The sequence below is a fragment of the Dendropsophus ebraccatus genome, chromosome 3 (genome assembly GCF_027789765.1).
Source record: "Dendropsophus ebraccatus isolate aDenEbr1 chromosome 3, aDenEbr1.pat, whole genome shotgun sequence".
NCBI lineage: Eukaryota > Metazoa > Chordata > Amphibia > Anura > Hylidae > Dendropsophus > Dendropsophus ebraccatus.
Window position 1 is genome coordinate 161,446,777 of NC_091456.1, and position 132,437 is coordinate 161,579,213.

A 132,437-nucleotide genomic window follows, 5' to 3' on the forward strand; every position below is an offset into this window, starting at 1 on the left:
AATTATAGTTTTACAAAAGAAACATGACTACTGTTGTCTATGGTGTGTGGGCTGCATTGCAGCTTGGTCCCACTCATGGGAGAGAAGAATAGGAGCAATACACGGCCCATAGACAGTAGTGTGTCAGATAAAAGTCCCTAGATGTGCTTTTAATGCTTCATGTTATGATCCCATTAACATCAGATAACGTCTGTGTTTTCTTTTTCTTTTAATGCTCCAGGGAGAAGAAACAATTGGCCTCCCCTACCGGCAAACTTTCCTGTTGGTCCATGTTTTTACCAAGATTTCTCAGTGGACATTCCTGTGGAATTTCAGAAAACTGTAAAGATTATGTACTATCTATGGATGTGTAAGTGCTCTGTTCACATGATACGGAAACCTGTCAGCATACCTCTTACAAACAATACACAATATGTTTTGATGGTTGGTTTCCGGGATTTTACACAGCTCCCCATTGTATAGTTATAAGCTGAATCACTTTTGTTTGTAGTAGGAGATCTGAAAATAGAGCAGCACACCAAGGGGAATATCATATAGTATTGACGTGCTCATTGTTACAGGAGTCTTCAGTGGTTACTTTCTTTTATATAAATGGCCAAAGCTTTGGCTGTCCAGGCATGATGGGATTTGTAGTTCTGCAACAGCTAAAGGGCCACAAGTTTCACACACCTGATTGAAGGGGTTAAGCTGCAGGGATTGCATCTAGCTCTATCCTTGTCATAGTAGCAGGGTGTCAGATGTATGTTACCCCACACACCATTTCCATTCTGTGCTGCAAGGAATGAGCATTTGTTAGTATAGCCCAGGTAATAGATAACTCCATGTTATTATGTGTTAGTTTTTAATCTAAACCCTAGTGTTCTCTAAGCTCACTCACAGATTCTTCTAGTGGCCGCCATTGCTGCTCTTGCTATTCATGCAAATGTTATATTGAAGTGGGGTATATGCAGGTTTTGGTGGAACACCACCCTTTCCTTGTATTTTATGGCTTAGTGTTTTTTTTAAGTGATTTTTGCACAGATCATTCAGGTATATCCATTCAGAGAAGATTAAAGGAGAAGTCCGGCCAAAATTAATTTTTGATATGTTGTTACTTATGAAAAGTTATACAAATTTCTAATGTACATTAATTATGGGAAATGCACATATAGAGCTATTTCCCTTAATTTAGTAGATCAGGAAGTGTTAGAAATATCTCTGAAGAAGTGACGTCACGACCCAGTGTGTAATTCCTATGGAGTGTCCAGCAGGGGGCGCTCTCTATATAGAAGTCTATGGGACTTTATTGTTTCTATGGGTTTCTATGTAATGTAATGTAATGTAGTGTACAGTGCTTTATTGAATGAATACATCTATGGAATACTTTGGGGAGCAAGTGTCCTTGCTCCCCAAAGTATTGCATAAATGTATTCATTCAATACACAGTAAGCCCGCCGATCCGCCGAATTTCCGCCGCATTCCCGCCGATCCGCCACACGCTGATCCGCCGCATTCCCGCCGATCCGGACCATATACATTGAACTACAGCTCCCATCATCTGCTTCTAGTATGAACAGGTGATGGGAGCTGTAGTTGGGTAAGGGATATGACATGCCGCCGGGCGCAGGGGGGAGCCGCTCAGTACACAGCAGCTCTCCCCCCTCCTCCTCCTCCTTCCGTGATAACTTCCGCCTATACCAATGCTGAGTCCCTGCCTGGCCGCCGCTCTCCGCTCACATATACTGGCTCCCGGCATCAGCGCGGACACCAGGATGCATCGGGAGCCGGTATGTATGGGGGGGAGAGCGGAGAGCGGCGGCCAGGCAGGGAGTCAGCATTGGTATAGGCGGAAGTTATCACGGAAGGAGGAGGAGGAGGGGAGAGCTGCTGTGTACTGAGCGGCTCCCCCCTGTGCCCGGCGGCATGTGATATCCCTTACCCAACTACAGCTCCCATCACCTGTTCATACTAGAAGCAGATGATGGGAGCTGTAGTTCAATGTATATGGTCCGGATCGGCGGGAATGCGGCGGATCAGCGTGTGGCGGATCGGCGGGAATGCGGCGGAAATTCGGCGGAAATGCGGCGGATCGGCGGGCTTACTGTGTATTGAATGTATTGAATGAATACATTTATGCAATACTTTGGGGAGCAAGGACACTTGCTCCCCAAAGTATTCCATAGATGTATTCATTCAATAAAGCACTGTACACTACATTACATTACATTACATTACATAGAAACCCATAGAAACAATAAAGTCCCATAGACTTCTATATAGAGAGTGCCCCCTGCTGGACACTCCATAGGAATTACACCCTGGGTCGTGACGTCACTTCTTCAGAGATATTTCTAACACTTCCTGATCTACTAAATTAAGGGAAATAGCTCTATATGTGCATTTCCCATAATTAATGTACATTAGAAATTTGTATAACTTTTCATAAGTAACAACATATCAAAAATTAATTTTGGCCGGACTTCTCCTTTAAGAGAAACCTATCACGTTAAAAATGCAATCTGTCATGTTCAGGGTTCTGTCATGTTAGGGAGGGTTCACATGACATTTGTGGCTTCCTTGGTACAGATATGTCAAAAACAGGCACAGAAATATCTCTGCACAAAGTCGAACCCCATTTACTTCTATGGCTTGAACGCTTTGAGCTCTAGTAGAAACTTGTGTGGGTAAAATGACCCTTAGTAGCTGACTACGTTTGGGACCAGTGCCAGTCCATGCAAAGATGTGTCGACACCCCATTTTCACAGGGTTCCAAATTGATGCCTCGGAAGAACCTAGTAGATTTATAGTTTTGTGGGTAAAAATCCAGAGTTAACATTTGCCCCTTCTGGCATAAGAAGTCTTGTGCTGGTTGAAAAAGAGACTAAACGCAGGAACTCAGCCATTATATTGATGCACACACTGAGCTGTGGCTCTCTCTACTGGCTGGGGCTTCATGTGTTTTGTCTTTTTCAACAAGCTCAAGACTAAAAAGCCGCCTTCAAGACATTGGACCTGGATTTCAGGTAAGTATAGCTTTGTTTTAAGCCAGCGATGGGTAAGTATTCTTTATTAGGTCCTCGTACTATACTACCAGCTGTCACAGGATTTCCTCTTAAATTATTTCTTAACTTATGGAATCCCTCTAGTGACACTGTTCTTCTTTTCCACAGTCCATACAGTCACCTTGTTTGTAAATATCTTTGGCTGTCTGGCGTGGTTTTGCGTCGATACAAGTCGAGGCGTTGACTTTGGATTGGCTATCCTGTGGTTTTTGCTCTTCACACCGTGCTCCTTCGTATGCTGGTACAGACCACTGTACGGAGCCTTTAGGTAAGACCATGGTCATGGTGCTTTATATTTTATGTGCATGTTGGTATTGAAAAAGTAAAACCTGTATAAGATGTGCCTTTCCATGTGAATGTGCAGACACTGCCAGGAGAGGCCTGTGCGCCTTCTGCAAGCTGCTCTCTGTAAATCAGTTGCTTCCCTTGTGTATCATTTGTGCTCGGCATCAGTAGATTTCCCGCTCGGTATATACGGCACACAGACGGCACGCTTCCTAGAAACTGAAAACACATTTTATTCTTGGCACTAACACTACATATATATTTTCTTTCTTTATTATATGGCACGAGTCCATGTATATAAAGTGTTTAACACATTGTGCATATATAGTTACTCCAAAGCTGTTCATTGCATGCCATGTAGAGCTTAAAGGGCTTGTCTGGTTTATTATAGGCAGATAATTAGGTAGGAATATAGTAGATACACCATTGCCCCATGTATGGCATGCTGCATTGGTACCCTCTCACCCCATAGCCCCCTTCTCCGAACAATGTAGTACTCACCATAGTAACCATTGAGCTCAATTGTTTATGAACCCAGATTATATTCAGATGTGCATCCAGCTCTCTAAGTGCTTCGTATTTTGCTTGGCTGCCTGTTGGGATCTTTCTCTCCATCGGGCCAGAGCTAGAAGGTTTATCGCACTGTTATCATTGTACACGCCCGTATCAAGGGAGAGTGCACAGACAGGGCAAGCAAGAACAACCACCAATCATAAAATCCATAGATCGTATCTGTGTTCTTTTTCTTACTTCTCCTCTGTCTGATATCACAATTACAAAACATAAAAGTAGAAAAGCAGTGTGCGCGTAGGCAGCCATGGATTCTTCCCCTTTATAATCCTAGTCCACATGAGGCTGGAAGTTTAGGTGGAGAGGCTGAGGTAAGGCTGCATATTTTGAAAGAATCAATCTTACGAATTCATCCTTTAAAGCGACTCTGTACCCACAATCTGACCCCACCAAACCACTTGTACCTTCGCATAGCTGCTTTTAATCCAAGATCTGTCCTGGGGTCCGTTCGGCAGGTGATGCAGTTATTGTCCTAAAAAACAACTTTTAAACTTGCAGCCCTGAGCCCAACGGCCCGGGCTTAGAGTATCTGTGCCCTAACTTTGCACCACCCCTCCGTCCCTCCTCCCCACCCTCTTCATCATTAGGAATGCCACGGGAACATTTTCTCCTGTCTGAACATTGCACAGGTGCCTTAACGATCCAGCCCATGTGCCGGGCTAAACAGTTGAGAAATAGGAGACAATCTGCCTGGGGCAATTCCTAATGATGAAGAGGGCGGGGAGGAGGGACAGAGGGGTTGTGCCAGCCTAATGCATATACAATCTAGGCAACACCCGTTGGGCACGGGGCTGCCAGTTTAAAAGTTGTTTTTTAGGACAATAACTGCATCACCTGCCGAACGGACCCCAGGACAGATTTTGGATTAAAAGCAGCTATCCGAAGGTACAAGTGGTTTGGGCGGGTCAGATTGTGGGTACAGAGTCGCTGTAAAGTGTCACTGTCGTGAATTTTTTTTTTGCAGACATCAATAGTACAGGCAATTTTAAGAAACTTTGTAATTAGGTTTATTAGCCAAAAATGCATTTTTATCATGAAAAAGCAGTTCTCCCCCCTGTCTTCATTGTTCTCCTATGGAGAGAGCTAAATAAAAGACCAAAACAGGACAACAAAAGAGTTAATCTACAAATACCTCACCCTCTATCTCCTCTGACAGTCACCACTGACCTCTGATCACAGCTGTCACCCAGCGCGTGCCTGTAATCCTCTGTTATCTGCTTTCTGCTGTCGGCTAACTCCCTCCTCCCCTCTCTATAGACCAGACTGGGTACGTCTGATGCAACAAGTCACAATTTCCTGATTTTTTGCAGTGGATGGAAAGGAGGGAGGGAGGGGGGGGGGCTGGGAAAAGGCTTTTTAAATGCAGATAATGGCATATTTGGCTAATAAACCCAATTACAAAGTTTCTTAAAATCGCCTGGACTATTGATTTCTGCAAAAAAAATAAATAAATAAAAAAATAAATAAATAAATACGACAGTGACTCTTTAACCCTTTGAGGACCAGGCCCAAAATGACCCAGTGGACCGCGCAAATTTTGATCTTAGTGTTTCCGTTTTTCCCTCCTCCCCTTCTAAGAGCTCCAGCACTTTCAGTTTTTTATCTACAGGCCATGTAAGGGCTTATTTGTTACAGGAATAGTTGTACTTTGTAATGGCGTCATTCATTTTACCATAACACGTATGATGGAATTCCAAATATATTATTTATGAAGATATAAATTGGTGAAATCGCAAAAAAGAATGCAATATGGTAACGTTTGGGGGGTTCCTGTGTCTACGTAATGCACTATATGGTAAAAGCGACATGATACTATTATTCTATAGGTCAGTACGAACACAACCATATGCAGGTTTACGCAGATTCTCTAATGTTATATATTTTCTTTAAATGAAATCCTTTTTTTTGGCAATTAATTATAAATAAAATGGGACTATTGTGACGCTTATAACGGTTTTATTTTTTCACCTATGGGGCTGTATGGGGTGTAATTTTTTCCGCCATGATCTCTAGTTTTTATTAATACCATATTTGTGAAGATCGGACGTTTTGATCACTTTTTATTAATTTTTTTATATATATAATGTAACATAAAATCGGTAATCCGCGCACTTTTTTCCCTCTTTTCGTGTACGCCGTTTACCTTTCGCAATGACGCTTGTTATATTTTAATAGATCGGACAATTACGCACGCTACGGTATATTATATGTTTATTTGTTTATTTATTTTTATATGTTTTATTTATATAATGGGAAAGGGGGGTGATTTAGACTTTTATTGGGGGAGGGTTTTGGGGTAGTGTGTTAGGGTTTTTAACTTTTTTTTTTTTTACACATTTGAAGTCCCTTTGGGGGACTTTTACATCCAGTACTTTGATTTCTACACTGATGATTGCTATGCCATAGGCATAGCATTGATCAGTGTTATCGGCGATCTGCTCATTGAGCCTGCCTGTGCAGGCTCAGTGTAGCAGAGCGCCGATCGGACCGCACGGAGGCAGGTGAGAGACCTCCAGCGGCCCGTTTTACCGATCGGGACCCCCGCAGTCACACTTTAAGGAGTTAATGACACGCGGCAGCGCGATCGCTGCAGCGTGTCATTGCCGGTGAGGTCCCGGCTGCTGATTGCAGCCGGCCCCCACCTGCTATGAAGCGCGCTCCGCTCCGGAGCACGCTTCATAGCGTGAGAAACACCCAGGGCGTACAGTTACGCCCTAGGTCGTCTGGGGACAGACTTCCATGGCGTAACTATACGCCCTGGGTCGTCTAAGGGTTAAGGTCAGGAGAAGCGTTACATTGTCCCAATACCACAAAGCATCAGGACAGAAGAGAGTACACAGTGTACTGGGAAATTCTCCCAATTTTCCTAGATTGCTGAATGGCAGACATGTCTAGTTATGTGCTGATTATTCCCTCTATCCAATATCACTGCATGCATATCTATAGAGGAGATTTTTATATATGTATTTTTAAAAAATGTAATGTTCCTTTAAGAATCATCCTTTTTTACTTTTTGTGCAGCAATTTGTTTGTTTTTTGCTTTTATCTGATTATATATTGATGTCTTTGTCTCCACAGGAGTGACAGCTCCTTCAGGTTCTTTGTCTTCTTCTTTGTGTACATCTGTCAGTTTGCGGTGCACGTCCTACAGGCGGCCGGGTTTAAAGGCTGGGGTAACTGGTAGGTACACACTAGTGATGGATGTTACTAAACTTGCATAATCAACACCTAAATTGCCTTATCTGACACTCCTTAAGGGTGCGTTCACACCTACAGGATCTGCAGCAGATTTGATGCTGTGTTCAGTTATTTAAATGAAATCTGCTGCAGAAAATCAGCTGCAGATCCTGTAGGTGTGAACGCACCATTAATGCTGAAAAGTCTCAGAAGAAGATGTGAATGAGGCCTAAGGCTGTATCCATGTTTTCTTGGGGCTGCATCCAACTTCAGCCACTGATAATCAAATGCAGAGCGTTTGGGTTCAGACAAAGCTGAGCATTTGCTTATCTATAGTAGACAGGTTTTATGGCATAGTTTAGGGTTAAAGGGGTTATATGGGACATTAAAATTTTTATGTTGCACATTCACTGATACTACGGAGCGTGAAGCTACAGGTCGGCATCGGGATCTCATTATAATATTGAGGGCTCTGAAGCTTATCAAATCTTACTGCTCCTGTAGTGACACAGCCACTCGGCTCTGCCAGTGTCCTGCTGTAGTTTCTACAAAGCAGCCACAAACATCTCTCAGGAGTGAACTCCTGGTCAGAAAATTGCTGCCCGTTGTGCTATCCCACGTCAGTCATTGATTGGCTGAGCGCGCTGTCACTGCAGAGAAGAGTTCGGTGGCAATGGCTGAGGTCTGCTGAAAACACTGCAGGAAGACACTGGGGAGTGTGGAGAGGTAAGGGTAAGGTGTTTATATGTTTTATATATGGGCAACATTTAGGAGTGCCAGAATCACAGTTTAGGAGTGCCAGATTCCCCCTTAAGGGTGCGTTCACACCTACAGGATCTGCAGCAGATTTGATGCTGTGTTCAGTTATTTAAATGAAATCTGCTGCAGAAAATCAGCTGCAGATCCTGGAGGTGTGAACGCACCATTAATGTAGTTTGAAGAATGACGGTACTAATATGCCGGTTTACTTCCTTATGAACCTGATATACTATGGTTAGCAAACAGATCAGTGAAGTGAGTAGACCGCTGACGTGGTAGATTTCATGCTGCGGCTAACATTATAATGGGTGTTTGTGTTTTGCAGCGGTTGGATTTCTGCACTGACTGCTCTCAATAAGAATATTCCTGTGGGCATTATGATGATCCTAATTGCTGCCCTCTTTACAGCTTCTGCAGTAGTATCACTAGCTATGTTTAAAAAGGTAAGTGCCTTTTTTATGTAACTACCAGGTTTACTTTACTAATACTAATAGCATCTGTATGTTTTAGAACAGGGACGTCAAACATGCGTCTCTCAAGCTGTTGCAAAATTAGTTCCCATCATACCTGGACAACCATAGCTTTAGCTGTCCAGAAATGATGGGTATTGTAGTTTTGTAGCAGCTGGAGGGATGCGAGTTTGACACCTCAGTCATATTATATACAATACACCATATATCATATGAAACCTTTGGTGGAAGACAAGAACGTCCAATAACTGGAGGCTGCCAGTACAGGATTAGGTTGCATGCCTAGTCTTTGCACCTTTCTTGCTCTGCTCGTGTGCTGCAGCTCTTGTGGCCAGAGGTATATGCTGTCTCGAACCACAGGAGTGATTGACAGGGTGGCAGGCCAGTGGCTCCTCGCCCTGTCAAACACAGAGCAACATTTAACTGTATGTGCTCCTTTTTAGGTGCACAGTACAGTTAAAGGGCCAGGTGCGGCAGCCAACATTAGTTTCCCAGTTTCTGACGCTGTCCTGGGGTACCTAGCAACACATCCAGAATTGTAGACCTTTTCCGAATGCCAACCAGAGCGGTCAAAAATTCTGAATGCTCCCATAGGCTTCTATGGGGTCCTCTGTGCCGGAATTCCAGACCTATTTTATGGGTGTGCAAATTTTTCCAGATGTGTGCATTAGCCCTTAACATGTTGAAGGTTTAAAACGAACGACTTATATTGAGGCTTATTGCTCTGTTTCTTACAGGTGCATGGACTGTATCGGACAACAGGTGCTAGCTTTGAGAAGGCCCAGCAAGAGTTTGCTACAGGCGTGATGTCCAACAAAACAGTGCAGACTGCTGCAGCCAATGCGGCCTCTACAGCTGCCAGCAGCGCTGCCCAGAACGCTTTCAAGGGTAACCAGATGTAAAGGCTCCCGCTGAAGGCTACCATTACCAGTTTCATCTCTCTTCAGTCACGCTCTACATCTCCAGCCGTGTTTGCAACACCCATAAAAGACTTTAAATTGCACTTGCCATGTGTATCTGTTACATTCAGCCCATCCTGTGCCAGGATTTTTGAAAAAAGGCTCCCCTGGCACATTATGGGCCTATTGGTTGTGCATGGTGAAAATAATGATGCTGTTACTGGATCTCTTGTACACTTCTGTCCCTTCACCCCAGCCCTTCCCAACCTTGAGCTCAGAAGGCTCCAACCCAAGTCCTGTCTAAATACCTGGTGGGTAACTATAGTGTGAATATGGCGTAACTAGAGCGGAACAGTCTCCAGGTTCTAGACGCAGAAAGTATTTGCTAACTCTTAATGCTCAAAGTGCACATTTTTAAGTATTTTACGATACACTTTTTTTTTGTTGGTACTTAGTCTCTTTTAAGTAACACATTCTCAAGTCTGGAGAAGTATTCATGCGGTTCTTAGAAAAGCCGGTGACCACTATCCATACCTGCACCTAGTAAGTAGTCGGTGTCTGATTCTTACGTGCATTTTTAAGGATAAAGCACAAATGGTACTTTAATCTGATATAGTCCATAGATGTTGAGCTAAGTGGCTGTTTTAACTCTTTATTCCTGGGATTGTGTGTTGTCAGAGTACCTCCGCAGGATTGGTGCGTACTTTCCATTGTCTCAGCGGTTACTGTAAGGTCCATTAGGGCTGCGAGAAGAAAGGGAAGCTGTATCAGTGTTTGTGCTGGATTTCTTCCTTTGTGTTTTTGTGTGTTTCTGACGTCTCCTTAAACACTTCTATTTTGCTGTTTTGTTATTTAATGCAGTGCATTGTTCTTTTGCTTGGATTTTTTTTTAAGTAACTTCTAGTGGAAGTACTTTGTTGTTTTTTTTCTCCTTTATACATTGAACCAGTCGGTAGAGAGGACTGTTTCTGATTGTGTAATATAATGTAGTTGCAGTGTGAACTACCCTGTTATCAAACTTTATAATGTGTATGGGGTTGTCCATGACAATAGAGAGGGATTGGGCAATTTCAGCATACCAAGCCAACACCAGAGAAGTCTGCAGCCGTTTCCCCCATCTCCCCCTTCAGAACACTCTAGCTTGGCCATGCCAAGCATCCAGGTATATTTTGGAGAAGTGGGGCAGGAAAAAAAAGCTGTGTATGGCCATCCTGATGATTGTATTCTGCTTAAAAGGATTTTCTATTGAATGACATTTCAATATCGAGGGGCTTAAAGGGTCACTGTCATGATGATATTGCTCATGCTTTGCATTGTTCGTCTCGTATCTGGCAAGTTCCATTCATGAACCCTTTTCTAATTTATATCCCTTGTACTTCGGCAACCCAATTTTTTATTGTGACAGTGACCCTTTCTTAGCCGACAGGTGACAGTGACACCTGTCTTAGCTGACAGGTGACCATAGATTTACACTACAAGTACATCTGCTTCAAAGGAAACTGAATCTGGGACATTATCCTCAATATGGCGCTGGTACTTGCCGTCCTCACTAATGTAGGTATTAGCATGTGTATTTTTCTGAAAACCCACTTTGAAATACATATAATTTATACCCAGCGCTGGCCATTTGCCTGATCTAGTTGTCCGAAACCATACAGGTGGGCTATTTAATACAGTGAAAGTCCGCCAGGAACACAGATTGTAAACTTATGTTTTCCCTAAATTTTACATATACATCGATATGTATAGACCCCATAGCTATAAGCTAAATTCTCCATGTGTTGCTATATGAATTGGATATCATAATATAGGTGGTTTAGTATTCTTACTGCTTGCTTAGTCTGGCCATCTGTATTATATACAAGCAGTGCCAGGAAGCAAGGTGGAGACTATACAAGTAGAACGATACTGGATGGTTCTGGTGACGGCCATTAGAAGTGATGGGTTATTGCTCTATTGAGCTGCACCTTGGTATTTCTGTATTGTGTGTATTTAGAGCGTCCTGTGTATTGTCAGGGGCCAATGCCTGACATGCACAGGATTATAGGATGTGATATGATTGTAGTCATTTCTACGTGAATAAGAAAACACTAAAGCCGAGCTCCTTTCTAATGTCCGTTCTTTGTGCTGTACAGCAGGAGGAATGCATTATAACACCCCCCATAAGAGGTAGGGCACACACACTGTATTCAGGGCAGACCCTGTGATGATGAATGCATGAAATGTTATTATGACAATTGTTTTCAGTTTGGTATCCGCCATGCAGACATATTCATAAGATTTTTTTTTCCCTTGCTCATTGCAAATCCATTAAACAACTATGCAAAGTATGCGTAACAGTATAGGGTAAACTTTGCACTCTGTAATAACTCCGGTGCAGTCGCATGCTCTCCATTATCTGCTTGAACCTCATTAGGTTTATTCCCCCAACTTAAAATGAGCCCCCCCTTCAGTGTTGTCTCAGCATAAGTATTATGGGTAACATGGATGGCATTTAGCTGTATCACAAGCGTTGTGAGAACCCATAGAATCATTAAAGGGAACTTGTCGTCAGAAAATGATGTATGGCTTAAATCTACAAGGTTTTTATGTAAAATGTATATTATAAGAATTTTTGGTGATTACTTTTTTCTTTTCCCCAACATAAAGCAATCCTGAAATCTTGCAGTTTCCATTCTAGTCACTGAGCCTAGTAATTTGACACTTCCTGTTTTAAATGCTCATTACTGTAAAGGTGACACCAGTATTAAAGGTAAGATAAGATAGATAGGTAGGTAGGTAGATAAGATAATTAACAATAGCTGATGTCATTGACCACACAGGTCACAGAGCATGACTAGAAAACTTTCCTATAGAAGCCTATAGGGTCCCTTCAAGTCTTTTGTGTCTGTGTCTATGAAGCATGCAGGAAAGCATCTCTCTAAATGCTGTTAAAGGGGATTTCTGGGCCAATGGTAACATTCCATTACTGTCCCCTCCTTTTGAAGTGGTTATCCAAGCTTAGAAAAGCATGGCCGCTTTCTTTTAAAAACCGTGTGGGTTTTGAAGCTGAGTTCCATTGAAGTGGGTGGAGTTGCACTGTAATACCATATACTGCCTGAAAAAAGAGGTGGGTGGTGCTGTTTTTCCACATAAGTAGCTGTGCTTTTTTTCTAATCCTGGATAACTCCTTTAAATCAAAGTCCCTGTGTATGCAACCAGCATGTGGTATTCACCAATTTGACACTAGATCATAGCCAGTTTTGGTAGGAGCAGTCAGCGTGTGTATGGGGGTGATTCCTCATATACTGCATGTTTTTCTTTTTTTTTTTCCCCCAAGAAACATAAGCTGATGCCATGCATGTGCATGGAGGGACTTTTTTTTACAGTATAGTCCTGCTGTGTGTGCACTTTTTATCATCTATATTGTAGTATTCTGCTCTTCAGCGACATTGCCCTGTGTAATACAATAGATACCAGAGAAATCCCAGGCAATATATTGGTCCACTGTTGTGTATGAAGGACAGGTTGTACTTTATACCTTATTTACCTCCTCCTTGTAGGCCGATTGTTTATGAAGTTTTTATAAAGATGATAGACTGACAATTTCCCTTTAATGACCTCTCCCATAGCTACCCCCTGTGACACGTCAGACATGTCATCACTGATAACTATGGGACATCCCCTGTAATGCAGCCAATGCACGTTGCCTTGTGGACTCACTTGGGAAGAGATTAAGCGTCACCTACGATGTTTTATACATCAGGATAACGTTACCTAAACAGATAATGGCTGATCCATGAAGTTTGGGTCATCTGCTTTGGAGTCGGTGCTCCTGCCATAATGCATGAAAATCTAAGGCAAAATGACAACCAAGAGACCTCTCCACCTAAGCCCACCTTCTGCAATCCACTACTGACAGACTGATTGACTCTGTGTTACATTATCTGGTTTTCTGCACTAAATGTTTTATTCTCAGTATGGGCCCGTTGGTCGCACGCAGCGGTGGGAGCCGTTTTGTAAATGAACCAATATCTTTGAGCCGCCAACAATCAATACGGTAGGGTCACGTGACTTTGAGGCATTGGTTAAGTAGACAAAGAGGCTTCTGTTTCCGTGCGGCCCCATGACGGGTCTCGTTTTATCGACAATGATAAGATCAACTGTAAACACTGGAATGTCCGCTCTCTACAATATCTCCCTATTGTAAAGCTTGGATTTTATTTATCTGAAGGATGTTTGTATATTTTGTAAATGACTAATATTGCTCTCCCATCACAGTTAAATAAACCATCGCCCTGTACAAACCTACGCTCTCCCACTCTGTGTTGCATGTCTGAGTAGTTCAGATGTTTTGTATATTTATTGTATTAACACAGAGTGTCATAGAATAAAATGAATATTTACCAACACGTGTCATGGTGTGAATACAGGGGAGCCAGAGCGCCATCCGCAGTCTTGCCCAGCAGCTGCACTTCTTTTGTTCTTTCAAACGGACCTGTCACCATTCCTGATGTTTCTGTATTAATCAGTGTATTTTCTATGAAACAACACTAGAGCAGTCTGTTCTTAAGCGTGATAGATTAGTCTCTCTAGGTTTGGGTATAGCGGGGTGAGAAGTCATCAGGGACTCTGCACTACCGCCGCTAAAGTGTTTCCGAGTGAATCATATGTATATTACTGTACAGAGGGAGCTTATCGTGCTTCTTACTGTCTGTGGTTCATGCTGCATGAAACAGGTAATAGGCTTCCTTTAAATTAAAGGGGTTATCCAGCGCTACAAAAACATGGACACTTTTCCCCCTACTGTTGTCTCCAGTTCAGGTGCAGTTTGCAATTAAGCTCCATTTACTTCAATGGAACTGAATTTCAAAACCCCACCCAAACTGGAGACAACAATGGGGGAAAAGTGGCCAAGTTTTTGTAGCGCTGGATAACCCCTTTTAAAACAAACTGTGTGGGGGAAAAAATGATTAAAGTGTCACTGTCCTGAAATTTTTTTTTGCAGAAATCAATAGTCCAGGCGATTTTAAGAAACTTTGTAATTGGGTTTATTATCCGAAAAATGCATTTTTATCATGAAAAATCAGTTTGAAGCTCTCCCCCCTGTCTTCATTGTTCTCCTATGGAGAGAGCTAAAGAAAAGACCAAAACAGGACAACAAAGAGTTAATCTACAAATCCCTCACGGGATATCTCCTGTGACAGTCACCACTGACCTGTCTGAGCTCAGATTACAGCTGTCACCCAGCTCCGTGCCTGTAATCCTCTGTTATCTGCTTTCTGCTGCCGGCTAACTCCCTCCTTCCTCCTCCCCCCTCCCCTCTCCCTAGAGCAGACAGGGGACGTCTCCTGCAACAAGTCACAATTTTCACATTTTTCAGAGTGGATGAAAAAGAGGAAGGAGGGGGGGACCTGGGAAAAGGCTTTTTACATGCAGATAATGGCAGATTTGGCTAATAAACCCAATTACAAAGTTTCTTAAAATCGCCTGGACTATTGATTTCTGCAAAAAAAAAAAATACGACAGTGACTCTTTACTAGATAGGTGGTCAAAACAATGGAAGCTGCAGTTCAATGCCCTTGTGCCGCTGCATCCAAATTCAGCAGAAATGAAGATCATCCAGCCGGTACGATCTTATCTGACACCTGCCGAGTCACAGAAGGGTCGGAGGCTTACGCCATGTGAACATGGCCATAGGCTGCATTCACATGTTCTGTTTCTGGGAAAACACGGACAGTAAATGCCTGTCCTGGACTGTTTCCCTGAACAGCGTGATGTGCCAATATCATGGCGGGAGTGGGGGAAAAGTTTGGTTTGTTACGGCTCTAATGAAAGCCGCCACGATTTAAACTGTTTTTTTGCTCACGGCATGATGTTGATACAACAAGCTGTCTAGGGAAACAGTCCAGGACAGGCATTTACTGTCAATGTTTCACAGAAACAGAACACTGAACATGTAAATGCAGCCTTAGGGTACAAACACACCGTATACGCAGCGTATTTACTGCTGCGATACGCAGCAGATTAGATCTAAATAACTGAACACTGCACCTAATCTGCACCACCAAATCTGCTGCGTATACGGTGTGTGTGTTTGTACCCTTAAGCTATATTCACACAATGATTTTCAATGACCATTATTTTACAGTGTAAGAACACAGCCTTAAAGGACAACTCCGGCGGGACCCCCCCAAAAAAAAAAAAACACAGACACACACAGACACCATACTCACCATCCCTCTGGTGACGATCGCCACTCCATTCGCCCGCCGTCCGCCTCACCGTCACCTGCCTCCGCCGTCCAGCGATGTCTCTTGCTTCCGGGTCCATGAGAGAGCAAAGGCTGCCAGTGCGCTTGCGCACCGGCAGCCTTTTCATTGGCTGGAGCGCATCACATGGCTTCCAGCAAGCTTAGCCAATCAGGGCTGAGCAAGCTGGAAGCCATGTGATGCGCTCCAGCCAATGAAAAGGCTGCTGGTGCGCATGTGCACCAGCAGCCTTTTCTCTCCCATTCACTCTCAATGAAGACGCCGAGGAGGAAGAAGACCCGGACCGCCCCCAGCTCTGACATCACCCGACACCAGAGAAGAGGACCGTGACGACCGTAATAGGTAATGTATATATTCTTTAACTTCCGGGGTGGGGGGTCGGGGGTCGGAAAGTGGGGAAGGGGGCCAGACCGGGTATTTAACCACATTACAAAGTTATATAACTTTGTAATGTGTGTTAAATAAGCCCAAACATTTTTTCGCCGGAGTTGTCCTTTAAACTGAGTCACCAGTGCAACCAGGCGGTAGGGAAAGCAAATTATATGCTGTATAGCTAGAGATATAACCAGTAGAAAGAGGGAGATTGTGATCCAGCTGTATAGAGCTCTACTGAGACCACATCTGGAATACTGTGTCCAGTTCTGGAGACCTCACCTACAAAAAGGATATTGATAAAATAGAACGAGTCCAATGACGTGCTACAAAAATAGTGGAGGGTGTCAGGCATCCTCTGTATAGTGAGTGGTGATTGCTGTAACTGCTTCGATTTGTGTCAGGCAGCCGCCCCCCCACCTCCTTTTCCCTGGATACTGTATACAGTACATGGGGAACGAGATCCTGCTATGCTCTCACTGACTCTATCACATCTCAGAAGTGGTTGCACATCAGGGACTGGAGTAGCGGAGTACAGGTGGGAGCCAAGAGGATGGTCTCCAGGCATAGGGCTAAAAGGGGTTCTGGCCAGACAACTCTGTTAAAGCGATTATGTACCCACAATCTGACCCCCCCCCCCCCACAAAAAAAAGTCAGATTGTGGGTACAGTCACTTTAAGTCCAATTTTCACTAACTTCTCTATCAGCTGTTTATGAAGAACTATATCAAATTCTTTGCTGAAGTCTAGATAAATGACATCCATGGCACCATCTTCATCCAACACAGAAAAGGCAATGAGATTAGTCTGACATGTTGCAGTGAGGGCACTTACAGGAAAACAACCATACCCTATGTATAATATATGAATCCCTTGTGCATATTCGCTGACACCCACTAGAGGCCACTAGAGAGCACATGTCCCTGGTAAATTGATACTTTGGTCATGCAAATTGTATTGTAATATAATAAAGTGAAAATTATTTTTGCAATTTTTTTTTTCCCCTCCCCTAGTTACATTGTACATTGTGTGGTAATTTAAAGCCTTGTTATTAAGAAGTTAATTTTTTCTGTTTATGGTGCTTTCCTGTACATGTCACCTGTAGGGCCAAGATCTGGTAGTAACAACAAGCAGCCTATGAGAAGGCAGCCGCTCACTGCCGGGGATACAGTCATCCTGAGGACACTTCACACCCGCAGTGAGATTATTTGGGGATTTTCACATCTCTCTGCACTCAGGGATGTTGTTTGTATTCCGGGATTTACCTCAGTCCTATCTATTGTGGATTAATCTGTTCTTCCTCCGGCTACCTGACAGAGAGATCTGTGCTGTCCTCATACATGTCATCAGGGTTTTACAGCTTCCGTTTCATACGCTTAACCTTTATGTGCAAACACGGAATCACTCATATAGTATTTAGGGTCAGTTAGGGTCAGTCCGCGTTCACATGAGTGGAATATTGGTGTATCGTTAAATGTATGATGCTGTTAAAGGAATACTCCAGGTAAAAAAAAAATTAAACTTCTGCAGAAGCAAATAGCATTACTTGCCTATCTTTCCCAGTTTTGAAACGACCAAAAATCCATTTTTTTTTTGGGGGGGGGGGGGGGGGGGGGGTTCTGTACTGTGTTTCTTTACTTCCTGTTGAGCAGTTCCCAGAATGCAATGCTTTCCCTCAGCTGTTCATCACAGTCCACAGTCCTTGCTGCACCTGCTTCTGACCGGTCAGAGATGGTGAATCACTCAGGGGATTGGAGGATCCAGCCACGCCTCCTGTGACATCACGCCCTGCCCCCTGTCTGCATCATCAGCCTGATCTCAGCAAACACAATGTGAGACAGAGGCATGGAAGATTTGTCTCCTAAGCTGGGAGAGCAGTGGGAGCAGGAGACAATGTGGATTGGCACAGGGGCCATTTTTCTTTACTTCCTGGATTTCTATCAGCTACCAGTGTGGCAGAACCGTACAGATACGGTAATACATTGTATAGACACATATATTTAACCTTTAATGTACTTTTAATAGAAAACAAATTTTCCTTATGTGGAGTTCCCCTTTAAGGTCCCCCTACACCTTATTCCTTAGTTAGCTGTACCTGCTGCAGGTAGGGGGTTCAGTGTGGTGGAAAATCAAAGCCAGACCCCTTTGTTCTGGCAGCAGTAAGCTGCAGCCAAAGCTCTTTGGCTAGGGCTAACTCCTCTTCATAGAGAACACATCTGTGCTGAGTATGGGGAGGACGGGAGAGATAACTGACACTGAACGATTATTCAGCTGTCGGTTATTAAAATTGTACGGCCATCTTTAGACCAGTATTATATGAAACTGCTACCATATACCTGCTGACTGTTATGGGTTTCATGATCAGTACTGAATTCCTAATACAAAAGAGTCATGTCTAGAGATGAGCGAACCGGCTGAGGTTCGGATGAGCCTATGGTTATGGCTATATCCCAGTTTTCCAGGCGGTCCTTAGGCTGTATCCACCCTCTCCACGGAGCGGCCAGACAGCGTGAATCAGACGCCGAGAGTTCAGGTTCATACGAACCCCAACCTCAGCCGGTTCGCTCATCTCTAGTCATGTCAGATAGGAAAACAGTGCAGGACGGGTTCTTCTATGGCCCAGCCTTTCCACTGAAAAACTGGATGCCAGAAACCACCCACTGAGAACAATGAGATTCTGGTTCTGGCATCTAGCTCCCCTCTGGCATTTTACTACATATGTGTGAATGGAGTCATTGTAACTTGCTGTATACAGCAGTCTGAAATTCATCCCCATTGCTGCCAAGATGCTGAAGAGCGCCTCCCCCTGTACTGTTCCTTGGTCACTGAATAAGAAGTGACCTTAGTGCCCTGGTACATAGGGAACCTGGTCAGGACTGTGTAGTGCCAAGAATTAGAGGAGTTATTCAGGATCAGAAAAACAGCTGCTTTCTTCCATAAACAGCACCACACCTGTCCTCAGGTTGTGTATGGTACAACAACCAATTCAGTTTAAGGGGTTATCCAGCATTACAAAAACATGACCGCTTTCTTCCAGAGACAGCACTGCTCTTGTCTCCAGTCTGGGTGCAGGTTTCGCAACCCAGTTTCATTGAAGTGAATGGAGCTTAAAGTGACTGTACCACCAGGCCCAGGCTGAAGCACTGGAGGCGGCCGACCCACCCTTAGTGGGAAGAAACCCCAGCCCCTCTATGATAGGGTTCCATTGATTCTAATGGAGTCACATCATGGAAGGGCTGGAGTTTCTTCCCACTAACATACCTCCCAACTTTTGCAAAGAGCAAAGAGGGACATGTGCGCCGCGGTCCCCATAGCCACGCCCTCATAGCGAGCCTCCATAGCCACGCCCCCATAGCAACCCTCCATAGCCATACCCCCATAGCGATCCTCCATAGCCACTCCCCTACAGTCACTACATGCTGCTGACAGAATAGTGCCCTATACAGTATCCAATCCCCCCAAAAATGCCCTATATAGTATCCAATCCCCCATTATAGTGCCCCACATAGTATCCAATTCCCCACATAGTGCCCCACATAGTATCCAATGCCCCCATATAGTGCCCCACATAGTAGCCAATGCCCCATATAGTGCCCACATAGTAGCCAATGCCCCCATATATGCCCCACATAGTAGCCAATGCCCCATATAGTGCCCCGCATAGTAGCCAATCCCCCCATATAGTGCCCCGCATAGTAGCCAATCCCCCCATATAGTGCCCCGCATAGTAGCCAATGCCCCCATATAGTGCCCCACATAGTAGCCAATGCCGCCATATAGTGCCCCACATAGTAGCCAATCCCCATATATGCCCCACATAGTAGCCAATGCCCCCATATAGTGCCCCACATAGTAGCCAATGCCCCCATATAGTGCCCCACATAGTAGTCAATGCCCCCATATAGTGCCCACATAGTAGCCAATGCCCCCATATAGTGCCCACATAGTAGCCAATGCCCCCATATAGTGCCCTACATAGTAGCCAATCCCCCATATAGTGCCCCACATAGTAGCCAGTGCCCCCACATAGCGCCCCACATAGTAGCCAATCCCCCCATTTGTGTGGCCCGACCAGAAAAACAATAAACCAGTAACTCACCTGTCCGCCGGTCCCAGCAGCTCCTCTCCCGGCAGAGCGCGCACTCCGGTCATCCTCCGGGGCGGGCATCGGGGTACAGAGTCACCGGAAGTAATTCATGATAGAGGCTGCAGGTCAGTTCTGGTACAGTCAGTGTCTGTATACCTTGCTGCCCGCCCCGGAGGATGACGGGTGTGCGCGCTCTGCCGGGAGAGGAGCTGCTGGGACTGGCAGACAGGTGAGTTACTGGTTTATTGTTTTTTTTTTCCGTGGGGCCACATATAATGCGGGACACTGGGAGTTGTTCCGGGACTGCGGGACAGCACCCCGAAAACGGGACTGTCCGCGAAATCCGGGACAGTTGGGAGCTATGCACTAAGGGTAGGTCGGCCCGCCTCCAGTGCTTCAGCCTGGGCCTGGTGGTACAGTCACTTTAAGTGCAAACCACACCTGACCTGGAGACAAGAGTGGTGCTGTCTCTGGAAGAAAGTGGCTATGTTTTTCTAATGCTGGATAACCCCTTAAAGCTAAAGGACAGGTGTGGGGATGTTTCAACAAAAAAGCAACTATGTATTTTCTAAGCCAGAATAACCCCTTTAACTAAGCTAGAAGGCCAGATAGGGATGGAGATGGCATTACTCTCTAAGGGTATGTGCACACTACGGAATAGCAATGGAAAACCAGGCACAGATGCCGCAGCTCGCAGACTCTGGTGGCTGTGCACATTTTCATTCACCAGGTTCATTTTTTGGATGAACAGTGGAATCCCCCATGCAGAGAATGGAGTCTATGGCAAAGGTGGAAACACGTACGGCCGACAGAGTCTGTGAGCGGGTCCGAGCTGCGGAATCCATGACAAATTTTCAGTCGGAATTTCGTAGTGCGCACATACTCTAACTTATCCCGGGGTCCCATTTCAGACATTTATCGCATATCGACATGATATAACATTAGTATGTGATGTGGGTTCCCTGACCCCCCCCCCCTCCTTACTTCCTGCATCCAGGTGGAAGATCAGTGGGGATGCAGGCCCACATGGACACAGCTTTCTCCCTTCATTTCCATGGAGCTTATGCAAGGAGCTGAGTAGTACCTACCAGTACCAGCAGCAGCTGTATAGCTTCCCCTATAGTCTATCTGTGGACATCTCGCATCGCAGTTTCTCGCCAAGGACATATGATCCAATTCATCTATAACCCAACTAAATTGGTCCCAATCACTTCTGGGCAATAACATCAGTATTTTTCCTCTGCTGGACTCATAACCCATCTCTATAACAGGCAATGTCCAGGTGCAAAAAAAATCTATATCTATTTTTTCTTTCAGAAATAGCCCCATTTTCCCCATGATCTGTGTTGATCACATGACTGTGTTTCTAGACAGCTGGACTTCAGAGCACAACTCGAAGGCAGCGCAATGTCATGAGCTTCCATCATCCTAGTGTTACCCGACATGCAAAGGATATCAGGGCATGATGGGAATTGTAGTAACTGGAGAGCCACAGGTTGGGGGACATTACCTTAGGGCAGGTGACATTCAGCAATCCAGCTGTTGCAGAACTACAATTCCCCAGGGATGATGGGAATTGTAGTTTTGCATAATGCTGCATGTATTTAGTGAGCACATCTTGCAGTGTATTTCTACAATACGTTTAACATGCCAATTTTGATGTGGAATAAGTGTTGGAATATATGAAAATTAAGAACATTCCCTTACAGTGGCAAGAAGCATTTGATCAGATGTTACTACAGTGGACTGTACAAGGAGCTCAAGCATAGGGTGTTATACCCAGAGATGGCCTATAGGTGGCAGTGTCATGCATTAGTTGTTGCTCCTTATGGTTTATATAAAATTGCCCTCTTCTGTTTAACCAGAAACATGTAACAGTGCAAAACCCCATTCACATGCAGCAGGTATCACCCACTTCACCGCAATGAGTGATAGTTCACATTTTGTCGCCTATTCTCTATGCTGGTACAGTGCTAAGCTTTCTAATATGAGCGTGTTGCACTCACTATGCATTTGGTGACTGCATATGTAATAAATTATAGTCCATAAAGAGAAGGGGGGAGGGTAAAGGATAAATGGACGGTGCCCTATGCTGGACGGTGCCCTATGCTGAAAGCTGCCTATATAAGAACACATTATTTATATACCCCCATACTAGTGAAATACAACTACTGTAACATGTAAGATATCTGGTGGTCATAAGTGGTATCTCTTCAGCAAGCTCAGCTGTTGTGTGTTCCTATAACAATACAAAAGCTTTTAAAAAGTCAACAAAGTGGAAACAAAAAATAATGTCTAACAATGTACATACATTACAGCGCATAAATATTACTTAGAAATCCCACATGTAACTACTGATATGGTGATCCAGGTCTGTTGGCCATACAACTATGGGTAACTCTATTTAACTTCCCCGTTGCAGTATCCATGAAAAAAACTGCTTTGTATAGTTGATGGGTGGAATGGTCAAAGAGGCGTGGCTGAGAGGGACTACAGTGCCCCAGACTACAATATCTCTACCCACCCGCTTGCCCTGTCCTCTATGAGCCCTGTGCATCCTCATTGCAGATCATGTGCACCACATTAGGGATGCACGCCACTCGTTGTCTATCATAGGGATAGAGCGCGGTAGAAGTGTTACAGCCTGGGGCACTTTAGTCCTTGGCCACACCTCTATGACTCTTCTGACTGGCAAATACAAGCAGTTTTATCCAGGATGCTGATCAGAGACGCTCAATACCTATAAGGTACCTATAGTCTTATTGCATACAGAGCTGTATTACCGTATCAGTGGTTCCATATGCAATTATTAAAGGGAATCTGTCAGCAAGCAGGGAGGGGGAAGAGAGAGGAAACATTCCAGCTTGCTGCATATTAGGAGTAGAGATGATCGAACGATCGAACTCGAACATTCTCCAACCTGCCGCATTAGATAGCTGATGCCTTCCTGGTCCGTGGGGAAGGAGGAGACTGCCCGGGTACCACCTGGAATTCCGGGATTCAGCCTAGGTAAACAAAACACAACAATCACTGAACTCAGGGAGAAAAGTGAAAAAAGAGAGGGATATCTGGCTATTCCCGTGTTTTGAGACTCGTAACTGAGGCTCCACGGACCCCTTTTTTGCATATTTAAATTTTGTATGGGACAATCAATGGAGACTCGTAAATGAGTACTCCATTGGAATTTTTCACTTTTCTCCCAGAGTTCAGTGATTGTTGTGTTTTGTTGGTCTATTTATCATTGCCCCCAGTAGCCAGAATCCTGCTCCACACTGACGAGGGGCAAATACCCCGAAACTGCAGTCTGTGGATGGATGCCTAGCCTTGGTAACCCTTGTCTTATGTCGTTATACTCGCCACAGAGTTAGACTTTGACTTACAGGGGCCACTCTGGTGTTTCCCTATTTAGGTCCCAAAGCTCGCAACAGAGTGAGGACCTGAGGGACTACGTATCAGGGTGGTTTGGTGCTCTCCCCACTAGGAGGCAGCCCTTGGCAATGGGCTTCCTTCTCTGGAGAGAGGGATATCTGGCTATTCCCGTGTTTTGAGACTCGTAACTGAGGCTCCACGGACCCCTTTTTTGCATATTCAGCCTAGGTAATAGGCTGTATCTCGGAATTCCAGGCGGTCCCCGGGCACTCTCCTCCTTCCCCACAGACCAGGAAGGCATCAGCAATCAAATGCGGCAGGTTGGAGAATGTTCGAGTTCGATTGAACCTACGATTTTCCGATGTTCGATTATCTCTAATTAGGAGCTCGGGAAAGCCTTTTTGACTTATTTTCTATGTTCTGGAAGCACAGCTGGATATATGAAAGGTACTGTGTGTCTCCTTGATCTCATAGCTATCTAACAGTCTCAGCAGTTTGGAATGTGAATTACAGTTGAAAGTCCCTTTAAGTGAGTTTCCCTTTAGAGGTATCCACGGATCCAAAATACCCAAAATGTGCAGGTGGTAGCCATTGGGGTTTGACATCTGTCATAGGTATACATCAGGTATATGGAATGAAGTACCCCCCCCCCCCCCCCCAACAAAAAAAAAGAAAAAAAAAACATGATAATCCTAATGTTACCAATGCACAGAATCCCATGATGTCCTGTGGTAGGATAGGCAACAGCCCTGCACCGTGTGACTGTCCTGCCTTCTAATCACCAAGGAGTAAACTGTGGGTAGTGACATTGTAATCCCACCCCCTGGAGCTTGGGTTCTGTACATTTATTAATATTGGTTGGGTGGGGAATTTTTTTATATTTCCATGGGAGGGGTCATCAGCATAAAAATACTCACCCACCTAATTCCCCTCAGCTGCCATTCTGTCATTTTGTCAATGCTGCCCACTGTGACATGGTGACAGAGTTGTGGCCTGGGATCGGCTGAGCGATGCAGCAGGAACAACACATCACAGGAAAAGCGGTGACGAACAGAGAGCAGCATCCAGTAGTACAGTGGTAGTGGTGGGGCTATTGGGGTATACAATTTTTACCTTTTTTATTGTTCATGTTCCCCCAAAACAGTATCCATTAAACAACCTTTTAAATAACAATGCAAAACTAAATAATTTCTCAGATTTAGGCCAAAAATACCAGTTAGCGCAGTGTGGTCGATATATGGGATCCCATCCCCCGCAATTTGCAGCTCCCCATGGGTCACCACTACATAGGAAGGGTACAAGGGGTCCACAGCTCCTTCACCTTTTATGGTGACAATGCAGAACATTCTTCCCAGGACAACAAAGGTGCATTCACTGGCTTTATAGCACAAATGCCAGTTACTGCTGGAAGCGTCAATGTGCTGGAACCATAGTGAACTTTTGACTGTATAATTGTTGCTTCCACCATAAGCCAAAAAATTTAAATCTAAGCCCATTAAACAATATGAAAGAACAGAAGAAGGATTACAAGAAAGATCTAATTATACACCCTACAAAGACGTCTTACTAAGACTTACAAGAACGCCAAACATTGTGATACAAATAAGTCTTTGTTGGAAAGTCCCATAGTATAAAAAAAAAACTGGTGATGTCACAAAAAGACAAAAACCCATAATAATCAGTAGATGCCAACAAGACAATTATTATTAATGAGACATTTCTACACACACACATTTTATATATATATATATATATATATATATATAAAATCTCAAAAAATAAACTGAACACTTTATCTGACAGATCTTTGAAGCCAAAGCCAGGAACAGATTTTAAACAGAGAACAGGTCATAAAGGAAAACCTGAGATTTCTCCTTTTTTCAAATCCATTCCTGGCTTTGGCTTCAAAAATCTGTTAGATAAATCTCTCTGTGTAAATGCACCATAAAACAACACAACATAACTCCAAGTAAATCAATCTTCTGTGAAATCAAACTGTCCACTAATGCTGCGTTTACACGGAACGATAATCGTGCAAATACGCACGATAACAATCTAATTCGACCGATAATCATACGTGTAAACCCTGCGAACGATCAAACGACGATCTAGAAATCGTTCATTTTGATCTTACAACATGTTCTAAAATCGTCGTTCGCAAAAAATTCGCAGATCGTTCCGTGTAAACAGTCGTTCACCGATTTTTCCAATGTGCGAGATAGGCCTAAGCGATCGCAAAACGTATTTTCTGTACGATATATCGTACCGTCTAAACGCTGATCGTTATGAAAAAAAATCGTTACTCCGACATCGTTAGTCGTACGATCGGGCCAATTATCGTTTCGTGTAAACGCAGCGTAAGGAAGCAATACTGATTTACTGATTGACAATCAACTTGACATGCTGTTGTGCAAATAGAATAGACAACAGGTGGAAATTATTGGCAAATAGCAAGACACACTCAATAAAGGACTGGTTCTGCACATGGGGACCATCTCAGTACTTATGCATTCTAGCTCATGTTTTGGTCACTTTTGAATGTTGGTGGTGCTTGCACACTCGTGGTAGCATGAGACGGACTATACAACCCACACAGGTGGCTCAGGTAGTGCAGCTCATCCAGGATGGCACATCAATGCGAGCTGTGAATAGAAGGTTTTCTGCGCCTGTCAGCGTAGTGTCCAGAGGCTGGAGGTGCTACCAGGAGACAGGCCAGTACACCAGGAGACATGGAGGAAGGCATAGGAGGGCAACAACCCAGCAGCAAGGAGGAACAGGAGGACCACTGTCAGATCCCTGCAAAATGACCTCCAGCAGGCCACAAATGTGCATGTGCTTGCACAAACGGTTAGAAACAGACTCCATGAGGATGGTACGAGGGCCTGACATCCACAAATGGGGGTTGTGCTTAAAGCCCAACACCTTGCAGGACGCTTGGCATTTGCTAGTGAACAACAGGATTGGCAAATTCGCCACTGGTGCCCTGTGCTCTTCACAGATGAAAGCAGGTTCACACTGAGCACGTGACAGACATGACAGAGTCTGGAGACGAAGTGGAGAGCGATCTGCTGCCTTGCATCCTTCAGCATGAGCGGTTTGGCAGTAGGTCAGTAATAATGTGGGGTGCCATTTCTTTGGAGAGCTGCACAGCCCTCCATGTGCTCGCCAGAGGTAGTCTGACTGCCATTAGGTACCGAGATGAGACCTTGTGAGTCCATATTCTGGTGTGGTTGGCCCTGGGTGAGTTCCTCCTAATGTAGGACAATGCTTGACCTCATGTGGCTGGAGTGTGTCAGCAGTTCCTACAAGATGAAGGCATTGAAGCTATGGACTGGCCGGCCCGTCCCGCAGACCTGAATCCAGTTGAGCACATCTGGGACATCATGTCTCACTCTATCCACCAATGTCATTTTATTTCCATTGATGATTTTTGTGTGATTCAACCTTGTACAGAACAAAGTACTCAATGAGAATATCTCATTCACTCACATCTAGGATGTGTTATCTGAGTGTTCCCTTTACTTTTTTGAGCAGTGTGTGTGTGTGTGTGTATATATATATATATATATATATATATATATATATATATATATATATATATATATATATAGGACATGCATGTGTATTGCCATTATTAGATGAAATTACCAGCTGTCATATACCTCCATAACAGAGGGAGATGCCTGAAATGCATGAGGTCTTGGTTTGGCAGGCCAAAGGTTGTGCGGACTTGACAATTGACAAGCACTTTCCTAAACCTGACATATACTTAGCGCTGCTGAAATCCGGTGCCACTTGCTATTTGCATCAGCTGTGCAGATAATGCAGTAGACATAACATCTTGTGATCCCTATACCATTACATGATATTGATTTCCCATAAACCACATATCACATTGAGTATCTGACAGGCCCCACTTGTTCCTATTAAGTATATGAGCAAATGTTCTATACATGGCACATTGATGAGTTTCCTGGAGGATTAGACAGATACTTCTGACCTCCCAATTTCCACATTCCTGCCAGGATCTCTCTTTCCAGCTCATTGCTCAGCTATTCTTATCCCACCACCTCCAATGGTCCGCACAAAGACCTCCACCACCACAGCGCATCGGAGCCCCACAGGAAACACAAAGCTACAGGGTTTTTTTCTATTTTACTACTTGGAAACTGGTGGAAAGTATTAATATATGCACCGTCTGTTATAAATCACTGCCACATTGTATATGGATGACAAGCACTTCTCACAGACCTTTACCCCAAAGGGAAACTCTATCCCGTTACTCTTCAATCCGCTGAAAACTGGACCAGAGCGTTGAGTCGTTCTGCACTTACATTTACTTTATTTTCTCCTAGAATTAAATGTTTGCTCTAACAAAAAAAACAAACAAATGTGGATGAGATCCATCAGACACGAGGCACATGATATCGGTGCGTTACTAGCGAACCATTTCCTAGACTATGAAAGAAATCATCACACTTTCCATTCTCAGTGCTTGAGCTGTAAAAATAATTTCTCGGTTTAAGGCCACAGCTGGACGCGTCGGTGAGAGACTGGGGAAAGAATTCGAGGCAGACTGGTTAACCACAGACTCACAGAACATTAGGGGAAAGTTTGTTTTTTCTTCTTCATTAGAACAAATGTGATAGTAGGGATGTGATGGTAGGAAGTCACGCTTTTAAGGATGTGACATTATTAGAAATCTGTAGGATTTCCTATTCATTAAATTATTAAAAAAACAAACCAAAGAAAACCCCCACCATTCATAATAAAAACGTAAACACTAATAACACCATACAACATTCATTCATTCCGAAAAGGAAGGCTAGAAACATGTAACGGTATGACAAGTACACGCCTCTGCCATTAAAAACCACATTTACTATTGGTTTCTTTTGGATATATATTTGGGTTGCATGACGTATACCAGCCCAATGTAAGTGTGTTTAGATGCAGTGTCTCTTAGGTGATTTTTTACATAATTGTAAATTGATTCTTTACTCTAAAAATAAGTCCCAAACCTTGGAACTCTGTATCCAGCACCTGAGGGACCAAGACAGAATACAGGAAGTGGAAAGTGGGCTTAGTGCTATGGTGTGGGAAGGGGGGAGGAGACTGTGAAAGTAATCTGAATCCTTGTAGGTTGTAAGTCACTACAGTCACTGATTGGCTGAGCAGCCAGTCCATCAGCCAGGAGGGGCATTTTCTCCGTCATCACAACTTAGGGGAATGACGTCAACACAACTTTGGAGGATAAAGGCTTCTGGTGGGAGTCCTAGGGCTGGCCATGTGGTGGATGACAGGCGCAAGGAAAGGTAAGTAAAGGCTGGGGTGTTATTTCTCCCCCTCCCCCACCCTTAAAAAAAAGAACAAAACTTCTCCTTTAATAACCCTTCTGCTTTCTCCACAGGGTCCATGCCGTGCCTGAAAGGTAAATCAAGGATTCTTTCTCATCTCTTACCATACATACAGATCTTTGCAGCTGTCCCTTGTGTAAATACTTGTGTTTTTTTATATGTACACTGTGCTGCCTCCTGAATGTCATCCCCTCTCGCCCTTATCATTATTTGGAGCAGTTAATTGTTTACCCATTTCTTATAGTCTTCCTGCTGCAATTTTTAATTTTTTCTTAGATGGCACCTTGCAAACCCAGTGAGTCAATAACACCCTTCTCCTTCGAAATGCCATCTATATTACAGCTCCCAGCACAGTGTCGGCCTGTTCGGCACAGTGTACTCTCTCAGGTACTGTGCATAGCAGAACGAAGCAGGTGGTGCCCTGCAATTGGTCAGAGAAGTAAGAGAAAGAAAGTCCAAGTGTGTACTGCATGCAAACAGCCTAGTTCTTATCCTGCCCCCTGAAATAAAGAATAGGAAATAGCTATGCACCACGAATGGAACTACACCCATAGTGATTCATCAACCAGTAATTCAAACACATTTAACACCGGATCTATTAGACAATTTTTTTTTATTATTTTCTATTGTAAGAGTCTCATTTTGTTTATTTCCAAGGACCCCAAACTCACAGTATCAAAAGCATAACATTTTGGTTGTGGCATTTTCATAACATTTTACAGAGTATGTACAAAAGTTTGTATGGAGCTTCCTCAGAGTGTTAGGAAACCTGTGGCCGAGGCGCGGGGAAGGCGGCACGGGTGCGGTGTGCACCGATATTCATCAGGATATTCTATCAATATAATAAAGTATCATAACCCAGGCTGTAGCCATGTGCATTACTTCACCACACTATACGGAGGCCTCTACCGTACCTTGGCCACAGGTGAACGTTAAAGCCCACCACTTCATAATACTAACAACTTCATATTGTATTGCACATTTGTTTTTTCTTTTTACACAGATCGAAACTTTGTGTGTGTGTGTGTGTTTTTTTGTCTTTTAAAATATTCTACAGATTAAAACCAACTAGAAACCTTATGGCACGAGACAATACAATATGGCTTGTGTGCACAGATTTACCACAGGCATTCTGATAAAATTTCACAATATAAAAACAAGGCATTGTTCTGTTTGATTTCTCGCATCGTACTCTTCCAGATGGGGCAATGCATGGGGGGATAGTAGGATCTTAGGATGATATGTAGAATGCTACATGGGAGGTGTTGACACTTTATGGTCAAAAATAATAAACAGCCCAGGGTTACCTGCCTGCGCTCCTGCTCACTGACAGCCCGCTCAGCCAATCTCCGGCTGTGGCGGGGCAGCTCAGTGATTGGCTGAGCAGGCTGTCAGTGAGCAGGGGCCCAGAGACTGAAGCAGGAGCACAATGAGGGAGCACGAGTGGGTAAGCATTTGCTGTTTATTATTTTTACTGGCCCAGCAGCTAAATAGTTAAAGGGGTTACCCAGCGCTACAAAAACATGGCCACTTTCCCCCTCTTTTCTCCAGATTGGTTGGGGTTTTAAACTCAATTTCATTGAAGTATATGGAGCTTAATTGCAAACCACACCTGAACTGGAGACAAGAGAGGGGGACAAGTGGCCATGTTTTTGTAGCACTGGATAACCCCTTTAAACATGGCTGTCACTACACTCTCGCAGCAGACTGAAAGTCCACTGCATGAATGCAGGGCCATAGGCTATAATGATACAGAGTATCGCAGCGGATTTGCTGCAAAACTTACAGAATGAAATCCGCTGCAAATTCGTTGTGTGTGAACACTTCTCTATGGTGTTATTGCCCTATATACTACAAGACTGTTGATGTTACCAAGTTCTCCGGCCTATTCTTCAATCTGGACACATTGGAAAAATTGCTAGGATGGATGTGCCTAAATAATCCACCTTGTGGACAGCTTTCTTGAAATGTATCTTCCTACATAAGATATCGGTGGCTCTTTTTTTTTTAATGAATTGGTCTATTTTTTCTATTAACATTACACTCGTAGTTACATTGTAGAGTTTATTCTTCTGGGTTGTCCGCCCCCAAAATGTCAAGAGATCTCTGAGAAGGCAACAATATACTTCCAATTAATTCTCACAGGGAATGTTTATCTTTGAATGACAATAAGCAGACATGCCTATGAATAAGAAAAATTATGGACGAAACCCAAACTATCACTTCTTGCCCTCCCTCATGGAGTTTAAAGAATCTACAGGAAGATTGGCCAAACTCAAAACCTATGGAATTGGCTGCTGAATCAAATCTTTAAAAAATTGTTCAGACTCCTAGAACTGTTCTACAATAGGAAAATCCTCATTCCAGAATCCTCCATGGAATCAGAGCATTTGGAAAGCGGAATGATATTTACAAGACTAAAGGAATGGATGGCTAAGTCAGGTTTTTAGATTCGCTCACCTCTGCTCCCTACTTTTTGCATGATGCTTTTTTCCCAAATACTAGTATGTAATAATATCACTTAACTGGGTTATCCAGGCCTTCTAGCTGCTTCCTACCAGAAACATCACCCCTCTTCTTTCCAGTTTGGGTGTAGGTTTTGCAGCTCAGTTCCATTGTAGTGAATGGAGCATAGTTGTAATACCACACACAACCCACGGACAAGGGTGGTGGTTTTTTTTTCAAGAAGGTAGATGTGTTATTTTCTAAAAAGCACCACAAACAATTCCCATTTTATCTGAATGTACAGTCATGGTCAATATTTGAGATTATTGTGAACCTATATGCCTTATGATATATCACTATGAGCCTTTGGCCCTCCAGCTGTTGCAAAGCTGCAACTCCCATCATGCCCGATAGGAATTGTAGCTTTGCAACAGCTGGAGGGCTACTTACTGGCATCACAACCTTAAATCACTGATTTTCTAACAAGAAGGCCCCATTTATAAGAAAAATCTGGTTTAAGCAACGGGCAGGTATAAAAAATATAGATCACCAAGTATTTGGCCCCCCTTAAACGTATGAAGTGTGCTTTTACGATGTCTAAAGGTATGAACCACATAACTCTACAGTGGTTATAGGTACAAGTCCATTATTGTCACCATGGGCCGATTTTCTGTGCTGTTTCTATAGCGTCACTTGTGAGCACAGGTAATGTTAGTACATTCAATAGGGTCAAAGTGTTATTATGTAAGGCTGAAGCTACAGAGCAGAACCTGTGCGAGTTCCCTGCAGCATTTTATGGCTAATTCCCTAAGGCTATGGGTGTGACATTATACGAAGGATCTTATAAGTGGCTTATAGACCCCACTGTAGGGGTCCGTCAGGGCTCTATCAAAACTTCCATCATTTTGACGGCATGTGATAGAATCTTCAATGAATGCAGAACCGAACACTTGACCACAAAGATATCATATTACGAAAACCTGGCCTATCCTGTCTCATAGGAACAGGAAAGATCTATCAATACCTTAATATGCACCAATTGATAGAGTGATACACACTGAGGTGGCTCAGCCCTCACAAAACGTTTAGGGATTAGGGTGTTACTACCCAAATACTCAAGATCCCTTTGAAAGTCATTTACAAATGGCTCTATCCAAAGAATTCCCATTGGTAACGCAGTGGTTCTCTCCATACCTAAAAAAATATTAATCCTATATGTATCTAAACATTCGTTTGCACCACATAAAGAACCACATGAGAAAGTTACAAGTTTTCCAGTTTACAATCACCAAGATTAGTGGCACACGTAACAAGCAGTGGCTTCAAAATTAGGAGAACTGGAAATTATTTAAAAAAAAAAATCCTACAATGTCCAAAAATACACGGTTAGCTTTTCAATATGCAAAGGAAAAAATACAGTTCTAAAGTGACTTTTCAGAAGCTGAAGGATCAGAACATTGGCAAGTACTGTACACAAATCTTTGCGCTTCATTTCCATGTGCCGGGAGGGCACTACAATCACATGTGTGGTCCCATCTCCTGGTTTAGGACCCCTTTCCACTTGATGGACAAAGAAGAAGAAGTCGGAGCATGAAGATACGTGAAGGTATACCATCCATTCATGCGAGAAGTGGGCTGTGTAAACATGGTGATCCCTTTGTGAAGTCTCTAAAGTGTTTGATGATAACTGAATGGCCATCAAAGCAAACATATCAGGTTCTTTCCCTCTTCTATTTCTTCTTGAACTTTGTCACTAGAGGTTGCGATTTCGGCCTGTGCAGAGAAGACGGCGCAGATGAAAGTAAGCACTGTGCCTCCGATGGCCGTGTAGAAAGCCCACCCCAATGAGCACTCCCCAAGTTTGTAGGCAGAGGCATAATGTCCACAGTAAGTGATCACCTTCTGAGATCCCCATCCAGCAGGGTAGATGATGAGGCCGAGTATAAGAAAAAGACCTGGAAAACAAGAGAAGAAAACTATTAATATTGGAGAAAAACTTTGACAATGCCATAAATTTTCAGTCCCTTAATCAGAACATTTTTAGAGTTTACAAACACTTTATTCTGCTATCTACTACATAGTAAAACACTTCTGCATTATGGGTAGGTTTTAGAGATGAGCACAATTTTAAAATGTTTGAGTCCGGTCGGTAGCTAAAGAAGTTGGATACACCCGAGGTAGTTCTGGAAAACATGGATACAGTCATAGGCCATAGACTCCCTACGGTTGCATCCTACTTCTTTAGCCACTGGTATTCAAATGCCGAACAATCGGACTTGAGGATGCTCAAGTTGTGCTCATCTCTAGTAGGTTTCTAAAGCAGCTAAAGACGTTCCTATGCAGAACATATCCCAGGAAGAAAGTTAAAGGGGTTATCCAGCGCTGCAAAAACATAGACACTTTCTTCCAAAAACAGTCCCATTCTTGTTTCCAGCTTGGGCGGGGTTTTGCTGCTTCGTTCCATTGAAGTGAATGAAGCTTAATTGCAAACCTCACCTAAACTGAAGACAAGAGTCATGTTGTCTCTGAAAGAAAGTGGACACGTTTAAAGGGGTTATCCAGCACTACAAATACATGGCCACTTTTCCCCCTCTCTTGTCTCCAGATTGGGTGGGGTTTCAAACTCAGTTCCATTGAAGTTAATTGAGCTTTATTGCAAACCACACCTGAACTGGAGACAAGAGATGGGGAAAAGTGGCCATGTTTTTGTAGCGCTGGATAACCCCTTTAACCTTGGCCACTAGGAAGACAATGGGCCAATCTGGAAAATCTGGACAATCTGGAAAAGACTGCTGGGACCACTGCTTTACTCCCTCACCTCTTGGTTCATAGACACATTAAGCTTGTTGAGCGGAACAAAGAAACACCCAACAGTCCCAATGACACATAGTTGGCTTTCTTCCAATCCAATGTACACAGCGATTGCATTGTCTCCAGTCATACTGTAAAATCAGCCTTGAAGCAGGGTATACATATGTGATGGAAAGCGATTTCATAGACATGGTTCCGCAGCTTAGGAAACCCAATGTGCGTACAGATGGTAATATTTTGCAACACAGCCCTAGATTACTTGTCTGTAATATCTTTACAGTACAGCTGCATATATAAGCCTAGACAACTATTCAGACTAAATAGCAAAAACAATTGTTTCTGGTGCCAAATTTAGCTGAGCTGCTGCTCTGCTATGGTCAGAAACAATAAGTCCAGCACTACAGTGGGGGTCTCTGGAAGGATATCAAAGTCCACAGTACTATACACAATAGAAATCCACAGCAGATCAAGTGTACGCAGACATTTTTATTGTTTTCGCTTAGATATCAATATGATGTCCGAGACACTACAATAACAGTTCCGCTTGTTTTTTTAATCCCTATTGGAGCGCCATGGATTTCTACTCCGCTGTTACACAGAATTCTTTTCGGACTATAAAACTTCACTGAAGATACAAATAATTGTACATATCACCCGCAATGCTCAAAAACATTAAATATAAGTTCTAAAAAAGTCGGGAGAGAATCTATCAGCTGGGACCACCTGGATCTCCAGCAACATCACAAACCGGGCTTAGGAATGCCCCCTCAGGCAGTCAGTTACTGGGACGGGACACCTTCAGTCACCGACTTGCTGAGCGGACCCTTTCAGCTAGGTCATTACGACCCTGGAACAAGGAAGAAACTGGAGCCAGTTAGCGGTCATGGAGCCTGTTACACACCGCTGTGGGGGCGGCCAAGTAAAGCTTCTTTATCAGGGCCCTATTCCACAGGACGATTATTGTTCGCATTATCGTTAACAATAAACTATCTCAAACAACCGCTATTGCGAAACACCTGAAATCGATCACCCATTTACACGGAACGATGATTATTACTTATGATCGTTCTTGCGGTCGTCTTGTCGTCGCTATTGCGAACGTCATCTTATTCCATGCAAACGATTTGTGAACAAACGATAAAAATAGGTCCAGGTCTTATTAAGCGATCAACGATTTCTCGTTCGCCGTTTAATCGTTAAATGCTATTCAACTGAGCGATTGTCGATTCGATCCGAAGGATTTAACGATTATGTGAACGATAATCGTCCCGTGGAATGGGGCCCTTAATGTTCCTGCACCCTCCTGCCTGCAGCTAATTTTTCATTCTGGATAGAGTTCCCCTTTAAAGTGTCCATACAATGGCTGTCTGCCGAATGTTCCTTTGACTGACAGCTCCCTCCCAATTCTTTCATTCACATTAACATTCGGCTTGGCCAAAATTCATGCGCTCTCAGGGAAGAGAAGAAGAGGTAAGCTTCTGCCAGAAATCCCTAATGGGGGCACCTCTCTATGTGGACAAAAGGAAACCTAACATGCCCGATTCTTCTCCCCCCCTCATCTGTCGGAGGAGAGTCAGGAGACCGCCTAGTACAGTGATGGCTAACCTTGACACTCCAGCTGTTGCAAAACTACAATTCCCATCATGCCTGAACGACCAAAGATATGGCTTTGGCTGCTCCGGTATCATGGGTATTGTAGTTTTACAACAGCTGGAGTGTCAAGGTTAGCCATCACTGGCCTAGTATTTTGATTGCGGGGCCAACCCCCTGAAAATAAAAGGATTGGCCAACATTTTAAGATTAATACATATGGCTAATACACCCCTGCCAGCATTCTGCATGATTTAAGGGGGGGGGGGGGTCACACTCTTGATAATTGTTGACCCCCACCCCCCAAATCCCACTTGTACACGTGCCAGGGCTCGAGCATGGTTTGCTCCCTAGAAGAATCAGGCTGGCCATTTACCAGGGCTGCAGAATGGAAGTGAAACTGTGAAAATCGTCTTTTGTTACACTGTCAGTGAGGTTTATTAGTCACAGATCCCTATGTAATTCTCTCCACAAGACCAGATGTCATTGGGAACACTTCCAGTAATGAATAATCTCTGCCGAAATGTGACCTACAAAAAAACACTGAACAATGGGGCGGCTCGAGTTACCCCCCTCTATGTGCCATTTGTGGGGGGCGATATCAGAGAATACAGAGAAGTAGTAAGAAGTTCTCGATTACTTTTGTCTTGTGATCTGGATAGAGGAAGTAGTTCTCTGGCAGCCAGAATAGAATAATATACCAGAGTATGCTGTCCAGTAAAAATAATGGAAACCTGATGGATCCATTATAAGTCAACGGGATCCATCAGAATCTGCTGCAGAATAAATCAGTCATGGCTCCTGTAAAGCTAAAATGTCAGTGCAGTCAGAAGCATAAAAGCGCATGGATTTATAATATGATGTATGATATATTATAGCAGTGACACGGGGACCACCAGCCAAGAGAATAGACAACCACATTTTAGGATTACAAAAGAATTAAAGCGACTCTGTACCCACAATCTGTCCCCCCAAACCACTTGCACCTTCGGTCCGTTCGGCAGGTGATGCAGTTTTTGTCCTAAAAAACAACTTTTAAACTTGCAGTCCTGTGTCAAACGGCCGTGGCTTACAGTATCTGTGCTCTAACTTTGCACCACCCCTCTGTCCCTCCTCTCCACCCTCCTCATCATTAGGAATGCACCTAGAACATTTTCTCCATGATGAACATTTGCACAGGTGTTTTAACAATCCAGCCCATGTGCCGGGCTTACACAGGTGAGGAATAGGAGACAATCTGCCTGGAGCATTCCTAATGATGAAGAGGTTGGGGAGGAGGGACAGAGAGGTTGTGTGCCAGCCTAATACATACACAATCTAGGCCACTCCCGATGGGCACAGGGCTGCCAGTTTAAAAGTTGTTTTTTAGGACAATAACTGCATCACCTGCCAAACGGACCCGGGGATAAATCTTGGATTAAAAGCAGTTATCTGAAGGTACAAGAGGCTTTGGGGGGGGGGGGGGGGTCAGATTGTGGGTACAGAGTCACTTTCAGGGATCTGGGTCTGACATATATGTATGTGGACAGGACACACAAGGTGAGGCCTCCACTGACCAGCAGATCTCACATTTAGCAACATCATTATAAATGCCATTAAAGAATACTAGCCCATGAATGGTCACGCATAGTATGTGGCTACTCCAATGGCAACTAGCCCAGTATAGTATATAGGCAGCACTACTATACTATGCCTCATGTTTATTCTTTGACCCATATCTCTAATAAATGATCATTACTAGGAGATGCGCATACACATAAGTCCGATTGTTCGGCATTTGAATACCGGTGGCTGAAGAAGTTGAATGCATCCCTATGAAGTCGGGGAAAACATGGAAACAATCTGTATCCTTGTTTTCCCAGGATCCCTAGGGCTGCATTCAACTTCTCCCGCCACAGGTATTCAAATGTCGAATGCTTAAGTGCTTATCTCTAACCATTACATATCCATATCCTATCAAAAAAGTTAATAGGTCATTATTACAGAGTGTAAACATTAGGCAGCCCTGGAGTATACACACTACCCAGCATCCTTCCTGTTTTCTCCGCTCTAATCCCAGCTGCACTTTGCTAGTCAGCACATTTCTTTATAGCATCTTTAGTGCAGATGCAGCAAATATAAGGATACAGGCTCAGTCTTATTAAGAGATTTCCCCATCGCTTCAAAACAACTTAACAATGCCTAATGGGATTTTAAAATGTATACAATATGTAGGCTATAACCTGTAGCATTCTGCATGGGTTTAAGGTGGAAGCCACACTCTTGATAATTGTTGACCAAACCTCAGTTTAGCCGACCAATATCTCTCCCGATCTCCATATACACATGGACGCTTGTCAAGGGCAAATGTCCCTGTTTCCTGTATGGGAAGGGGAGGCCACAGCGGTTTGGATAGATAGAATGCACAGGGTTAAAAAAAAAAATTGGCAAAAAAGTTTGTTATCCTCCTAGGTATGGACATAGCTTTATATTCCAAACAATACCGGGTCACCCAGTAAGTGTCTGCGCGGCCTGGATAACTGCATACAATAGGATATAATATGGAGCCAGGAAAGATGTATAGCAATCATTCCCTAATCTAATGAAATTACATGTCCCAAACACCCCAAAATTAAAAAGCTGAGCATTTTCCATAGAGATCCTCCCCAATGTTATAACGCGGCTCAGCACGGACATGTTGCAAAACAAACAGAGATTAAGTCATGTAAAGCCAAAAACCTTATAGCTTGGGAAACCTGACTGCGCTGGTGGGTGGCCGTGGTTTACATCAGCTAACACCATAAAAATACACCTAGACAAACAGCAGATAATTGCATTACTCATGTGGCATTAATAAAGTAACACAGCGAGGCGAAATCATACAGATCTGTGTAAACTGATCGCACACAAAGGAAGGCACAACGTTTGCTGTATGGGTCTAACAGGCATCCGAACAGTGGAATAAGCCAGAATTACATGGGCCACACACACACACACACACAAAATAATCTGCCATTGGCTGCACATCTTGCTGTGTATTAGGGGGATGTGCGACCGATGGCTGATTAACATGAGCGTGGACGATCCAGTGATTGGTCGTGCAGCCCTAGTTACACAATTATTGAGCTGGGCCATCAGACTCTGTAAATGAGCACCAAACTAAAAGGCCCTATTACACCAAGTGATTATCAGCCGTATTCGTCTGATATCCTCTGATAATTGTTTCGTGTAATAGAAGACAACGATCAGCTGACATGCACAGGCAACGATCAGCCTGTTAACGATCTGCTGCCAGTACTCTGTGTAATAGGAGCGGCAGCAGCAGACCGCCGTCGTCTCCTATGGGCTGCCCAGATGATCAGATGATCTGCCCAGAGTTCCGGCAACCCATGCTATGTCACTGCTCCTGGCATATACACAAAATGGCTACTTTATTACAGCCCCTCATCTATAGTGTGTTGGACCACCTTTGGCCATCAGAACCACATCAATTCGGTAGGTGACTAGGTGATGAGTTTGTTCTTCAGAAACACTGGCCCATCTGGATTGTTGCTGGAAGTTGCCGATGGCGGTCCTGACATGCCTTATTTCAGACATGCTCTTGGATTAAGACGTGTTCTTTTCAGACTGACGTCCATGTAATACATGAGCATTTGGGCACACGAAAGTGGAAGCTGCTCTTTGTTTGTTTCTCACTACTCTCACCAAGAGAGGGGGTCCCGAGGCAGTAAGCCCCTCTATAATATCTATAAAACCAACAGGGCATATGGAAAGGGTTATTTTGATGAAACAACCACTTTGATGTCTAGAGTAATGTGTTCACCCCTGTAGATTATTATTTGCGCATAGAAAATGAGGAACATATTGTGTCCATACAGAAAGCCAACGTGGATCAACGTAAGCGTACGTAAATAATACCTCAATGACTTTGGGGTAACAGATCTGTTCATAGTTAATAAAAAAAAGTATAGAAGCCCTTTAGGAGGTCAAAAGGTGAAGGAGAAAATGGAGTTTGTAACTTGTGATAGTTCACATTCCTCCATCCCAGAAGCCCCGTGCTCATCACCGACTGTCAGACCTTCGGAGGAACATGAATGGATGTTTGTCCGGGAAAGTAAGACGACCATAGCCGGCGTTATACTTTCCAGTCACATTTACATTGAGCAAGCTCTCAACACGCAACAAAGCGCTGCGAGCTAAAATAAAACCCCGAACAACAGGACCGTCAAAGTAAAAGGAAGGTTTACACTAAGAGCCCTTGTAAAAATACTCGAGGAGCGATAACAGAGGAACCACAAGCTATGTGAACCGGCCGCCTTCATGTGGTTTGTCCTGTAACAAATGAAGTTACCATGAGTATATGCAGACCCCCAGTGTTACAGCTGACTCAGAATGAGTAACACTTGCCTTACTGCTCCATTGCAACGGCCAATATAAAGCATGGCAGACTTACTATTGACATTATACTAAATACCTGCTGTTAGGGTACAGTCACACCCCGATTCTGCCGTCCGATGCACGGATACATCAGAACCGGGTGCCTCACTGGCAACATCTCTGTACATAGATCCCATTTACTCCTATGGCCCGAATATACAAGTCAATTGCGGTTAGCGCTCGTTTGCTCCTCGTTCCCTGCTCACTGCCGCCGCTAATTACGGTGGGTAAGTGCAGAAGGGGCCGTGCGGAGCTGTGGGGGCTGCCCGGGTAATGGGTAGATCGCCCGGGCAGCCCATAGCAGATAGCAGCAGTCTGCTGCCGCTACTCCTATTCCACGGAGCGACGGCAGCAGATCGTTGCTACCGCAGTTTGTTTTTCAGCATGTTGAAAGACAAACGACTGCAACGATCAGCCGACATGATCATTGCTTTCGGTAATCGTTCCGTGTAATAGGGCCTTAAGTGGTGCTAGTCCATGCACAGATACCTTAGCACCTGATTCTGACCAAGGGAGATTTGCTACTGCTCTGCACAGTTCCTGACATGGACAGAGGTGGCAGCAGAGAGCACATGTCAAACTGAAAAGAGTACACCACTTCCTGCAGGACATTCAGCAACTGATAAATACTGGAAGACTTGATTTTTTTTGTTTATATGCAATTCATTTACAAATCTGTATAACTTGCTGACACCAGCTGATAACTGTTTGTTGTCCTCCAGAGTACCCCTTTAAATTTCCTTGTGGTGGTGGCGTTGCAGAACAACCAATGTTACGGTGTTTCTCTGTAGATTACCAGAGTCCTAGCAAAGGAAACACCCTGGGATTGAAGTGCCACCATTATTTAACAATACAACGAATCAGCTGGGAGAAGTGCACAGCTTTGAGCTTCATGTCCAAGCTCACTATAATCTACACCCAGTTCCATTATAAGTCTATGGAGCCCAGTTAGTGACACTGGAAGGAGATGACCGCGAGCTGGGGAGTGAGGAATACAGTTGTGCACTTCTCTTATGCATTTTAACAATCTGTGAGGGCCACTAGGGGCGCTGTTCTATTAGGTTACAGCCAAGCAGCAGCGTAAATGTAGGAATTAGCTCATTCCTCTTAATGAAATGATCAGAATCCTCATTTTAGGTCTTTTCTATTTCAATAAGGCCCCTCCATAAATCAACCTGCCAGTATTTCTATTCCTATTGAAGCGGGATCATTCACCGCATATATGACTTGGAACGAATACATAGAAAATGACAACCTGATTATGTTGCTGGCAACCTGAATTCTTCTCCTTAACCACATCAACGTAGACAAGGAAGAATGTTGGCTCTTTCACAATTATTTGGTTTATTCTGTACATACGTCACCGATCCATCTGTAAGGGCTTTATAGAAATGTGTCAGTGTGCAAGTTAGATCCTGTATCTGACAATTCCCCGCATCTTCTGTGCCCAGAGGTCAGATATTTCACTATAGTTCTTCAAAATCTGGGAAGGCAAGAGATTGTTCCCAGCATTAGGAAATTATCCCGCGTCATACCTGATGGATCACTAACTATATTCTTTCCGAAAGAAAGAGCGCCAGGATTGTGGTCAGGGCAAAAAGTCTGCACGCCAAAGTAATGTTAGCATACAATGACGTGCAATCCGCATGGTAGGATGTATTACTTTTTATTAATATTAAATTCTGTATACTATATGCTATACGCTATTCTTTATTTAGTGTCCCTCGCATCCAAGCTGTGAACGGCAATGCAGAAATTTGTGTACAACAGCCACGTGGACATTGTAGACCTCCGCCAAAAGACTAGCCATTGACTTTTATAAACAATAGATAGGTGGTCCTGACGAAATAGATAGGTGGTCCTGACGAAATTGGCTGGTTGGCCAAAGTATATGGTGGCCTTTGGGTCGTATTACATGGCCCAATAACCAGGGTAAGCTGGGGGTCCCCCAATGTCCTCCAGCCTTGACTGTGGAATTCCCCACTCACCGCAGCCACCTGCTAACTTGGCAGATGATCAATCCTTGGGTTCATGTGTGTTATCTCACCAAGAACCCAAAGGATGAGGCAATTGACATCCATCCTGCCTGATCCTTCCCTCCAATTGACGTGTTAAAGAAGGAGGAGTCGCACAAAAATAAAAAGTGTGTGTGTGTGAGGGGGGGGGGGGGGGGGGGGGGGGGTTGATGGGGCCAGACAGCTTATTAAAACAGATTACAAAGTTATATAACTTTGTAATGTGTGTTAATTAAGCTTAAAAGGGAACCAATTAGCCCATTTGGGCTGATATGGTTCCTAGGAGCGCTGTATAAAGCTCCTGCAGCAGCCGAGCATGTGTAGTCATCTGGGCGGCTCCCCCAGATAACTACTTTTCCACCCCTGTCTGTCACCGCTCTCTGCCAGTCAGTGCACTCGGATGGAATGATTGACAGGCAGAGAGGCCAGTAATGGACCTATATGCCTGTCAATCATCCCCTCCGAGCGCACTGACAGGCAGAGCGGTGACTAGATATGGGGGGTAGGGGGTGGAGAATAAAACTTTCTCCGGTATAAAGCTCCTGCTGCAGCCGTGGCTGGTACGTGCTGCGGCTGCTGCAGGAGCTTTATACAGCGCTCCTGGCAACCATATCAGCCCAATTGGGCTGATTGGTTCCCTTTAAAAAACAAATTGCCGGAGTACTTATTTATGGCCTCTATCCACTGTGGACTTTCCTCACCAGTTGTTGCACAGGAGCGCTTACACGCTGCAGTGTTGGTAAAACACAATCCCAATTACTGGCATTGTACACATTATTGTGGAACACCGTCCTACACTACACAATGCACTTGTTTGGCTTTCAGTGATGATAAAATCAGCAAACAATCAGCAAAAGAATAGGATAGAAGTCAGAAGACTCGGCCTCTGTTTCTCTGTTGGGATTACATTTCACTGCCAGTAAGTTAAGCTGGACGTACACATTAACAATGGCTGAACCTGCTGATCTTGGCACATCTGTCAGATAGCGACAGATACTACAGCACACAAGCCGCACTTCAACATGATCCATTGTTTGCCCTGGAGAGGGGTCAGCTGGTCACCATGGGTTTAGTTCCAGAGGTGGTGGTTGCTGTTGACTGCTCGCTATCATCAGGCCTATGTTCACTAAAGCCCCATTACACAGGGAGATCTCCGGGAGCAAGCGAGCGCCAACCTGTCAGGTCAGCGCTCGCTTGCTCCTTGTTCCCAGTTTGCTGCCGACAGCGCAGGGGGGAGTCGCAGGGAGATAGCGGCGGTCTGCTACCACCGCTCCTGTTGCACAGAGCAACGGCAGCAGATCATTGCTATCTTAGTTGTTTGTCTTTCCACATGTTGAAAGACAACAACAGAAAACGATCAGCCGGCATGTCGGCCGATCGTTGCCTTCTATTACACAAAGCATCTATTACACGGCCAAGTATCACCAATAATCGCTTTGTATAATAGGGGCCTTAAGGCAGGAACCCCATCTATATGCCCCAACAGATTATGCACAAAGGTGTAGTTAAGATCAGATTGAGAGTCAGGATGAAAATGCAGTCCAGACTGTGGACACCATATTATAGAGCAGGAGGAGCTGATATATAGTTTTGTTAGGAAAGATCTTATATACCAGGGATGGGGAACCTTCTGCCCCCCAGCTGTTGCAAAACTACAACTCCCATAAAGCTATAGGTTCCCCATCCCAACTGTATACTTTACCATTTTCATTCCTGCTCACTCTAGGCTTAGGAGACAAGTAGGCGGCCTTATAAGCGATTGGCAGATTTCCCTATAAGTGCTTATACAAATTTAAATTTCAGAAACTGATCAGGATGGTCCTCTGGACTTCAAAGCCTTAACCCACAAAACAATATGCTATACTGTATACTATATACTATATCAATCTACTCAGCTGCTCAGGCCTTATAATAGACTGCCCACCGATAGGACTGCATGTACAACATGATAGGTTCTCTTTACTAAGACTTTTTTCCCAAGCAGGTGGTATAAATGGGCAAAATGTGACCCCTATGATCTTCACGACAATGGCTGCCGGTGATGTTAGGGGCAAAGGGAAGACAGAATTCATAGACAAATTCAATGAAACGCATGGGAAACTAACTGGTCGATACAACAGGAGCTCCTTTGGCAAGGCTTACTTATATGAGGAACACATGGCTATCTACACAGGCAGAGGTTTCATTTTTTACATGTATCTAAAAAAATTTAATTTGGTAAAATTACATAAATCAGTCAAATGAAAAACTTTCCACACTGTGATTCTAGTTGGACCATAGGAATACAAAGAACAAACTGTTTCCATAAAGTGAAGTGGACAAAAAAAAAATATATGACTGGAGACCTGAATGTGAAATGCTTAGAAAATCCTACAAAGGAGTCTCACAATGGTCTGGAGGGAAACACTTGTGTGCTTGGCACATGGGAGATCTCACCACTCAGCTGTGTTTACTCAGCGAGAGAAACCTAGATAAATGGGATGGCGGCTGCCAGGATCCTGACAGTGGAATTGTGTGATCGGGTTACAAATGAGTGGCCCCGGGATCGCTCCAATAAAAGCTCATTTACTTCACTTATTGCCCCCGTCAGTTTTTACAAGAATTTTCATGGTAATTTGACGGCGGTCGTGCGTCAATATTGATTTTTTTTTTATCTAAATCTGCATAGACCCACAATATATATAGTTTATTATACTTATACAGTCAACTTTATTACAGGGGTTGAGTAATTTTAGCCAAGACAAACCTACCAACACAAAGCATTCAATTAGATTTACAGCCGTACTCTTATACAAAATGGCGAGGCAGAACTACTGTTGTATTAGCCAGGTTCTTTACAGGATCAAGAAATGGGCACAACTAGTGTTGGATAACCAAACATTCCATGTCAGGAACTGTCCAGAGCAGACATGTCAAACTCTGGTGTCATTATTTTTGGCCCGCCACACTATTTTACTCTTTTATTAATTCTGGCCCACCGACATCACAGATTATAATATGGGAGGTCTGAACGGCCGATCAGACCTCCCATGTTATAATCTTGTAGGCCGCAGTATGTAAGAAGCGGAAACGGGATGACGTAGCGCGCGTCTGTCACCAGAAACGCGAGGACGTCGTCGTGCGTGTCCGGCACGTCCCACACCAGCTGGGGTCGCAGGAAGGGTGAGTCTATGGGGGAGGGCAGGCTGCTCCATAAGAGGCTATTGGGGAGGGCTGGCTACTATAAACGAGACTTGGGGAGGGCTGGCTACTATATAAGAGACTATGGGGGAGGGCTGGCTACTATATAAGAGACTATGGGGAGGGCTGGCTACTATATAAGAGACTATGGGGAGGGTTGGCTACTATATAAGACTATGGGAGGGCTGGCTACTATATAAGAGACTATGGGGGAGGTCTGGCTACTATACAAGAGACTATGGGGGAGGACTGGTTACTATACAAGAGACTATGGGGAAGGGCTGGCTACTCCATAACAGACTATGGGGGAGGGCTGGCTATTCCATAACAGACTATGGGGGAGGGCTGGCTACTATATGAGACTATTGGGGAGGGCTGGCTACTATATGAGACTATTGGGGAGGGCTGGCTACTATATGAGACTATTGGGGAGGGCTGGCTACTATATGAGACTATGGGGGAGGGCTGGCTACTATATAAGAGGCTATGGGGGAGGGCTGGCTACTATATAAGAGGCTATGGGGGAGGGCTGGCTACTATATAAGAGGCTATGGGGGAGGGCTGGCTACTATATAAGAGGCTATGGGGGAGGGCTGGCTACTATATAAGAGGCTATGAGGGAGGGCTGGCTACTATATAAGAGGCTATTAGAGAGGACTGGCTTCTATATAAGACTATTCGGGAGAGCTGGCCTCTATAAAAAAAAAGACACTATTGGGGAGGGCTGGCTTCTATATAAGATACTATTATGATACCATATCATAGCAATTTATCTTATTTATCATAGTGCACAGTGCTGGGGGATGCACACCACTGACAGTGCCAGGAACACAGCACGTTAATCTGACAGTGCCAGGAGTGCCGCATGCCCTCTTCAATAAATATCAAGGTCGGCCCGCGACTTTGTCAAATTTTTTAATTTTGGCCCACCGTGTATTTGAGTTTGACACTCCTGGTCCAGAGCAGAAGAGTTTGTTGTTACTGCTCTGGGCAGTTCCTGACATGGACAGAGATGGCAGCAGAGAGCACTGTGTCAGACTGGAAAACAAAAAAAAAAAAAAAAAAAAAAGACACCACTTTCTGCAGGACACACAGCAGTTGATAAGTACTGGAAGACTGTAGATATTTTAATAGAATAATTTACAAATCTATATGACTTTCTGGCACCAGTTGAAAAAAAAAAGCAGGAGTTCCCCTTTAAAGTCAGTCATTAGGCATATGAAATTTCTTAAGAACGCTCGTCCCAACAAATCAGCCCATGTAAAAGGGCCAGCGACCACCTGCCGAACAACCACACTTCATCGTCGGTATAAGAAGGTTGGTGTAGGTTTATCTGCAATATGTGCAGAATTATTAATTCCCCAATATCTACTAACAAGTCTGCAAGGTATAAAATAAAGAAGCAGCAGACAATAATCAGTAAACTTCATTGTATAGGTTACTGTAACAAACCATCTGATCAAGGGTCCATCGGCAGGGGGTGGAGGCCCATTTTTATTATGCCCCAACCTTAAAGCATGCACCAAAAAAACTATAAAAAAAAAAACAAAAAAACAAAAAAAAAACGCCGCACACACAACCTATTGATTTCTGTGTAAAACTCAAATGCTATCGACCTAACATGAAGGAAAATGGTCTATGATCTAATTTCAGGAATTTACAAGACATAACACGTGAGGAGCGTAAAACCACAGAGGTCTCTCCAATTCTGTTACTAGAAGGAGAAAATGAGTTTGGAGACGAAGAGGCTGCCTGTCATATGTCTCCTGGCAGCTAGATAATGTCAGCTCCTGCTCTTCTGTGGACCTAATCTTATTAGGCCGTGCCATGCGGTAAAAGCTGTGTAAACCTCCTGCCCCTGATATGAATTTCCATAGGCATGCAGCGAAAATAGAACTAAACTGCTATCGTCTAAACACGTCTGTCAACAGCTCGGGCCCACACCAAATCTCATTTCCTCCTGGTCCTCTGGCTTCCTTCAGCCCCGGTGGCACCTGTCTGCAGATCAAACAGACTACAGCACCGGCCATGTTTGTCTTTACACTTCACAAGAAGAGATCATAGGGAGCAATAGTACAGAGGCTGTCCGGTCCTAAACACTGGCCCCAGTGGTCATGTGCTCTACGTACTGGCATGTGACCACTGAGGCCACCATTTATATAGCTCACATGCAACCATGAAACATCATCAATGGCAATGGAGTAGAAACAAAGACCATCCGGCAACCTCCGCTGTATATGCACTGGATTAAGGAGATCAGTAGTTTTATATTATAGCAGTTGAATCTTTTTGCCAATTTTTTTTTTTATTTTTTTTTTAGGAACAGGAAAAACCTTTTAAAAATGGGAGTATTCCTATCACCTAAACCTTTGTCAGGTGATGGGAAATGCAAAAGAAAGTAATTTTGCAAATGCATAGCATTAGCAAAATTGTTTTCTTTAGAAGTTTGGCCCCTCTGTCTTGCTGTTATGTTGACAGCGGTTGCATCGAATCCCGACCACTGCTGTCAGCTATAAGAGTGGTGGACGACCAATGAAGGGACTCGTGGTCAGGACCTGGAAAGTACGTTTTCACTTATTCTATGTCTCCCTTTGACATCATATGTGTCTCCAGGGCTTCAATTGGCTTCAAGAGGGTGACACAGCCGAGCCGAGCACATTCAGCTTAGCCCAAGGGACTCGGCAGACCTGCATAAAAATCAAATTAAATAAAAAAAAATACATTTTCAGGAAATGAGAGTCTCTTTAGTTAGGAGAAGGATGGATCTTCTTATCTTCTATTGGCCCCCCGCAACCCAACTCCCCTCCTTGTTGTCAGTGCGAGTATTATCACTGACAGAAAGCAGGAAGCGAAGAGCAAGCGAGCGCTGATCTGACAGGTCGGCGCTCGCTTGCTTCTTAATATTGGGCCGTGTAATAGGGCCCTAAGAATCAGGGAGGAATCATAATTTAGCCCACGGCTGCTAAACTTCGGTGTTTCTTCTGTTGTCCATACAGGTAGCTTCAATCTTTTCTAACAATATTATTAAGTTAAGGGTTCTATTAGACAAAGCAATTTTTGTTTCCACCGATAAACGATTGCAAACAAGCTTTTTAGGGAATGACCTGAAATCATTCACCATAAACTCCACTATATATTGGAGTCGCTTACGTTGATTAAAGTTGGTGGAGGGAAACATGTCTCCCAGTAGGAGTGCTGAGGGTCATTTGGGAAGGGTCTTTTAAGGCAGGGAGGAGAGCATTGCCAATATGGAATCCCAGAAGCTTTATACCATGGTGCAGGTCCACCATGTAGTGTATGCAAGCAACCACAGAAGCGTGTTGGGGGTACATGGTACATGGGGATGGAATTTAAGGATAAGGCTAGAGACATAGTGGCCCCTACGTAGTACCTTGATTGAGGATTCCTTGACAGGTGTCAAAAGTCTTTAAAAGTGACAATCGGTCCACCACATACCGTACATATATCTTGGATGTAGAGATATAATAAGATGAACCCTGGAATAGAGACTTTTCCTCATAGTAATACTCTGTGCTGCTGTGATCACTCAGGAGTATCAGTACAAGCCACAGGTAAAACATAAGAGGAGGCATCCGCCATATACACACTACACGAGCAACACTAGACCTAGATATCACGTATAGGTATGAGACTGACTGGATGTCAGATCAATATATAGGATGTAAGTGAGAATGATATAAAGAGATGAGAATAAGAGCATAATTATAGAACTACAACCACCAACATGCTCTGACAATGGCCATGGCTACATGATGAGCGCTGTAGTTTTGCAATAGCTGCAGAATCACAGTGTACAGTGCAGTGATTCATCTAGTGACAGTGATTGTGGAGGAAGACAGGAGATTACCGCCTGCAAATATTGACAAGTTCCTGACATGCAGCGACCGTATCTAAGCAATAACCAAGGTGACCTTAGAGGTGCAGCAGGTAATAATCCATCTCGTAGAAAGTAACCTTCCCTCTCTACCCAGATAGCAATGACTAAATGTACAAAGATCACATAAGGCATTCACCTCCTGGCATGCAATAAAAACTTTAAGCTGTCAGAGTATGCTGGGAGTTGTAGTGTGGTCACAGCTGTAAACCAGTGAGAGCTGAACAGAAAGATTATCACAGTCACAAAGTAAAATGCATCGTCTACGTACCTGCAATTCCTTGTAGCAGCCCACATACGTTGAATATACTTTTTTTCATAACACTTTGCACGCACATTGTAAAGACTGAGACAAAAGCTACAATACAGAGGATGGATATCCCCACGGCCAGGAAGATAGCGGTAGCCTGCCAGAAACCACTCGCTATCTCACTGAAATGCTCTGCGTAAGGACCACAGAGAGCGTCCCTTCTGAAGTACTGGACTTTAGGCACTTTGATGCAACGTCCATAGATGCCCAGCGTTGGCCGATACGGCTCATGGTGGCCGCCAGTCCTGTTATCGATATCTGTGCTTTTTGCTTTGCCAACCAGCCAGTCCTCGCTCATAAAAGCTATAAGTTCTCCAAAGGCAACGACAATACTCAGGATGGTCCACAGCATAGAACGACATGTTACTATGACATGACACATGGTGTAGACCATCTATTGCCCACTACCAGGGCTAAACCAGATTATAACAAAAAGGGAAAAAAATGTAAATCCTGGGTAAAAAAAATAAACTAAAAAAAGAAGAGAAGAAATCCGGCTCTTTGAGTCTTTGTAATCCAGTGGTTCTGTAATCAATGAAGCAGCTGGCTCCTCATCCGTCCTGTGCTGCACAATTCTTCTCTTCTACTATTCATAGTGAAACACGATGCTTCAATGTTCCAAGGGAGCTCCCAGGCCCGGCCCTCAGTGGTGACATCACAGATCTACCAGAAAGGGAGACAGAGATACAGATAAGATTGATGACATGGTCGCCTATGTAATCACTGCCACAAATCTGTCAACAACAGAGACTTCTCCGCCAAACCTAGACTTTATATGTACAGTCAAAAAAAGTTAATAAGAGTGAAAGTAGATAAAGAAAGCATTACTCACTGAGAATACAAACAACTTATAAGACCTAAGACTTATACTGGGAACAAGGTCCGTCAGCGTCTTACAGGAAACTGAGTCAATTTCTTGCTAGTAGACGTATTTTCCTGATAAGCTTCTGGAACTTACACTGTGTTAGTATACAGGGTGTCCAATATTTCTTCACAGACTCCCTTAAGTGGGCGTCTATAAAGGAATATGTTCTTTGCCTCAGCTAAATACAGTGGTAAGTTGGGAGTCGGGTAGTCCTGCCCTTGAATACCGGGGGCTGAAGAAGTTGGATGCAGCCCTAGGGCGTCCCACGCAGCTTTAGGGCTGCATCCAACGTCTTCAGCCACCGTTAATCAAATGCAGAAAGATCGGACTCGAGCATGCTCCAGTTGTGCTCATCTCGAATTACGAATAATTTTTCCACTTATGCAATATGTATTGTAATGAGATGCAAGTGTCCACTGGGCAAGCTCAGTCCTGGTAAGTGGGTATCTGGGTGTGTGTTTTTTTTTTTATATAATGGATAACCCCTTTAAGCTTTACCATATAAGCAATCATCATTCAAACTATTGCTAAAAATACTAAATATGCAATAGGAAAATATGCAACGGCATTAGTGTGCTTTATTGCTAATTGCAGAACTTTATACATGATCAGTGAATGTAGGACCGCTATTACGCATGTCTGAGTTGGCTGGATGGTTGTGCCATGCCTACAAACTTACTTGATATCCTCAGAAGGAACCAGAATGCCCAATAAGGATCAGTTCACACCACCGATTCAGTGTAAAGGAGCCCACACCTTCAATAGCTGCCAGCTAAACAATCGATCGGCTCATACTCATGCCAGACACCACTCTCAAAAGGATTGAGCATTGAAATTCAACATGCCCAATCTAAATACCGAAGTAAAAGTCGTACTATATGCAGATTTTCGGGTGCCTTAACACACCGGATCCGCAGCAGATTTGATGGTGTGTTCAATTATTTAGATCAAATCAGCTGCAGATCTGCCGCGGATCCGCAGCAGAAAGTCCGCTTCGATACAGTGTGTGTGAAGCTACCCTTACTTTGCTAAAATCATACTATGTGCAGACTTATAAACTAAATAAGAACTTGATAAACTACATGAAATAGCTGCTCAATTTGTTTCAGCTCGACAGAAGAGGATGACTCAAGCCCTTACATTTACTGGTGATCTAAACAGACATTTATTACATATTACTTTCCCTCGCTACTCACTGTCTCCAGAGCAACACGCAGAACAACACGAGTAATGGCTGATGTGAGGGTACACTGTGACCTACGTGGCTTGCTATTTTCTTGGATCAGATCAATGACACACACTTAGATCACACTTCTTCCTGGTCTTCAGCACCGGAGTGTGAATAATACACTAAACCCGGCCAAGTACATATCACTAGCCCTGTACATGACGGCTCTATAGGCCATACTATACAACAACAGATGGGTGCTACAAAACTCACCAGGGTGCTATTACTATAATTGACAAGGAGAATGCAAACTATGGCTTTATCGAGTGTTGCAGAGATACCAACAAATACATGTGATCAGTCTTTGCCTGTATTTGGTTGTTTACATAGTGGGGCTTCATCCCATGTCAACTTTAGGACACTCCATATCAGGAGTTTTCAAGCTCTTGCCTACTAACATATACATGCCTGGGCCTCATCAGTGGTTGCATCTCAAATCCCTTCATGTTAAAATAGGTAAAAAATAAAATAAAATCATCACGTACCTAAACCAAAAACAAAACCTAAAAGCACATGATTACATCTGTCAAATTTGCCTGCACCCCACTGACAATTATGGGCGCTTCACCGGTGAAACCCGTCTGCAGAAATCTTATGGAATATCTTTCTCAGGAGTCTTGATGCAATGTTGTATACTTTCTGAAATCTAGGGTTAAAAAAACTTTGTTGGCTTTGGTTGATCCCAATTTGTAGTAAGGCCCATCAAAACCATTAGGTCTAAGGACGCAGAACTTTCTTAACCCCCAGGTAGAGATGAGCGAACCGGGTTCGGGTCCATCTGAACCCGAATGATCGGTGTTTGATTAGCGGGGGCTGCTGAACTTGGATAAAGCTCTAAGGTTGTCTGGAAAACATGGATGCAGCCAATGACTATATCCATGTTTTCCACATAGCCTTAGGGCTTTATCCAAGTTCAGCAGCCACCGCTAATCAAATGCCAAAAGTTCGGGTTCAGATGGACTCAAGCATGCTCGAGGTTCGCTCATTTCTACCCCCAGGGATCGGCAGCCAACTGGTGGAGGGAGCCTGGCAATATGTATACAAATTCCCAACAGTGGGAAAATCCAGCATACATTCTTTGTAATCCATGATCGGTAAAGGTCCACCAAAAAAGATCTACCCTTCATTGTGGCTGCTTGCTGAATGCTACAGAGTAGGAGTATGGGTTTTCTAAAGAAGATAATCCCGCATGCATTAAACTTAGAATATCCATGCCTAAGGCTACACACAACACAAGCATAGGTCTATAGACATATGCAAATACAAAGGATTTCCCTCTGTAGCAAGGATTTGTAAATTTAGATGAACACAAAGGCCCCTAGGCAGCGCAATCTCCAACTACCCAAATAACTCATAGTTTGAGATCCGGTGGGAAGAACACATGGCACTTGCACTTACAGCCCATCCAGCTAAGTTTCCGGCTGCAGCCGGGAACTGAGGGCTTCTGGGTAATGTAGTTTTCCAGTGTGAAGCAGAGGTCAGGGGTGCTGAGCAATGGAACCACCCTGTTTGCCTAGTGACGATGAGAAGACTAACAGAGAAAGATCATAGAGAAAAGGATCAAATTGCACATATATATGGACACGTGGGAGTGTGTTTTCATAGGTTGGGAAGATGTTGGCTTTGTCTTGAAAAAAAAAAAAAATAGTTGACCCCTTGAACACACTTTTTGGGGTTCATGTCTCATAAGTCCATGATAGGTTTTAGAAATTTTTGCAGAACACATCGGGTTAGACATCTTGTGTGACTTGTTTAGTGGAAGTCTCTTCCGCATCTGCTAGTAAAGGCCCTATCACATAAAACGATTATTGCCCGTATCCGGTGATAATAGTCTCGTGTAAGAGAACGCGACGATCAGCTGGCATGCACGATGTGGGCTGATCATTGTCTTTCACCATGTTAAAAACAACGATCAGGATAGCAGTGATATGTCTACCATTGCTCTGTGTAATCGGAGTGGAGTCAGCATACCGCCGCTATCTTTTATGGGCTACCCGGATGATCTAGCGAACACCTGTGCAGCCTTCCTCCAATAGAAAATTTAGGTTTCAATTTCCATATCCATACCCAAGTGTTGTCAGACATTCTAACAGTTTTTTTTTTAAACATGGTTTACATGTGGTTCAGTAAAAAGTTGTATTGTTTATATTTATGTTTTCAAAAAACTTTTTAAAAAGTTTACTGTTTACTTCCTTTTATAAATGAGGTTCTCAAACATAAAGCTTGGAACAAACACAGACGTTCTTTTTTTCCACATAAAAGCCCCTCACACCAGCGCACACGCCAAGGACCAGAGCTATGTCTTTGTGCTCAGACATCCAGAAAGCATTATGTTAAAAGGGACAAAGCAGAAAAACTCTGTTGTAAAAAGTTGACGACTAACAGAGCTAGGTACGTATCAGTCTCACTAAAAGGAGAAGAGATAAAAGCAGATAAGTTACAGTAACACAGGCACAAGAACAAAGTTTCTGTTTACTTTTCCGGGTGGGAATCTTCTGATAAGTCAGCAATGCCAAACGTCTCTGTTCACACTGCAGATGACGTAAACATAACAACATGCTAGATCCATGCCTATCGCCCTGACACAACAGACATGAAAAGGATGAACTCAGGACTAGGTCACAATGCCCAGGGTTTATATTACGCAGCACAGCATAAATAAACAGTATGATGGCTTGTTAGTAAGAGCCCGGGGGTCACAATAATTATATGGGAAGTAAACCGACGACGGCTGGTTTATATAAACTAATGCAGAGTATTAGCTCATCTGTAACGCGTTTAGATTAATCGGTAAAATTAGCCAAAGAATGGATACTGTACCTAAAGGCAGCGGTATAGCGTGAGCTGTCAGTGCTAGGGGAAAGGAAAGAATTGCCATCCCTAACAAGGCAAATGAATGGCGTACAGTATAGAGTTTGCATTCACCGGACTCTCTTAGGGCATGCAATGCATGCCTTGTCTCCTGAAGTTAGTAGCAATATATAGTGTGTATGCATCTCTGTTCAGTATAGTAATGGAGCGGCCAGTCTAGTGGCACGCTATGTTATTGGCCGGACTCTCTGCTCCTCTTAAGTACTGAGCAAAGTAGTGAGTGGAACTTCATACCCTGTAAGTATCATCGCCTACTTTACATTTGCCAGGCTAGGAGGGATTGTAGAGTGTATGGTGGTGAGCAAAGATGCATACACTGTGGGCATCACTCGCTTTATACCCTTAGGGCACAAAATCGGACAGTTAGATATTGCACCCCCTTAATGGTGTCCATACATCTTTCCTAACCTCCCTATGAACATGGGTGTTAAGCACAGCCCAATGTTCATGTGTTCTTTATGGGAGGGGTAAGTCTCAAACTTCCCTAGCTTATCTCTTCCAGAACAAAAAGGGTTGGCTGGAAATCCAACAAACCCAGATATCATCAGTAGAGAGTTGGGAGGTTACCATACCTTAGAAAGTCATTCACTTCAGTCTAAAGGTCCCCATACACCTTCAATAACTGACAGCCGAACCATCGTTCATCCATCAGTTACCTCTCCCATCCCCCATATACACAGGACTGTTTGGCAAGGCCAAACGAACCTGTGTTCTCTATGCGGAAGGGAGGGCTAAGGACCCTATTCCACCGGACGATTATCGTTCACATAATTGTTAACGATTAATGATCTTAAACGACCGCTAATGCGAAAGACCTGAAAACGTTCACTGATTTCCATGGAACGATAATTGTTACTTATGATTGCATTTGCGATAGTTTTTTCTTCGCTATTGCGTTCGCATCTACTGCGAATGACCGAACGACATCTTATTCAATGCGAACGATTTGCGAACGAGCAACGATAAAAATAGGTCCAGGTCTTATAAAGCGATTAACGACCAAACGAGAAATCGTTGATCGTTAACTGCATTTCAACCGAACGATTATCGTTTAGATTCGAACGATTTAACGATAATCTGAATGATAATAGTCTGGTGGAATAGGGCCCTAAGCTGCAGCCAGAGAGCCCTGACTGTGGCTTATCCCTCCCAGAATATCTCCACCAACTGTCGGTGGTTGGTCAGGAGAGCCCCATACACCTTAAACCAATGGCCTGAACCTGCCACAAATGGGAATTCGGATCACTTTTGTCCTTAGTCTGGATGTGGTTTTACATTACAAAGATGTATGGCCCACTAACATTTCGATCCAAGGGCAACTACACCCACGGCATGCTACACCACCATGCACAGCTAATGTACAATGTAACAAGGCCCAGCAATCTCACGTAATTTTAAATACTGGTCCCCTCACAGGGGGAAGATAACCTTTTGGGCCCCTCAGGCCCAAAAAAAGGTCACTTTCTATAGGTCATGTAAAAAATAAATTCTTCAAGCTTTAGAGAGAGAGAGACTGCCCGAAAAGTATAGAAAATTTCTGTGGAAAGCTGCAAACATGATACAAGGATAGGTTACTATGTTCACACCTTGACCCCGATACCACTCCAAGACTTCCTATCCAACAGGAGGGTAACGCAGCCCCCATCATCTCCGCTAAGCAATGACTAAACATATTTCTGATGTTTTTTTAGCCGCGTTGTACAACATTGTAAAATTCTTCCAGAAACCACAGTAAGCTACTGTTACTGTTTTCCCAGGGTGGGAATGGTCACTGGGCATTAAGCAATATTCCAGGATTTATTTCATAATAAAGAAGCAGAATAGCACAGGCTTCCATGAATAAGAGCCCCACTCCCCCGATGGAACAAATATCTGTGGCAACCTCAGGACGTGCTGAAAAGGAAACCAGTCTCTGACACTTGGAGAAACCACACAATCCTACTGACGGAGAGCAGGACTGCTGGGAGCCGAGGACTGAAGAGCGTCTGCTTCAGCTCAGTATGGGAGCAGCGGTATATTACACACATGTCAAAGTCGCTCAGGTTTCTAGGAAATAATGTGATGTCTTAAGACAGGATCCTTTCACATCACGAACCACGAAAGATGGTAATACAAGTAGTCATTGATTCTGAATACCTCACACAGTGCTGAAATTACTTCCCTAATAGTCCTGAAAGTATTTGAGGAATTGAGAAAAGTGAGTATATGGCAGACTCAATTATTTTCTCATTATTAAACTTATGTCCCAATATTTATCACTGGGATGTTTATCTGTCTATTAACCACAAGTATGACTTATGGAAAGAATAACTCGCAGCACTGGACGTCTTGACCCTGCAACATAAAGGACCTGTGGCCAGTCCAAAAAATTAATAACTGCTTGAATATATCAGTGGAAGGTGGCCATCTTGTTAAATAGATGGCCAATAATGAAGACCATGGGGGAGATTTATCAAACATGGTGTAAAATGAAACTGGCTCAGTTGTCACTAGTAACCAATCAGATTCCACCTTTCATTCCTCACAGACTCTTTGTAATATGTAAGGTGGAATCTGATTGGTTGCCGGGGGCAACTGCACCAGTTTCACTTTACACCATGTTTGATAAATCTCACTCCATGTTCTTTATTGGCGGGTCTATTTAATGACATGGCCACCTTCCTTCGAATACTCTCTCAAAGTGGGAACAAAGCCTAAAGATACTTTCTGGCATATAAACCAAAAGATATTGATATAAAAGAAACCTAAACCTCATCATGTATTTTCAGTGCATTATCTCAGTATACCTGATATATTTATGATGCTCTTTGGAAAATCAATACCTTTATACTTTACACTTATAAGACCAAAGGTTGTCCACATGGCAGCCCTCCAAAAACATCTCCTGTAAGTCTCCAAGCTACCACGTGAACAAAGTATTTATCGACTGTGTTGCATCGACTCATCCCAGGCTTCCAATAATTATAGTTGACGCAGCAGCTTAGTATGAGCAAATACAAGCAGAAAGGACAGTAAAAAGCTTATACATCTTTATTTAGTTGAGGCTTTATTCTTGGTTCAGTGTTCCTTTGAGTCGTATATACGCTTCACTCTACCTCAGAGAGAACTGGTGTTGTATACACAAAACATGAGAGCCGCTCTTGTCTCTATAACAAAGGAGCAGCTATAATGGATGCGTTCCTAGACAGAAGAGAGCTTCTGTAATTACCTCTTCATACACGTCTCCATCCGACACAAGCGAAGTAGACCAAGAGGAAGGTGGATTACCAAAACAATGGCCTTTCTGAGCAAAACAATTCCTGCTCACTTATAGGCAGAGCATAAGATAAAAGACATTACAAAGCACAAGTACTTCTTCATTCAGCTAGAATATATGCTTAAAAAGTAATAAATGAAACAACGAGCACCGGCCTGCAGACATCTATCCCGCTAAGCAAACCTTCCATAGGAGAAAATCTTCTTACCTATGGAGCCCATTGGACCATGCCATGATTTCATTTCTGTGGGATCTATAAGTAACCGGTCAGAAAAAAGACAAACCCATACTTCTCTGATACAATAGAGATCCCCCCCCCCCCCTAATTGTACCTCTCCGGGACACCTGTTCAGGTGATCGATTGATCTGTACCAAAATAACTAAGAAAACCATGTGTTTTAAAACCAGGAATGTTTGACACGGCGGACCGTTCCTGTGTTCTCTATGGGGAGGGAAGGGTTAAGCAAAACCAGACTGCTCTCACTGTGGATTATCTCTCCCAGAACAAAAGGGGTTGGGTGGTATTTTTCCCTCACGCTTATCTGTCGGTGGTTGGGCGAGCCCATACACCTTTTACTGATGGCTGAACCTGCTGCAAGACCATACACTAAGAAAGTATAAAAAGGAAAAACTAACTTTTAAGAGATTGTGGGGGTCCGAGCTGGCCCTGGCTCCTTTGTTATGTATACAGCTGCGGGTATGGAATATGACTCGTGTCTCTATTCATTCCTTTAGAGCCGCAGGAAAGAGCAGAGAGCTGTACTCTGCTCTCTCCGGTGGTTCCATAGAGAATGAATGGAGCCGCTGGAGAGAGCAGAGTACAGCACTTGGCTCTTTCTGGCAACTCCATGAATAGAGACGTGGGTCAAGTGCCGTACCCACGTCTGTATTTGTAAGAAAGGAGCCGGGGGCCGATATGGAGATCGGCCAGGGGTATGGAGGGCGCACTCTCCGCAATCTCATATTTGTCCCCTCTCCTGTGGAGAGGGGGCAAGTTTGTTTTCCATGGACAACTTCTTTAAGTCCTCAAGATAGCCATATGCATTTAACAGCTGTATTTCCTCACCATGCCAGTCTGCTGTCCTCCCCAAACATGTAAACATTCATGTATTCTTTACAGGGAGAGGATGGGTAAGATATAATTCCTCCCAGAATAAGATCGAGTCTTGAAAATCAAAAAACTTGCCCTACTCTTTTCACCAATGACATCTATCAATGGAAGGTTGCCAGGCTGGCATACACCTTGGACAGTCGGCCTAAATCTCCAGAGGAAAAGGCATTGGGTGTTGAAATTCAACATACCTGAACATATGTTCAGGGAGAGTCAGGAAGCCCCTAAAAGATAGTTAGCAAAGGTGGCAGGTTTGGCAGACTTTTTCTCAAAAGTTTATATTGATCTTTAATACAGGAGTCTTTGGTTACTTATATTTCAGAGTTCATATCCCTTTTTGTGTACAAAAACCAACCTCATCAGATTAACCACTAGAGATACAGGACGTCCTTATATCAGTGACATACAAAGCAACCTTTATATCCCAAGTAGCCCGATACATCTAGGCAAGTATAGCTGGGAATCCTATTTCTAAAGTAATTTGATCAATGTCAACATTCATCTTCCTAACAATACAATGATGTATCCCAATGGCCTTAGAAAAACTTGGTATAGCTGCATGGCAGCTGCTTTTCCCCTTTGTAATATTTGTAATATTAGGGCAAGGGATGGGATTGAGATGAGGAAAACCTTTCGCAAAGCTTGTGAAATTGGGGGTGGAGCTGCTAGACCTGACTTTTTTCTTATCCAACTTCAGGCAGAGTCAATGGTCCCCCCATACACAGTCCAAAAACTTTTCTCTTAAGTGTATGGGGGGTTTTACTTGCAGAATCGGAGAGGATTTGTTTGTGGCCTGCTACCATGCATAATAAAAATGAAATTGATGGAAAGGGTAAAAAAAAAACTTGCACAGGGGGAACTTGACTAAGTCATTCAGGAACACAGACTGCCTTGTGCCAATATATTCAGGTTACCCAAAATAACTTCAGTTATTGTACAAAAAAAATTCTGCACCCATATAAATAAGGTAAAAAAAAGTTTAGAATAAAAAAAAATAAAAAATCTTTATACAGCACAAACTTTATTAGCACAGCTTCATTCGGAAAGAGCTACTCAATAATGTAATACACCTAATAATAAAAACTGCTTTATATCATGACCTTCTTGCCAGCAAATGAACTATGTTCTGCCAAATGTCTATACATAATAAATCAGGAGCATTTCCCACTGTCAGCATATACAGCACAGGGTGGAGGCACAGAGTACTGACCTGGACTCACATTCCAAATACATGATTCAGCTGAAAATCTCTATTACCTACTGCTCATATGGGGGCGTATAGCGATAAGAAGTCGGGAAAGAGAAAGAGAGCCTGACAGGTGAGATAGTAAATGATAGGTTTAGGTAATGATGAGAGAGAGAAAGATATATAATTGTAGGACAGGATATGGGTCAGGAGAGTCCATAATATCCAGAATCTATTTTCTAACGTAGTATGTCACTGATCGTTCATTGGCCCGTTTAATGTTGTTCTATGGAACTCTATGGTTCCATGTTACACCTGTGACTATTGAACGGATTTGGTAAAATGTTGGGGTTCGCAAACGTTATTCGAACCCTAAGCGTTTCATTCCCTGTGGTTGCAGAAGTTGGATGCTGTTCTAAGGCTGCCAGGAAAACATCCAACTTCTGCAGCTGCGGGGAATCAAGTGCCGAGCGTTCTGGTTCACATAACATTGCCCATGTAGTAAGTACCCATGACCAACACAAAATGGAAGTTTTGGAAAGGAACAGAGTTAAAATGACAAAGGTGGACAACACTGTCTAAGGCAGGGATGGGGAACCTTGGGCACTCCAGCTGTTGCAAAATTACAATTTCCATCATGCCTGGACTACCAAAGCTAAAACTTCGGATGTCCAGGCATGATGGGAATTCTAGTTTTGCAGCAACTGGAGAGCCAAAGGTTCTCCATAGTAACCTATTTGTTGAATGATTAAATATCCTTTAATGAATCTATAGCTGGTCGGTTGTCCATGTTTGTCCACATAATCTATCAAAAAAATTAACCTAGCTCCTTGCTATTAGCTAGTTTATTTGTATACGGATTGCGACAATGTATGTTGAAATGTAACCTCATCCAACGGTGATGTAATAGTAATGTAATAAACTATGATTATAAAGAAAATGTAATCCTATTAAATAATACCAAATGCCAATTCATTTACAAAAAAAAGGCAGTCGCCAAGAAAAATAACCAAAAACCTAAACTTTTTTCCACTTCTGAAATTCTAGAAGATATTCTCAAGAAATTACCTTCCACCGCAAGAATTTTACTCAGTTTCATTTCATAAGTGAATTCTCTTTAGGAAATGCCCAGACTTAAATTTATGTCCGTCTCGAAAACTTTGTGAGTAGCTGTAAAATGCTTTGGCTCGATGAGGGATGGGGCTGGTGTAACGGTTCAGGAATTCACAGGCTTGGAAAACCCTGAAAACTAACCTGCGAACCTTCAGGAGGTCAGGACCTGGCATGAATGGAGCCCTTTTTTCTGTCTACCCTTCATAAACTACGACTCATTAATGGTTACTCTTTAACCTCCTTAATCCTCAAACTTATTGTCATGGGTACATTTCAAAGTCAAAATCTTCTCTTATTAATGGAAGGTCTTTGAACACGCACCCACTTAAAGCATAGGTCTGCATCTTGGGGCCCTGCAAGAATTTGACCTGGAATGGTATTTTGTATGTCTATAGAGTTTTAGCTGCATCAAACATTTACTACTATGCTTTATTTAAGGTGGAGGGGAGATAGATAAGAGCCATGTTTCCATCCTCCAAGCTCTTGCTGATGGCAGGTACCACAAAACATCTAACTAAACAAGAATAAATGATTTAACTAAGTGAAAAATTTAGTAGGTGGTAAGGTAGAAGTGGCACTGGTTAAAAATTGGCAAGACTGAGTTTACCAAGGAATGTTTGTACAAACTATAGGTGCCAATTTTGTCCCACCCTGAGGCCATTTTTTTTTTTTTACTATGTTTACATGGGAAACCTCATGAAGGTTTAAGGTTTTCACTGAAGTGGAACAGAGTTAATGGAAAACAAGGTCCCAGGTAAAAATGTGGGAGGAAAAACAAACAATATATTTGAGCTACAAAAACAGAAAAAAAACTAAAAAGTTTAATTAGATTAAAAAAACAAAAACAAAAAAACAAAATGTTCCATATTAATGTACAAAGATTAGGACTGAAAGTGCTGATCCTTTAAAGGAAAACTATCAGCAGGTTAGGGTACGGGACATTGAAAAAGAAAGCATCTTTTATCTTCACAGTGCCAATTATGGTTTTTTTTTTTTCATTAATATGCTATTTAGGCGCTTGTGTACACTGGGGGCGGTACTACAGCCACCTAATGCATCGATCCAGCCACCTGCTTCTACTTGTGAATAAACTTACAGTGCTCTGCAGTGATAAGTGCCGGAATGATGTCACTGCAGATTGCTGCCTTAGGCCCAGTGCACACCGAGTAGAAACAGCGGAACTCCACGTCGGAGCTTCCGCCGTGCTCAGTGCCCTGAAGTGTCTGAATGGGAGGGCGTGCCCGCCTCCGCTCAAAGAATTGACAAGTCAATTCTTTGAGCGGAGAGGGGTGGAAGCGGAGGCGCACGCACGCCCTCCCATTTAGACACTGCAGGAGCTTCGCTGCGGAATTCCGACGTTTTTGCTCATTGTGAACTGGGCCTTAAAAGGAAAACGAACAGCAGGTTAGAATAGCAGGAATACCGGCCTCAGTGCACAGATCAGTGCAAAAGTGGTAATCCCCCCCCCAATGCACCAAACCACCTCATTAAGCATATGGATTAAACTACAAAGTACACAAAAATATCACAGAGGATGAAGGTAAGAAACTTTCCTTCATCCTCAGAACCGGAGGATGCTGAGCTATAGGGACCAATCAGCAGGTCAGATCCTTCTAACCTGATGATAGTCTTGCATTAATATTCATGAACAGGGAGCCGGCATTGGTGATTTGGAAAAATTGCACTGTGGATAAAGCAGGGACCAGGCGCAGACAGAATGGAAGTCGTGTGGAGGGAAAAGAGTATGTAGTCTTGTTTTTCCTCCACACTGTTTTTATTGTACAGGGTCATGGACATGACTGGTGGAATAAAGTTCTGTACCTTAATGCTAGGGGCCTTCTGTTAAATGTAAAACGCATACAGGAGGAAAAACATGTTTAGTAACTAACCTCTGATGCGTCATTAAAATCCACCATGTCGCATGCAGATCCACTATGAATGACATGGTGACATAGCTGTAAAAAGATGACAATGTGAACTGGAGAAATTCCTGCTGGAAACTGATATTTTTCTTCCTCGCTGAATCATAGTCTCTCACTGAAGACTAACAATCACTGAGCAATAAAGTCATAGCCGGACTGTACGCCTGTGGGGAAATGATCAGTCAAACAAGCTGGATGATTTACTCCACCAAATCCTCAGGGGGCAACCATGACTCACAGTGCACGGCTAACACAAACTGCAGACATCTCTCAGTCTCTCCGATAAGAAGACGCAGACCGATGACTGCAACTCATACGGCTTAATACAATGAGGTCTTCTTTAGTGATGTAATATGATGACTTTGGCAGAACATGGAAACAGGAAAAATATACAAACTGATCAGAAATCTTCATTGAGGTCTTTATGAGTTACTAAAAGGCATAACGTATGGGCAGCTATTGTACAGGCTTTAGTTGATGGCACAGAGATCAATGTTCTTTTGAGGTACACAAATTATAGGGGCTCCAAAGTAGTTTAGGCTGGGTTCACATTGCGTTTTTGTAATCAGTTTTCTTCATCCGTTTTTTTGCAAAATAAAAATATAAATAATAAAAATAAATAAATTAATAATAATAATAATAATGAGGAAGGACATGTGATGACTTACAGGCCATTTATCTTCTACTGGCAATTATGAGAAGGAGGATATGCAAAGCTGCTCTCACACACATCTTTGACCTGAAGAGAAAACTACCTCAAGAGTCTTCGAACGTGACTGGGGATATATGCCAAACCATAAAACTCTCCAGATAGAAAGATTACCCATCTCTCCTCAAGGGCGAATATTACCCCTCAAACAATATGGGGGAGATTTATGAAAGGGTGTAAATATACACCTGGTGTAAACTGCCCACAGCAGCCAATCACAGCTCAGCTTTCAGCTCTGGTGGGATTAACTGGGGAGGTGGGTTACTATAGTGTGTCCTAGGGGGAGGTGGGTTACTATAGTGTACCATATGGGGGCGGTGGGTTACTATAGTGTACCATATGGGGGCGGTGGGTTACTATAGTGTACCATATGGGGGCACAGAGGGGTCTGTGCCATATGGGGGCACAGAGGGGTCTGTGCCATATGGGGGCACAGAGGGGTCTGTGCCATATAGGGGCACAGAGGGGTCTGTGCCATATGGGGGCACAGAGGGGTCTGTGCCATATGGGGGCACAGAGGGGTCTGTGCCATATGGGGGCACAGAGGGGTCTGTGCCATATGGGGGCACAGAGGGGTCTGTGCCATATGGGGGCACAGAGGGGTCTGTGCCATATGGGGGCACAGAGGGGTCTGTGCCATATGGGGGCACAGAGGGGTCTGTGCCATATGGGGGCACAGAGGGGTCTGTGCCATATGGGGGCACAGAGGGGTCTGTGCCATATGGGGGCACAGAGGGGTCTGTGCCATATGGGGGCACAGAGGGGTCTGTGCCATATGGGGGCACAGAGGGGTCTGTGCCATATGGGGGCACAGAGGGGTCTGTGCCATATGGGGGCACAGAGGGGTCTGTGCCATATGGGGGCACAGAGGGGTCTGTGCCATATGGGGGCACAGAGGGGTTGGTACCATATGGGGGCACAGAGGGGTCTGTACCATATGGCGGCACAGAGTTACTGTGAAGCAGATGAGGATGATACTGGAGACAGGAGCCTAAAATGTTTGTCTCGCAGATGGCCAGAGAGGTTTTCAAGATGGCCGTGCATGATGGCGAAGAAACACAAAAGTGATCAACAAGAGAAGACGTCCCCTGTGAGTCACTGAATAACTGCACTATATTCACCTATAAGGTCTGCAGGTGTACAGCCTCATCTACTGCTATATAGTCAGTGCTGAGGGAGAGAACTGCTCTGTGTATAGTGGATGTTATGCAGTAATAGTATAAGGGGGGATAAGTCACTATGTGGTGAAGATCTGGTGGTAATATTTGTTTCCTATATAATGGTAATAGGTAATGGGGGTGTGGCTATGGGGGGCGTGGCCATAGGGGCGTGGCACATTGCCGTGACTGTCCCTCTTTCCTCCAAACAAAAGTTGGGAGGTATGAATATCAGCCCAAGTACGGACACAAAAGAACGATCATTAACATTCATTGTTATCGTCCACACATCTCCTATTTATAGAGGGAGATGTGTGGCCAATAACGATAAATTTTACCACTGTACAAAAGATGCGATTAGCCATCAAGCCAATGTTTTCCCACTCCTCAGCTGATCTCTGACACTTTTAGACAGGCAGATTATCGTCTGAATAAGAGTTTCTAGGAATGCTCGCTGCAGATAATCGGCCTGTGTAAAAGGGCCCTTGTCCAAACCCAACAGACCCAGCCTGATCTGCCAATGAACTAATGTGAACGGTGATAACACAACACTTCCACTATATTTGCAACCAGGGAAGAAGGACGAGTTCAGCAGACATCTCTGGTATATGTTGGGTTCAAGCAGAAGTGAGGTAAAATTCAAGAAGGCCGATCAAAGAATAGGATATTTAAAGCTGATTAGTTGGATAGGGGGACTACCTATAATCTTGGTATACCTCTTTAACAGTTGTGAGCCCAAGGCATCAAGTATTCCAGTAAATACAAATACTCATACTGACAGTCTATGCAGAACACCAGGACAAATCACATGCTACCGCAAAGACTTTGAGTACAAGTAGAGCCAGCAGTGTGCTATTTCAAAGAGACTCAGTAAATCAAAAGCAGATACTAAAACTTCACTGGAGGTAAATCACCAGGTCCTTGGTGTCCTGCCCTGTGTAACAGTCTTCGTTCCTAGGATGAGTCACTATGACTCGTGAGAACATCTGCTGCTATGTACAGAAGCTTTGTTGCCCCCTATCTTCTATAGAAAAGTTTGTTGTCAAGGTTGCTGGTTCGTGCATTTACCAACATATAGTGGGTTTTAAGCCCCTTGAAGCTTCATTTCTCATGTGCAAATTTACTTTTGAATAAAATGAACAGTCGTCGAAACATTTACAATTGTCTGTGTCCGATGCATGTATTATTGTACTAAAAATGAAAACAAAATGTTCTGTAGCGAAGCTGAGCACTTTAGGCTTTGTCAAGGGCCCTAAAGATCTTCATACACGTTATACCTATGGCGGCAGATGCGGCCTTCAGTATATGGGGCTCTCCAAAAACCAAGTATGTTGGTGGTTATAGGGGTTGGGTGTGATGTAAAAATAACTTCCTGACCCCTATGTTCTAGGAGAGATAAGCTTCCACCAGAACGGTCTGACTGCAGTGTACCCCTCTTTATAGAGAAGACAGGAACATTTGGCCTTGTAAAACGTTTATGTGTATGCAGAGGATGAGAGAAAATCGTTCTGTCAACAGTTATTGGAGGTGGATGCCCTAAGACAGTGGAAAGCCACGCCCCATTGACAAACAGGACGGTAACACCTACTGGTCAATTTATTCATACATTTCCAGGAGGAATTACACAGAGCTAATAAATTGGTTTTCCAGCATTGTTATCTCATAAAGGTATACATTTTTTAATTTTCCTAACAAAAATAAAAAAGATGTTGATAGTTGACAGGCCCTCTTTAACTCAATGAATTATCATGGAACATTAAAAAAATAGCCAAGTAATAAATTCAGTGCTTCTACATCTGCACATTTTTAGTGCAGTAAATGTATTAGTGACTGTCAGACACATCCCACGTCCCTAAATGAACCCAGCTGTGGGCTTCAGCGAGAAACACTTATCAAGCAGATGTCGCTACCAAAGATTATGGAAGCATATGAAAATATAGGAGTCGGGGTCTTGATTCTGTAAGCAGAAAACCTACCCTCTGCTCGTTACGACGAAAGATTCTTCCCACTTTCCAACATATTATGTGATTCTTCTGTCTGGCCAATAAAGACTCACAAAAGTTCCAAAACCAAACAAGAAACAGCTGCAGCTAATTATACCGTCTTGGGTTCCGCAATTTATCTAAGAAATTTACATCGTGACAAATGTTCTTCCACATGTGTTGGCATAAAAGAAAAAATATTTAAAGAGCACCTGTCACGTTTCTGTCTCCGTCTGTTCACACTGGAGGAGAATTTATCATTTACAGCTTTTGAAAACAAAATTCTTAAGCCCAACGATCTAGATAGCAGCAATATGCTGCCGTCGCTCCGCATAATAGGAGGGATGGCAGCAGACCACCGCTATCTTCTATGGGCTGCCCGGACGATCTACCGATCACCCGGGCAGCCACCCCCCTGCTCTTACCTGCGCACTGTCGGCAAATGTAATAGCAGCAGCAGCGAGCGCTGACCTGACAGGTTAGCACTCCTTTGCTCCTCAGAATCACCCCGTGTAATAGGGGCTCTAGTGTTTGGTATCAGAATGAGATTTCCGCTACTGTATGTTATTTACCTGTAATAACCAGAAGTGCCCTGGAGAAGAAGCTGGGCAAGATAACTGCTGTCTCTATAGATAAAGTAATGTTTTTAATAGTTAAAGGGGTTATCCAAGCTTAGAAAAACATGTCCACTTTCTTCCAGAAAAACCACCCCTTGTCTCCAGTGAATGGAGCCTAATTGCAAAAAGAGTTGCCTGGTTTCTAGAAGAAAGCAGTCATGTTTATCTAATCCTGGATAACTCCTTTAAATATACCCTAAGCTAAAAAGATAACAGTACTCTTTTCCATTTTTTCATTTAGTATTTGCTGCCCAGGAGTAAGGTGGCACACTTACTCACCTGGGCCGATAGCTGCCTCCCAGTGTGGTGCCGCTTAGAAGCCATTCCGGGCCCACTGTGGAATCATCTGGTCCCACACCTCTGACCACTTTTTAGGGTCCTATTACACGGAGCGATTTTTAACAATTAACGACTAACGACAAACGATCGCAAACGAGATTGTTTATAGTTAACCTGAAATCGTTCATCATATTACACAGAACAATGGTCGTTAGATGCGATCGTTATTGCGATCATTGGGTAATGTGCAATTACACTGAATGATTAGTAAAAAAAAAATGCGGAACTTGAGCGAACGAACGTGGAATTACAGCGAACGATTAACGATAATTTTAGGTTCGGATCTAAATCAACGATCAACGACATACGATTTTTCGATCAATGCCTGCAATTACACAGAACGATTATAGTCTAAATTTGACCGATATAGCGATTTTTCGCACGATAAATCGCCCCGTGTAATAGGGCCCTTATGCTCAGCGCACTTGAACAGGCCAGAAGTTACTGTCTCTATGTGAGTGTCACATGGTGTCCTGCTAACACAACCTGGAAATTTAGTTGTAATCTGTTGGAAAATTGAAGTGCAATCTCTCAAGGATAATGAAGAATCACATGGCTCCCACTGCAAAATCGAGTTATTTGTGTAATGGAATGGTATGCAAGGTCTCCAAAAGCGTTTTCTACCCTAGCAAAGAAAAGGTTTCTCAACAGTACACCTCTTAAATTATCATCTCAGAAATCCCAAAAACTTTAGGTAAAAGTCAGCTTAGACTTCGTCTAAAGTGTATGGCGGGCTACCAGTTGAAAAGACTGGGCATGTTGGATTCTTTCATACTTCTAGAGATAAACAACCTTCAGAGCTTCAGCCGTGGCAAACGTTCATGAGACAGCTGTTGGCCAACTATTGCAAAAACTGTATGGCCTCCTTAATAGAGTAATTCCAAACTAGACAACCCCTTTAACAACATGTCCTATATTACAGCTTTAGGTTAGATAATAATACACATGACACAATAGAAACAAGCAGTGAAAAAGAAAAGTTTCACGAATATGGTCTGCTCACACAGGGTCAAATGAAACAACACTATTAAGAACACAAACGTACACTGCGGTATTATTTGAGGCTTTCATTTTATATTGTCTTTTAACAAATGTCCAGAATAAACACTGCTGGGACCAGCCTGCGGGTGCATTCACCGTGATCTCGCCAATGGAGTTATTTCAACAGGAACTCTACAATTAGGCAGTCACAAAACCCTTTAGTTATTTTTTTGTAAAATATGCCGAGATCAACAAAGTTCTCGAAAAAGACAAATAATAGCCAAAAGTTAGTCGCCAACTGGCCACAATGGAACAAAGTAAGGATTTGTTTGTAGACGACAAAGCCACAACATTGCCGATCCCCTACAAGAGTGGTTTTGCACTGTAGTTAAGTTGTTTTGCGGTGTGGACTCAAACATCAATGCAGCATGACTGGACAGATAGGGTCACATTACCACCATATTGCCTTAGCTTACTCTACATGGTTAAGCGTGTGCTGGCAAAATTACTTGATGATACTTTACGTCTTACTTGCTATACACATTAAGTGGTTAGCTGATGCTTGTTCACACAACACTTATTCCCTGACCTTCCCATGAACAGTTCAATAGAGGAGGTGGAGACGAGCCGCCATAAGAGACAGAGGAACAAATGACCAGGCCGTGCCGAAATCCAACATGCCTGTTCTTGTTTCCCGTAACATCTGCTGTTGGGTGGCTCCATACACATTAAACCGACAATGGTATATGCTAATTGACAGCTTTGAAAAGCATTTTTTATTCTTGCTTTGTGGTTACTATGCTATTAAAAATTAAAATTACTTTTTCCATAGGCTTGTATTAAAGGGGTTATCCAGCGCTACAAAAACATGGCCAGTTTTGTCTCAAGTTTGGTGGAATGTTTTTGTGTTGCTGGATAACCCCTTAAAAAAAATATGTTAAAGAAGAAGTCAGGCTGAGAATTAAAAACCACTATGGCCTGGGGGCGAGGGGAAAATTGAAAAAACGCAATATGCTTACCGGTCCCCTTTTTACTGCTCCTCGGGTGATCGCTGACACATTTACTTGCGCCGATTATCAGCCCAATGAGCATTTCTAGCAACCCTCGGAGCCTATAGTCATTCTGTGCAAAAGGGTTGTCTCAGGAGAGAAAAGAGAAAGGCTGATAACAAGCCCTCAGAGAATTGTTTCTGATGGACTCGGATAACAGAAGCTCTTGAACACAATAAAACAGTTTTTTTTTTCTTTTTAAACATAGACCATGGAGAAAGTGTTTTTGTGCTAGTACCATTAAGCCCCTATTACACGGGCCGACGAGAGGGAGCAAGCGAGTGCCGACCTGTCAGGTCAGCACTCGTTTGCTCTTCGTTCCCCGGTCGCTGCCGGCGCTATTACAGGTGTCAGCAGGGGTAGATTGGTGCTGCCCGGTTGATGATCCGAGCAGCCCCTAGATGGTACACATAGCATAGTCCGTAGGTAATATACATAGCATAGCATAGCATATTGCTGCTATTGTGAACGTTGATCTTAGTGCATCGTGCATGTCTACTGATCATTGTCTTCTATTACACAAGATGATTATCGCCCGTAATGGTCGATATCGGCAGAATACGGACAATAATCGCTTTGTGTAACAGGGCCTCAAGTACAAAACAAGAAGAAGAAAAAAACAAATACATAACTCTAAACTACCAAGTCAGATGAGCTACTATACTGCCAGTCAATGCCAATTGAGGAGTTTGGATATAGTCTATGGGATCTTTTCCTTGTTTAGGACAACTGAGAACAAGGACAGCCTTGCCAGACTGTAACAGGGGGTGAAAGGTTATGATTTACGATCACCATAACTGTATATAATAATATACATATGAAAAAAAATTTACAGAATTTCACTATGAAATTTACTACAGCCATGTAGTGATTTACTGCTCTCCACAGTACGCTATACGTTAGTAGTTTTTCATACCGTCATGTGTAAGGGTGAGTATTGGACATAGGTTGGCAGGTGTGGAAATGGCAGAGAGTGTGGTAATTTAGTGTCATTCACTGTCTCATGGGGTAAAAGTCTAAGCAGTTACCAAGTTATCAAGTTCCTAGAGACGAGTATCCCCAAAGTTATGTAAACAAGGCAAAACACTTCACACGCATGTATCATGTAACAACATTTGTAATATAGAACATATGCAGCATAACTGTGTACATTGTCCCTTCAACAAGCCTAACAAATGGTGGTGAGAAGTTCAGGACAGCTGCTGGGCAGGACGGCCCTCCGGATCAAAGTGCCAATATAAGGTCCGTGTATATACCGTAGCTCTTCAAACCAATGATAGAGGGTTGAGGATTTTTAAAAAGCATTTATGATACCTGAGAGACATTACCATCAACACAACCATCTCACATATGCCACCATTTTCAAGTGAGACAACCCCTATAAACATAGTTGATAATATATTGTGTTTCATAACTGAGGGGGTTACTCCTTGAGGTGAGTGCCAAATGGTGTGTTTAATCTTATAGGCCATAGAATAAACCAATGGGAAAAAATAACCAAAGTAGCTCTACTTCAGTGGGAGGAAAGCTTGCTCACTGGTTCCACCTATTGAAAGTATCATCTCTGCAAGTCAACGTTTGGCCGGTTTATGGGAATTGAAACATGACTGGGGATTATTAGCCAAGCCAGAATCTCTTCCACATGGGAGAATTACCCATCTGCAGATGTTGGTGTTCCTGCCCCACATCAGTACATAACAAGGCACCGGCTGACTAGCAGAAAGGCCTATCCTGTGGGACTGAGGGGTAAAGTTTCTTATTGAGGAGAGTGCCAAAAAGTCATGTGGACTCTTACATTCCATGTAATGCTCTTTTGGGGGAAAAAAAATATACAAGGAGTCAAAGCTTGTTTGCTACCTCCAACAGGTGGCACCAGACAGCAAGCATTCTGGGGAGAGTTCTTAAAGGGGAACTCCTTCCAAAATCCAGTGCAGGCTGCAGGAACATAATAAAGAATCTGTACTTACCCACTCCCCATGTCCCCAGCTCACTGACCACCGCCGGGTTTCTCCCAGGTTCTATTATCACCACGACTTGGTGGGAAGGGCCCGCTCAGCCAATCAGTGACTGTAGCAGTGTCCCGTCTCAGTCACTGACTGGCCGAGAGGGCATTTCTGGGAGCTGCAGAAAGCAAGCAGGGGTCCAGAGGCAGTGAAGCATCACTGAAGGGACATGGGATGGCTAAGTGTACATTCTTTATTATGCTTCCGCACCTCCTGCCTGCGCTGGATTTATCGTTTTGACCACACTTGTCCTTTAAAGCACATAGATTGGATCACTGGCCATGTTGCACCCAAACAAGCAGAATAAGCTACAGAATGGATGGCTAAATAAGGTTGGCTCCTTCAATGGTTACACCAGACCTACATGAAGCTGAACAGAAGGAAATGTATGAGAACTATAAGAGAACCAATTAAGCATAAACACACCATAGAGGTAGCCCTTGTGTGCCCTGGTAGGTGCTAGCTATCCCTCTATTAGGTGGTGGGAACATGTCAATGGACGCTCTCTACACTGTTACCAAATGAAGTGCAAATGGATAAAAAGAAAAAAAAAAAAAAAAAAAAAAAAAAAAAAAAAAAAAGGGAAAAAGGTAATGTACCAATTGGGTCAATTCCTACACCTGCAACTTCTTGTATCGAGGAAAGGATCCATATATCGTATATCGAGTTTGGGATATACTTGCCATAAAAAACTACCACCCCTACAATGCACACCACAAAAAAAAATTAATAAAAACATCAGACAGCAGCGAGACCTGAAAGGGAGAGAAATATAATATTGGTAGGATACAAGGGCAGCCAGACGGGTGAAAGTTTTTCTGGACACCGCGCTACTCTACCATATCTCTTTTTTCCCATACCCCCAGATGCCTGCAGCTTGCTCTGCTCTTTATACGATTGTGGTATACAGAGTGGTTGGGGCACTTTGAGCTCCCCCTACAGCATGCAGCGATTCTCCAGTCTGGTTCCGAAATTTTTCAGCACCCGCCCTATAAGACAACCCCTGATTTTTGTGAAGATTGGTCTTATATACAGGAAAATATTTTATATATATATTATATATATCCCTGTTAGAACATCTGGAAAACATGAAAACATGTTAAAGAGAAGTGAACCATTTTACATTCACAGTCAGGATACAACATAACCACACGAAAAATATACTAAAAGGCCATAACCTTTCCAGCTATGGGATGTCATCCAGATAGATAATGTTCTGGCTTCCCGAGCAGCAGACACAATAACAGCAAACAGAATCCATGAGTCAGCTAGTTGATTCTTCTCCAAGATCCTCATCAATGCTCTCATCCCGCTCACCATAGAGGAAACAATCCCTTATCACTGACATATATGGTGACTACACTAAATTGTTACTAAATCAATTAGATCACGAATGCATCAGTATAAATGTTAGAAGTTCTGGCAAGAATATTCTGAGTGTTCCAAGATCAAAGGGGTCAATGACGAATAGATAACCCTAGGCTGTGCTGTCCTGCTCTGTGGCGAGTCTGTCCATAAGACGGCTGAAATGGAAGAGCATGTGACCATGCTCCGCCCCCAGTGTCCTCAATAGGCATATACAGGCTCATTGGTGGACACTATGGGCAGGACATGGTCAAATACTCTTCCATCTTAGAGATAGCCTCACCACATAGCAGCACAGCCCAGCCTGGAGGAGAGGAGTCTGATTTTAGCTCTATGTGGTACACAGGGAGCTGCTGTCAGTATATACAGTGAGTACACTTACTGATACTGTACACTGAGCAATTTTACTATGAAGTGGCCAACCCCTTTAACTACTCTTTTATTCTTCTTACGTATCAGGTACACAGCATAATGATTTGTGTGCTATCCCATTAAAGAGGATTGCCCATCACACTGCTTTTATCTATTGTTGGGCCATAAAACAATGATAATTTAATAGGGCGTTATCCTTTAGTATTCTAAACCATCCTGCTCTCTGGATTTACGAGGACCATCACTATCAGGGTGGCGATGTTTTATAGCCCATTCTATCTACTGATCATAAAACACTGTTGCGGAAAAACCACTTAAAAGGGGGTTTACAGGACTGTAATATCGATGAGCTGTCCAGAAGATATGCCATCAGTGTCTGATCAGTGAATGTAGGACATCTGCAAACTTGGTTAGGCTGCAATACCCGTAACAGCCACAATAATATGTATAGCGCTATGCCTAAATAAACAATGAAGGGGGTGTTAAAGTGAACGATTCGTAAGGGTTGGTAGCATGCAGCTGGGTTCATGCAGCATATGTTTTTTTTTAACGTACACAAAAACCTAACTGACCCTATTTTTGTGTAAGTTGAAAAAAAAAAAGGATTAGTTTTGATCAGTTTTTTCTTATAATGGAAGTCCATGGAAAAACTAATCAAAACAGATTAACACAAACAGTTTTTTCCATCTTTTTTTTTTTTTTGCAAAAACATAGTGTGAACCCAGCCTTACAGAGCTTAGAGTCTTGATAACTCTGTGGGTAGAGCTGCACAGACATCATTATCGAAGTCTGTGCAGCCCTTGCTTTTATGAGTTGTCAGCCGTACATCAGCTATTACAAGGAGCTCAGCTCGAGTTTGAGTGAACAGGAGCCGAGCTGTAGTAACCAGGACTGGCCACTACACTGTAAACTGAGACAACTGCTTCTGGCCTCATTCACTGCATAGCTGGATATTTCATCAGTCCATCCTGCAAAGAGAAACCCTTTAAAGTGTCACTGTCATTATAACTTTCAAAAACTAAAATCAGTCGATGTGATATAAAGCAAGTTTGCAATATACATTCATTTTTTTTGTTACGCTGTAAAACAAAGCTGTACCTACCAGAAATCCAGGTCCAGTCTCCTGTAGGCAGATTTTCTGACTTGTGCTGGTTGAAAAAAAAAAAAAAAAAGAAAAAAAAAGAAGACTAAAACACAAGAATTCCGGCCAGTACAGAGAGTCACGGCTCAATGTGTCCATCAGTCACATGACTTCCTTCTCTGTGTGAGCGCACAGACACAGGATACACAGGACTTCCTGTTTTCTGACACTTTCTCAAAAAAACAGGACAGTGTCAGAAAACAGGAAGTGCAGTGTTCTCCATAATAACGAAAAATATAATAATAATAATAATAATAATAATAATAATAATAATAATAAATGTAAATTGCAAACTTGCTTTATATCACATATACTGTTGATTTAGATTTTGAAAGCTATAACGACAGTAACACTTCAAGGGATGCTACTTCCAGTAGGTGGCAGCAAGGAGCAATTTTTCATTCCCCCCCTCCCTTGAGGAGAGCAGATCTGCATATTCATAAAGGATGTACACAACGGTAGAAAGGGCTGACAGTTTTATCCAGAATAATGAACATAATGTAATAAAATGACCATGGGAGCTCATCAGTAACGTTACACCACGATGCATCATTAATACTGCGGCCGGTAGCCCCATTCATACACTGATGAGTAATGGCGGACTCGGCCAGAGGCAACAGAAATATGACCTAACTATGTAATAATAAACTCTCTGCTTAATAGGGATAACCTCACCTCTGGAATGCAGACATTGATTCCTTACTAACATTTAATTGTTTTGGATCAGGAGATTTCCATCTTGCAACAATAACCATTTATCCGTAACACAATCCTTGCGCCAATTCAAATATTTATGCTTTGGATAAGGGAAGGCTTGTAGGAATGGAGAGACAGCAATATTTTTTTATATATACTTGGTTTTTCGTGTAGACGGAAGATTAGTGTTTTTTTTTTATTACTCAAGTGATAAAAGCTTAGTCATCAAGGAAATAAGGACTTAGACCCAAACTAAGCAAGAGCGGAACTGATGACCTGTCTTATTACTATGGGAATAGCTGCTACAATGTGATTTTTATTAAGCCCGATCAGCATAATTGTTCCCATACAATGGGTTGGAAAGATATAAAGGCATTGTGCAGGGACAGCCATTAAGGTAGCAAGGTCCCATAGTAAGGGCGCGTTCAGACAACAGAATCCGCAAGGAGAAGTCCCTGCGGATTCCGACGCTCGCATCTCCGCCTGTCCCATAGACATGTCCCATTTTATGCTCGGCCAGATTCCGCCGTCCACCCAAAGAATTGACATGTCAATTCTTTGAACAGAAGGTAAAATCTGCCTGACCACAGAATTGAGTCTATGGGACAGGCAGAGATGTGAGCAGGGGCCGAGCCGCAGAATCTGCGGGGACGTCTTCACGTGGATTCCTCTGTGTGAACGCGCCCTAAAGGTTAGAGTTTGTCCTAGATAAGAAAAACATGGCCACTTTATTCTAGTACAGCACCGCTTTTGTCCCCAGTTTGGGTGTGGGTTTTGTAGCTTGGTTCCTTTGAAGCGAATAGAGCTGAATTGTAATACCATACTCAACCTAAGGACAGGGTGGCGCTGTTTTTGCAAGAAAGTAGTTGTGCTTTTTCTAATCCTGGTGAATGTGAGGTCCTCCTCTTGTACATCACATTTACAAGCCAGGGTTGGAGGCAAAAATAAATAAAAAATTGTGGCATGTTTCAGTGCTGCCCATGTAGTTTAAGATGTTTTTACTTAGAGACATTACATCATTGTGTTAAACCTTAGGATTTGAGCGCCCATCAGTGATTAAGAAAAGTAGAGACTTTGTACAAGTGGGTAGGGCCCGCCATAGCTGACACTTTTTGTGACGCCATGATACAAGAACCCTTGGCATTGCGCGATTTGGGAAATAAAAACTTGCAGTGACTTTGCATAACATCAAAAGCACATGGAGGTGCAGGGTGGGCCCATATGAAGCTATGGTGTCATATTAGGGATTAACCCCTCCCCCTCTAAGAGCTGTCAATAGGGTGCAGCTCTTAGAGGGGGGGGGGGGGGGTCATCTTACATGACTTTTACAGACGTCAAGGAGGTGGCAGGCCTAGCACCACATTTCTCTTGTCAAAAGGGAACAGTGTAAAAGTTGTTCAGTTCTATATACCGGGTGCAGCATCATTGCTGTTATGGATCTGGGCAAAGGAAATGTGAAATCATTCTCCTCCTACTCCTATTTCTCAGAATGGGGAGATGGAAACATTTACTAACACCAATATAATAGCCGTGCTCAATTCAACAGATGTCCTGGATCCATACAAAGAAAAAACACTTTCCACCCCTCATTAGATCTGAAATCCATTTGAAAAATTAATCCGTAAAGGTTTTCTCCGCAGTTCAGAAGAGATGACAATTTCTACGTTTCATCGATTAGCCAAGAGCCAAAGCCGGGCTCCTCTCGAGGGCAGGATGTGAAGTCACCGCGAGAGGCACCTCCGCAGATCGTGTCAGCTGGCGCAGGTTAAAAGACTTCCATCCCTGGCAATGTTAATTGTTCTCAACTTAATAAGGTGTCTAATTGGGCACTGAGCCTCGTACGAAAACAAAAGAAATGCCTTGGAAGTGCATAAAGAGTGATGAGAGCTGGGAATAGTGGAACTGACTGTATTCAGGGAACGGAGATTAGGTGAGGTATAGGATTTACCCATCATTCGGAACAAAAGTAATTAGTAAAAAAAAAATAAAAATTGTTGTTTTAGGTTGGGAAGGGGGGGGGGGGGGGGGCGCTCTATGGACACTCTGGTCATGGACATAATTCTGCCTTGAAAAGAGAATTCTGGCAGGCCAAATTGGGCAGCCACTGAATGCAGTAACTACAACATGGCACCATACCACTGCAGCGGGATGGGCACTAGTTTCGGGATCCTATTAGTTTCAGACTATGTTCACACTACGTACATTTCAGGCAGTATTTGGTCCTCAAGTCAGGTCCTCATAGCAACCAAAACCAGGAGTGGATTGAAAACACAGAAAGGCTCTGTTCACACAATGTTGAAACTGAGTGGATGGCCGTCACATAACGGTAAATAACTGCCATTATTTCAATATAACAGCCGTTGTTTTAAAATAACAGCAAATATTTGCCATTAAATGACGGCCATCCACTCAATTACAACATTATGTGAACATAGCCTTTCTGTGTTTTCAATCCACTCCTTGTTTTGGTTGATATACAGCCTCAAAAATACAGCCTCAAATATACGTAGTGTGAACCCAGCCTCAGTGTGAACACCTTCGTCAGGGATTATTCCTGACGAAGGTGTTCGCACTGAAACTAGTAGGATTTGAATTTGTGACTCCAGAGGATCCACAGCCAGGAAGAGTGACCTCACTCAGGACTGTTTCAGTACACTATGGAACTATTGTGCTAGTGCACGGTGTTACCGGCCGGAACACCAAACTAGCAGGAAAATCACCAGGAAGACTGCACTCTTAAGTGCAGCGGCCACAAGCTATCAACCTGAACTTCAGCATGATCTCTGCCTCAGGAGTATATGTATACAGCGTATAATAGGTAGGCCTTATCCAATATCTGCACTGTAGTGGCCATTTTATTGCAGATTTACTACTGATGTGTATGATGAGACCAGGCATCGCTGTGTGAAAACAAGATTTAATATATTTGTATGCACAATATTTACCTATAAGCACATTTACAATGGAAATATCACTCCAAGCGCTGGATGTAGCACTCCTGTATCTAGGTATATATGTGCTCACTTTATTTTATTTTTTTATGATGTAAAGTGACACTGGCTCAGTTGCCCCTAGCAACCAATCAGATTCCACCATTCATTTTCCAAAGAGTTTGGGAGGAATGAAAAGAAGAATCTGATTGGTTGCTAGGGGCAACTGAGCCAGTTTTACTTTACACCATGTTTGATAAATCTCCCCTTTCATGTTCCAATAAGCATCAGTAAAAAGTCAGACAAATTTCTACGTAATGTATTGTAGATGGGGGTCTCCTGCTCTTCCCCGACAGATGGTGTTGGAGGAGAGAAGGGTTGGGCATGTTGGATTTCAACTGTCTGGATCTTTTGGTCTCAGTAAGATCAGCCACTACCTGATGAGTCTGGCTGCGGCTTACCCCTCCTACCTCTATTTAGCACACATAAACATACCGAAGCATCATACGTCGGTTGATGAAGGAGCTCACCTCTTGTAAAACTTCTGTAATATCACATCTGATCAGAAAATGCTTTTTTGTGGGATTTCACTAGAATCCAAGAGAAAAAAAAAAATCTCTGTATAATGAAGATGACACGAGGCTTTACAGGGACTGGAAAATAAAATTCCAAGCATCTGCTCAGCTGGTGCCGGTAACATCAGAAGGACGGGGGCAGAGAGACTGCTTGGATAGGGAAGAACAAAAGAGACAACAACAGCAGTAACCGTAATCTTCTGATATGATGAGGCTTTCGCAACATAAAAATAACAAAAGGGAAGCGATGCCAGACGGACATGAAACCCACCATTAATAAACACATTCACAGAGGTTCTAAATTATTTACGTTGCAACACTTTCCAAGACACAAACAAACACAGACTACTACAAATCATCAAACAGATGGGACAACCATCAAACACCAGGGGTGCAGGGGGAGGGGGGGGGGGTTTCAACAGCTTATAATTTCTCAAGTTGCATCAGTTTCCCACACTGAACCTTGCCGACACTACCCCAAGCCTGTAATGCAAAAAGAGTCCGATTTCTAGGATGCACAACTAAATTAAAGTGGGGTCTCTCATTCAAGAAATCATTGAGTTGCGGCTACAAAAAGAATCACTCTTTCTGGAGGACCCGGCCTAATGGGTACTGTGTAACACTTAATTTGCCCTGTGGAGGTGCTATGGGGTAAATGTTACACCTTCTAAAAGATTGCTATGCAAATAAAGGATGATCCTAGGGTCTCAAGTAGAATCCCGTTATCAGCTTCCTTCTGATGGACTCTCAGAAGGTGCATACTGCGTGGGCTACGACATTTGTAACATTGGTCAGCTAATAATCATTGCCACAACATGCTCCTGCCCCCCTCCCATCTCTGACGTTATCACCAGAGACTGTCAGAGAAAGAAAGTGGAGCGCCGGAGAGCAGAAGAGGTAGGACCTTTTCTGTTCTCTGGATTACCCATTTTAAGAGGTTATCCAAACTTAGAAAAACATGGCCGCTTTCTACCAAAAACAGCACCACTCTTATCCTCAGTCTGTCTCGGTTCCATTTAAATAAATGGAGTTGAATTGTAATACCTCACACAAACAACCTGGGGAAAGGTGTGGCAAGAAAGTGTGTTGCTTTCTAATTCTGGAAAAATCCTTTAAGAAGACACAACATTCCTTCCAACTAGCATGGTATAAAAACTCCTGTGTTCCAAGTGACAGCAAATGCTCTTCTCTGTCATAAATAAAACGTTCTATAGCCGATTTTACTTTTTACTTCTCTGCTATATCAATGTCACAATGCACATATGGTTTTTACTCTGTGCAATTTCAGCACTTTTTTTTGTTACTGGCTATGTATACAGACATCACGAGTATTTCAGTTTAGAAGAGAAAAAAAAAATTGCTGAATGGAAACTTTAACTCACAACACTTGTGCCGTGCAAAGCCAAAAAAAGGGGGGGGAAAAAAAAAGTTCAAAATTTCTGAATTTTAAGAGCTCGCTAAAGTGGAACTAAAAATGCTCATAAAATATATACTTTTAGACCTGACTAAAAAGGGATATACTCACGTTCTAACACTCAGGGCTTCACACCATACACTATGTTTTCATAGCACGCCATGTCTTCACAAACTACAGCACGTTTATGTCAATGGGAAGTGGGAAGTGGGAAGCCATTGGCAGACGGTGCTTATCATATAACTCATGAGGAGTGCCGATCCTTCCTTCCATAACATATGCTGTTGGGAAGAAGCTAAAGGCCCAAAATACACATCGGTTTGCCAGCTGACTACAGTGAAAAATAGCAGTTTTGACTAACTCTGAGTTAATAGGCACAGCTAGTTTCAAGTTTTGGAACCATAAATACTTAAAGGGACTCTGTACCCACAAACTACCCCCCCAAAACCACTAGTACATTCGGATAGCTGCTTTAAATCCAAGATCTGTCCTGGGGTCCGTTCGGCAGGCGATGCAGTTATTGTCCTAAAGAACTACTTTAAAACTTGCAGCCCTTTGTCAAATTGGCGTGGTCTACAGTGTCTGTGCCCTAGGCCTGCACCGCCTCTCCGTCCCTCTTTATTATTAGGAATACTCCAGGCAGGATTTTATTCATCACTTGTCTGAACACTGCACATGTGCCTTAACGATCCAGCATATGTGCAGTGTCCAGACAGGTGATGAATAGGAGAAATTCTACATGGGGACGTTGCTAATTATGAAGACGACGGGGAGAAGTGACGAAGAGGTGGTGCAGTCCTAGGGTACAGACAGTTTGGGCCACGTCAATTTGACACAGGGCTGCAAGTTTAAAAGTAGTTTTTTAGGAACAATAACAACATTACCTGCCGAACGGACCCCAGGACAGATCTCTTGGATTAAAAACAGCTAGCCGACAGTACAAGCGGTTTGGGGGGCAGATTGTGGGTACAGAGTCGCTTTAAGAGTTATACAGGTTTACAAAAACATGGCTGCTTACTTCCAGAAATAGCACCAGTCTTGTCCTTGGTTTGGGTGTGGTTTTGCAGCTCAGCTCCATTGAAATGAATGGAACTTTGAGATGGCCATTAGTGTTCAGCAAACTTGCCGAGCTGTTAAGGTTTGGCAGCTTTTTTTAAACCTAAACACTCAGCATTTGACTTCTGGAGACTGGAGAAGTTGGATGCAGCCGTATAGACTTTTGGAAAACATTGATACAGCCATAGGCCGTATCTATGCTTTCTGGGCAGCCCTAGGGCACATCCACCTTCTGCAGCTGCCTGGAGTAAAATGCTGAGCGTTTCTTAGAGCCCGAATAGTACGGCAAGTCCGCTCAACACTAATGACCATTTCAGTAACTATTGGCCTAATGTTCATTCAGCCAACAGCTCTCTCTGCGAACCTTCCCATACATATGAACGTTCCGCCCAGCCAAGTGTTCATGTGACCTTTAAGAGGATATCCATACGAGTCACTTCAAATCGTTGATCATCTACTTTTTGTGATAGGTTTAAGAAAGCGGCAGGGAGAAATTTTGCGATCGTCACATATTTCCATACGAGTAAAAATAATGTACCAGCTCATCCCTAACGTAATCCCTGCAGCAGAAAAAAACACCAAGTGGGTCTTGTTATTGAAAGACAAAAGGACGCCCCGAGAAAATCTCCTTTAACAGCAGCGGCCAAAGAACATTACTAGCGGCTCCATTTCCGAGACTGGACAAACAAGGCTATCGTATTGCTTTGTGCTGGTTATTAGGTCAGGAAAAATGTGCTCGCACATTAATCCCCACCTAGCGAGCTTCACCCCACATCAGCAGTCCGCTCCCTTTGATGTGTCATGCATGCATGATTTGTACTGTCTATCACACAGGGTGCTCCCGGGTTGCCCTAATGCTGATTCTTGGCCTCTAAATAACTCGGGCCATGAAAATAACAGATTTATTAGGAGGGATTAAAACAGATCTCTGCAGGGAGCCTGCAGACAGACTGCTCTGTTAAATACAAAAACAAAAAAAAAAAGGTGCAGGATTTTTTTTTTTAGATATTTCAGATTTGTGGCTCATAAACTGGGTTTAAAGGGGTACTTGTGTGAAATTTATTTCCTTTCAAATAAGCTGGGGCCAGAAAATTTATTAGATTTGTAAATTACTTCTATTTGAAAACATCAAGTCTTCTAGTATTTATCAGCTGCTGTATGTCCTGCAGGAAGCAGTGCATTCTTTCCAGTCTGACAGTTCTCTCTGCTGCCACCTCTGTCCATGACAGGAACTGTCCAGAAGTAGCAAATACCATGGAAAACCTTTCCTACTCTGGACAAACCTTTCCTTTCCTGACATAGACAGAGGTGGCAGCAGAGAGCACTGTGTCAGACTGGAACGAATACACCACTTCCTGCAGGACATACAGCAGCAAATAAGGAATTGAAGACTTGAAATTTTTTTAAAGAATTTTTTTTTTTTTTGCTTTGCTTTGAACAAAACAATACATTTCTCTACCAGACATTTTAGGTCATAGTTATTGTTGCTTTATGTGACTGGTGGGAATGATACATAAACATATGCCCACTCCACTGATCATCATTAGAAGGAGCGAGCAGGCTCGGCGGTCTGGGGGCAGGGCAGACTGAGGATCACACTGCTGACAGCACAGGAATAGCGCCGAGGTATAAGCTAAGAGACATACCTTCCTCCTCGGCACCCCGTGTGCAATAAGGGGACTATGAGCAAGTTAGAGTTGTCTAACCTGTTAATAATTCTCCTATAAAGAATCCATGTTTTACACTGAGGACCATTCTTTTTAAGTAATACAATCACCCCCCTTGCTCGTTTTTTTTAACGGTTAACAATGTCACCTGGGCGGGGCTTCACGGCAGTTAGGCTCTATCTCCTGGATGAGGAGAGGGCCTAACTGAGGTAAAGCCCCGCCCAAATGACACTGTCCACCCTTAAAACAGAGATTTTAGAGCACAAAGAATACACAGACGGGTTTTATACAGGTATATCAAATGTGTACTAAAGGTTTTTCTTTGCTGTTCATTACTCTTGCATCTAATGGTCGAGGGGGAATATAGTGTTAAAAGGTGACTGTCCCAAATGCAAAGGGCAGAGAGCCATTAATTATAGTTGATTAAGATGATGCAATGGCCAAGGTTTAACCTGAAAGGCTCTTAAAGGGTTTGATCAGCTGTTATATCTCATATCCTAAGGATATCTGTGCTCCGGAATGAAGCCTTGGAGGGTTCTAGGGAAAATATCTAAAACGTCTCACCTTTTACATCACTCAGAACATGTCCACGGCTCCAGTCAGAGAAAGCAATGCAGCATCAATCATTCCTGAAATATAAAATGAGAACTATAACAATGCCGCTATAAGACGGGTGTTCTGTGTCACATAGTAGGCCTTATTATATACTGAAATGGATGGCCCAACTTGCACTACTATAAGATTAAAAAGATTAAGAAAATATAAAAAAAAAGAAAAAAAAAAAGGTTGTGTTTTCTTCCAGAAACAGTGCCACGCTTACCATTGGGCTGTGTCTGCTACTGCAGCTAAACAGCAACAAGAGACTGACCCATCCCATAGAGAAGAGATTCTAGGGGTTAGGGCTGGGCGATTAATTGAATTAAATCGATTAATTCGCCCAGAATTTCTGAATCGATTAGATTTTTTGTGAAAATCGTAAATTTGATTTTCACAAAAAAATCATTGCGGTTGGGGCGGGTGGCGTGGTACAGTCTGGGGCGGGAGGGCGGCGCGATACAGTGTCAGCTGGCCGAACAGTCTGGAGAGGGGCGGGGTGCGGCCGGCGGGCGGGCAGTCCCGAGAGATGCGGCGGGCGGCCTCCAGGAGCTGCTGGCCTGCCCTCGCCCCTTACACACAGCATCCCGCTCCCCGATCTCTGGAGGAGGCAGCAGGGACTGCAGGGGTGATTTGCTGCACTTCCTGGAGCTATACAGCGGGATCGGATCCTGCTGTACAGCTCCAGTAATCACCTATTCTGCAGTCCCTGCTGCCTCCTCCAGAGGCCAGGGACCTGCATGTGCACTCCTGCCCCAGTCCCCCTCAGTTACCCCCAGTCTGCCCTAGTCACTGGGGTAGCACTGTTACACTGGGAAGCAATACAGTTGTTGTCTCAAACATCATTAAAATAGTATCTGATGCCGCGAGAAAAATTTTCAGTTTATTTAGCAAAAAAATTAGATTTTATTTTTTTTGCCATATCGCCCAGCCCTACCAGGGGTATTCCAAACAAAGCAAAACCCTTTTTGTTCTCTCCATATACACACACAGACTTCCATATGCCTTGTATTATAGTATACACACAAATTATTATATACACATTATATATCCAAAGTCAGAATTATTTCACCCTCTCCACTAGCTTATGACCTATTCTACACAGGCAGCTCTGCCACGTATCACTTTGGAGCCCACCTAGATAATCAGGGGATTACAGAGACGGCTATGGCATTTGCAAACATCTCATTAAATAGGTTGTATTACAGAACACAGCCATAGCGGCATGGAAAAGAGATTTCCTTTTTGACATCATGTCAGAAGCAATGTGTAAGGAAACACCTCCGTTTATTACATTTCACAAAACCGTGAACTTTCATGAATGGCTAATTAAAAGTTTAACTCTTCCCTGCTGTACTACAACTCTCAGCAGATCAAGCTGGGGTCTGTTAGGGCCCAGAGATGCACATCTGAGGAAGGGAAAAGGTGACAAGTTTCAACTAAAAAACAACAAAATCATTATATTTATACTAAAACTATTGGGTCCAACTATTATGATTTTTTTTTTTTTTAAATTAAAGCAGTTTCCCACAATAGACAGGTATTGCCCATCCACAGATTGGATAACTGATGGGGTGCCTTCAATTCCTTTTAAATCAACTAGTGTCAGAAAGCGAGATTTGTAATTTACTTCTATTAAAATCTCAAGTCTTCCAGTACTTATCAGCTGCAGGAAGTGGTGTATTCTTTCCACTCTGACATAGTACTCTCTGCTGCCACCTCTGTCCAAGACAGGAAGTGTCCAGAGCAGGAGCAAATCCCCATAGAAAGCCTCGCCTTCTCTCCAGACTGGAAAGAATGCAAATTCCTGCGGGATAACTTACAAATCTAGGACCAGTTGAAAGAAACTTTTTTTTGCTGGAGTTGCCCTTTAATCCTTGTGAGACTGAGGGTGACAGCTATCGATAGGTTAGGGTACCCCCCTTCTGTGACTGCTGAGGTGCTAGTGATCAAACACTTACCACCTACCCTGTGAATGGGCAATAAGTGTCTATTGTGGGAAACTCTTGGATTTATTTATTTTTTTTCTCTCATATACTGCACACCACCACTATGCCTGCATTACCACCCATTTCATCCCAGCTCTGCTGCATTCATACATTTCATTACTGTACTGAAGCCACAAGGCCCATGCTGATGATTCGGAGTCCCATTCCAAATACCAGTGTTTCAGAGTGAATCATGCATTGTGTGAAGCCTGTCCCTGTTTCAGGGAAGTGCCTTACGCAGCATGAACCTGATGACAGGTTAATGTTACAATAAATTGAGGTAACTTAACACTCACACAATTTAACATTCACCCATTACGGAGTTAAAGAATTTTCATTAGGGATGCCTTCAAACACACCGGATCCACAGCGGATTTCACGCTACGGATTCGCAGCGAAATTCGCTGCGGATCCAGTGTCAGTGCATCCCTATGAGAATACATACTCGCAGGGGGATTGACATCGCACCCTAAAAGAACACCTGTGATAATACCTGATGCACTGAGTATATCCCCTGTGATAATACCTGATGCACTGAGTATATCCCCTGTGATAATACCTGATGCACTGAGTATATCCCCTGTGATAATACCTGATGCACTGAGTATATCCCCTGTGATAATACCTGATGCACTGAGTATATCCCCTGTGATAATACCTGATGCACTGAGTATATCCCCTGTGAGAATATCTGATGCACTGAGTATATCCCCTGTGATAATACCTGATGCACTGAGTATATCCCCTGTGAGAATATCTGATGCACCGAGTATAATTATATCACCTGTGAATAATTAAGAAAATCCTTGAAACCTGACCTGTTGGTGGGCCATGAGGACTGGAACTGAGAAGCAGTGGGGTATCCTATAATGCAGGTTTGCCTATACTTTGTTGACTGGCCAAGGATTTTTGAATTTCCAATGATACTTGTAGCTGAGGTTGGTTTCGTCTTGTGGTTCAGGAAATGTATGAGGTTTTGTTAGCTTTATCTTTCATAGACCTCACTCATGCGGCTTCTGCTCCTGGGGCATGACAGCTCTGAATCATTGTATACGGATTTTATAAAGGCAGCTTCCTCCCCAGCCTTGTTTTTCCTTTAGAATTTTCTTTTATCCTTTTTGTTTCTTGTTAAACAGTATAAATAGTAACCCGGTACACCTGAACTACGAGGCATGTCTTCTGAGGAAATACACAACACAATGTATTGAAAATCCTTTAAGCATTAGTCATGTTTTTGTAATACAGAAGAAACAGACTATATATAACCTGCTTACAACATGAGAAGGATGTTCAAGGGGTTATCCAGGCTTAAAAAAAACATGGCCGCTTTCTTGCAGAAACGGCTCCTATCCTCAGTTTGGGTTGGGTTTTGCAGTTCAGATTCAGTAAAGGGAATGCAGCTGAATTGCAATACCACCAACAAACTGGTGACAAGGGTGGTGCTGTTTGTGCAAGAAAGCAGCTGTTTTTTTTTTCTAAAGGGGGTGCTTCCCAGTGGGGAGATCACCAAACCACCATCAGGTCTTTCATTCCCTGATTAAAATACAAATGAAACCTATGTAATAACCCCATTTCAATGATTGCAAGCTGCAATACAGAGATCTGCCTATAAGTGGCAGTATTAACACCACAGCTGCAGAGCTTCATTAGAAATTCTATAGTTATCAAAATAATAAAACAATAGTCTACTATCTACTGATAGGGAAACTAGATGCCTAGAATCCCACAGAGTCCCACAGAGAACTGGAGAAATCCTGGCATCAGTTTCCCTTTAAGTGGAAACGGGAATTATCTGATGATAATCCCTTTAAGAACAAGAAAGCTTTTTTTTTTTTTTTTACAGGGAAACACTGGGATTTATTTGCGGTATTTCCTTAATTTTACAGGGACTCAAGAAGATGCAGCGTCATAACTATCCAGGTTCTAAAGAGTCAAAAAAAAGCCACATCCAGACAATCGACAATGTAAAAACAAACCATGGAATGAGACGCCTTAAGTCCCATTGATTTAACAACCTTACTGACTGTATAAACCACAATTAGCAATTACATACAAAAAAAAAAAAAAGTTTGTTTCTCAATAGCTTCCAGATGACTGTAGCGGAAGTAGTGTTAAAATCCAATTAAGCATTGAAGGTAGTGAGAGTGCGAGGAAGGAGCGAGCCGGGAGAGATCTGACGGGGCTCAGATGACAAGACCACTTGGGAGCCGGCCAGAGGCCCTGGTTATAGGAAAGGCATTATGTATTTACATGGGAAACTACTTCTTTCTTACAATGAAAAAACTATACAGTATATTACCAATCTGAAGCCTAGTCCGAGCTATCCTACACACAATGTTGTATAGCTAGACCATTAATGATATATAGATCTGCACGATTACAAATAGATCTATTTTACCCCACTCTCTGATGCCCATCATTAAAGCGACTCTGAACCCACAATCTGACCCCCCAAACTACTTGTACCTTCGGATAGCTGCTTTTAATCCAAGATCTGTCCTGGGGTCCGTTCAGCAGGTGATGCAGTTATTGTCCTAAAAAAACAACTTTAAACCTGCAGCCCTGTGTCCAACGGCCATGGCTTGGAGTATCTGTGCCCTAACTTTGCACCACCCCTCTGTCCCTCCTCCCCGCCCTCCTCATCATTAGGAATGCTCCAGGCAGATTGCCTATTATTCACCACCTATGTTACCACAGCACATGGGCTGGATCATTAAGACACCTGTGCAATGTTCAAACAGAAGTAAATGTTTCAGTGGCATTCCTAATGATGAAGAGGGTGGGGAGGAGGGACGGATGGGTGGTGCAAAGTTAGGGCACAGATACGCCCGTAGGGCACGGAGCTGCAATTTTAAAAGTACATTTTTATGACAATAACTGCATCACCTGCCGAACGGACCGCAGGACAGGTCTTGGATTAAAAGCAGCTATCTGAAGGTACAAGTGGTTTGGGGGGGGGGGGGTCAGATTGTGGGTATAGAGTCGCTTTAAACCATTTAGATGCAGTGGTCAATGGTAACTGTGGCATCTAGGTGGTTTGAAATCACATACTGGCCCCTTTTAGAATTTGATTGTTCTTCCCCCGGTCACAATGCAATTACAGGGTGCTGATTGGTCATCACAGCAGCCAGGGGTCTTTTGAAGGCTGCCCTGATTCTATTGCTATTAAATTACAGATCAACAGTTACATGACAGGACCCGAAATACTTAAAAGGGGTGAAAATCAAATCCACTGGTGACAAAGTTATATAGATTTGTAATGTGCTTCTATTTAAAAAATAATCCCAAGCACTTATCAGCTGCTGCTGTATGTGCTGCAGGAAGTGGTGTATTTTTTCCACTCTGACAAAGTGCTCTCTGCTGCCATCTCTGTCCATGGTATGAACTGTCAAGATCAGGAGAAGTTTTGTTTAGGAATTTGCTACTGCTTTGAACAGTCCTTGTAACAGACAGAAGTGGCGGCGAACAGCACTGTCTCAGATTGGAAAGTAGCGAAGCGCACTTCTTAGCAGGTGGGGGTTGGCTGCAGTGAGCAGCTGGACCCTCACCGTTAATGACAGGCTGCAGTGATCGTGGTGTTTAAAGTGACTGTACCACCAGGTCCAGGCTGAAGCACTGGAGGCAAGCCGACCCACCCTTAGTGGGAAGAAACTCCAGCCCCTCCGTGACGTGACTCCATTAGAATCAATGGAACCCTATCATAGGGGGGAGGGGGTTTCCTCCCACTAAGGGTGGGTCGGCCCGCCTCCAGCGCTTCAGCCTGGGCCTGGTGGTACAGTCACTTTAAGTGTAAGTGACAGGGGCAGCTTCTGTCACTTACCGATCAGGACCCCCACACTGTCTCTTACGTCCCTCCGTGCGGTCCGATCGGCACTCTGCTGATTGAGTCTGGCACAGGCACAGGCTCAATCAGCAGAGCGCCTATTACACTGATCCAGTGCTATGCCTAGGGCATAGCAATGATCAGTGTATGCAATCTAAATACTGCATGTAAAAGTCTTCCAATGGGACTTAAAATATTAAAAAAAAAAAGTTAAAATGTTTTTATAAATACCCCAAAGCCTCTCCCCCAATAAAGATTAAAATCAACCCCCTTTCTCATTATGTAAATAAAACATATAAAAATAAAACAAATAAACATTATATATCGTGCGCAATTGTCCGATCTATTAATACATAACAATTGCCATTGCGCACGGCGTAAACGAAAAGAGGGAAAAAAGCGCCAGGATTGACGATTTTGTGTGTATTTATATATATATATATATATATATATATATATATATATATATATATATATATATATATATATATATATATATATATATATATATATATATATATACATAAATATGGTATAAATAAAAAGAAGAAATCATGGCGCAAAAAAATGACACCCCATACAGCCCCTTAGGTGAAAAAACTAAAACGGTTATAAGAGTCACAATAGGCCCGTTTTATTAATAATTTAAAAAAAAAAAAAAGGATTTAATAAAATAAGAGATATAAACACAAGAGAATCTGTGTAAACCTGCATATGGTTGTGTTCGGACTGACCTATAGAATAATGGTATCATGTCACTTTTACCATATAGTGCATTACGTAGACACAGGAACCCCCCAAAAGTTACAATATTGCATTCTTTTTTACAATTTCACCAATTTATGTTTTCATAAATAATATTTTAGGGTTTCTTCATACGTGTTATGTTATGGTAGAATGAAAGATGCCATTACAAAGTACATCTATTCCTGAAAAATACAAGCCCTTACACAGCCCTGTAGATAGAAAAATAAAGTGCTAGAGCTCTTAGAAGGGGAGGAGGGAAAAACGAAAATGCAAAAATGAAAATTTGGTGTGGTCCACTGGGTCATTTTGGGCTTGGTCCTCAAAGGGTTAAAGGGGTTGTCCGGCGATAAAAAATTATTCACAGAATAACACACATTACAAAGTTATACAACTTTGTAATGTATGTTATGTCTGTGAATGGCCCCCTTCCCCGTGTTTCCCCCCACCCACGCTAGACCCGGAAGTGTGGTGCATTATACTCACCGCATGTCGTGTCGTCCACGGTCTCCGATCGTCAGCAGTGACGTCTTCTTCGGGAGCTTGGCGGATCTTCCCGAGTGCCGGCCACCCTCTGCAGCGTCATCCGAAGCTCAGCCGCGATTGGCTGAGCATAACTGTGCTCAGCCAATCGCGGCTGAGCGGCTGATGACGCGGCCACGTCATCAGCTGCTCAGCCGCGATTGGCTGAGCACAGTTATGCTCAGCCAATCGCGGCTGAGCTTCGGATGACGCTGCAGAGGGCGGCCGGCACTCGGGAAGATCCGCCAAGCTCCCGAAGAAGACGTCACTGCTGACGATCGGAGACCGTGGTCGGCACGCGACAGGTAATGTATAGCGCACCACACTTCCGGGTACACGGGTGGGGGTGGTGGGACACGGGGAAGGGGGCCATTCACAGACATAACATACATTACAAAGTTGTATAACTTTGTAATGTGTGTTATTCTGTGAATAATTTTTTATCGCCGGACAACCCCTTTAAAGAGGATGTACCACCAGGCCCGCCCTACCTCCAGTGCTTGAGCACCGTCCGGTTCCGGTCCATAGAAGGGCGCCGTGCACAGGAACCGGGCACCGGCTCCCCGTGACGGCGCCGTTCCATCCGTCGGTTCAGCTTAAAGAGGATGTACCTGGTGGTACATCCTCTTTAAGTATAACAATGTATGGTATAAAGTGATTAAATGGGCACAGTCACAGGAACATATCAAAAGTTTTGACTGGGGGGGTCTCACTGCAGAGACCCCATCAAACAGGAGAACGAGACGGGAGAAGCATGCAGTAATGGGGTACCTGCTTTGGGAGGACTGAAAACTACCTGATGACCTGGAAAAATACCCTGGAGTACAGAATACTACAAACATGGTGGACATGTTGCAGATTGGTTCTGAATTACAACTTCCATTAGGAGCATGGTCCATTATGGAGATTTAACCGCCCTGACACAACACCGGCAACACAGACAAACATTGACAGATCCCATAAGAACTCCATTAAAACTGAGAACATCGGCTTAGTTTTATTATTCCATGCTTTTAAAGAAGCACAGATGGGATGTTCCATCTTTTAACATCAGAAAGTCAAGCGTCCCTCACCATAAACCAGGCTATAAACACTTCCATATAACATTCTTTCCATGTTTACAAAGGCCCAATGAAAACAACAGGGCTAAAACATTCCGCCTAATGGCGCACAGCACGATCAACACACATTACCCAACGGCTCGTCCCCAAATATAAAACTTTATTACACGCTACAGAACAAACAATAGGTACTGCTTATATTCTCAGCTAACACAACCTAAAAAACAAGTAATAAAGCATGCGCATAAAAAGACAGATATATATATATATATATAGTGCAAGAGACCACTCTGAACCTCGTTACAAGGGGTGGCAATTTAAGTTTACTCCTAAATATCATTGGCTAGAAGAACTACTGTGGTAAGAAGTTATAAGAGGATCAAAGTAATGCAGAACACATGTGGCTTTTAGATCATACAACCAACAGACATACGGAAATAAGATGTGAGCGGCAAGTAAAAAGAAAAGGTCTGTAGTTTTTATAAATACAGGCCTTCAATATATTTAAAAAAAATTACCCAAGTAACTCATTACCACCATGATAATATACATACTAACCAACCATCTGCTGTTTGAATACGGCAGGATCCGCCAACTACCTAACGCGTATCGTGATATCCGGTCCCCCCCCCCCCCCCCCCCAACAGCATGAAATGAGAGGAGGGATCAGGCAAGTAGGGTTTCAACATGCCTGACGCTTTGTATGGGAGTAGTTATGAGCAAACGGTTGGGGTTCAGCAACAACATCTGAACCCGAACGCTCGCCATTTGACTCACCACGGCTGCAGAGGTTGGATGCCGCCCTAGGGAGTCCTGGAAACCATGGATAAAGCCTATGGTGCAGCCACGGGAAGCGTTCAGGTTCAGAGAACATTGCTGAACCCTAACAGTTTGGCCTCTCCGCTCAACACTAGTGATAAGCTGTTACCAGAGATGTCTGCTGTGGTGGAATAAACTTCTGTCAAAGACATTTAAAATCGTAGAAGAATATATTTACAAGATGAGAAGAACAGATTGCTCAAGTCAACATTTTAAGTGTATGGCTATGCCCAATTTGTACGCATCATGTTATAAGGCCGGAGCAGCTGAACTGATTGACAAGCATATTTGTGGGAAACAAGTATAGTATGACAACATATTGCTTAAAAATCCTACTCACTTAATGTTTAGGGTCCAGTGAGTGATCTTTTTCAGTTGTTACCAGCCTTTACTATGTGTGTATACAAAAACAACTGCCAATCATTCTGTAGGACCACCCACTGGACTCCTTAAAGAGGTTATCATATGCTATAAAAAAAAAAAAAAAAAAAAAAAAAAAAAAAAAAAAAGCCATTTTTTTCCAGACACAGCCTTGTCTCCAGTTTGGGTGGGGTTTTGCAAATGTAGTTCCACCAAAGTCAATGGAGCTTGCTTGCAAACTAGACCTAAACTAGAGAAAACAGCCATCTTTTTATATTACTGGATAACCCCCTCAACCTTGAATGAGCAGAAGATTAAGGGGGTTGGCTGTCGGGGTGATCGCTAGATCATCCGGGCCATAGAACATAGTGGCAGTCTGCTGCCGCCGCTCCTATTGCTCGGGGTAACGGCAGCAGATTGTTCATTGTTCAACATGTTGAAAGACAATGATCAGCCAACATTGTGCATGTTGGCTAATCGTTGTCTTCTACTACACAAGACTATTATCGGCCATAATCGCTTCGTGTAATAGGGCCTTTACCTCTGGAGTGACGATGATACAGTACGTAGTACATCATGGCACCCACAAACGGTGACTACTGTCGTGGAGAATACTTCACATTAAAAGATACTCTTTTTGAGGCTCTCCACCCTTTGGTGCCTCTTTATGACATGCCTATACATCAGCGTCAAATAGAAAAGCCTTGCAGAAAGCATAATGTATATAATGTTAATCATTGATGACATATGGGTTTTCAGAAGTAGACTTGCAGTAAGCCTCACCATTGATTTGTAATGGGAAGAAAGTGGCTATGTTGTTCATTTTCCCCTTACAACCAGCCTGTTGTTACGCGTTTCTTCCCACATGTAAACTATTATATACATACACTGTGTTTGAAAACCTAATTCCACATCTGCTACTCGACAGCCATTGGAAACGGGATGAGGCTTTCCGACAATGGTTTGCGGAGGATGTAATCACAAGCATCTGTACCGGGCTGCAGCACATCACACCCTATGGCTTTCCCTTCTGCTGCTTTGACTGAGAACTTTGCTTTTGTCTCATTCAAATTAATTTTAGCTTTTTAAATGAGAAAGGAAATTGAAGTCGGCAGATTACGTTGCTCTTTGTAGTAAAAGGAAGATGCACAGATTAGTGGAGATGTGTGATTTAAGCCAATCGACCAGCGGACATCAGATACAAGGTAAGGTAATCCCAATTTATATTTCCCATAGATTACAGGAATAAAGATTAAAAAAAATTACTTTGCTCTGAAATGGTGGGAAAAAAAACAAACAAAAAACCCACAGCCTCCTAATTCTCTATGTTATCATATACAAAACTGCCTATATATATATATATATATATATATATATATATATATGTATATATATATATATATATATATATATATATATATATATATATTATATATAATATATATATTATATACATATACATAGAAAGATTCCAAAGAGAAAATGGGAACATTTGGAGCCACATGGCCATTGCCCCTACAATCTGTTTCTGCTGCCTTCCATTTTGGATTGTATATCTAAGGAGGTCAAATTGGCCCATGCATGTATACCATGGTCAAGTCTCGAGTGAGAAAGTTTTTGGTCATCAGCGATATCCTGGTACGTTGGAACATATCTCTTTAAAATAAAGCTGTTCACATCAATGGAAGATGCTCAGTTTTTGATAACCTTATCATACACCCACTTTCAATTTACTGGGAAAATTGGGAGTTTTATCATCACTGGCTCAGTACTAATCTAGATACCTGCGCTGAGCTTGGATATCTTTCTCATATACGAGATTTATTCCATATACAGATTAACATCCGATGCATTTCGAGATTGGACAAGCCTCTTCTTCTTAAAGTGTATTATTAACCTTATTAAGGTTAATTAAAGGGGTGTTACCATGTCGACAAGTTATACCTTGTCCACAGGATAAGGCATAACTAAAAGATTGCAGGGGGTCTTACCATTGGGGCTCTCTGTGACCTTGAGAACAGGGATCCCAAGATCTTACACAGCCAGATATCCTGGGTAAGCATGCGCCAATGCGCCATGCGTAAATCAGCACAAACTTACAGAGCCTATTATACCAAAGTCCTTGCTTTGGTGTAAAATAATATAGACGTACTTACCTGGCCACGCTCCCCCGGTGTCCTCCAGCCTTGTCAGTAAGATTCCCCGCTCACTGCAGCAGACACAGAGATCCCATCCCTGAAGTGACAGGCCACTCAGCCAATCCCTGGCCGAGACAGGACAGTGCCGCAGCCAACACTTGGCTGAGCGATATATCACTCCAGAGACTGGTTTAGAAGTGCTGGAGGCGGCTGTGGTAAAACCCAGACAAGGCAGCAGGACACCAGGGGAATGAGGAGAGGTAAGCCCAAGTTGGACAGCTTTGTTGGCAACTTCTCGCTTAGAGAACAATATGGTCTGGTAGTCGAAATCCAGCATGCCCGACCTTTTAAGTTATCTTGGAGTCAGTCGGCCGCCATACACTTATCTCACAGGGCCAGCACAGATGATTTTTTTTTTTAAACAGATTATACTAGATCACTCACAGATCTAAACCTTCTCACTTGTAGTGTATAAGTAGTGCCGGAGAACTGTCTGCATTCAATGAAGCCCCTCGAATGACATATGCTCTAGAACTAAAACTCTAGTTCAAAGCAAAGAGAATCTTTACCTAATGGTGAACAGAACAACATTAACATATGATTGCATTATATATAACATGACCCAGCTAGTCCCTTCTCAATGAGAGCTTTTCTTGTAATCGCAGGAAGCGTGCGAGCTGCAGGGTAAGCGATTACCAGCACTCAGCTCAATTAGGCGGCAGGAGGTGGAAATACACGTCCTGTCCAAGGGAGGAGGCACGAGAGGACCGACTTCATAGTACAGTGATGTAACCCACCATTATCTACTTAGCGTTAATAAATCTCAGAACGACAACTTACAGTTATGGCTCCACTCTATTGCTTTACCGCAACTCAGTAACGTCCCAATAGGATCTAAACTGGCAGGCTTCAGTATCATATGGAAGTCTCACTCTACAACACCCAAGGTAGTCTATTGGGCCATAGTAATAATATAATATACCCATTTTCATACAAAAATGCACTTCATTGGCTGCTCTATGGGTATGCTTCTTGGGGAGGAGGCCTATATCATACAGAGATTTTTTTAAGGACCATATGGCAGCACATATGTAATATCTACTTTGCAGTGGCCATTAGTATTGGGCTCTTCTGAACGTCCACCAACAGATGATGCTTTCACCTAAAACCTTGGTCCTATGACTTTGTGAAGACAGCGCTGGTGTTTCCTAGGAGTTTGCCAATTTTTCTGCAATTTTACACGGGCCCCCACATAGGGAGCATCCTGGCATGCTACTCCATACTAGCTTGCAGTCTTCAGCACCAGGACCATTCGGACTCTACATCGGTACCCCATTTAAGGGGTGATATGCATTAAGCCCAAGTGGCAACAAGGCGAGCCTCCTACTTACCTCACCTTCCTTCTTCCTTACTGTACGGTATCACACGAGGCGCCGCCTCTTGCCTGTTTTCTTTTTCCTCATTCCTATTTACCAACAGATGATGTCGGTGATGGAAAATCACCGCCTACCCCTTTTGTTCTAGGAGAGATAACTCTCCCCATAGAGAACACAGGAAAACTCAGCTGTGCCAAACGTTCCTGTGTATGGGATGGACAGGAGAGATAAATGACGTTCAGACATCAGTAATTGAAGGTGTGTGGCCACCATTAGCCATGAACACTATAAAATTTTCTTGGGTCACTTACATCAGGCTGTCTGGAGTCAACGTCCTCTTTTGTCTTTACTATTTAAACATCAACAAGAGACATGAAGACCTGGACAGACTTTCTGTCTATAAAACAGGACATAGGGATTCTCCTTTCTGGTGCCAAGCCATACATTCATATGCTTCCCACTTCTTTAAGATAATATCAGATAACGTAAAAGCCTTAAATCTGCCAACTTCCTTGAAAAACAAAAATCAGCCCACTAGCCAACATTCACAGTTCATAAGGGGAAGCTGACAGATATTTATCTTGGATATCGCTCTAACTCCCAGGGAATTTATCCAATTAGACTATTTGGTTATTTTATTTAAAAGGGTATTGCCATGATTTAGTGTTGTGGCACCAACCTTTGTAATCCCCTAAAAGATCTAGAGAATGAAAGGTCGGAGGTCATCTGCATTTCTTCAGCACAATGACTCTCCCGGTTACCTACTGTGCAAGAAACCGCAATACAGCCCCATTCGAGTCAAGCTTTACCAAGTCCTCTGCACGTAAGGTATCAAATGTAAAAATTTTTAGTAAAATCGGCTCTCGTTTACTGGATGGCCCGATAATCAGGCAGTAAGAGCTGCATGGACATCGTTAGTGATGTCCATGCAGCCCTCGCCCAAACACCTGACACCTTACCGGGACCGCCACAGCCTGTGATTGGCTCAGCAGCCTGTCGGCTGACAGGCCGCTCAGACACTGCAGCCGCTGGGATGGGGAAGTTGTGGAACACAGAAGAAAAGACCGGGAGCAGGTAGAGGTAAGGTGTAAGGTGGTCGGCTGTGCATCGCTATTACACATTGGGGCTCAACGATATTAGGATCAAACCTAAAACAACGACTAGCTGCTGATCTATTACAAGGAGCGATAGTCGTCCCAATTCAGCCGATTATCGCTCTGTGTAATAGGGCCCTAATTGTATGGAAATTATGACACGAACTATATATTTTTACTATTTTAGGCGTGATGCCCCTTTAAGATGGAGGCCATCCTTCACCAATGTACACGCTATTATAAGTATGTGCTACAGTATATCATTTTATGATTTCAACAGTAAGTCTTGAGTCCATAAAGCACAATGCAAGAGTTTATTGCAGTCATCAACCACCCCTATTATGTTTTCCACTGACTGTAAAAGGAAAGAAACTACATAAAAGCCAACAGAAACAGAACAAGCACTCGGCTCAGCATATCAATTGTTTTTGTCGCTTGTGCCAAGAAAGTGGAAAAACTAAAATAGGATTCAGCTAAACTGGTACTAGGAGACTTTTCCCCGTCCACAAAAATACTTGTCCAATCCAATCAGGTTTTTTAGATTGTGATATGTTTTGTTTTTTTTAATGGACAGCATTGCCGTAAAAATGTTTTCCTGACTAATACATTTTACAAATTAAAACCAGATACTGATACATATTTTTTTTCTCAATTTATTTTAATGCAGATTATTTTATTTTCCACACTCAACAATAATATTGGCGCCATATTGCTTTGTACACCAATTAGGGATTTTCTTTACAGCAGCCACCCCGACCATAGGAACCTGTAGTGTGAAGCACTGACTTCTCTACCAACATAATCTGTCAGTAGGGCGTCATAAGAGCGTCATACACCTTATACTTACGTCTGAACCCACAGTGAAACCTTGGATTACTAGTATAATTTGTTCCGGGAGCATGCTTGCAATCCAAATCATTCTTATATCAGAGCAAATTTTCCCAAAAGAAATAGTTGAAACTCAGATGATCCATTCCACAACCCAAATAAGGTAGGTAAGGTGTTCTGTATCAATAAAGAACACTTTATCAGCAAGGAAGGGGTTAATCAGATAACTTTCTCAACACACACAGAACTCCCCAGGTGGCTGCAAACCTGCTGGTGCTGGTACCTACTAGTACTAGTGCTGGCTGCCTGGAGCAGCTATCGGTGAAGGGTTTAATTCAGGAGTCAGAGAGAAGCAGCGGTGATGTGGACGGGCACCGGGGGAGAGTCAGAAGAGTTGACCAGGTAGCAGTGGGTTAAAATGAGAGGGCTTTCTACCCAGTATCAGGATGTGGACATGGGGTTGTTCTTATTGAAAAATCATGCTCATATACCAAGTTACAATTTTTCAAACTGGGGGACTTATGGAAGCTTTAGAAATATGGAACACATCGTTACGAGTGATGATAAACTATGTACAGCGCTGTGGAATAAGTTGGTGCTATATAAATGAAGGGCAGGAATGTGGACAATAGTCGTCACTGGTGATCTGTCTAGTTCCGGGTTTATCCTTCACTGAAGATGATGACGCTCAGATACACATGAAGGGCCACTGCTCTGCAGGTCAGGAAGAGTTAAAAGGAAATTAAGCAAAGTCTAGGATCCAAATTTAAACAAACCATCGCTATGGCCCAAAAGCAACATCCTGTAATCAAAGATGAGTCCCACCCTTTGCTACAGCAGGGGGTGCAAACCTACACCTTCTCTAAATATATAGCCTGGCCATTAGCAGTCTTCACACTAGCTGGGGTCTTAGGTAACACAACGCATCCCACCCTCAGAGACCACCCAAAGCCATGATAGATGGCCAGCAGCTACGTCAACAGTGAGACAAGGCAAAACACAATATGGAAATAACAATGTCCCAAATAAAAATTAAAAAAAGGGAACAATTTCAAGAAATGCCATAATAAAGCATATTGTTTTATATGTTATTAGCAGCAGATGGCCCATCTTGCAATGGTTAATAATGTTCTCTACCGAAACAATAAGATGCTTTAATAGAAATAGAATTATTCCTTACTATTTAAAAGACAAAATATTTTAATAAAAAGAAAACAAATACAGCAAAACGGAGAATGAATCCTCATGGGTTCTGGCCCCGACTGAACTTACAATATAAACATGGTAAATCAGGCCATGTATAGCCATTGAATAGATAATTCCATCCTTTACTGACCAAGGTCAAGACTAGAGATGATCAAACATCGGGAAATCTTAGGTTTAATCAAACTGGAACCTACAGCATTTGATTCCCGATGCCTTCCCGTTCCGCGGATAAGGTGCAGACTGCCCAAGTACCGCCTGGAAAACAGGGATACAGCCTAGGTAATAAGCTGTACCCCTGTTTTCCAGGTGGTACTCGGGCAGTCTGCACCTTCCCCACAGAACGGAAAGGCATCGGGAATCAAATGCTGAAGGTTCGAGTTTGATCGAAGATAAGATTTCTCGATGTTCGATCATCTCCAGTCAAAACCAGTATAAATGTAAGTCTAAAGTAAGTATCCTGCAAGGATGAGAATATAGACTGAATATCTAATATCCATTGATTGCAAAGAGCTAACTGTGAAGGGTATCCTGCAGCGAATAGCCCCACAATCAGCTTGCGACTGGGGGACCCATAATATAAAAGTGGTCATACACATAAAATGGCTTTCAGTCAAGCCTGGATATAGGGAGAAAGTCAGTAGACACCTCTAATAGCAACTTACCTTCCAGAGAATATAAGGATCAGTCATCTAAAATGCAACATGCACAATGCTCCCTTTCTCCTCTACATCTAATGTTGGGTAAGGGTTGTATTACATGGTCCAAGAGCATCAAGGGCAGATCAGTCGAGAAGCCCTTTCATGGCTTCCATGCAAATAGCGATACTGACAGGCAGCTTCCCTGTGTGTATTTTATATTTTAAGAATTTGTACCAATGGCAAAGCCCTGCAGTTCCCGACACGAACACTGGTGATAACTGAGAGGCCCGTATTGTCCCTTACCGAAAAAAATTAATTTATAAATAAAAAAAATTCTACTTTTTTTTAATTAATTTAAAATATAACTTTACTCAAGCAATATACTATTTTTTTAATCATTTCTATCTGGAGTACCCCTTTAAGAGGGGCTTATAAGTAAAAATCATCACTACTGTATATATAATGGAGATTACAACTGACTATACATACGTTCAGAAGAAATACATATACTAACTAAATTTTTTAAAAAATACAAACGACTAAAAGAAATACAAAAGCTTAATAAACATGAAAAAAAAAATCCATATACGATCAAAAACCCTTCAAAGGGAGACTGAGCAGACTGGGCCCCATCTGTGTTACTAAATTCATTCTCCTATAGAAATCATTCAAAAGGATCACCAAGGAGGTATTGTCTATGGTTACCCACATCCCTACTGCTCAAGTTGCCTGACATTCATATAGTCCTATAGATGCTCGCCCATTCACCAGTCTCCATTGGCAATGCTGCACGTTGATAATGCAGTTTTCTACAACCTGTAGATCTTGAGCCGTTGCGTAAAAGAGAGACCCCCCCCCCCGCACCGTGGCACAATAGGAATGGGAATTCCTGCAGTTTCCTGTTTTAAGTGTATGAACGACATTCCTAGCATGGAGTTCACAGCCCTCTCTAGGACGCTATTATAATATTTCTGGCCGAGCTAGAATAGACTAAATATGCTCGAAAAGAGAAGAACAAAAATGTATTGTGAAGTTATAGCTCTACCACATTCCAAAGCGCTGTATAAAAAAAACAGTATATAAAAAGTATATGGTCTCTTAAACCGACAATGAGCGGGAAGTGAAGAATTCAAACTTTTAAAGAATTTTTCCACAAAACTATATATGAATATGCTCAGCTCCTCCTGCTCTATAATATGATAGGATTTCATCTACAATGTGACAGGTTTCCTTTAAGCCAAGGATGGGGAACCTTCAGCCCTTCAGCTTTTGCCAATTCCCCATTCCTGCTTTAAAGGGGCTATCCAGTGCTACAAAAACATGGCCACTTTTCCCCCTCTCGTCTCCAGTTCAGGTGTAGTTTGCAATTAAGCTCTATTTGGTTCAATGGAACTGAGTTTGAAACCCCACCCAATCTGGGGACAAGAGAGGGGGAAAAGTGGCCATGTTTTTGTAGCGCTGGATAAGCCCTTTAATCTCCTATCCAGCTCCTTCTATGGGCTCTAGCAGTCTCCTGATAGGATGGTAGAGTTTTACTAAGCTGGGCAGAAGGCTCTAGAGTCTAGGCACTTCCCATAGTGGCATCTGGGATATTAGGCTAGGCCTACAGAGCGATTCCTGATCCACACTGTCTGCTAGTGCGATCCTGTTTCTTATTGAAAAGTATGGAGTGACTTACAAGTAGTCGACACCATGCAGTCACAAAAGAATAAAAAAAGAATCCATCCTGAATCTTCCATATTCTCTTCAATTCTTCTCTAGCAATATACCCTTGTCTCTCGTCACATCTGTACAGTAAGCAGAAGATGTCAACCCCAGAACCCACGCCAACAAGTCATGGCAAAAAAAAAGCCAATAATGTAAACTAGTCATCAAAACCAAATGTACAAAGTGTTAGTGATTACTTTTATTGTCAGCGTGGGGTTATTGATCCCTCTCAGGGCTGTTTTTAAGAGCACTTTAAAATGGGCATGGGTTTATGTGTTATGGAAAGAGCTAGTCTCATAGTGAATTAGTGTCTGGCTTGGAATCATGTATTCATTTAGCCTGGAATGACATATTCTAAATTAGAACGCTGAGTATTTATATTAACTAGGAGTAGAAGACAGACATACATAACAGACATAAGCTGCATTTTTCTGGCTATGAGAAACTCAAGGTTGGCCTATCACCTCCATTATGCTGTTCAGGGCATAGGCACTGTATCCCAGCTCCATATATCAGAGCTGCAACATCACCCGCCATGCGGAGCTGTCTGGGTGATCGCTAGCCCATAGAGGATAGCGGCAGTCTGCTGCTGCCGCTCCTATTCAACGGAGAGACGGCGGCAGATCGCTGCTATCACAGTCGTTTGTCTTTCAACATGTTGAAAGACAAATGACAGAAACGATCAGCCAACATCGTTCATATTGGCCGATCGTTGCCTTCTATTACATGGGACCATTATCAGCTGTAACGGCAGATATCGGCCGCATACGGCTGATAATCGTTCCGTGTAATAGGGCCTTAAGATCCATTTTCCACTTTTTGGCCAACTATGGGTCCCATAACCATATTAATGCCCCTTAATAGAATCTGGTGCAAATACTAAGCTGTGGGCTTATCCGTATCTCTGTGTGACGGCACAAAAGGGTTTATTCTTATATTTATTACATAATATGCAAGCTTTTTTGCGTATATATATATGTATATAATATACCTTTAAAAAAAAAAAAAAAAAAAATCACTGGATGCATTTCCACCATAATGGTCAATTGAGATCGTAACATTGGATCCATGAAGATGGAAAGTTCTCCAGATGAGCACCATTTCTAGTCCTTAATGGTGCGTTCACACCTACAGGATCTGCAGCTGATTTTCTGCAGCAGATTTCAGTTAAATAACTGAACACAGCATCAGATTTGATGCTGTGTTCAGTTATTTAACTGAAATCTGCTGCAGAAAATCAGCTGCAGATCCTGTAGGTGTGAACACACCCTAAAAAGGTTTTTTATGGTGAGTTCACACCTACAGGATCTGCAGCTGATTTTCTGCAGCAGATTTCATTTAAATAACTGAACACAGCATCAAATCTGCTGCAGATCCTGTAGGTGTGAACGCACCCTAAAAAAACGTAGCCATCTTCCCTTTTTATAGTGAGACTGTCACACAACAAAAAAGGATACCTGTCCTAAACACCATATTGTTGAAGAATTTCCAGTTGACTAGTCATCTTATCAACAGTTTTAGAATGTGGTTTCGTTCACAGCCCCCTGAGCACCATACAGAGATCAATAAACAATAATTGTTAGTGCAGTGTGCAGGGAGTGGCGATCCTGGAATTTTCCATGGCTATCCGCTACAGACTGCCAGAAAAAAAGTGCAAACACAACGCTGATCACTCATGTGCCTGTCAGCGGGGGATTCGGCCTGTTGATTGTCTACTTAAGCATCACATAAGCATCACATGAAAGGTGGCTTCCATCACAGCTGCTGCAAAGGCAATGGGAAGCCTACAGTAAATATATGGAGATATGCAACTCTCCATGTCCAACACGAGTCTACGTAGTTATGTATATAGCGCTGCGGAATCTGTTGGCGCTATACAAATAAATTTATTATTATAGGGGTGGTGCAACACGCAACATGTACCGTCACTAGACAAAAAATACTCATTTACATAACCCAATGTTATACACAGGGTGTCAACATATTTATTTCAGGGAAAGCAATGATGCACATTGACCTTTAGCCCTAGTGGGGCTCTAGACCAAAGTTTGCAAAAAATGTACCGTACAACAGATGATATACAAGGACTAGGATGTCTGCCGCACTCTATACAGTTATAGCACACCTTTCATAGTTCATAAAGACAGTCATGGTTAAAGAGACAGGTATAATTTGTGACCCAATCTTTAAGGGTTCTAAACTTTAACACCTGAAGAAGCTAAGAGAATCTGCGAAACCTACCTCTGAAGGAGCTACTGAGATAAGTGCAACTTTTTATTAAGGATCAAAAATACAGTTTAATGGTCGAGATCAAATCATGGCTCCTGCCTCCAAGGAACATCACCCTACACCATCTGTATGAAGAAACATAACCTTCTAAGATATTTGTGTGCTCTTTCAATCATATCCATATGGGAACTTCAGTCTGTCACCTTCCATACTGTACAACCTTCCCATTGCATGTAAGCCGGGACATTTTGCAGATCAAAACATATGTGGTTTCAACTGTGTTTATAAAAAAAAAAAAAAAAAAAAAAAATGGTGAAATCTCTTTCTAGGAAAGGAAACGACTGTCACTATTAGAAAAACAAAAGCAAACACAGGCATAAAAATCCTGACATAACGTGAAAAGCTGAAGATCACTCTTCACATCCTTGCAAACTCATTAAAAGCTACATCAGCATCAGCCGTATTTATTTATACAGGATAATCCACGTCTCCCTGCCTGGAGGAGAAGAACACAAGCCGTGGGACAACAGGCATGCCTCACAAATAAATAGATCCCTGCATGTGGGGTTCTCTAATCCAGGAGAGCACGAGGGCAAAACTACTGACGAAAAAAAGTACCTCTAAAGAGTGAGGGAGGAGTGGGGTTTGTACAAAGGGGTTATAGTGCATGCCACAATCACAATTTTGAGAGGGGAATTCAGAAACTGCGTAGTAGAAAAAGGAGGAAAAAAAAGGCAAGTTTGGTCACGTAACAAAGAAGAAATGAGTCAAGGAACTGGTACCAATGACCATAACTTTTGGGCCATTGCCTTTTGTAACTGATTGTAATTTAGTAACTTAATTTCCTAACATATGTTTGTAATGAATTATCACTCTCTCCAAGTTAGGAGAACAGGAACAGAGCTGGGCTGTTTGCCAGTAGTCCACAAACAAGACACGCTTTACCTTAGGGTGGTATTACACGGGCCGATGGTGGCCCAATAATACCTCTAGGGCCTATTACACAGGCCGATAATCGTTTAACAAGGGCTGCAGGGACATTGTTACCGATGTCCTTGCAGCTTTTGTTTAAACTGCATACATACCTATCCAGCTGAGACAGACCGCTGCGAAGCCGGAGCGCGGGACATGGTGAGAAGCTCATGTATTCTTTTTTGCATATCGTCAGCGGTCGGCGCCCAACGATTATAGGTCAGAACCTATATCAACGATCAGCCGATGACAACGATCATCGGCTGATCGTTGTCTTTATTACACGGAACGATAATCGGCCAGATAGGGCCGATTCGGCCAACTTATCGTTCCGTGTAATAGTACCCTTACTTCTCTGAGTGGCACAAAGCACACAGAACCAGTTGGCACGGTGCTGCGGGTCAAGTGAAGGCCCTATTACAAGAAGCAATATCCGCCGTATTTGGCCAATATCGGATACTGCGGCCGTTAACCGCTTTGTGTAATAAAAGGCAACAATCAGCCGTCATGCAGGATGTCGGCTGATCGTTATCTTTTAACGTCTTTCAACAAGTTGAAAGATGAAGGACAACAATAGCAATGATCTGCTGCCGTCGCCCCGTATAATAGGTGCAGAAGCACCAGACCACTGCTATCTCCTATGGGCTCCCCAGACTATCAGCCAGGCCACGGAGCCGCCCCCCCACTTACCCGCTCGCTGTCGGCATGTGTAATAGGGCTGCGAGCGATTACGAAACGAGGAGCAAGCAAGTGCTGACCTGACAAGCTTGCTCCCGGAGATCACCCCATGTAATAGGGGCTTTACACACTACAGTATTATAGATGTGGCAGGTGGAGGATGAAACCACTGCTTTATATAGCATGCAGTTAGCTCCAAAGCTCCTTTTAAAAGTCGCAGGTGGCCAACATGTTAGGTCCCTGTTACCTAAACATTTGACATGTCAAAGAGAAGTTAACATTTTGATTGGTCGGAATATGGGTGATCAAACTCCACTGATCACTAGAATGAGAATGGAGAGTCGCTCGGTTAAGTGCTTCTTTCCCATTTCCCTTTGTAGTTGCAGTAGACGGGCTCTATAAACTTACAATGGAGTCTATCCAGGCCAGTAATGAGCACTTAGCCAAGCACAACTCCACCCAATCCTTGCAATCGGTGGCGGTATAAACAGACGCCAACTGATCAAAACCGCCTATATAGCTCTGTAAGCAGTGAGGATCCTGTAGGTGTGAACGCACCCTTAAGGGGATTTCTAGGTCCGTATCAGAAAAATGGCCTTTTGTTTACTTTAAAGGTTTATTAAGAAATTAATAAGCATAAAATGTGTAACCTAATGAAAGAGAAACGGATAATTTAAAATATTTCTTTGGCCTGTATAGAACAAATGCAGTGACTGGCAGTGGAGGTGACCTCCTCTGGTTTTCATCCATAGCCCCACTGTGCTGAATGCCTCTCTCATTTACATAAATCAACAACTATTTTCCACTTTACTGTTGACCAGTTTTCAGTGAGGTGTTAATCCGGAGTGACTACAGCCTTGTCTTAGTGGATGACAAGAAGGGCTTTTAAAAACAAATGTGACCCTTAAAACCTTGGACCCCCTACTTTAGAGCACTTTGTTTATTTCATGCATGAATTAACCTGAAGGAGCAAAGGTCAGAGGTTATTACTTGAAGTTTTAAGGCATTTTAGGGGTAACAGAAGAACACAATGGAGCCATACTTGTAATTTAGAGAGGGGCTTGTCATCGTGCCGACCACACCAATGACAATTTACGGAGGACTTTGATGATATGAAGTAACCATGGGAAAGGAGTAGAAGTCAAAGAGAGAATTATATATATATATATATATATATATATATATATATATATATATATATATATATAAAGAAAGAAAACAGATACAAGTTATAAAATAAGTGAATTCTTACAGGAAAACATGCTATTTGCACATGTGACAAGTGCTGTTCTTAAAGGGGTTTTCTGGGACTTTAAAGGGAACCAATAACTAATCAGCAAGATGGCCCCAGTACCTTCCAGCTGCCAGGTACAGCTATTAAACAATGTGCCCGGCAGTTTCAAAATCTTGATCTTTTATCATCTGTCCCAACAGCCGGTAACTAGTCATTGGGGTGGAGTCACAGCGGCATGTAGTCACGCTGCCTCCGTTCTCTTCCCTGACACTTGCGCTTGATTGGCAGCCTGAGCGGTGGGAACTTAATGGAAAGCCCAGCCCACTGGCTGCCAATCAAGTCTGAATGACTGGGAAGAGGACGAAGGCAGCGTGACTACACGCCATTCTCATGCCTAGTCAAGATTAAGATCAAGATTTTTAAATTGCTGCCCCTGTCTGAGACTACCAGGCACAGCGCCGAAGAGTTGTACCAGGCAGCTGGGTACTGGGGCCAAGCCGCTCTTCCTCAGGTAGGTGATTGGTTTCCTTTAGTACTGGTGGCCTAGCCTTAAAGAAGCTCTCTAGTAGTAGATGTAGAAGAAGCATGTTGGATTTTAGCATGTCCATTTTATTTGTTAACCCATTACCAGGGGTGTCTGGATTTTCTCCTCCTTCCCAATTAAATAAACACACACAAGGTAGGAGGTCGGCCGACAGCTGTCTTACGTGCATGGTCATCTTAAATTTCATCAAGGGATGTTTAGCCTTGAGTCAATACAGACATGAATAGCAGCTCATCTCTATGCCGGTCTGCTGACAGAATCTTTGCAACACTTTTCCTGACTGCGGGGGCTGTAAAAAGTTTCTTCTGCTGGGGATCCCATTCTACATGCTGGACAATGACTTCTTTACGGCGAAAATTTTTATTTAAGTATTGTATTTCCCCCAAAAAGTTATACAAATCACCAATAGACACTTATTGCGAGAAAAGCTTATAAAGTGCTTTTTTCCCTGCACTTACTACTGCATCAGGGCTTTACTTCCTGGATAAAATGGTGATGTCACGACCCGACTGCCAGAGCTGTGCGGGCTGTGGCTGCTGGAGAGGATGATGGCAGAGGGATGCTCAGTGTCCCTCCAGTGCCCTGTGTCCCCCTGCCATCATCCTCTCCAGCAGCCACAGCCCGCACAGCTCTGGGAGTCGGGTCGTGGCATCACCATTTTATCCAGGAAGTGACATCACCATGTTATGCAGGAAGTAAAGCCTTGGTGCAGTAGTAAGTGCAGAGAAAAAAGTACTTTATCCTTCTCTTTTAACTGGAACCGAGTAAACAGAAGCTGCACACTGAACGTTCTACCAGAGCACCGGAGTAACAGACAGAGAAGAGTTAATAGGCTAAATAATCAATGGCCACACAATTTCATGATGAATGGCTTTCAAAGAGGCTTCTATTACAAAACTGGAAAAAACCTTTCATCATCTCGGCCATACCGTCCCACTTTCCATAAAGTCATCAAATACATTTCAGATTACATATACCAAGTAGAAGAACACATCCTCACTGTGGTCGCTGCTGCAGCTGAAACCTTTTAAAGAAACATTATGAAGACAACTTAACACGGGGATGTCAATTAGCACTTATGTATATATATAGGGTGATATCCCCCACCCGGGACATCCTCTACCACCCACCAATGCTACAAAGAGCAACCCTTGACCTCAATAGGAGCAGTGTAATGCTTGGCGACGGCTCAAACAGCAATATATAAAAAAAGAGACCATTGAGGTCCTGAAAGCTGGGAGTCATGCGCGTGGCACAGAAGCTGTGGGCAGCAAACAGAGTCCTCTACAGCTCTGTACTATGTCCATACACCTTAGACTAAAGTCAACGAACAAACGATTTCAGCTGACTGTCTAAAGCAGTCATGTCAAACTCTGGCCTGCGGGCAAAATCTGGCCCGTGGTGCCATTATTTTTGGCCCGCCAGGCAATTCAGAGTTTTAATTACATCTGGCCCGTCATGGCTACTGTATGAGACTATGGGGCAGGGCTGACTACTAAATTAGACTACTGGGGAGGGCTGGCTACTATACAAGACACTATTGGAAGGGCTGGCAACTATATAAGACTACTGGGGAGGACTGGTTACTATATAAGACTATGGGGGGGCTCCCTACTATATAAGAGACTATGGGTGGTGGCTCATTACTATATAAGAGACTATTGGAGAGGGCTGACTCGTATATGGGACACTTGGTGGCTGGCTATTATTTGGACATTTGGATTATTTGGGGAGGGCTGGCTACTGTATAAGAGACTATGGGGGAGGGCTGGTTACTATATAAGACTACTGGGGAGGACTGGTTACTATAAGAGACTATGGGGGGCTGACTACTATATGAGACTATTGGGGAGGACTGGCTACTATATGGGACACTTGGAGGGCTGGCTACTATATGGGACACTTGGAGGGCTGGCTACTATATGGGACACTTGGAGGGCTGGCTACTATATGGGACACTTGGAGGGCTGGCTACTATATGGGACACTTGGAGGGCTGGCTACTATATGGGACACTTGGAGGGCTGGCTACTATATGGGACACTTGGAGGGCTGGCTACTATATGGGACACTTGGAGGGCTGGCTACTATATGGGACACTTGGAGGGCTGGCTACTATATGGGACACTTGGAGGGCTGGCTACTATATGGGACACTTGGAGGGCTGGCTACTATATGGGACACTTGGAGGGCTGGCTACTATATGGGACACTTGGAGGGCTGGCTACTATATGGGACACTTGGAGGGCTGGCTACTATATGGGACATTATTGGGAGGGCTGGCTACTATATGGGACATTATTGGGAGGGCTGGCTACTATATGGGACATTATTGGGAGGGCTGGCTACTATATGGGACATTATTGGGAGGGCTGGCTACTATATGAGACTATTGGGGAGGGCTGGCTACTGTATGGGACACTTGGAGGGCTGGCTACTATTTGGACATTATTGGAAGGGCTGGCTAATATGTGGGGCTATTTTGGTTGGGTTGGCTACTACATGGGGTAATATTGGGGGGTTAGCTATTACATGGGATAAGATTTAATCATGGCATAGCAATTTATTATGCCATTTATCATAGTGCACAATGCTGGGAGACGTACACCACTGATTGTGGCAGGAGTGCCGCGCGCTGCTCTGACAATGCCACGACTGCGGCATTCACGCTTCAATAATTATTATCAAGGTTGGCCCGCGACTTTGTCCAATTTTTTCATTTTGGCCCACTGTGTATTTGAGTTTGACACCCCTGGTCTAAAGCATATGGCAGCTTCCCAACTCTCAGTGTCAAGGAGTTGCATCTATAACATGGAAGGACGTGGAGACTTATGGTACTTTTACACGGTGTGATAATTCGGCCGATCGCACGATTAACGATTTTGAATGAACAATGTTTTTTTTGCAACGATCAACGATGATTTGTGAACATGTTGAAAGATCAAAATGAACGATTTTTTGCTCGTTGTTTGATCGTTCGCTTATCGTTCGAATTCGACCGTTATTGTGCAAAAACGAACGATCGTTCCGTGTAAAAGGACCATTACAGTGTTACAAGCAATCATGGCGGGTCTTGTGGGTTGTTACCAGTATGCTGAACTTCGCAACAACCAAAAATGCACCACGGAAGGACAACTGGTTAACCAATGACAGGGGCATGAGAACCCAAGACTTAGGGTCTATACGGCCCAACCTGCAGGGAAATCAAGCACCGATCTCCTAGATTGGCACTAGCTTATCAAGCCTATTACACTGCTCAATAATCGTGCGGGCATTGCAGCCCTAGTTTAAAGGGCCACTCTGCCTTCAGTATATAGAAAATAAGATGTTATGCTTAGGGCCCCATTACACAAAGCGATTATTTGCCGAATCAGGCTGATTCCAGCAGTATTGCTCCATGAAATAAAGACAATGATAAGCCAAAGAGCTGATCATTGTCATGAAGGCAGTATTAAGAAAATAATACAGTTCATACTTACCTGTCCACGCTCTCCCGATGTCCTTTGAGCTCCCCCCACTCACCAGAGGCACCGCTGACATGTCTGGTCTGTCACTTCTCCGGTGAGCAGGGAACACAAGGAGAAGGGTGCAGGACACTGGGGGAGCATGGGTAAGTATGTAAAAACCAAGTGCTTCGCAAACATTGCTATAGAACCCTCATGCAGGATTATCGAGCTGTGTAATAGGCTGATCTAGCTGATCGGAACTCACAGTGCGAGTCTAATACAGCCCTTACCCCTCCATGCTCCCCCAGTGTCCTCCTGTTGTGTCTCTGCATTCCCTGCTGACCACAGCCGCTGCCGACACTTCTGCACACTAACCCATCTGGGTAGCCAATCACTGACAGAGACAAGACAGCGTACCACGTAGCTAAACAAATACTTCACACCTCAGTAATTAACAGGACGTAAAGGATCTGCTGCTAACATCTAGGTGGCAGATACCAGAGGACACCTTCAGAGGTCCATGCCGCCACATATCAGCTGTTTTGGCAGCATGAGGGGGACATACATCATACCTTTTATGTATGGTTCTATATAGTGACACGACACATAGAGAATAACTAGATCCTACAGCTGTGAAGCGAGAACAATACTGGCAATGTCCGCCTCCCTCTCCCATCACAAATAATATCTGTCCTTTCGTTGAAACACAAAGCTGCAGCTCCGGGCAGAAGTTTCATATTAAGCGGTGACTTTTTCCCAGTGCACTCCATTACTCACCACCTAGCTAACTCCACGTCATTGTGCCATTTATTTTATATGGGGGGGAAGGTGAATGGCCAGATTGTGAAATCAATAAGGATTTGGGTGATTACAAATGGAAACGCTAGCTGGGAGCCACATAATGCTAGGCAGATGTCGGAAAGGTTTGTCTTTTTTTTTTTCTTCTTTTGTTTTATATCGCAGTGTATTTCAGGGTGTAGGCTATGGTAGGCACATCCATACAAAGAGATGGCACGATTGTGGTGTTAAACAATACAAAAACCTATGTATTGCTTTAGGATCATTCAGAATAAAAGAGTGTTCCGTAATGTTCATAATAATCAGAATTCCAGATGTGTTCTCCCTTATAAGCATTGCTTCTAGGGGGTGATACATGTATAGGAGATGCCCGAACGTGTGCTGCCATATGGTGCCTCCACAATATGACCTGCAAAAGAGTACCGTATGTCCAGTGGCGTAGCTACCGTAGAGACAGGGTAGGCAGTTGCTATGGGGCCCTGCAGGAGGGGGGCCCGGGGGATAAGCTAAGAGCTTGTGTCCTTCTGCTTAACCCCTTATGTAATGCAGTGTGTAAGTGACCCAATGTTTACTTACATGCTGCAACATACACAAAAAAGGGTTAACAAGCAGGAGACAGATCTCTGCTTCACTGCACTGATAACCACTGACCTCTGTTCTCCAGCTGCACAATCAAATACGAAAATGTGCAGAGCTCTGTGCAGAGGTCAGGGGTTATCAGCAATAAAGCAAAGATCTCCTTTTCTTCTGAACATTGGGTCACTTACACACTACAGTACATAAGGGGTTAAGCAGAAGGTAGTCGGCTCCTGCATATATGTATTTAACCATAGGGGATCCTAATGGGCCATTATAGGTAAAAACAGTGGTCTGTCATAGGAAGCAGCCATTGGCTCTCTGCTCTGCCAGTCATTCTTGTGGCTGCAGCCAGGATTCTGCCTCTGGCCACAAGAGATTTTATTTTTTGGCCACATCACAGAGTATATAGGGGAGGGGGGCCCCCTTAAAATTTTTTGCTTTCGGGCCCCTTGAATCCTAGCTACGCCCCTGCGTATGTCGTATAAAATTGGAGATATAGCACAGGCCCAACGAGTTCTATGGGTGCTGTATTATCGATCTATACCATAAGGATATGCAATATCACCATGTACAGAAACTTTATCAATATACCATAGCAATGAATAATCATTTATTACCGCAGCCGACTGCATGTACATATCATGAAAAAACCATAACCATCATCAACCTATAAAAAGTCCTATAAACTTCCCACTGGATGGATTTATGCTGATCATACAAAATCCCTTATCTCCCACAGACATGATATTTATTAGCAGGAATTATAGTTTCCGTTCACATCTTGTAAAAAAAATTGTTATTTGAGCTTCTTGCAAGCACGTGTCTGTGCAACATGTCTAACCTTTTACAGATCGCTACAAGCCAGAAACTTGTCTTTCCAGTGCAGACTCCTGTGCCATTCACTATAAGGGTACGTTCACACTGAGTAAAACAGGCGGAATTCCTCGGCAGAACTTTCTGCTGCGGAATCTCGCCTGTCTCAGTGTGCCTTAGCCCGTTTATGGGAGAGCATGTGCTCCTCCACAGCCGCCGCTCAAAGAAATCACATGTCGGAATTCCGCCGTATTTGCTCTGTGTGAACATACCCTAATACCAATACAGTAGAGGGGATTTTTCCAGATCCAGGGTGTACCCCGAGAAACAGTAGAGGTTCACGTCATCCAAAAGCTTGTCCATCACTATGAAATAACTGTCCATTAACTTAGTCATGACTCCAAACTAATGAATTCCAGCAGTAGGAACAGAAGATACAATCCGTGGCCACCTCTGTATCATGACATTAACTGGTTAACGCTAAAAGGGAATTCTAATGTTAAAGTTATCATCCGTCTACAGGACAGGGGATAGCAGGATGATCAGTAGGGTTTCACAAACGGGCCCCGCACCAATCATAAGACTAAAGGGGTTATCCAGCGCTACAAAAACATTGCCACTTTCTTCCATAGACAGCCCCACTCTTGTCTCCAGTTTGGGTGGGTTTTGCTACTCAGTTTCATTGAAGTGATTGGAGCTTAAAGTGACTGTACCACCAGGCCCAGGCTAAAGCACTGGAGGCGGGACGACCCACCCTTAGTGGGAGGAAACCCTACCCCCTCTATGATAGGGTTCCATTGATTCTAATGGAGTCACGTCATGGAGGGGCTGAAGTTTCTTCCCACTAAGGGTGGGTCGGCCCGCCTCCAGTGCTTCAGCCTGGGCCTGGTGACTTTAACTGCAAACCGTACCTGAACTGGAGACAAGAGTCGTATTGTCTTTGAAAGAAAGTGGCCATGTTTTTGTAGCACTGGTTAACTTTAAAGTGAATGTACCATCAGGTACATCGCTTTATGTTCTTTACATGAATGGATCGGTCTGTTCCCAGACAACGAGCCAGCATGAAAAACAGGGGGTGGGCACGCCGCCTCCCCCAGTGTGACGATCCCCCCACTGTGATACAGTTCCATTAGAATCAATGGAGCTGTGCCACAGAGGGGAGGAGGTTTGGTCACACTGGGGGCTGGCCAGCCTGTCTGCCTGCCCCCAGTGCTTCATGCTGGGCCAGGGTACGGGAACAGACCGGCGCCATGTGCGGGAACTGGGTGGAGATTCAAAAAAGAACGGCAGCACTGGTATCCCCATGCCGGCACGATCCATTCATATAAAAAAACTAAAGCAATGTACCCGATGTTAAAGACGCTTTAAGAATAGAGTGCACTGCTTTTATTATCTCCTGTTCTGTGAATAGGGGGGAAACTTTTAAAGTTTTACTGTAGTTTTAACAATATTTTGGACATGTCAAAAGTTTTGATCGGTCCGCATGAGTTTTTTAGATCTGTACCAATCGGGAGAAAAAGGGGGGTGAGAACCAGAGCAGGGTCCTCTCCCTGCTCGTTCTTCTGATTGGTACAGGTCTGAACACTCACACCAGCAACGATGAAAACTATTGACATGTCAAAAGTTTTTTTAAGGATGGCAATGCCACTTTAACAGGTGGCCATTGGTTCAACGGCCTGTCTATTGTTTCGTCACATCCACATTTGCTGCCACTAGAGATAAGCGAACCCAACCACTCTTGGGTCCATCCAAACCAGAGTGTGCGGTATTTGATTACCGGTGGTTGGATGCAGCCCTAAGATTGCCAGGAATACATGGATACAGCCACAGGTTATGTTCACACTACGTTGTTACAATGGCCGTGATTTCTGCCGTACTTTCGTAGTGCTGCAGGCTGAGGGAATCCCGGCTGGAGTGTATACACATAATATATGCTCCGGCTGGGAACCCTAGCGGCGCCGTAGAAAACAGACATGTTTTCTGCAGCCGCTATTCAGTGAATCGCGGCCGCAGAAAACCCTGTCAGGTCATACAATGGCGTGAGTGGCTCCAGCCGCACGCTCCATTGTGTGCAGTGGAGAGTTCTGATGCGGACGCACACGGATGCGCCCGCATTAGTACCCAGCGACGCTAAAGATCATCCAGCCGGTGCTGCAGTCCGGGATGATCTTTTCTGAGACCGGCCGGGTCACGGAACGGCCGGTCTTATACTACGTGTGACCATAGCCATAGACTGTACTCCCTTGGGCTGCATCCAACTTCTCCATCCGCCCGCTTGCTCGGATGGACCAGAGTGTGTTCAAGGTTCGCTCATCTCTAGTTTGCACTTATACATATAGTAGAGTTGCCATCAGCAGCCATGAGGATAAATGTTGAAGCTCATGCATAATGTGGGTTTATGAGCGTAAGAAAAATCGAACTATATATAGTACAAGACAAGATCATCCATGGCCAAGATGACCTCTACAAAACTTTATCATCCAGATCAAAAAATGTGGACTATAGAAGAACTGGAGAACAATGGGTGGATAATTCCCAGCTGATCAGCTCTGCTGGTCTCCCTGGGTGGGTGGTCGGCTGGGTGGTCTGGTTAGTCACACACCCTATAAGAATATGAGCTCTTCCCACAAGCTATAATGAAGTTTCAAGTAGAACATTATAGTGCTGCCTTCTGGGGAATACATCCCTGTATATAGCCCCTGAACATACAGCGCTGTGGGGATCATGTATTATCGCTAACCTGTGCAAAACTACAACACCCAGCATGCCCCAACTCACTGGGAGTTGTAGTTAAGCAACAGCTGTGGAGCCATAAGTTGGAGATCTTTGCCTTAGGAAGTCTGTCTGGGGACGCTAGGAGTTTTGCAACAGCCGGATGGCTACAAGTTGGGGATCGCTGCTTTAAAGTTTTGCACCAGCTCGATAGCTACATGCTAGAGACTACATGTCAAGCCATGCTGGGAGTTGTAGTCTGCAGCTGAAGAGCTACAGATTGAGAATCTCTGCTTTATGAATAATGTCGGGGAACACTGGGTGCGGCAGGTCCACGGCTGGTGCAATACAGGTCAGTAATTTAGGTAGTGTGACAGGGCATGCTGGGAGTTGTAGTGTTGCATTAGCCAGAGGGCTACAAACTAAGGGTATCTGCTTTATGTATTATGACATGGCATGCTGGGAGTTGCAGCTCTCCAGCTTTTATAAAACTTCATGTTGTGCATCTCTTTATGAAGTGACTCAGGACCTGCTGGGAGTTGTAGTTTTCCAGCAGCTGGTAAGCTACTGTTGGGGATGATTGCTTTAGGAAGCCACTGATGGAAGTAGAAGCACTTCTGCCTCAGCTGTCAGCACAGGACCATCTGAGGTCACTCTACTGCCCCTGGTGGCTGCAAAGAGAAATGCAGGGACAGGCAATCACTCCTAGACTGCACTGTTATCCCCTCTATTCCTAGAAGTAAGGAGAGCAGCCCAGTGCACAGAGTCAGTCCACAATGAGCCCCCCCCAGTGCACAGAGTCAGTCCACAATGAGCCCCCCCCAGTGCACAGAGTCAGTCCACAATGGGGCCCCCCCCCCATCAGTGCACAGAGTCAGTCCACAATGGGGCCCCCCCCCATCAGTGCACAGAGTCAGTCCACAATGGGGCCCCCCCCCATCAGTGCACAGAGTCAGTCCACAATGGGGCCCCCCCCCATCAGTGCACAGAGTCAGTCCACAACGGGGGCCCCCCCCCATCAGTGCACAGAGTCAGTCCACAATGGGGGCCCCCCCCCCATCAGTGCACAGAGTCAGTCCACAACGGGGGCCCCCCCCATCAGTGCACAGAGTCAGTCCACAATGGCCCCCCCCCCCATCAGTGAACAGAGTCAGTCCACAATGGGGCCCCCCCCCCATCAGTGCAAAGAGTCAGTCCACAATGGGGCCCCCCCCCCATCAGTGCACAGAGTCAGTCCACAATGGGGCCCCCCCCCCATCAGTGCACAGAGTCAGTCCACAATGGGGCCCCCCCCCCATCAGTGCACAGAGTCAGTCCACAATGGGGGCCCCCCCCATCAGTGCACAGAGTCAGTCCACAATGGGCCCCCCCCCCATTAGTGCACAGAGTCCACAATGGGCCCCCCCCCCATTAGTGCACAGAGTCCACAATGGGCCCCCCCCCATTAGTGCACAGAGTCCACAATGGGCCCCCCCCCATCAGTGCACAGAGTCCACAATGGGCCCCCCCCCCCCCCATCAGTGCACAGAGTCCACAATGGGCCCCCCCCCCCATCAGTGCACAGAGTCCACAATGGGCCCCCCCCCCCATCAGTGCACAGAGTCCACAATGGGCCCCCCCCCCATCAGTGCACAGAGTCCACAATGGGCACATCATCAGTGCTGTCCATCCATCCACACAGGGAGCCACATGATAGAGATATATATATATATATATATATATATATATCTCTATCTCACGCACAGAGCCAGCACTCTCCACATCATATATATATTTATTATACACACATATCCAAATATTTGGAAAGTTAAACTTTTGCACTGATTCACAACTGATGGCAACCAACCAATAATACTTTGGTCATCAGTAATAAACACCGATTAATAGGAGGTGACATGTGGGGTGAGAGCACACTCCAGCTATAGCTCTTAAATAAAAAGGGAAAGTCACTAGCCCCTGCACTAAACTCAGTGGTCACCCAAGTAACTGCAAGAGCATGCAACCCCATGAGACTGCAAGGGTTAACTGCAGGGGCTTCTCAGGAGATTGCAGAGCAGCACAGGGCGCTTCCATCCATCACCCCCACCATAAAGTTTCATACAGACTTCGAGGGATTGCACTCACCCAGGCAGAGCAGCTCCCGGCTGAGGAGAGCGGGATGAATAGTCCAGGACTCCCGTTATCCGGCTCCTGCATGCGGCTCCGGGCTCCCTCCCCCACTCTCATTGAACGTGCTCTACGAGGAGCAGCACCAGCACGAGAGGCAGCGGCAGCAGCAGCAGCAGCAGCAGCCTCCTCAGGTTGTCACCGCCCCCGTGACGTCACGGCCCCGCCTCCTCCAGGCTCGCCGTCAGACAGTCCCTGGTGGTTTGGGGACAAGGAGCGAGGGGAGCGCGCGGCGCGGGAGCGAGTACTGTAGATGTAGAATAGAATGAGGGTGACTGTGTAACTGCCCAGTGTGAGGACGAGCACGACCACCTGGATGAAACTAATTGTTTTTTTTCTTTGCTGCCCCTAGCAACCAATCACAGCTCAGCTTTTATGTGTGAATGAGCTCTGGTACAATGAAAGCTGAGCTGTGATTGGTTTCTCTTAAGATAAATTGATCTCGTGTTTATGGTACTTCCCAGATACCTGCCTGAATACCGCCAACACTGACATATACTGTGGCGTACTGCAGCATTTGCCATTCATTTCAGTGGCTTAAAGGGGTTATCCAGCGCTACAAAAACATGGCCACTTTTCCCCCTCTCTTGTCTCCAGATTGGGTGGGGTTTCAAACTCAGTTCCACTGAAGTAAATGGAGCTTAATTGCAAACCGCACCTGAACTGGAGACAACAGGGGGTTATCTGTTCTTGGCAGATGACTAAAATACACCAATCCCCCGCTTTGTTTTATCGGTCACTGCTGTATGGGGGCCTCCTGAGTCTCCACAGAAAGGTGATGTTGGTGCAGGTACGGCTGGGGCGTGAGGGATTTTCACTGTCTTACCCTTTTATTTTCTGAGCTGTCTGGCAGTGGCACATTAAAGGGAACAGGCTCCCGACCCCCCACTACAGCCCCCTATACTCACCTGATCCAATCGGGTCACGGAGATCTCAGCCGCTGCAGCCCGGCGCGCGTGCTAAGAGATGAGTCCAACGCTCATAGAGAATGACGGAGCGCTGGACTCTCCGTCATTCTCTATGAGCGTTGGACTCATCTCAGCGCGCGCGCCGGGCTGCAGCGGCTGAGATCTCCGTGACCCGACCGGATCTAGAAGCGGGATCCGGTTGGATCAGGTGAGTATAGGGGGCTGTAGCGGGGGGTCGGGAGCCTGTCACCCCGGCATGGGGGGGTGACATTTTCCCTTTAATGGTGCGTTCACACCTACAGGATCTGCAGCAGATTTTCTGCAGCAGATTTCATTTAAATAACTGAACACAGCATCAAATCTGCTGCAGATCTGCTGAACATCCTGTAGGTGTGAACGCACCCTAAGGGTGCGTTCACACGTACAGGATATGCAGCAGATTTGATGGCACAGTTTTGAATCTGCTGCAGATCTGCAGCAGATTTGATGGCCCACAGTTACTTTGGGTTGAATATGCAACTTCAAATCTGCTGCAGACCCTGTACATGTGAACGAACCCTAAGGGGGACAGTTATCAAGACTGGCGCACAAGTACGGCAGTCTTACATAAAGCCCCGCCCCCTTTTCCTGGCCGGATTTACTAAGAGGCATATTTACTAAGAGGTTACAGCAGGCCTATGCCAGGAAGAGGGCCATAATCTGCGCCTTTACCGCCGTGTACCCCTGGGGTGCATAGTTAATTGATCTCCCCTTACTTACATCCAGATCAACCAACAAATGAGCCGGATCCTGAAAGTTATCTAGATTTGTAAATTACTTATATTTAAAAATCTCAAATCTCCCAGTACTTATCAGCTGCTGTATGTCCTACAGAATGTGGTGTATTTTTTCCAGTCTGACACGATGCTCTCTGCTGCCACCTCTGTCTATGTCAGGAACTGTTTAAAGCAGAAGTGTTCTATGGGGATTTGCTGCTGCTCTGGACAGTTCTGGACAGAGGTGGCAGCAGAGAGCACTGTGTCAGACAAGAAAGAATACAAAGCTTCTTGCAGGACATGCAGCAGCTGATAAGTACTGGATGACGTGGCCTTTTTTTTTTTTTTGACTAGAAGAAATATACAAATCTGTACAACTTTCCAGTAAAACGCCAGTTGATTTGAATTTTTTTCTCTTAGGTACCTCTTCAAGCTACAGAGCCTATTCCAGCAGCTGCAGTCATACAGAGAAAGTATAGCTATGACCCCACACACCAGCGTAACCACCAGAGACCTGTCATAGCTACCTCCTTCGCTCCCCTCTTCAATACCAGTGCACTCTGAGTTACTGTTCACACTGAGACATTTTGCTTTCTCCTTCAGCCTCAGCATTGAGTCCCAATATACTGGAGCCCCTCCATGTCATTATTGAGTAAGGCTATGTTCTCACACACAGTATTTTTGCTTAGTATTTTGGTCCTTGTGTTGCAGCCAAAACCAGGAGTGGATTGAAAACACAGACTCTGGGGGAGATTTCTCAAACATGGTGTAAAGGGAAACTGGTAGCAACCAATCAGATTCCACTTTTCATTTTCCAAGGAGTCTGTGAGGAATGAAAAGTGGTATCTGATTGGTTGCTAGGGGCAACTGAGCCAGTTTCACTTTACAAACTGTTGAAATTTAGTGGATGGCTGCCATTTTATGACAAATATTGGCTGTTATTTCATAACAACGGACAATGTTTTAAAAGCCTTTCTGTGTTTTAAATCCACTCCTGGTTTTGGTTGCAACATGAGGACCAAAATACTGAGCGTATAGACGTACTTTCTATACTTCTCACAGCCTGTGATACAATACTAGGAAAAGTTTGCATCATCAGTATTGCATCATCAACTGGTATATTGCATCATCTTAGAATGACCAATAGTTATGGTATAAGGCTAGGTTCACACTGCGTTTTTGCTATCTGTGTTTTTCATCCGTTTTGAAACGGCGTGATGAAAGGTTCTCAGTTGCAACGTACGGCGCCAGCTCAAAAGTACTCTCGGCAGAAACCTTACTCGACTCTGTGGAGAAAATGGGAAACTAAAATCCTTCTATTTTGGGGGTTCATATCTCGGGGTTCACTTGGGTTACAATCTCCCCGTTAGGATCATTTTAAACTTCTGACTCTTGGCTACAAGGCCAGCTAAGAGCCGCATAACTGACTATTATCGCCCGACTGCCGCAGCACGACAAAGTCATGCCCCTAGAACGATGAGAACCGACCGGGACAAACCTGCCGGCTGTAGCCGGCCAGGTCGCACCATATGCCCGGTAAAAAAGTGACATTTAGACCCCCCGTGGAAGCCACTTAGGAGAACGGGAGTACCGGGAAGCTGTTCAAAAACGGTCATCCGGAGGACCCACGACTCGCGGTCCCCCTCCGGGGGCCCGCTTCGCCGGATGAAAAAAAACAGATGCATTTGGGTGCATCCGTTTTGATCTGCTTTTCCATTGACTTCCATTAAAAAAAAAAACGTTTTTTTTAACGGACACAAAAGTAGTGTCGATCCGTTTTTTTTTTTTATAATGGAAGTCAATGGAAAAACGGGTGCACACAAATGCATCCGTTTTTCAATAAAACGGATGAAAAAAATGGATTGCAAAAATGCAGTGTGAACCTAGCCTAAGGTATCGGGGGAAATGGAAGCCATCAATGCTTGCAGATTACTGTTGGACAGTTATCAGAGACAATCCCATGTATGAATACAAAAGACATGTAAATGCACCGAGAAGCCATTGAATAAGGACCTACCATACATTCCAGAGTTCAATAAACATAATTAATTTGTAAAAATTCTTAGATATGCCTGTAAATTGTAGTTGATTTCACATAGAACTAAGTTTCCAATGAATATATTTCAAAAGTTTCTGAACAGTAAACTTGCTTCCTTATGATTGCAGAAGTAATAAATCTGTCGGCTATTATACTGTATTCTATACAATTCACAAAACAGTAACATGAGAACTCTTCCATATCATAGAAACTAGAGCCAATTCACATTTTTCCTTGTGATATTTGAATTCAGCAAAAAATCATTAAGAAATGGCTAATTTTATTTCTGAACCAAACAACTTTAGAAAATTTGTTGACCAGTGTAATCTTTCCATGTAAATGGGTGAACGATTTAAGGTCTATCGTAATAGCGGTCGTTTGGATCGTTTATCGTTAACGATTATGCGAACGATAATCGTCCTGTGGAATAGGGCCCTTACTGTATGCCTCTATATGAAATTGTAAAGTCAAGTACTGACTTTGACTATGTATATTGACATAAACCAGCCTGGTATATGCCAAAAAGACACTCTTTTGGCATCCATCATGTCAATGGGGCTATAATGGATAGCTTTGGTGTATTATTACTGGGACTATCATCATTACAATGTACTACAAGCAAAGTCAAAAAGTCGGAATCTCAGCTTTATTCTCCGTGGAAGCATAGCAGAACGTGTAGGGTACCAACCAGTGCCACATCGTTGATAACTAGATTGATAGGTTCGCCTGCTGTTATGCACCTATGTGTATCTGTCTTTGCTCAGTAGGGTAGAATCTGAGACGTGACAGTATCTCGAGAAATTCCACTGCCATAATCCATCTACATCATAGAGTGTGAATACAATATAACGCCATGGGGAAGGAGCCGGCCTCTGATCCACCTAATATATACAATACCATAGCCATACAGTAGTTTTCACTTCCTTTCTCACATATTTCTCTGGATGTGACTGCTTGTTCTAGTTTTCACATGTTTGTTTATAGGTCACATTTATTGCTAAACTGCTACTAACTGGATAGGGGAATCCCTAGAGTACTGTGAGGATGTAGAAAGGAAAACAGGAAAGTGATGGGAGCAGTGCTAGCCCACTCATTTATCCTCTTTCAGATGTCTACAAGGTGATATCATAGAAAAACACCCACATGTATCATGGGCGAGGACTTGTGGATTGTCTCTGCATAGATGGTTTTGCAACCACAAGCATAACCATATCCTAAGGCCTTGAGCACGTGGCTGTATTACGGCTGTAATTCCATCTGATTTTATACTGAGGCATGTGAAGTCTTTCTGGATGTATCCAACAGAAATATAAATTGTACTGTGTTTACCCAAAAATAAGACAGTGTCTTATATTATTGTTTGTTTGCAAAGATGCATTAGGTCTTATTTTTGGCGGATGTCTTATTTTTTCATGAAGAAGAATAAAAAAAAAAAAAAGACCATTTATTATATATTGTACAGTCTGAAGACTGTAATGATCTCCCGCAGCAGTTTCTGGACCACTTGTACAACAGGGATGGTATTGCAGCTTTCGGCCACCAGGGGGAGCTCACAACAGCACACTCGTACAGCACAGCAGGGACGGTGAATGGTATGGTGGCAGGTGACGGGATAACACAGACTGTGTGCACCTCTACATCTGGCGGTAGGGGACAATCGGGATGGCAGCAGGTCTCTTGATGCCTTGCCTGCACATTAACAAGTGACAGCTGCGGAAGGGGACATCGGTATTGGTGGAAGGTGATTTTTTATGTCCTGAATGCAGCTGCTCTTTAACGGACAGTGAGCATAGGGGACAACGGGGCAGGCTAGAAAGAATCCCAGCTGCATGCCTTGGTGTTCGGTTCGGTGGGCATGCTTCCAAACAAAAACTTTGCTAGGTCTTACATTTGGGGGAGGCCTTATATTTAGCAATTCAGCAAAACTTTACTAGGGCTTATTTTCTGGGAAAAAGGGTAGTAGGGTCTTTTATGACAAGATTTTTAGTGGAGAATACCCTTTGAAGTGGTGTATTTTTTTTCAAGTCAGACACAATGTTCTCTGCTGCCACCTCTGTCCATGTCAGGAACTGTTTAAAGCAGAAGTTTTCTGTGGGGATTTGCTCCTGCTCTGGACAGTTCTTGTTGCAGACTGAGGTGGCAGCAGAGAGCAATGTGTCAGACTGGAAATAATACACCACTTCCTGCATGGCATAAAGTAGCTGATAAGTACTGGAAGACTTGAGATTTTTAAATAGAAGTAATTCTCAGGAGTATCCCTTTCAAATGGACTGTACCATGAAGACAATGGCTGTACATATAATCTCTTAGGATGTATGGACATTATAGCTTCATGTTATCTTCTCAGGATCTCCCGCTATGAGTCAGTCTCTGTGTGTGTAGCTCCCGTTCTGATGGTCTTGAGTCATCCTTGTATTTACATGGACACCTATTCATCTGTATAGCCTCTATGTAATACATTTCCCCTGCTGTAACCCCATGCCTGGCTGGCCACAGCTCCCCCTCAGCAAAATCCACTGTGTGCTGGAGGTGCCAGGAGTGGGATTTGGGGTGATCATCTGATATTTTGAAAGTGGATGTTTCTGATAAGGATGAGTAAAAAGGAAAGCTCAGGTGCTTTCCTGATTGATATCACACTAAAATACCCTAACCCTGTTAATTGGTAAAAACACCTTACGATGGAAACACTGTGGCAACAACTACTTAGACTACAAGCAATATAAAATGATACTATGATTATGATGGCTACTATTATTATTATTATTATTATTAATAATAATAAAAAAAACATCTATTGGACACAGTAATAAAAATAAGGGTATCTTTTCAGTTCGATAACTCCATTGTGGACGCCTTGAATTTTCAATGTGGGTTTAGCTGAATCTAATCCCTAATCCAGAATCTGCATGGATTCCATGTGAAATAACAGGTCAAATTTCAATTTCAAAATGCAAAAATTTGCCCTGTACTTTACTGTGTAAACTATAGTGTGGCTTCCTACTGAGGACATTGGGTAGCGGAATCCATGTGGCAGATCCCAGCGGTCGGAGCCTCCGATCTGAGCTTGATTTTGTGGGACAACCACTTTAAAGGAAACCAATCACGTTAAAAATGGCTATTAAACTAGGGAAATGTGCTAAAACATCACTCAGCACACTCCCCATACATGTCCCTTTATCCTCTGTCCCTGCAAAGGAAAATGCATACATTTTTACAAATTGGCTCGCCGTATGTTAATGACCCCCAAGCAGTCATCTGGGCAGTGGGCTGTAGGACAGTAGTCATGTCCCCTGGGCGGTTCGGCGATGTATTCACGCTCCTCTGGGCATGAGGGGCGTTATTCAAACTCCAGTGAAGCCGTAACGCCATCCAGAGGACTGCCGTAGAACACAGTAACGCGCTGATGTTCTTATCATGTTGCGAGTCCTGTACTTAGCTGTAGGTGGCGTCGGCACACGGCTGTGAGCTACAGCACGCCTCTGGATGACGTCACAGCTTCACTGGAGTTTGAATAACGCCCCTCATGCCCAGAGGGGTGTGATTACATCGCCGAACCGCCCAAGGGACATGACTACCTTCAAACGGCCTTTCTTTTCCTTAGGGGTCATTTTTAAACTTACCATTCCTCCTAAGTCTGTCTCCGTTTGAATTTCCCACTGTCCCTGATGCTCTAGTGGTGTCTTCATTTTTCTTCACTTCCTGGTTTGGGGCTTCCCATGATGCACTTTGTCTCCTGTGATGTCTAACTGACTCTGTAAAACTGTTGGATGGCTTACAGCTTGCTCAGCCAATCAGCTGAGCAACCTGTGTCAGAGGCTGGCATAACAGGGCTTAGACCCGCCTCCCTCTTGATGATGTCATTGTCACAAAATGGCTTCCACAGAGCAGCCTGGGGTCAACTGTCATTAGGTAAGAATGAGTTTACTTCACTTCCTGGTGGGGGATTGAGCTGAGGAAAAGATAGGGAAGGGGGGGCAGGTATAACTTTGTAATGTGTTTTAATTACTGGGAAAAAGCTTTTTGCTGGAGTACCCCTTTAACATATGGCACGCCAATTTGTAAAAGTAAGTTTAAAAGTTTTACTTTGCAGGGACGGACGATATAGGGCAATGTTTGGGGAGTGTGCTGAGTTATTTATCAGCACATTCCCCTATCTTAATAGCCATTTGTAATGTGATGGGTTCCCTTTAATGCCTACAACAAGAACACCAATTTAGCTGCCCCTTTAATGAAAGAAAGCAAGAAAGTAGTCATGCTCTGAGGTACTTCGAGCAAGTTCAGGTACTTTGCAGTGACCTTGGTAGCTCTTTCTGAGCCGTCTCATTGCTAGTGTAGCCTTTTGACATACAGCTTGAGAATGTGACCTCTGTCATTCCCCATCAAAGCCCTGACCTATAGGTTACAGCTCAACCGAGGGCACGTATCAGTTTCACTGGGCAGAATTACATACCAAGATGGTGTTAATGGATAAGGGCAATATTGGGGTGCACACAAAAGACGCTATATCTGCTCAATGGGCGGAGAATGTTTTGAGTTGGCTGCCATGGAAATAAGTGACCTTCCCAAAGTGCGGAGATACGACCTGGATACTACAATAAACCCCAGTGAGAGGGACGCTTACTTTTAACACAAAAGTAGGCTGCTTCTTTGTGTTTGCAAAATAGATGGGTCTGTGTATGCCCTGTGTAAAAATCCCATTATAACAATAGCTCCCCGGGGCATTATGAAATAAAGTATACAATGCCACCATGTTAATGAGCGTTCTGCTTCTCTGCCAAGAAGACTACAATAACCCAGGCCTGTCTCTTCCCGGCTCACTCTCATTGTGTTCCGTAAATTAGAGACGCTTATTTTCTTGCTCTTAAAGATAGTGATACTTGTTTTGTTTGGTTTCACGTTATTTAAAGGAAAAGTATTTTTTTTTATATATGTTATTACTTATGGAAAGTTAAACAAATTCCTAATGTACATTAATTATGGGAAATGCATGAATAGTGACATGGAGAGAAAGGAGCTGCTGCACATCACACCTATGGCTGATACTAATGCCGCTAGGCTATGTTTAAAAACCAACACCAGGATGTCGGTATATAATTTGATCAAACCATACCACGTGCCGGTCTCCTGGTTCACATGGGTCCTTACGCTAACTCAACTCTGTGCCGGTCAGCGACCGCCAACCCCACTAAGCGTGTACGTGCAGGGAAGGGAGGCCATGGAATGGCCCTGCAACCCCAATGTCACAGGACCACACCCCAAAGTGCCCCCCCAAAACCTAGCCGGCACCACCGGCGGAGAAGGGTGCCCCCAAACAACACAAGTATGAATATGGTATTGCACTCACCTTCACTGCTGCACACAGAATGGGGAAGATAAGAGGTACTGACATGTGAGCACAGGTGTATCCTGATAATTTGGGTCATGTGGGTCTTATGAAGGGGAGTGCCAGCTGCTCAGAAAAGGGAGAAAAATAAATTGCAACATGGAGAGAAAGGAGCTGCTGCACATCCCACCTGCCAGTCTCCTGGTTCACATGGGTCCCTACGCTAACTCCAAACCCGGCTGGGTTTTGGGGGGGCACTTTGGGTTTGGTCCTGTGACATTGGGGTTGTAGGGCCATTCATGGCCTCCCTTCCCTGCATGTGCACGCTTTGCGGGGTTGGCGGTCGCTGACCGACACAGTGTGGAGTTAGCGTAGGGACCCGTGTGAACCAGGAGACCGGCACGTGGTACATGGGGCAATATGGTTTGATCAAATTATATACCAACATCCTGGCGTTGGTTTTTAAACATAGCCTAGCGGCATTGGTATTAGCCATAGGTGTGATGTGCAGCAGCTCCTTTCTCTCTATGTCGCACATATAGTGATATTTCCCTTAATTTAGTAGATCAGGGAGGCTTCAAATTCTCTCAAAAACTTTTGAATCAGGTGTAATTCCTATAGAGTGTACAGCAGGGGGCTCACTATACGTTTAAGTCTGTGGCACTGTATTGACTATGGCAGTCAATGCAATGTAATGTGGTGTAATGTACACTATGCTTCATTGATGCAATCCGTTTATGGAATAATTTGGGGAGCAAGGACATTTGCTCCCCAAATGGAGGGCACCAAGCATGGAGGGAGAGACACCAGCGCATCTACCTCCACCCAGCGGTGAATTCGGATGCGGACGCACACTGATGCGCCCACATCCAAATTCAGCAGCAGTGAAGATCATCCAGCAGGTACTGCAGTATAGGCCGGCAGTGGCGTAGCTACCATAGAGGCAGGGTAGGCAGTTGCTATGGGGCCCGTGCAGGAGGGGGGCACGGGGGAGAAGGTAAGAGTGTGTGTCCTTCTGCTTAACCCTTTATGTACTGCAGTGTGTTAGTGACCTAATGTTTACTTACATGCTGCAACACAAAAAAGGGTTAACAAGCAGAAGACAGAGATCTCTGCTTCACTGCACTGATAACCTTTGACTTCTGTTCTCCAGCTTCGCAATCAAGTAGTAAAATGTGCGGAGCTCTGGAGCTCCTGAAGAGGTCAGGGGTTATCAGTGCATGAGCAGTAAAGCAGATATCTGATTGTCTTCTGAGCTTATGGTCACTTACACACTGCAGTACATAAGGAGTTAAGCAGAAGGTAGTCCGCTCATGCACCTATGTATTTAACCACAAGGGCTCCTAATGGGCCCTTATAGGTAAAAACAGTGGACTGTCATAGCAAGCAGCCATTGTCTCTCTGCCAGTCACTCCTGTGGCTGCAGCCAGGATTCTGCCACAATAGATTTTATTATTTGGCCACATCACAGAGCATACACTATATGTGTATATATATATATATATATATATATATATTTATATATATACATATGTAATTATATGCAGTGCTTTGTGTTGTGCGTAGGGGAGGGGGGGTCCTTTAAATTTTTTTGCTATAGGGTCCCTTGAATCTTAGCTACCCTACTGCCGGCCGGGATGATCTTCTCTGACACAGGCCGTCCCATGACATAGCTACGGAACAGCCAGGGCTGTATGAACTGCTGCTGCTGCCCTAGGCACTAAACCTGAAGACGCCCCATCTTCACGCACCTATTGGCGATACCAGACCTGACCAATACCACCATACCCCCCACCCCCCTGAAAAAGACACCAGATTTACTTGCAAGTCTGAACGGGAGGAGGGAAACTAAAACAATAAAACAAAAAAAAAATAGTTTTTTCTGTCCCCCTGCTCCCTGGTGCTGCCCTAGGCACCGGACCACGGGTGCCTAGTGGTAAATATGGCCCTGGGAACGGCCTGTGTCTTACGTCATGTGAACATGGCCTAAATGTGGGAACACAGCCTAAGACTGATCAGATATCAATATGATGTTCAGAAACTAGAAAATCATAATGCTAATTGGTGAGTGAAGATGGGGCGTCTTCAGGTTCAGTGCCTAGAGCAGCAGCTGCTGGTAATACGGCCCTGGATGTTGGTTCTAGTCATTGATCCAGGATTTGTGGCTATTATTATACAATTTTTCTTAAAATAAGATAATGAAAGTAATGGGTTTAACAAAGGAAAAATAAAACTAATTAAAAAAACCCTGCAAAATATTTAAATTGAACAATAATAAGATGATAATAATAAGGGCCATGCCTCTGAAATTAAGCTGTGAAGCTTCCCATTCAATAACCAGAAGATGATAAATCTTTTTATTATACAATTAATATCCATTTCCTAATGATCCTGGATGCAAATCAGCCTCTGTAGATTCTCTTGACACTAGAATATAAGTCAATGGAAAGTGACAACAATGGGTGAGGTGGGGGATGTGACCGGTCACTGGAGTGCATGTAATAGGCTTAGGCCTATTTTAAGGAGTGATATAATCTGCCACATCAGGCCGATTCGGCACAATATTGCTTTGTGTAAAAAAGAAAACGATCAGTTGATGAAATGATCATTGATGCTTATTTGAGTCTAAAAATCATAGGCCGCCGGGTGTACAATGCTACGCATAATAGTGATGTGCGGCCGATGTGAACATAAGTGGGGACACCCTGCACTGACACCTGGATCTCTCCATATAACATGTCAAACATTTATTTAAATGGCAGTAATGCTTTATAAGGGGATCACTTTCTGGACTGTGAGATCCGAGTCTGACGTGTTCATCCATTGTTTCTTTCTACAGTCATGAAAGGAAAAGAGGCTGTAAATGTTTAGCTCTTTCTGTGGTTTCTTCCAGCTATGTGGTAAAGAATCCATAGCATGTTGACCCTTTACCTGCTGGAGAGCAGTGTTTGCGTGTCAGTTCAGGGGGCCCACTAGGTGTCGATGCCATTGACATTCGAATGAATTCTCGTCCGCCATTTGATCGCTGTTTTTTCGTGAAAAATTGAGCGATTTAAAGATTTTTTGCACAATGTACACTGTGTAAAAAGCCCTTTCAGGAGTGTGTGGACTGTGTTGGGGTGTAATCTATGGTGAGTGCAGGTCTGAGGGAATCAGTCGCACCCATGTCATATGCAGTGGTGATGATTTTTTTTATGTAACAGATATGTTTTTCACTATACCCATTACCGTACCTCTAGGATATTCTTCTCTATATAGGAGGCTGATAACCATGGTTATTTGTACCAGTCCCTGCAGTGAATATATTCACGCCCTATGTTATTGCATAATGCCATAACCCTCTATGATATCAGCATTAGATTATAGAAGAGCATGGTATAGCACATGGATCACAGTACAAGAGATTTACAGGTTATTTCCAAGTGAAAAACGTTAAATTCCTCAGAACCCAAGAAGTTATTTCATGTCGTATAGACACCTGATGTTCTGCAGCTTCAGCATCTGTGTAAGGAAATGTCAATATATCTGCTAGAAACATTATGGTTATTATTGGTATTAAAAAAAAGTACTCCAGAGACATAACATTTTATACTTAAAAAAAAAGTAGATGTCAATAGCACTGTGTGACTGCGTAGTGAGGGACTGGGAACTGCAGGGCTTGGATAGCCCTGCACTTCCTGATTAGACTGTTGGTGGCAGCAGAGAGATCTGTGTCGCCCCTTACTGCGGCCCCTCAACATAAAATGATATATAAATTAAAAGTTATATATTTACATTAATTAAGTCATATTACAAAGTGATATAACTTTATTAAAGCAATGTCTTATTTTAGCTGGAAAGGGGTTAAGCGACAAACACATTATATTTTTGTGCGACAACTAAACAGCTGAAATTTAAGTACAAATGCAATCTACTACTGTCACCAAGGGTTGTGCGGTCCTTCTTCAATCCCGGATGAAAGGGGGGGCTAGAGATACAGAAAATGTTTTTTTACACTTTTACATTATACATACATTACTTTAAGAAACATATTACTTTGTAATATACCTTTATTAAAATAAATATATAGTTTTTTATGCACATACTCACTTCAGTTGACTGGCAGCAGTAAGGAGCAACACAGCCTTCTCTGCTACCACTAATGTTTGTGTTGGGAACTGCAGGGTTATCAAAGCCCTGAATTTCCCAATTCCCTACTCTGCTGAAGCACTGCCGCACAGCACAGCACTATAAAGAGCAGGTTCCCGTTCCTGTGTCGTTCCTTACTTATGTCAGCAATAAAAAAAATTATATATTTTGATTGCAAATCAGATTGCAAAGTAATATACCTTGAGAAGTCTGGCAGTAGCCAACTGCTCACAGCCGGCAGGGGAAGGGGAGAAAACAACAATCAGAGATTGCTTATCTCTCCCCGTGCCTGTGATGCGCTGCTGGAAAAGCTCCAGGACCCCCGCTGGAAGCTGGTCCTGGCTGATAGATATCCTGCTCAGCCAATCAGTGAATGGAGCGATGTCCCACCCCAGTTACTGGTAGACTAAGGGGCCAGTCTATCAGCCGGGTCATGACGTTGGCGGCTGAGGATATCCCTGAGCCGGGTGGGGGTCCCTGAGGTGTCATCCATTGCTGCAAAGGCACAGGGAGAGGTGAGTTAACATTGTTATGTTCCCCCTGCGGTTTCTGAAAAAATCTTTGTTGCCGTACTTCTCCTTTAAAGCAATGTACTAGTAATGTATTTTTAGTCTCCAGAGTATCCCTTTAATCTCAGTCTTAACCCCTTAACGACGCATTGCGTTTATACCTGTCATGCGGCCGTTTGTGGTGTTCAGAGAGGGCTCCCGGCGTGAGCCCTCTCTGCAGCCCTCGGTCCCCAGTTGCTATGTGTAGCCAGGGACCGCGGGTATTAGCCGGCGTGGACCAATCGCCACGGCCAGCTAATTAACTATTCAAATGCAGCTGTCAAAGCTGACAGCTGCATTTGAATAGTGGTGGCGTCCCCTGTCCCTGGTGTCTAGTAAGGGATCTCCCCCCCGCGATGCGATCGCGGAGGGGAGATCACTTGTACTAAGCCGGCCGGGGCTCAGCGTTGAAATGACGCTGATCCCGGCTCGGCAATCCATGTATGTGGTCTGCTGCAGACCATTATAATAGAGCACCGATCTGATGGATCATTGCTCTATTACATACACAGCATTGATCTCAATGGGAGATCAGTGCTGTGTACATTGAAGTCCCCCAGGGGGCTTCTAATTACTGTAAGGGGAAATAACATAAAGTTTTAATATTAATAAAAAGCCCCCTCCCCTAATAAAAGTCAAAATCAACCCCCTTTTCCCATTTTATAAATAAAAATAAAGAAATAAAAAAAAAAATAAACACATTTGGTATCGCCGTGTGCGTAATCACCCGAACTATTAAATGATTACATTCCCGATTTCGCGCGGT

The 132,437-nt window shown here is 43.6% G+C and overlaps 2 protein-coding genes across 3 annotated transcripts in view; one reads left to right on the forward strand and one right to left on the reverse strand.

The window, feature by feature from the left end:
* SCAMP1 (secretory carrier membrane protein 1) overlaps positions 1 to 9,305 on the forward strand; it is a 29,885-nt gene extending 20,580 nt beyond the window's left edge. The window contains exons 5-9 of the mRNA XM_069963027.1: positions 225 to 349; positions 3,150 to 3,309; positions 6,975 to 7,076; positions 8,158 to 8,275; positions 9,040 to 9,305. Of these exons, the coding sequence (XP_069819128.1) occupies positions 225 to 349; positions 3,150 to 3,309; positions 6,975 to 7,076; positions 8,158 to 8,275; positions 9,040 to 9,204 (670 nt within the window). The 3' untranslated portion in view covers positions 9,205 to 9,305. The remainder of the gene's footprint in view (positions 1 to 224; positions 350 to 3,149; positions 3,310 to 6,974; positions 7,077 to 8,157; positions 8,276 to 9,039) is intronic.
* Positions 9,306 to 29,245: 19,940 nt separating this feature from the next.
* LHFPL2 (LHFPL tetraspan subfamily member 2) lies at positions 29,246 to 118,226 on the reverse strand. 2 transcript variants are annotated; one of them, XM_069963029.1, is made up of 4 exons: positions 117,930 to 118,226; positions 83,468 to 83,532; positions 49,260 to 49,961; positions 29,246 to 33,036 (listed from the first exon to the last, which is right to left on the reverse strand). In XM_069963029.1, exons 3-4 carry the CDS (start codon positions 49,690 to 49,692, stop codon positions 32,780 to 32,782), a joined length of 690 nt encoding a protein of 229 aa, XP_069819130.1. In that variant the 5' UTR covers positions 49,693 to 49,961; positions 83,468 to 83,532; positions 117,930 to 118,226; the 3' UTR covers positions 29,246 to 32,779. The 2 variants fall into 2 exon arrangements, with proteins under 2 accessions (XP_069819130.1, XP_069819131.1); XM_069963030.1 differs by lacking the exon at positions 83,468 to 83,532.
* Positions 118,227 to 132,437: the final 14,211 nt, after the last annotated feature.

Bases quoted from the DNA above. Each gene is read 5' to 3' on its own strand.
- LHFPL2 (XM_069963030.1), bottom strand. From the start codon at position 49,692: ATGGTCTACACCATGTGTCATGTCATAGTAACATGTCGTTCTATGCTG. The intron at 33,037-49,259 runs GTACGTAGACGA...CTTGTTTTCCAG, and splicing joins GCTGCTACAAGGAATTGCAG to GTCTTTTTCTTATACTCGGC.